The sequence below is a fragment of the Sceloporus occidentalis genome, unplaced genomic scaffold (genome assembly GCF_023333645.1).
Source record: "Sceloporus occidentalis isolate IW3139 unplaced genomic scaffold, rSceOcc1.0.p SCAF_7, whole genome shotgun sequence".
Taxonomy (NCBI): domain Eukaryota; kingdom Metazoa; phylum Chordata; class Lepidosauria; order Squamata; family Phrynosomatidae; genus Sceloporus; species Sceloporus occidentalis.
This window is the reverse complement of record NW_028316987.1, coordinates 61,538,071-61,682,249: the sequence shown is the minus strand read 5'-3', so window position 1 is coordinate 61,682,249 and position 144,179 is coordinate 61,538,071. Positions and strand designations below refer to the sequence as shown.

Genomic DNA, 144,179 nt, shown 5'->3' with positions numbered 1-144,179 from the left:
AAAACATTTTCCTCAAACATCTGTAAAAGCATATGTTATATTGGATCCTAGGTGCTTTCAGTGTGAATCAGCTATGATTAAAAGGTATTTATACTATTATCCAATTTAATAAGAAAGGAACTGGACTTCTGATAAAAATCTTTCTGGCTGAAAGTCACAAATTAGCTGCCAACACATACTGGTTTCTAGTGTGCTTGCAATCCTGCTCCAGCTGTGTTAGAAATCCCTGTATTAAACATAATTAAAATATTATAAATCACCATGGAAAATGGTTTACAGCAGTGATAATCCTTTGAGTCAACTGCTACTGAAGTTGGCCAGTTTGCTAAAAACCACAGGAGACCTAATATGAAAAAAAGCAAACAAATGTTTTTCAAAAGTGTCAATTTCATGGGGATTAGTTCTAAAGGATCAGCAGCAGGCCCTATTCTACTAAGAGTTTGAAAACATGAGGGGTCTGGACTATAGTCCCCATTCTCCTGCATCATCAGACCTGGGAGGGAGTGGAAAAGACAGGCCCAGTTCCATCAGGTCCAGCTGTAAATTCTGTGACTTACGTCACTGTCTTTTATCTTATCTTATTGTATTTTATTTTATTGTATTCTCTGTATTTTTATTGCTGTAACCCGCCCGGATTCCTTGTGATTGGATGGGATATAAATACATTATTATTATTATTATTATCCATCATGGCCAGAAACAATAAAAAAGACAATGAAAGAAACCAAGAGGATGTTGTAAGCATACAGGCTACAACCAGAGCATAGATATTTTTTGATGACCATTCCCAGAATCCCCTAACCAGCATGGCCATTGGTCTTTTGGAGTATATGGTGTTATAGTGAAGCTCAGTTGACTGAAAAAAACAACAACCCAGAAACACTGAGGGAAAACTGCTTTAAAAGCATTTCTGAAAACAACTGGAGAAAAGCTCTTTCCCCCCTGCTTTTGGGTGTGTGTGTGTGTGTGTGTGTGGTTTTTTTTTCTGTTTTTATTTTTCCTGGACCTTCACATCTCTAGTAAACATGTTTTTATGTATAGGTGAAGTTTGGGTCTTGTATTTTTGTAGACATTTTCCTAGTATGTTCATTAAAGTATATATTTGTCCTGGAAAAAGCTACAAGAGGAGGATGCATAAAGGATGTCAGCAATGAAAGAATCAGCAGCAATATGAAAGATATGAATAGACTAATGACTGTCCTCTGTTGTAACACAGAGCTTGGAAAAAACAAAATACAAGGAATTAATTGTATGTAATTTGTTCCCTTTTTAAAAAGGAGTGTAAGTTACATTTTGCACATAATGTAAGAAAGAGGAAACAATGCTACTTTGGTGTAATGAGTAACATTTTCTTGTCACCTGAAAGGCATTTTGGTCTGACGAGACACCAGAATCTATTTCTCAGCTGAATTTGCTGAGTCCTTTCTTATTGAAAAACAGGTTTCCTTTCAGTTAGCTAACACTCTCAAGTATAATTTAGCTGTTAGACTTTTTTGCACCATTTTCTCCCAGGGTTTGAATGTCTCAAAGTGTTACCAAGGAATTATGCTGTACAGAAACAACATTGTTTTTTGTACAACTCTTTTTCTAGCCCACCCAGTATTTTCTGTGCAAAAATTAAAAAGCTGTTTCCTGTGCAGGAAATACATTTTCTGCACAGAAAACCTGTTTTTTGTGTCATCTCCCCACCACCACCACCACCACCACCATGTAGTTTAATCCATGCAATAATACTTCCACAACATTTGGGACTTATAAGTACAGGGAGAATACCTGAGGTGAATATTCATTTTTCCCCCACAGTAGGGAAACAGCTATATCAATTTATTCCTCTTTGTATCTGAAGATGAAATACTCAAGGATCCATATCCCTACTCTCAACTGTTTTCCTTCTCCTGATGTATCTCACAACTTATCCACTCTGCCTCTCATACTGGCCTCACCCTGTGGCATACAGCTTCCCAAAAGCCAATTTCTCCATTTAAAGTATTTTTTTCATTCATTTAAAGAATAATGGAAGATACATGATTTCCATGCCACATCTCTGATGTACATGTTTGCTGGACATATGTACATATGTGATTTAGCCTCTACATAGGAATTACACTGTGGCTAACAACTGTTTGTGCATGATTTTCCCCCTCTACACCAGAGGAAAAAAATTATGGCTGTAGACATCACACTCACATATTCAAAGCTTATGTAACATTTCATAAATAGACTTATCTGTTCCCTGTAATAGAATATTCTCTTCAAAGTGGTTTTCAAGAAAGTATTTGATGTGATATCTCAGGACCCCACAAACTGGAATCAAATAGAAACAATCAGTTGGATGACATGGGCAGCCTATGAATTGGAGGCAGTTTGACAGAGCTTTCCCCTTAAGCCATGATTTTGTCAGCTTTCATGTGATGTTCAACATATTTAACCATAAACACATGACACATCTCGAAAAAATCATTGTTGATGCGACAGATTATTTCCACTCATGTAATTGACAAGAAGCATAAATAAAGCTGAGTATGAAATTACACTTTGTAAGTCTTTATTCTTGCAGCCTCCAAGGAAGAAATCTAGCAATTGCTGTAATATGGGGTGGTAATACCTCCAAAGAGTGCATTTCTGTGCCAGTGTTATCAGTGTCAACTTGCTAGCCTACTGATCTGGTGGTTGGAAGTATCTTGAAACAATTCCCCCCCACAATACATTTTCCAAGCTCTGGTATAATTCCTGAAAATAATGGAAGACTTTCTTTTTGGCTGGTCCAATAAAGGTCTCACGGATGAAAGCTTGCAACATATGTAATGTGTATTTTGGTTGGCCCAATAAAGGCATCATTATCTTGTGGATTTTGGGTGATACTGTATCTTTAGTGTGGATGATACTTTGTTATATGGCCAACACTGCTACCCAGGATATGTTCCCCAGATTTTGTATTAGTTAGCCTAAATACCCTAAAGGCACCAGATCCCATCTGATCTTGGTAGCCCTGGTTAGTACTTGGATGGAAGACCACCAACAAATACCAGGTGTTGTAGACTACATTTCAGAGGAAAGACCTTGCAAAACCATCTCTTAGTATTCCTTGGCTAAGAAAACCCTATGAAGTTCATGGGGTCAGCATAAATCAACAGATAACGTGAGGGCAAGTAGACGCACAGTATTTATGTGTCTCATTGGTCAGCATTCTAATGTTTGCCGTTCAGTATGTCAGATTCAGTAGTGCTTTTCCCAAGCTTTACTGTCACTTAATGTTCCTGAAGCTAATGTAATGTAATCTAATGAGAATTTCCATGGATGCACAATTAAAATAGAAGTGTGTATTTCTCCACAGAAGTTCCACAAAGCTTATAAAAGGAAAGCTTTAAAAGATTACCCTTGGGGATTATGGTTCCAAGAATTTCCCAGCCAGCATTGGAGTTATAGGAGTTTATCACATGCACTTTCCAGCCCAATCAGGGCACAGGACAGGATTGGGATGGAGAGGATCGGGCTGGAACACAAAATTGCTGTTGCGCTGCTGCCTGACCATCACCCATCCCTCAGCTGTGCTCTGCCATCCGATTTGGGTGGTACAGAAAGCTCCCATGGTAGCAAAATCACCAGAGAAAAGCGTGGCTGGAGGATGGGTGATGGACAGACAGCAGCACAGCAGCAATTTTGTGTGTGATAAAACCTGTTTCCCCCTGTTCCAGCCCAATCCTGTCTCAGACTGGGCTGAAAAGTGCATGCGATAAACTCCATAGCCTCTTCTGGAAGTTATAGTCCCCCAAAAAAACTTTTTCTGATATTATTGTCTATGCTTTTCATACTGAATCTCACAGGCCAGATTCAGGTAGCAGGACCCAATGCCTTTTTCTGACAATTTTATTTGGTTGTACATGTTTCAATCCTGCTCTTAGTGATAGCTTGCATGACTTTGATCATATTGCTTACTTGAAAACATTGCCTTACTTATAGTTTCTTATCTTTGCTAGCAGCATCACCATCAGTTTGAAAATTTCACAGGCTTCCTGTTTTGACCACATCAAGCTCCTTGCCTTTCTACCCTTGGTTTAACTCTCTTTCTTGTCTTTTTCTTCTTTTATAATATTTCCATCATCAGCCAGCATAAACAAAAATAAGTCTGAAATCCAATGTCCTTGGAACCATGCCATAGGCCTAATCCAGACAATAGGCCAACTCCATTCCTGTAAATTACTTTTTAAAAGCCGCTGTGACACTGATTGTATAAAAGCATGTTGTATCCAGATTGCCCTTGGGTTTATTCAAAACATAAAATAAAATAATCACTTAAATGCACTTAATGAACTCAGCAACAGGGAGAGCAGAATCTTGCCCTTTCCAGTAGGCTCAGGCAAAATCAAATTGCTGCAGCCTCTCCTAGTTTGTGTGTTCTTCTTCATAAATAATGTTTGCCATGTTGACCACAGTGTGATGTTGCTTGGCCAACTCTGATGAGGCTTGGCAATGGTGGGAGAGTTTTGGATGAAACACAAAGCCAAGTGAATAGCTATTTGCGCCCTGTCCAAAAAACCCTACAATTAAACATATGTAAGTCACTAACAGGATGTTACCTTTGGAATAAAAATGCTATTAAGTAAAAATGCTATCCATTTGACAGGCATGGGTGTTTTAGGAATTAAGAGGCACAATCCAAGAAGCATCTCTTTCTCTTCTTGAAAAACAAAATGCAGAAACATGCCAGCTTTGATCATAGTCCCATTTATTATTACAAATCTTACCAGCTTTACCACATATACAGTGAAATGGCCCCAAGCTGCAACTAGAAAGGATCACTTTATAATATCTTTTGCATTTTATCCAGAATTTCCAAGGTGCAATATCTGAATTAGCCATTTGGGGGAAACAGAAAGCATTTCTCTGTATATTCTGATAAGAAAATAAAAACATTAATAACTTGTCAGGAACAAGTAACATCAAAAGTTAACATACTGAAACAAGCTCCCGGAGGAGATAAGGCTGAGCTCCTCCTTAGATGCTTTTAAGAAAGCCTTAAAGACCCATCTTTTCTTGTCTGCATATCCTTCTGACCCCTTGTAGAAATTATTTCCTGTTGAAGATGCTTTTATGACTGGCAGATGTTATTAATGTTCCTTATATGTGATTTTAAGAAAGTGTGTTTAATTACATATGTATTCGTAGTTTTATTTATTTTGTATTTTATATAATGTGTAATTTCATTTGATGTTATGTGTATTTGATACTACTGTGAACCGCTTTGATCGCTGCAGAAAAGCGGTATATAAATAAAGTTTTTATTTATTTATATTATTATTAACTTTTTCATCTGCTAATCAGAAATATGTAAAGTAAAAAGATCCCTTAACAAACAACTTTCCAAGCTTTGATCAAAACTAGATCAAAAGATATTAGCCAGGCAAACCTTATTTAGCTCTATCTCCAGGCTGCATTGAGGCTGAAGTCTACTTCCTGTCTTGCTTTTGATTCCCTGCCTATTACAATAGAGCCTCCACACTGCAATTCTCTGCTGAACATGTACAGGGGTGATCTCTAGTTAAAGGACCACTAATGCACATGTATTTTACAATATATTCCTTCCTCATTTGTGCTGGGTCATTTATAACAGAATTGGGTCTTCCTAAAATGGGAATCCAGAGGGTAAGGGAAAAGAGAACATCATTCAGGAAGCTTAAATGAGAGCAAATAATACAGCAGTGGCCTAAATACCCTAAAGACACCAGATTCTGTCTCATCTTAGATGCCAAGCAGGGTCAGCCCTGGTTAGTACTTGAATGGGAGACTGCCAATGAATACTGGATGGAGTAGGGTATATTTCAGAGGAGGGAACTGGCTAGGTCACCTAAGTCACAATGGAGTTTCCATAAATTGACAAGAGACTTGAAGTCACATACACATACACAAAGCATTCACAATGGTGAGGGGATGGTAAATGAGAAGCATATGAGATCAAATTAAATTATTTTAGTAACAGGGGAGGAGAGCAGCTGCAAAGATGGAATGGTTCCAGCTTATGCTAGAGTGACCTAATGGCCTTGTGTTTCAGACTTGATATTGAGAATATTGAATTAGCTGGATTTTAAACGCTTGGCTGAGTTGTCCTCTCATTCCTATTGTGGCACTATAGTGAAAGTGATTTTTTGCCTTCTGAGGAAACATCCTTCAGAGACATGAGAAATTAAATGATGCTTGTTTACTGTCCTTTGTTGTCATCTCCAAAGTGTAGTCCTTTTTTAAAGAGAGCTAGAATCAAGAACATTTTAAGAGCCAATATTTTAGAGATACTTAACTCAGTACAAACATTCCATGCACAGATGATTAAATGAGAGGCAGCACTAAATAACACTCTATCTATAGTGCATATTTCATTCATTGTGCCGACCTGGCCTGAGGCTTGTTTAAAAAAGCACCAGATGTTTCTTTGAGAAATGTATTTGTCTTTGTGTGATGACAGATGCTTTTTGAAATCACAAAGTATGTAATAGCAGAGTTTGTCGTTTGCAATCAGGAAATTCAATTTATTTCCTCAAAGACACAACTGAAGGGCAAAACACTGTTTTCTTATTTTATTTTTTAAAAGCATTATGAACAAATGCTTTTTAATATTATGTACAACCCCTCCCATTACAAACTTATTTTTTGATCTTTGTTTCCAGGAAAACAAATGGGAAAATCATTTCCAACCACTGCTGGTGAAGTATTCCCTGTACTGGTGTATGGTGGGGAAGGATGAGTTCAGGTTCTTGAAGGTACTTTTTCTGTGTTTCACTCCCCACAATATTCTGAAGATAAATTTATATATAAACTAATGCCTAAGTACCCTAAAGGCACTCCAGAAAGATAAAATGTTGGTATACCATGAAAGCATCAGATCCCATCTGATCTTGGAAGGTGGTTAGTATTTGGGTGGGATACCGCCAACAAATACCAGGCGCTGTAGGCTATATTTTAGAAGAAGGAAAAACCACCTCTGAGTATTCCTTGCCTAAGAAAATCCTGTGAAATGTATGGGGTCACCATAGGTTGACAGGGGACCTGAAGGCACATGCATACACAATGAGATCACTCCTATTCTGATAAAGGCTGGCATCCTGTTAGTGACATACACAAGAGTAAGTGTGTTCAACCCCCCCCCCCCCACACACACACACTGATTCACTATTACTCTGTGATAGCCCATCCCCATTTCTGTTCCACTGCTGGCAAAGAGCAGATTAGTCAGTGTTCCCATTGCCAGAAACAAATCTATGACATTATCTGCTAAAACCATGTATGACCCTGCTTAGCTTCCAAGAACAGATACAATCTGGTGCCTTTATAATACCTAAGCATTAGTTTATTTAAAAATGTCCATGTCTCAGCAGATGATGACATTGACTTGCATCTGGCTATGGTAACATTGTCTCCTCTGCTCTCCACCAGCAGTGGAATGGCCACGGCAATGGGCTATCTAGAGGACATCAGTGCATCTTGACAGAAAATGTCTTTGGTCTATGTCTGGCTGTGGGGGCCACATTCTTCTCTGATCACCTCTGCTCTCTACCAGAAATGGAATAGCTTTGGGAGGAAGGCTATCAAACCACACTTGTGATGACAGGGAAGTCACACAGAATCATAGAACTCTTATATATGCTCAGCCATGTAGGATCTAGGCCAAAAAGTCAGGTCCCTTTCAGATTAGTATAAAGAAACATGAATTACAATCTAAATCCTTGAGTTTTTCTGGTTGTTTTTTCCTCCACAGCCATTTGTGTCAGTGAGTCCTTTCAAGTTCCTGTGGGATGGAATACTGTTTTTGCTGTCTGTAGTAATTTCCTGGCTCTGTACATGAAGGTGTCAGGGCGTTTTACACTAGGGGCATCATTTCCTGATGTTGGTCCTATGCATTAGGTCCCCCTAACCCTAACCCCTAACCTCTAACCCCAGCCCTAACCCTAGCAATAACCCCCTGACCCTAACTCTAACCTCTAACCTCTAACCATAACCCTATCCCCTAACCCCAACCTTAACCCTAACCCCTAACCCTAATCCTAATCCTAACCCTATCTCTAACCCCTAAATCTAACCCTATTCCCTAATCCCTAACCCTAATTTCCCTTCTTGTCCTATCCCCCCGCCCCCCATACACATACACACTGATTTAACCAAATGCAAATGATTTTTGTACTTTAAACTCAGGTGGTGTCTGCATGGGCCAAAATGTTCTAGGAGCAGCCTGGAATATTTTGGCCCCAAAGCTTCCCTGACAAACCCCCATTACCTTAGGCACTCTGTTGCAACCCCAGGTGGTTGTTTGCACATACATCCCACTGTAGCAACATGCACCACTTCAGTTGGTACAAGTTGCTCACATTGAGGACATGGCTAGTGGCTGGTGCTTCATTTTGACCTCAGAGTAAGCAACCCACACCAGTGGTAGTGCTGCAGGGCAGATAGTAGGATGCACTTTAAACAACTCCTTGGTATCGCAGTGCAGGACTCTGGATCTTCCGGAATATCCAGAGCAAAAGGTGATTAATTTAAACCCATTTTAGGGGTGTTATACCTTGGGTTTGTTGTTGAACTATATGGATGTTGTCTGGACATCTGGATAGTTTGTACTAGAACTTGGCTTTGGGCCTTGAATTGTCTGGACTGGTCACCATGAGAATGGAGGGAGGACATTTTATTTGGCCTGTGCAGACAAGATCTCATATTGCAGTAATAGAATTAAGCTGAGGTCAAAGTGCGGGGAGTGGGAGAAGGAGAGAAAAAGTAGGACATTTTTAAAGTCTCTGAAAAAGTGGGATGACAGAGCATTAATTGGGATTGTCCCTGCCAAATTATGACAGTTGGAGGGTATGTTATAGTGCATATGACTCTGTGTCATAATGTTGTAAATGAGTATGTATGTATGCATGGATGAGTGTCAGCGTGAGAAGGAAGTGACAGGTACACGCCAACCCCATCCATGATCTCAGAATCTTCCCAGACTATCTCAGGTCCCACCTTCAAGTATGTAGATTCCAGCCAACGAATGTTCATACATACATACATACATACATACATACAACTACCATCCCAGGAGGGTCCTTAGATTTAGAGGATAAAAAAAATTAAAACAAAAAACACAAGAATAAAAGGACATTTGAAAACAAACAAAAATTCCCCTTTAAAAATAATTCTGAAATCACAGACAATTAAATAGAGTCAAAAACTACCGGAACAGCCACCCCTAATTTTAAAGATTGAAGGCATATTAAAATGACACAGTTGGGCCACCCACCAGAAATTCAGAAGCACTGGAGTCAGACTGACCTCTCTTTGGGAGGGAATTCCACACCCGGGGTGCTGCTACGGAAAAAAGCCCTGTTAAGAATACCCTCCATCTTAGCTTCACCGGGTGGTGGAACATGCAACTGGGTCTCTTTTGATGATCTTATTTTTGGGGCAAGATCATATGGGAATGAGCATTCTATCAGATACCCTGCACAAAGTTATTAGGGCCATTATTTCCATGTCTGAAAACTCCTGAATAAAGGTAAGGACAACAAGAAATCCTCTTCCTTGATAGGGATAGTGGGAGGGAGAAGAGAAAATTCCCCATCAGACCAAATTAACAAACATGTCCTGTATGTTCACAAGAAATAAAATAGTTGTCTGGTGGCCCTTGTGAAGAAAATGTTTGATGCTTTCCCTCAGAGGCCTGGATGTCTTGTGTCTTTCACCCTATACAATATATCATCACTTTGATATGACTGACTGTCCTAGCCTCATCCTATGGAATCCTGGGATTTGTGGTGTCATTAGCTCTAAAGAGGTCTAGTGCCTCAAGTTGTTGCTGGGTGTCTCCAAGGTAATCCAATTTATGGTAACTATACTCTAGCATTTTCTTGGCAAGATTTATTCAGAGAGTTGCCATTGCCTTTTGCTAAAGCTCAGAGACTATGACTTACTCAAGGTCACCCAGTTGATGTCCATGACTGAGTAGGGATCCAAAGCCATAGTCCAATACTCAAACCACAATGCTATGCTGTGTCTATTGCTTCACTAAATTACTAATCCCAGTATTCCAGAGGATGGAGCCATTTCAACTAAAGTGGTGTTGAGGTGCTAAAATTGTCCAGCATGAAGTGGTGTTGAAGCACTATAAGTGTCCAATTTGGTTGATTTCTTGGCAAGAACATACCAAAATGTGCAAAATGTGCTTCATCACAAGTCAGAAGGACCTTGAGATTTAAAAAAAAATGAAAACTGTAAGAGAAAGGGGAAAACTGATAGATTTGTGCATTCAGGCTCAAGTATGGGTCTGAATCCCTATTTGTAGCAGTTATTTTTATTTTATTTTATTTTAAAAACATATTTTTTTAAAAAAATAGACAAGAACCACAAAAAGTACACACACACACACAACACCCCACAAGCACAAAAAACAACTAGGATATTCTCAACAAGCAATGGACATCAGCTCATTTATGCTTTATGATGCTTTATGAGGTCTTTTCAAATCTTATGGCTTGAGATGTCAAAATTCCTTGGTGAATGTAGAAGCTTTTGATGTGTAAAATGTCCTTACAAAGTCCAATATGGTGTGATGGTGGTTGCAACTGTTTTTGTCCTTTGTTTGTATATTTAATGAAACGTAGACATTTATCTATTAAGGTGTCATGACTGGTTTGTCCTTTAGAGGCTCTGATTTTATCTGGCAGTTTCTCTAGAAGCAACATACCGCAGATTCTTCCACAGACCACGGAAGTGATTCTGAATCAGCACTACTGTTATCCTGAAATCTAACCTTCAGCACCATGTTAGAAACAGCTATGCCTAGTGAATTTTTCAGTGGCCAATGGCCAAATCATGGGAATTTTATGCATTTCATTTCCGTCAAAAGTGGGACAGAAATAATGACTGTGTAAGAAAGCAAAACTGTGGGATTGGCCCATCCTTAGAAACTTGCTTGCTTTTCTTTGAATTTGAGGCCAGAGGGTGAAAACTCTAACTTCCTCAAACTGCTTGTTTGAACAAGATCTGCATGTATACAGCTGACAGGGAAATTTGCTGTCCTTTATATTGATTTCATTTCATCAGATCAAGGTCAGAAAAGTAGTTTCCCCCAAATCCTCCAGCTAGCCTGACCTGGGGATTCTGGGAGTTGTAATTCAAAGGTAACCTTTCCAACCTATGTCAGTCAGTTATGATGAGAAAAGTCCACTAGTTTACCCAAGCCAGTGAAGGCACGGTTGTGTATCAGAATTAAACAGATACATATGGAATTGTATGCAGATGTCTTTGGGTATAATTTTTTTTTACAGGAGATAAAAAGCATGAGTACTATGGTTTCTCAGCATGACTGTTTTAATTACTTTTTAAAACAAACTTCAAATGCAGTGCAAATGGGTTCAGCTAAGATTGGAGTTGTGTTCAATGCCAGGTATGCAACAGAGAGATTCTGAGGCTGTGTGTGGTCTGAAGTAATTGCCTTTTGTTCTTCTAAATGTTCAAGAAAAAGCAAATAAAGACCTTGGCTTACTGACTGAGTCACTAAAATGTAAATATGTTACTCAATTATCTTAAAAACAAAATACAGGACAGAGGAAGAGAAATGACCTACTATACTCTCTCTCTCTCTCTCTCTCTCTCACACACACACACACACACACGAAAGCTCAGGAGCTCCTGATAAGGGTGAGAGATGGTGAGCTCACATTAGAATACTAAAACTGATGCCAAAAAGTATTTGCCAAGTGGAGATCCAGTATGGTGTACTGGTTTGAGCATTGGACTTTGACTCTCACAATCAGAAATCAATTCCCTGCTGGGCCATGGAAACTCACTGGGTGATCCTGGGCAAGTCACATGCTCTCAGCCTCAGAAAACCCCATGATAGGTTTACCTTAGAGTTGTCATTAGTCAAAAATGACTTGAGGGGACACTACTACTACTACTACTACTACTACTACTTTGCCCGGTGCTTAGAAGATAATAATGTGGACATCTGAAAAAACTTGCTGGAGAGGTGCACACATGGAGTGTTACCTTAGGAACATACTGAAGAAAGCCTCCAAGCTAGATCACCATACAAAAGCAGGCTGGAATGGGGATCCTGGGGCTATGTATATAGACCAGCCCAAAGGGGCAGTCTGCAGAAGCCCCTTTACTGGCTGGATCGGGGCCATGGCAACCTCATGCCACAGTCCCGATCCAGCCTCTAGACAGTGCAAAAAGGAGTCGCAAAAAAGCAGCTCCTTTTTGCACCCTCCAAGGGGTGCCATAGCTGTGGCGGTGTGGCTTTATTATGCCCCTTCAGCACTGCATCATGTGGATGCAGCACCGGAGATGCATCATGATGGCGCATGCTGTGTGGACTGGCACATGTCAAAATGGCACCCTGGGAGTGGGGTTAGGGTGTCCAGCATGAGGATGCTGAGCCCTGACTCCACCCACAGGCCAGAGCTTTGTGCTGGTCTGTATAGGGCCTATGTTCTTGTTAATGTCTGGCCTCAGTCCTTGCACAACTTTAAAAGTCAATACAAACATTTGGAATTGCACTTGGAAACAAACTAGGAGCAGTGCAGTTCTTTCAGTGCCAGGGTAATATATACTTTTCATCCAGTGTCTAGAATCTTAGAAGCCATAGCTTTTACTAGCCATAACTTCTAAACAGTCTTCATCATGAGCTTCATGTATAAGACACTGTAGTAATCTACAATGACCAATGAAGTAATCTGACCTGTGGGGTCATTGGGAGAAGGATAATCAAAGATCAGACTTTCCCTTTATTTAGGTGTGTGAATGTGAAAATAACCAGTACTAAATATACATCTCTTTATTAGTTTGAAATATAAGAATGGACATATGATTTTCCTTCAGTACAGCAGTGGTTTCTTTTTTCTTTTATATAACATTAAAATACGCACATATAAAAGCATAAAACACATCACTGGCTAATTTGAAACATTTAAGAAATAGAACAGCCTTTGTGCAGTAAACGGAGGCTGCTGACTTCTTCATGTCAAGTCTTCTGGTAAGACTCATGGCTGCCTTAAAAGATCTTTTTTATCTTTCACACACTTGCACTTCTGTTTTGCTTTATGGCATTGATTCAGTCATTTCTAAAGTTCAGCTCAGTCCCAGACTCTTTAGGGGCATGACCTCTCAGTTTCTTCATTGTGCTGAGGTTGTCATATTGACAAGCAAGTGTTAGATGTCAGCATTTCACACTAAGATTTGGCAAACTGTCTTGAAAAAGCAAGACCCGCATTAAATAGATATTTTTTGGGAGACATAGCTTTCTTCTTGTGGGGGGGGGGGGGGCATTAACAGGATAACCTCAAATAACTTAACATTGGCAAATGTACCAGTTCCAGTCAGAAGATCCTGAAATGAGTCACCAAAGGTCAGTGAGGTTTAGATAGAACAGCGATGAGAATGTGTACGTTTGTATGACATTCCCTTAGAAAATGCTTTTATGTTTTCTCTCTACATGCCTGCTCAATTTTGTTATTGTTTTTGGCACTTCCCCTTGGCATGAGATGATGGCTTGTGTCACAGAGATCAATGGGGCCTTTCTTTTTCTTTTTCTTTTCTTTTTTACAAGAGTCAATGACTCTGAATCACTCATCCTTTTCATTATTTGTTTGTTTCCCATTTCCCCCTATGGCTGGTTCACCCTAAAATGGTCTCTGTTCTGTGTTTTCTGTAATTAGACATCTTCCATACAAACATATGTGTCTTCTTTCACTGTGTGTGGAGTGGGGGGGGGATGTGAGAGACATATCTGCAGTCATGTCTCTTGAAATCTGGGTATCTGACATCTTGAAATTCTATATAAATCGACAAAGATCTGCTTTGGAATGCAAGCAAAAGGATGAACATGAAATAATAATGGATTGGATCCAAACTAAGGTTAGGTACATTTAGTTTTCATTAGCCAGTTTTTGTTAAAATCAATGTGACTTAAGTAATGTTGAACTGTTCACACTGATGTCAATGGAACCTAAAAGTGCAAGTAACTGAAAATGGAAGGGAGAGTCTGTGGCAGAGCAAACTACACACACACAGACACACACACACACACCTTTTGCAGTTAATAATTGTCAATTAATAGAATTTCTCATCTTCTCCACCCTTTTAAGGCTGCTGCCGTAGATCCTAAGGCATGATTCTGCTGCCACTATGAGCAATACCTGAAAGGAAGGGGGTGCCTCTACCTTTTCCTGAATGAGATGCAAACTGGGAATAGTTTGTTGGCACTGCATAGTTGCATGACAATGGATTGCCCATTTACTTCTCCATTGAGCATTGGGTACAGCATGCTGGTGTCAATAGGCTGCACCAGGCTCAGATGGGTCATCACTAAATGTGTTGGCAGCTTTAAAGCAGACAACAGATATCAGGTTGCCAATGTGGCTGCCCTAGTGTTGCTACATGCTGAATTGTAATTGTTCATGACATAGGGCAGAAAAGGGGAAACTTGTTCTAGGAACGTCATCCAAGGATATAGTCTTGGCAAGTTTCTTCAGAGGAGGCTTGCCATTGCCATCTTCTGAGACTGAGAGTGTGTGAGTGGATTTCCATGGCCAAGATGGGATTTGAACCTTGTTCTCCAGAAGTCATATTCCAGCATTCAAACCACTACATCATGCTGGCTCACTATCGTTTGGCTAGCTACATGTTTTGAGAGAGGCAGGATGGAACTAAGGAGAAAGGAAGTAAGTTTACATCTGAGAGTTTCAATTTACATCAAGAGGAGACAAGTCAGAAAAGAAAAAGAATGGACAACCCAGATGACTTTGTCTGTCTGTCCTCACCAATACTGCCCCCTGTGGATAGATAATCTTTTGTACAATCATTGTTATACCTTTCTCCACACAAAACACCTAGCAACTCAAGTTCCCCACTCTTATTGGCAGTATATTGCTTACATAGAATCCTATTTATGTTTACTCAGAAGTGCATCCTGAGTAATCCCATGCTTATTTTATTCATTTATGTAAATTATTATATCCCTATACGCAAGGATCTCAGGGTGGCATAATATATCTAAACAACTTAAAACAATTAAAAATGTGAAGCAGTGAAAAGTAATTTACAGTGTAAAAACACATTAAGCAATCCAACAAAGCAAGTTAAAAGATGTAAAACCATGTACATGTACAAAGCAGATAAAACTGTTAAATCCCAAAGGCTACTGTGCTTTAAGCTGGCACCAAACTGAAGTCAGCATTGGTGCCAGTCGGGATTGCAATAGGAGGGTATTTCCTAACTGGGGGTCACAAGAGAAGACCCTTTCCCATGTTCACACGCAATGTATTGCCCCCACTGGTGGAACACAAAAAGTTGGGTGTCACAACAAGCTTACTTGGGAAAATGTTCCATAAAATTCAATGGGACTTCTGAGTGGATACAAAACAAGGATTGCATGGTTAATTCCAAATACACATGCATAGGAACACAGCTTTGCTGGCTTCAGAACATCCTCCCATTTGTGAACAGCTTCTGTTTAATTACATGATGTATTCTAGCTTGAAGGTTAAGGAAGACATGGTTTTTTGCAAAGCAAGCTGCCGAAGTCAGTCACCAGCCGCCAAAGGCATTTCTTCTTTCTTGTGGAAAGGAAAACCTGGTTTGTCAACATTGTTTCTAATGAACTGTTTCTTTCTTGTGAAAAAATATATATGTAATTGAATTCCTCAAGAATATATCAGTATAACACAGATAATGATAAGCAAAAAAATAAATGAACTCAGTTTATTTAAATCTACTGAATTTAACCAAAATTTGAACAAACCATCTTATGTGTGTTAAACGTAAACATATGCAGTATTCCTACTAGCCCTATTACTATGATTTTTCTTTTACATCTGTAAAACTACTACAGTCCAGTATACAGAATAGGATCTTAGGAGCCTGGAATCAAATCTCCATGGTCAAATACTGAGCAAATAATTCTCAGCCTCATTTATGTGCTCCAAGTTGCCTGTCAATGTGTAGTGACTTCCTGATTTTCATAGAGCCTTTGTAGAGAAGGAATATTGAGGTGGTTTTGCCAGTTTCTTCCTTTGAAATATAACCTGCACTTATATCATCAAGGGAAAAAAGAACAATAGCATCCTTGTTTATTTGAGATATACAGGAAAAAATTGTATAGTACTTTTTATATTAACTGTGCAGGCCTCTGTATACATATGTGAGAGTAAGCTCTTTCAAAAGCAAAGTGTGTAAGTAAACATGTATAAGATTGTGCTGGAAGGCTAAAATCTTATACCCACTTACCTGGTCATAAGTCTCACATAAAGCATTGGCACATACCCAAAATTTCACAGAATAAAACAGATGAAAATCAGGCTGTGTGTGGCCAAATTATACCAAAGTGTATTCAAGATGGCAAAATTATTAAATGAGGAAGATCACACAAACCAGGAGAGGCTGCAACAGTTTGCTTTTGCCTGAACCTATCGGGAAAGATAAGGCTCCATCCCTTCCTCCCAGGGATGTCACTAGGAGGGTACAGGGGGTGTGGATCACACCAGGTGACAACTGCTCCCCAAACATCTGCTTTTTGGCATGAATGGACTTTGGTGATTGCCTGTGCTCCTTTAAAACATTGAAGAAATGGTGAGTGGGCCAAGGCTCAGTGGGAAGAGAAAGGAGGGGCCCCAGGTGTTTCCTGGCAACGGTTCTCCAGTTAGATATTTGAGAATAGGACTGGTCTCTAAATTAGTGATAGTTCCGAAGTTAGGTAAGTTGTTCCAAAATTAGGTAATAGTTACCGCACCTTATTTTTTCCCCCCCACACTATGGCTTTTATCTGTGTTTCAGTGTCTTTCAGAGTCTTTTATCTGCATCCGCGACTCGTCTGTGAAGAGTCCGTCACTCGCAGGTCTGTTCAGTCTTAGACGCTAGAAAATAAACAGGCAGTAAATAAACTCAAACAAGCTCCTTTAAGTCTTAACTTCTCATAATATATCCTTCTTGCAGTTATTCACTGTTCCATAAAACCCTAACATCTGTACATGTAAATACATTTAGACTGTGCGTATGATACTGTAATTTAATGATATACTTTTAATTTTGCTAGTTGTTTATGACACAGCAATTGTCATTACATTCAGTGATATATCGGAATTACGATTTATAAGTAACCTTAGTACAAAAAACATTACTAAGGATTCTGTATGGTGTAGTGTGGAAGAAGATCACTTGCGGGTGAAACCATGAGCTACCACACTGGGTGATGCCAACACTAGTGACACCACTGCCTCCTCCTTTGCTGAGTTAATTGAGTGCAAACTACTTTTGGACTTTGAACTTAATTTGCAGCCACTGAAGTAAGATGAAAACAAAGGGGAAAGTGGGAGGAGGAGAGGGAAACTGGGAGCTTTTAAAAGCAGTTTAAAAAGTGGGATGACCAAGGGACGATCCAGACAAATTGGGAAAGTTGGAGATTATGTTAGCATTTATTGTGAGTGTATCAACACTGCAGAAATAATACAGTTTGGCATCATTTTAACTGCCATGGCTCCATCTTACAGAATCCTGCAATTTGTAGTTTTGTAAGGCACCAGCATGCTTTGACAGAGAAAGCTAAAGAGTTTGTGAAACTATAAATCCCAGGATTTCATAGGCTGGAGCTACAGCACTTAAACTGATGTCAAACTACATTGTTTCTACATTGTAGATGAACTCTCTACGACAAAACACTGAATAGATCATTAACAATACCACCAATGAGTGGCTTATTCTGCTCCTTCCCATTGTAACTTTAAACACTAATCCAAGTGATTTTGTTAAATTATGGTCCATAAACTAAAAGGCATTTGAACTTTGAAAATGAGGCCAACATTCCTTCTTCTGTTGAATGAGATGAAGTTGCTTGTAATTTTTTACTCCAAACCACAGCATACTCTGCAGTCTTTCTTGTTTCATAGAATTTGATATGTTTACTCTCTGAGCTTACTTGTGAAGGGAAGAAATACCACCACCATGCTTTCTTCATCCATGTTTTTTTCTCCCTTTCATAAACTCTCCTTTGCAATATGGCATGAAACCAAGTACAGATTTCAGTCAGCATCTCCCTTCCTCTACCTTTGGCTATATCAGAAGTGATAACCAAAGAAGTGCTGTCTTACCACGAGAATTTCAGCCAGGATGAAAATTATTTGGGGGGAGAAGGGAAATCAGGAGCTTTCTGTTTGTTTGCTTCTTTATTTTATCAAATAAGCTCTCAATACCTCGTAGACTTATCAAACAAGTTATTTCAATTTTAATGTGCTGTCAGCTGAACTAGTGAAACTGACCCAGTAACCATTTCATGAAATTGTTTCCATCATTCCCAACTTTGTTTTCTGGATACTTATGCAAATTTATTAGGAAGAAGCACTAAAACTCAAAGAATCACCCAAATAAAATGGCCAGGCATCATAGAGGATTAAGTGGCAAGACGAACTGTGGGCTTTCAGGAGTTATAGCCCCCAAAAGTAACATTTCCAAGCTATTCTTGTGAAAGAAATTCCCACTGAGGAGCCCTGGTAGCACAGTGAATAAATGCCAGTACTGTTGCCACAAGGTTATGAGTTTGATCCCAGGGCTCCAAGGTTGACTCAGCCAGAATGTTCCAGTGCCTCACCAAACTACAAACCCAAGGACCCATGACAGTTAAAGTGGAATCATAACACTATAATTCTGTAGTGTCACTGGGCAATAGGTTCCTTGGCAACTTCACACCTGCCTCAAACTTATAGATAAATTCTATCACTTTGAGGGGGGGGGGGGAATCTACATGTAAAAGGGTGTGTGTGAAATATTGGATTTAAATAATCTCTTGTGGTCTTGAATAAGTACCTCGACCATCAAAATTACAACACTTTCTTTACCAACATCTGGCATCAATTTATACTTATGTAATAGAAGTCAATGGAATACATGTGTGTAAATGATAGTGGAACCTGGCCCCAAGTGTTTTCCTACAGTGTTGATCTCTTTCCAGAGATTTTCATTTGCTTCCATGAATTATATAAATGTGTAGAACTAAGTTCCTGTCTTTCAGTGGACATCTGCATTTCAAAATGTGTTGCAGATCAATCAATTCTATTTAAGAATTTAAACAGATCTCTGCAAAATCTGTTTTTTTCCTTTCCTCATAGATGAAATACTATTCATCTCCTTTTAATAGCCTTGAGGTTTTCATTTTTAAATGTCAGATTTCCCCCCTTCTGCATCTTCCAGATGCAAGCTTCATGCATAGTTTCTTATTAAAGAAATGTTGAGTTTGCTGGATACTCTCTCTCTCTCTCTCTCTCTCTCTCTCTCTCTCTCTCACACACACACACACACACACACACACACCAGTATTTTTATTAATCTGACATTCAAAGGATGGGTTTTCTGCCCCTAACCTTAGCAAACATTTAAAAGCCAACATTCTAAGCTCTTAATTGACTAGGCTTGAGTTTAATGGTAAAGGGCATTTAGTGCTTTGACCTCTTGTTAGAGTCTGGTTGAGCAAAAATAAAAAAGGTTTCAGTGTAGACTTTCATATGCAACCAGCTGCCATTCTTTCTTTTAATTCATTGTGACTCATCCAGTCAATGTAACTATTTTCTCCAATTTTTTTTTTCACGGTTATGCTTACTTGGCTGGTTTCTAATTGGAACCATTTAGCTGAGTTCTTCTCTTAACAACACTAGAGATGTTGAGTAAAAATGTAATTTATATTTTTAAAGGGTAAATTACTCATCAGAATTGGGGGGAAGTACCTTCCTGATCATTGATGACGATACCTATGAAATATGTCATGTAGCAAGCAGATACATATTAATGATTTTTCAAACAATTACAACTTTACCAGAAATTGTGACTATCATAAACATGATGATACCTGCATTATAAGATTTAAATTGAAATGAAGAAATAATGGGGCTACTTTGAAAATTTACATACAACTAAGGTGCAGCCTGTGTGGTAAAGTGGTCTGAGCACTGGACTATAACTCCAGTGACCAGGAGTCTGAGCTTTGCCATGTAAACCCACTGGTCAGCCTCAGAGGATGGCAATGGCAAACCCCTACTGAAGAAACTTGCCAAGAAAACCCTGTCATAGGGTCACCATAAGTTGGAAATGACTTAAAGGCACACAACTACTACAACAAGAGGGTAGCCATACAATTAAAAGTAATCTTGATCAATGACTCCTATAAGCTTTGTCAGAATGGATCTTGCTTTTCCACTCCTTTCCCAACTAGTTAGTACTCAGTTATTTGTTTTTCTTCTCCTTCATTCCAGTGAGAGGGGAAATAATGATATCAGTTCCAGGACTAATGTCATCTCTCCCCTTCCCGCAATTGTCTGAGGAATGTGGAAGCTGTGTGTCCTTCAGATCTTAACCCAATTTGTTCATGTTATTAATGATTTAGCTATCAATGCTACCAGTGGAAAAAGCACACAAAGCAACATGCCTTGTCATAGCCATAGCCACAACTGGCTGTAGTATGAGGTGCTTGGCTCAGGTGGCAGATGCTGAGTGGATGTGACAAAGTGACAGGGGGGAGAGAACTATGCACCATCTGTGTAGCCTAAATGTAATGATGGGCATAAGGTTATCACCAATCTGCTGCCAGCCAGTCAACTATTCTAACTAGGGAGGGCATAGAGGTGCTATTTTGTTCTTCACTTCAGGCAACAGAATGTCTTGGGCTGTAGTAGCATTTTATGTCACCATAAGGGACCTAGATAGTCTGTTAAAGGAGCTGCACCATGTCAGTTTGAAATTCCAGCTTGAATGGGGGACCAAAGATTTGACACATTGGATAATTCAGTCTTGCTGAATTCCAGGAGCTATCATGCCATACCTCCAAAATAGACAATTTGTGGATGTAAACCCATGGAAGCAGTGCCCTGTCTGGCAAAGTAGACCATTGCTGAGATAAAAAACAAGTCCTCCTCTTGAGTGCTTGCGGTAAACAGTTAGCTGCCGTTTTCAGTGTAATCTCTCAGCAAAATGTGCAGGCTGCCTACTATGCTGCTTAGCTTCTGTTGCAGGGATGAAAAACTTGTAGCCCTTTAGGTGTTATAGGACTGAAGACCCTAGCAGCCCTAGACAGTATGACTAAGGCTTAGGAATGCTGGGAGCTGTAGTGGACACTTTTCTACCCTCTTCCCAATACTTCTTCTACATCTTATAGCAAGTGAATACCTCGAACTGGGCTGTCTATTTAGCTTCCCGTCTCAGCATTTAAAAAGTAACTACACAACAGAACATAACCTCAAAATGAGCTCAGTAGACAAGTGTCTGCACAGTTTGCTGTGAGCAGCATCTGGTGTGACAGAACATACTTTGTGAGCAAAACAAAAGAGAAAAGAAAAAGCTAACACTTTTCTCTCCAGTCTGACCTTGCCCTAGGGCTAAAATAAAAACCTCCCCAGGCTCTACTCAACATCACCAAGATTTGGGGAAACAACACGTCTAACCTTCTGGGGGAAAGAGAAATTAATAGTGAAAATAATGGTTTTTAACTTCCTTTTTCAATTTCTTATGGTTCCCCATCCCCAATTGTCATTCCCATTGCCAGTATCTTTTTTGCTCTATTTTCAGAAGAGGAGAAGACTCTCCCACTGAAAACGAATGTAGTAGATCCATTTCCCTGCTTGTATGGAAGCCACTAGCCACCACTATTTGCCACTGCTACTATAAAGGCCCTCTTGCGGTGGTGTATCCACCAGTTCAACCTTAAATAGTTTTCTGTTGTAGACAATAGCATACACTATCTAGATTTCTGGCCATTTGAAGTTTTTAAGATATAAGACCTAAAGCCTCTGCTAATGACTAGAATAGACACACTAACAAATGAAAATTGCATTCATCCATATGGGGGAAAATAAGTTGTGGCACTTGAGCTACAAATTATTTTACTATTTAGGGATGGGTGAGAAGTTTGTTTCATTTGGGCTTTGTTTAGAACTTTTCAGAACTGGAAAGTTTCTTAATAAATTTGTTGGTAAGAACCTGAGATGTTTTATTAAAGTGCACCTGCATCATATGCAAGTGTGCCACATGCGGCTTTCAGCATATGTGGACCACTAGCTACACATTCCCCACTCCAGGACAGACCTAAGGTCTGCAGTGGGGCCCTTCTCCATGTCCCACAGGGTTGGCCATGGCAAGTTATAGGACCTTCTCAGTAGCTGTACACCAGCAGTAGAACATCTTCCCTATCAACATAGCTTGGGAAGTCAACTTTTAGAAATAATTAATTGCTCTTAGATTTTCTTCTATCCCAAAACTATCTGTTATCATTATACAGTAGTTAGACCTTTACCATTTATTTTCTTTCTCATTTCTTAAAAGCAACAACAGTAATCAGTTCCTTGTTTTTGTTTTTGTTTTAAATCATATAAATACTACAAGCTATTGCCATGTGGTATATAACACACTCTCCTCCTGTTCCCCTTGGCATGGCCTCACAACTCCCAACAGAGCACTAGCCTGATGTTATTCCTTCTCGACCGCTTAGTGAGGCCCTACACCTTGGTGACATTACCCTCTTGTTATGATGTAATTTAACTTCGGTCTATTCTGCACTGCAGAATTAATGCAGTTTGACATAACTTTAACTGTCATGGCTCCATCCTATGGGATCCTGGGCTTTGTAGTTTCTTGTGGCAGCAGAGCTCTTTGGCAAAGAAGGCTAACTATCTCAGAAAATGACAAATTCCAGAATTCCATAGCACTGAGCCATGGGATTAAAGTGGGGTTGAACTGCATGAATTCTGCTGGTTTGGCTATGCCTAATTTCTTGAAAAAGAAACTACTTCATCTGTAACAGTAGGATCATGCCAACCCCACATTGACAGCTTTTGGTTGGCAAATAAAGACTTCCTTTCCGTAATTTTATAGTAATTCTTCATTTTTCTACTTTATGTTTTTATCTGAATTCCATTTTTTTGTTGTTGTTTTTGTTTTTGGCGACTCATTCTATCAGCCTCTTGGTTTGGAACAAAGTTTGGCATTCTGGCCTCTTCTAGATTCAGGTGAACCCTCACTTTCACACAAACACACTTACACCCAAGACACCACAGTGGGCCCCTTTCAGTATAGCCCCCTGCTGCTTTGTGTAGCATTCTTAGGAGGCTTGAAGGATTGCTATGGAAGGGAGGAAGAGGACAAGTTCACTTCTGGACAAATCCACTTGCATGTATGTAAATCCGTATTTAAACCATTTCAACAATGTCATTTTATTATGATACTGTGTCTTCGTCTAAAGCAATCCTGAAGGACATCTATGCATTGTAAGGCAGAACAGAATAAACAGTGTAGAATATTTACACAAGTAAATAAAATAAACCAAAAATAGAAGGAGAAAGTGAACACATTTGCAGAGAGAAAGCTCCTCTGTGTAGCAAGAGCTATTATTTACATTGTGATGTATATATGCTATAACATTTCCAGCCCTTTATGAGTCATATTGCTGATCAGGTCCATTCCAGAGTGGTCTGGCATATTCTATTAACTCTTTAGAAAAGATAATGTTTCTTAAGAGATCCTCTTGAAAGTTGAGTCTTGTGAAAGCTTATTCTGTTTGACACTGGTAAAAGGCAAAAGCCCTAGTTAAAATAAAATGACAGCTGTTTATATAAGCAGACCCCGGTTACTTTAATTATTGCTTTTGGCAGGATAGTAAAAGTTTAATCTTCCCTAAATCCTACATTAATGTCTGCTGGCTAGAGGGTTTCATTGCTCTGGGAAAATCAAAGAAGACTTTCTCAAGTACCTATCAGGGAATCAGCTCTATTCTGGAGTCAAGACAAAAATGAACTGATGTGAAATGACTGAATACAATACAAAATGAATATGGATGCTTGTTTTGCTTCTGTTTACTCTTCTTATTCTGTGTCTGTCTAAGAATGAGATATGTAGAGAGATCGTGTAGCAGCACCTTTGAGACTGACTGAAAGAAAGAAAGAAGTTGGCAGCATGAGCTTTCATAGACTTAAGTCTCTGAAAGTTCATGCTGCCAACTTCTTTCTTTCATTTAGTCTCAAAGGTGCTACAAGATCTCTCTACATATTGATTCTACATACAAACACGGCTATATTGCTGAATTCTAAGAATGAGATAGAACAGCTAGTAGGCAAAGCAATATACAGTATCTGGGGGTTCTTCTCTTCCTCAGAAGGCAGATATCAATATAATTGAAGTCCCAGTCCTAATATAGATGGCCATGATCTGTAAAGTAGGACTAGTGCCAAGAAAGCTTCTTTTTGGACTACCCTGAATTCTGTCAAGGTAACATTTCAAGCCTCCAGTGTAAGATACATGGCTGCCATATCTTGAAAATCATCCTGAATAAAGGCTACTTAGTCTTTAGTCTCCAAATAATAATAATAATAATAATAATAATAATAATTTTATTTATATACCGCCCTTCCAACGATCAGGGCGGTGAACAACATAATAACATAATAATACAAATACATAATAAAACACATATACATATACACATCTTAAAACCAAATTTAAAACCTAAACAGCCAACCCTCTTGCCGATAAAAGAGGGAGGAAGGCCAACCAAGGCTTCATTCGGGGAATGCAGCTCGAAATAAGAAGGTCTTTAAATCCCTTCTAAACTGAGCCAGGGAGGTGGCCAAGCGGAGCTCTATGGGCAGCGTGTTCCAAAGGGCCGGGGCGACGATGGAATACGACCTCCTCCCTGTGGAGGCTAGTCTGGCCCCCGGAACCTTAAGTAATTGCTGCCCAGAAGTTCTGAGGGTGCGGGGCGGAATGTATGGGGAGAGGCGGTCCTCCAGGTATCCTGGGCCCAAGCCATATAGGGCTTTATAGGTAATCACCAACACCTTATACTGTGCCCGGAAGCGAATAGGCAGCCAATGCAGATCTTTCAGCACAGGTGTAATATGGCTGGCCCTGGAAGTACCAGTGACCAGTCTGGCTGCCATATTTTGTACCATCTGTAGCTTCCGGGCCTGATATAAGGGTTGCCCCATGTAGAGTGCATTGCAGAAATCCAATCTAGAGGTTACCAGAGCATGTACCACCGTTTCAAGGTCCCTCTGGGCCAGGTATGGGCGCAGTTGGCGGATAAGCCGAAGCTGATAACAGGTGCTCTTGACCGTCGCATTCACCTGAGCTGTAAGGTGAAGCGACGAGTCAAGAAGATTTCTTGACTCGTTTCACATTTCACATTTCACACTGCAACCACTGTTCATACTAACTGTAGAGAAAAATGTGCAAATCTTGGAACCATAGTGAATGCTTGGAAGGTCATGCTGTGAGAATGCATTTCTGATTAATGGGATTTACTCCACAATTCTTATTTTTATTTTTTTGTAATGGCTAAAAGTGCTACGATAATGCAAAACATATGTAAGATGTTAATGAAATATGTCACTTTTTTTGAAAAGTAGCTCCTGCTTCCTTACCCAGAGAAAAGTACATCCAAGTTATTCAGCGTGGCCGTTAGCATTAATGCATATCTCAAAGAGTGACAGTAACAGAATCTCTCACAGCTGAGTGGTATTACGGATTGATATTCACTCTTGCATGATGAATGTGCACGGAGGCTTATGTGTTGATGTGAAAGATTGGCAAATCATGGGGGAAATGGAGACACTGAATGTCAAGATATGAGGCATCATAGCAGCCAGCAACAGCTGTTGAGAAGAAAATATTTCTTGGCCAGTATGTAGATGTTGATGATGCAGAAGATGAAGAAAGATATATATTTACTTATGGGTTAGCCTTTAACAATAAGCAGCCCCACTAAGCTCAGATACATTTAGCAATGGTTTTAGGTAGTACTCTAATAACAAAGCGCAAGGCAGTTATACTGTAAAATCTTCAGTGCAATTAATAGTCTTTGCACAGGAGATCTTCTTGGTAACTTTTGTCCAAACAAAATACAAGTTGTATATTATACAATATGGATTACATATTTAACACTCTTGACAGTTATTCAGTAATGGAATAGTGTTTTCTTTTCCTACCTGTAGCATGTTCAGCCATTAAAACACTCTCCTTTCCTTTCTTTTCCTTTCCTTTTTTTCTCCTCTTCCTCCTCCTTCTACCAGATACAATAATCTGCCCTAGGGTTTTTTTCTCATTTCTTTGAAAGACCACAAAAACTTTACTTGAAAAGCCTGAACATCACTTTAGGATTTGTATTCCACTTCAGTACATTCCAGTCATTCTCTCAGCTATGACTGAGATAAGCAAACCTTTTTATTTTTTGTCAGGCTTTTGAATGATCTTCTAGCGAGCAGTTCCAAAACATGAAATCTAATACAACTGATCTTGCTCTATACTGGTCATAGAAGCTGTAGCTTCTTCCAACTACCAAGATGATAGCAGGCTATCTTTGATGGTTCCAGGCATCTTGGATGGCACTCACAGCCTTCAGCTCCAATAGAGGGGAATAACCAGTGGAACTTAGAAGGAACAGTTCAGGAGGGATTGCTCCTATTGTTATCCATTGCCACACACACCAATATCTTCTACTCATGGCAGCTGTCACACTCCCCCTAACAGTAAATTCACCAAGGAGATGGTATAGCAGAGGGGTATGTATCCTGTGCCTCCCCCCCCCCCACCCCAGGTTGGTGAACTGCAGCTCCTAGCAGTTGTAGCCAACATAGACCATGGTGAGGGTGCACAGATCTGAGCTTTGTTGCAGCAGATATAAGAATGTACTCAGTACAAACCCTTAGCCTTAATGGCCAATCAAATGCCAGTGGAAAGCACATAGGGAGGGCATCCGCAGAACAGTGTCCTCATTTCCCCAACAAATACAACAAATTATGCCGGCAGATACTGCTTCTTAGAGTCAATATATAGCCATTATGTCTACAAACCACTGATAGCCTTATCCCCCATGGATTTGTCTAATCCCTTTGTAAAGTGATCTAAGCTAATGGCCATGACCACTACATGATAGTAAATTCCATAGCTTAACTACTCTGTGGAAAGCATACTTTCTTCTGTTCTGTCCTGAATCAGCTTCACAGAATCACCCTGGGCTCCAGCACCATGAGATGGAGGAAAAACTTCTCTGTCTGCATTTTTTCCACATTGTCTATAAATTTGCACATCTTGGCTGTGTCCTGCCCTTACTTGCCTTTAATTTTTAAAAAAAAAAACACTAAACAACAACTGTTTCTCACAAGAGATCTGTTTCCTTCCTTTGGCATTCCATAAACTGTTGTCATTCAGGACCAGGAGATGTCTTTCAATTGCTTGGAGTCGGCTGTTCACACAGTTTACAACCAAGGAGGCTTTACAGCCTATGGAGATATTCAGCTTGTTTACATGTAAGCTCAATGTGAGGAGAAGGTATAAGTATACATGCCTTACCTTCAACTTCCCAATCAGTATCCACTCAAGGCTAGTCTGCACATAAAAGTATTGTGCAAATTGTTGTGGATTTTCACACATTTGCATTGGCACTTAATTATCTTCACTTTCCTGCACATTTTCACATTTATTTGCCCTCCCTCTTCTGAAAATGCAATGCCATGTGAATCCATGCATTGTCCATTTTGTTTCTCTTGAATTCATATTGATTACATTTTAAAATCTATCCATCCTGAAAATGAAGATATTTGTATTTTTGAAAATGAAATAGAACAAATTGAACTCCTTTATTTGAACCAGCCAAATTCATTAGTTACAGCTCTTCTCAGCATGAAAATGACAATGTTATATATACTGTACCCACCTGATATACAGTTTTAAAAGATGTGGAGCCTCTTTTTTAAAAAGAGGTGGCAGCCAATAATTCAATACTAACATAGTCAAATACATAGTGATTCATACTTAGACATTTGAAAGTTAAGGACCCAAAGCCCTTGGCATGGATGTATATGATAGGTTCACCCCTTCATGCACACATTTGAATGCAAATAATCTTACATTCTTTCCACTCTGAATGCGAAGAAACCTGTGACTTGGGTTTCTTACAAAAAAAGAATTGGGCTGAAATTTTTACCATCTCCTTGGTTAGTGTGCTCCTTCTCCCTCAATGTCAAGTCAACATGTAAGGTAGATACTTGAAATAGGTAATTCGAAGAAATATTATCAAATGCTTTTGATGTTCCAAAAATTCTATAATGTAATTCAATAATGTTAAGAACAGTTGTTACATTATCCTTAATTGTTTTTTTTTTGGCAAAAAACCATTCCAATTTTCATGGATATTCTGAGAAATATGTTTGCTCAATCTGCTTGCCATAATGGTAGTAAATATCTTTTAATCATTATTTAGTAATTATTTGTTAATTTTTCATCTGTATTTTCTTTATGAATCATTGTAGCAGACGTATTTCTCCAAGAATCCAGCATTCTCTCTTTTGCTAATAGCTCATCACACACCATTTTTAATAGCTGATGTAGTTCATCTTCAAATTTCTATAATATGCTGCAGAAAGTCCCTCTGGCCCTGAACTTTTCTGGATTTAATCTTTTTAATTGCTTCAATAAATTCCAAAGCTGTCACAGGCCCATTCAAACTTTGTTTTTGATACAAGCTTAATTTGTCCAGTTGTACTTTTATCCAAATAATCTTCCATATATTATTGTGTCCTGTATACAAATCTCTGCAGGATTCTTCAAAGGCTTTTAATATTTTCAAATTATCACTTTCAAATGGATTTACCTTCCTGATCTTTGTGACTTTTTTATATTCTTTCCTGTTTCAACTTATTAGAGAGCCACTTCCCAAGTTTGTTTGTGTTTTCACTGTTCTTTTGCTTAAGATACAGTTAATTGCTTGGACTGTAAATAATGAGAACTATTGCTGGAATAATTTAATCTTTTGTTGAGTCTTTTATCAAAATTTTTCTAAGGTTTACCGCCAAATCCTGTATTTCATCCATCACCTCACTCTTTTTAGCTTCCCTTTAAATGATAAACAAGATAATGGCAGGTTAAATGTGATGTAGCATCTCAAATTTCACAAAATTTAAATAGAATTTACATTATCCATACCATCAGTCTCCATTTCCTGTGTCATTTTAGAGGAGCCTGTTAAAGACAGCAACAACCACAAGAATAGACATTATCAAAAAATCTCTGCTGCAAGTAATTTTCTATGGATTTCCCAAGGGGTTTAGGATCAAATAACTGAAGTCAGAGTTTAGAGTTGATGGCACAATATATCCTATAATAAACCAGTTTGAAATTGGGCCAAGGCAATGTGTTTCTTCTAAATTAATGCCAAGCAATCACCATAAATTCAATTGGATTAAGAAATCTTGTACTAGCCAAAACATGTCAGAAATTTCTCCTGAATCTTCAAGCCTTGAAAAACAGATCACCATGACATATACATAGATGTACACTGATTTTGTCATCCTTCTTATTTGCACACAGATATACTGCATTATGTTTTAATTTAACTATTGTTCTAGAAAATGCCAGCATTTATCAGTTACTAAGTCAATAGCAGGGTGGTCATATTGTGGTTTACCATTGTAGCTAATAGCAAAGATGTGGCAGGAAACAGACCCCTTCATTATTTCAGCAACAAGCTGAGAGGAAATGTCACTCTGCTTGAGTCATCCATGAATCACATTAAAAGATTTCTACTTAAAGTTATCCAGTTTTGTTTTGTTTGTTTTTTACATAGATTTATACATCTTAGACTTTAAACCATTAATGAAGACAGTGATGCAATTTTCCTTCTGATTTTCCTAGCCTAAAGGTAAAGGTAAAAGTAGTCCCTTTACATGAGTGTCTAGTCGTGACAACTTGTGTCGATAGAGACAGATTACCCTGCTGGTGGGGATGGAGATGGAGCAGGGAAAGTTGTGTCGGGGGAAAGAGAGAGAGAGAGAGAGAGAGAGAGAGAGAGAGAGAGAAGAGCTGCCCAGTTTTCTAGCCATCTTCCCTGTTGGTGTGCAGCCCTCAATAGGTTAGCTTTGGGTAAATGCTAGATGCTAGTGTGGGGGCGTTGCTTTTGATATAGTATTGCAGTCTTAATTTTGGTTACTGACTATTATTACGGTAGAAGTTCCATTAATGATCTCAAATGGAATAGTCTGTGTGATCGGGTAAAGTCCACTTTTCTGTTGCCATTCATGATGTCTACAGCTCATGTGATAGCAAAAAATTCAGGATTATTGGTCCCAAGTAAACAAATTTCTCCCAACAAATTTTGGAACTACCAGACTCTTTGATAGCATTACTCCACTCTCAGACTCTATCCTTGATGAGTGGAAGGCTCTAAATGAGTAGATCTCTAGTCTGGAGCTTCACCCTCAGTCGAAGAGTTTGCACTGTGTGCACTCCCTGAGTTCACATAATGACTCTGTGAATTTCAATATAAGATGAGCTGGATATGCTGCCCATTTTAGGATCCGGGGTCAGGAAACACAATCAGGACAATGTCTCTGATAACCTGGGTTTAGGGGTCTCTGCTATTTTGGTCTCAATGATTTCTAGTCAGCTTGGAGAACTACAGTGCCTTAGAACCTCATCAGCATCAAAGTAAGGTGAAAAATGTGACCTTGGGAGCAGTGGCATTACTTATTATGGTGTCACTTTGTGGACTTTTTGTGGGGGAATGGGAACGTTCATCCCTCCTGCTCCTCCGTCCTTGGGCTTTCTCCCTGGACTGTCTCACCATAGGAGGAAGTCCAAGGACAGAGCAGTTGTCAAGGGCATGTGTTCACTCCTCAAGGCGCAACCAGGTGTCACTCCTCTTTTGGATGTCATCCAGTCTGGGCTACACACCCCACACCCATTCCCCCATGACACCACCTCTTGAGAGTTTCCTTAGTTGGCATCAATCAGCCACAATTAACCTCTGTGCTGATGAAAAGGTATTGCTGGACTTCAGAGTAATGATAAATATATATCTACCAGAAAAGGTCTAAAATAGCACAGTAATCAATATCAAGTATGCAATCATTAAAAAAAATCAGAGTCATCCTTCATTCAACTAACTCAGGACAGCATACATGGGATTATTCATTTTTATATCCATAAAACTACTCTGAAGTAGTGCAGCATGAAATACAGTGACACATCTAAGACTAGGCAGTGACCATTCTGACAAAGTGGTCAGAATGATCCTAATTTGTCTTCAAGGAAACTCATTCCTTACCCTCAGACTTCACTAACTCTGCATAATTGAAGCATCTATTTATTTTTAGTTTCATAAATGCCAAGTTCCTCTTTTGCTAGGACTGTTCCCATCAATTTATGAAATACCATCTCATACAAGTTCCGTTATGGTATTTCACAATATCTTTCAGTGCTTCCGCTGAAAGAAGTAGAAGAAGAAGAAACAATATGGGGGATTTGGAATGGGACAAAGAAAAAAACTGCCTCAGAAACAAGGACTTCTTCTTTCTCACAGATGCCTGCAACAGATGGAAGACATCATGTTTATTTTAAGGAGTCCAAACCACTGGGAACCAATTGAAGCAGTTGTTTGTTTAATTATTGTTATTATTTTTAAAGTGATAGATCAGCTGAAAGATTTCTTTTTATGCATCTTCACATGCTTACTTGAAAATAAGGTTCTTTCAGAAGCAGTTCTAAACATGCTTACTTGCATGTAAAGCATGCTGAAAAGAATGAGGCTGAGGGTAAAATGGGAATCTAAATTTGATTGTTAGACCTAGTTCAGGGACAGGTCACTGGCTGTAAAACCCCAGTCTATTCCCAGAATATTCTGGCCCCGACATTGCCCTGAATCCCCCCCCCCCCCACATTGCCTGGCACCAGCTGACTGTTTACATATGCATCCTGCTGTGCTGCCTGCTGCTGCCAACACTGGCAGACGTTGCTCCTTCTAAAGTTGAAAACAAGGTGCCCAGCACTGATTACATAACTGGGTACTATGGGGCTCAACAGACCACTCCTTTCCTAGCTGGATCGGGGCTGCAGCAACCTCACACTGCAGCCCCAGTCCGGCCTTTCAAGGGCACAAAAAGTGGCTCCTTTTTACGTAATCAAAAGGGTGCCATAGCTGTAATGGTGTGGTTATATGGCACTCCTTCAGCGCTGTGCCATCTGGACACAGCACCGGAGGCATGTCATGATGCCTTGCACCGTGTGGAGTGGCATGCAGCATCAGGGCGCCCTGGGGGGCACAAAGTCAGACATGCATCATGAGGATACTATGCCCCAACTCTGTCCCCATGCCAGCCTTTCAGGCCAGTCTATAAAGGGCCTTTGTGACCTTGGAGGGAATGATCCACATGTGGAGTAGCAACAACGGGTGGCACATTGCTCTGGAATGCTCCGGATTTTCTTGGAAGATCTGGGACAAATGGTGAGCTTTTAAAATTTGGCTTAGAGAAGGGATGGCCCAGATTCACTACAGAACTGCCCTTCCCACATAAAGATAGTCAACAGTTGAATCAGGCCTTTGGCCCTATGTTATGTGGACAGGACAATGTTAAGGACAGAGAAAATGAATGTAAATGGCCCATGTAGACATGCCCTATATTAGGGCCTTATCGCATGAGAAAATAAAGCCAAAACAGAACAAGAGAGTAGTGACTTTCTCTGTGCCTCTCCACATGGCATTGTAGAACTTTCCTTCTCTTCCTGGGGAGAAAGTCATAAAAGCATACCTTTTGTCAAAGTGATTTTTCCAGTGTGACAAAAGAGATGTTTTTATAACTGTCTCCCTCATAAAGAGAATGGAAGTACTACAACAGCATGTGGACAGACAAGGAGAAAGTGACTACTCTCCCACTCTGTTTTGGTTTTCTTTTTTCAAACAATAAGGTTGTTAGTTGCATGGTATCAAGAAAGTTTGGTAAATCAACACTTGTGTAAATTTCCTCGGTTTAATGGGTCTAGTTGAGTTGGGGACATAGGGGCTGTACAGACAGCCTGACAGGGCCAGATCTATGCCACCCCTGGAAGCGCTGGGTTGGGGATGTGGCAACTTCATGCCACGCCCCCAACCTGGTGTACAAAGGAGTGACAATGCACAGCTCCTATTTGTGCCATACAAGGAGTGCCATAAGCACCCTGGCATGGCATTATCACACCCCTCCTGAGCAACGCTGTCTGGGCACCGTGGATGAGGGACATTATCATGGCACACACCATCTGGATGGGCACATGCCATGATGGCGGCTGGGTGGCAATAGTAGGGCTTTGAGTACCTGAGCCTTAGTTCAGCTGCAAGCTGGCACAAAGTGCTGGTCTGTACCAGCTCTAAAAATTGGATTTATGACTAGATGTAATCACAAGCAAGAGTTTGTTATAAAATCTGACACTCTTCCATCCAGCTCCCTACCTCCTTCTAAGGTGCTCATTTCAGTACAGGTTTGGGGTTTTCTGTAGAGACAGCAAATTCTTGGTTCATGTGTTATTTTATTGTCGAGGATGAGAAGAAGTACTTGTGGGATCTTATGCATTATATTGCCAAAGCAGCTTGGATGGATTTGAGTACTACTCTACTTCAAGTAGCAAAATAAGGCTTTTTCCAAACTTAAATACATGTCCTCTCCCTTGTTCTTCTTTTAAAAGTCTGCATGAAAATCCATACATGTTTTCGTGTTTCTCTTAACATGGACATTTGGTATGCAATTTGCCTGATTTCTTCATGCAGTTTTCCTTACAATTATGCTTTTTAAAAAGGTTACTCTCACTAATATATGCACTTTAATGCATACTTTCCCCTGATATAGATAGTTGCTACACCACACTCTTATAGTACTGCTATTCCACTTTTACTGCTTTGCTGCCTTCTATTGCATTCTGGGGTCTGTAGTTCAGTGAACTACAGACCCCAGAATTCCAGAGGAGGGAGTCATAATAGTTAAAGTGGAATAGTATTGCTATACCATTGTAGCATGATATTTACTTTATTTCTCTAGAATTATGTGTTTTATGGAAGTAACCAAATGCTGGAAAACACTGGGTGGCCTATCCATAGAAAAATGGCTTAGTAGGTTGTAGTCTATTGCTCTTTCAGGGAAAAAAACAAGTCTAATAAAGTAACCAAAAGAAATTAAAGGGATAAGAGGTTTTTATTTTATATTGCAATAGCCCACAATTTTCTTTAGGCTCTTCAGACTTTTAGGCCAATATTTGGAGTTTGTGTGTGTAGTTCGTGTGTGCTGGATAATTTGAACTGACTGAAAAACAGAATATTGAAATAAAAAGAACCATTTAATGTAGACTTTTTGTTCTTAATCTATTGCACTGTGCTGACTAATTGACCCATAGTGGAATAGATTTTCCCTTTCTTGTTTTGCTTTTGCTGTTTGCCCTTTGTTTTTCTTTTTTTTTCTTTTATGATTGTTAGGGTCAATTGCTATATAGAACATTATGTGAAAATAAAATTTAAGAAACATTTTAAAAACTTATTTCTAGTCATGGGTAATGGAATGATTCAGCACAAATGAATTTGTTTTGCAAAGTATGAAATAAAGATAAGCCATCTTTTCCTTCCCTTACTGGAAATGACATGCAATTCTGTTATAATGAGAACATTACTGAAAATGCACATTGTTGAATGCATAATATACTAACCCAGTTAATAAGATGCACTCAGTTATTTTTTTTAGGAAAGACAAAATTACTGTGTTGGTTCAGGAAAGATTACATGCTGGAACTTCATTAACTTCCCAATATATAAAGTGTCTTAAATACAGAATACAAAATAATGGCCCACAAATTGGAAACACTTAATATACATTCCAGTCCCCTATAAAGAAGACACCAGGGATTGCAGTAACTACACAGGATGATCACATTAATCTTCCATGCAGGAAAAGTGATGTTCAAAATTCTACAAAAAAAGAATTTTACCATACAGTATATGGAGCAAGAAATGCCGGATGTCCAATCTTGGTTCAGGAAAGGAAGAGGCACTAGCGATCATATTACATACATATGTTGGATAATGAAGCACACCAAAGATTTTCAGAAGAAAATCAGACGGTGCTTTATAGATTACAGCAAAATATTTTATTATGTAGTGCATGAAAACTACTAATCACTGTTAAAGAAATAGGTGTACAACAACATTTGATTGTCCTGACATGTAACCATGAGGACAGAATACCAAGACATTGAATGGTTTCCAAATGGCAAGGGGCTCAGGCAAGGATGCATTTTATCACCCTATCTGTTTAGCTTGTATGTTGAACATAAACCAAGATTAGACTAGGAGGAAGGAGGCATGAAAATTAAAGGAAGGACCATCAACAATTTAAGATATGCAGATGACACCATGCTACCAGCAGAAAATAGCAAAGACATGGAACGATTATATTATTATTATTATTATTATTATTATTAAGTGCTGTAAATTTACACAGCGCTGTACATACAATCATTTTAATTGGACGGTTCCCTGCCCTCAGGCTTACAATCTAAAAAGACATGACACAAAGGGAGTGGTGGTGGGGAAGGGGCCTCTCGAGTAGGATAATACATATAAAATACATAGCATAACATGTATCCACCATGGAGCTAGGTTGCAAGTGGCTACTTGCGATCTACCTCCATGCTGGATAGAGGTTATTAAAATCTATGCAAGTTTAATTGGTTTAAAAATAATTCGGAATCTACTACAAATGCTATGCAAAAAATTCAATCATCTTACATAAAGTAATGTAAAATTATTTACAAGAGCCAGTGTAGTGTAACTGTTTTAAAGTTGGACTATGACTCTGGAGCTCAGGGTTCAAATCCCCACTTGGACAAGAAAACCCACTGGGTGACCGTGGGCAAGTCACGCTCTCTCAACCTCAGAAGAAAGAAAAGGAAAACTCACTCTGAACAAATATCACCAAGAAAATATCAGAAATGACATGATGGCATGTTAGCAACAAGAAGATGATTTACATAGCTTTAAAACCAATGATGAAGACATTGGCACAGAGCCTGGGAGACAGCCCTCATGAAAAACATTAACATCCTGAACATATACAAGAGAGAATAAAGTCACTTTTAAATATTTGGGTTTCCATTTAGTTCAGAATGATTGTTACATGGTGTTCCAGCAATGGATATACAGTGGACCATTGCCTTACGTGGGGATCCGTTCTGAAACCACCCCTGCATAAAGCAAAAATAGCCTATGCTCGAGCCCCATTGAATATAATGGGGCTCAGGCATGGTGTTGCGGTGGCACACACACAGCATGGGTGCATGTGCCATTCATTCAATTGCCATATGACTTCAGCATAAGCTGAAAGCTGTGTATAGTGCACCCGCATATGGCGCGAGTGCACTGTATATGTGGAAGGATATGATATATTGAAGACTTATCAATAACCTGCAAGATATAATAAGTGGACTGGATACATTGTGACTTACCTGATATACCTAGATCTCTATGCACCAACTGGAATGCTTGGATATATATATATATATATATATATATATATATATATATATATATATATGATTGCTTCCTTTTCTTATATGTGAGACTGTCATCTTGATATGTATATTTTCAATGAATTGTAAAATTCTTTATAAGCAATTTTGTAAAAGAAAATTCATCAATATTCTTAGGAGAACCTGGTGAAATCAATAGCCAGTACCCCATGCTGATACAGAAAGACAGTATGTTTCTGAAGACTTAGCTATCCCTCCCCTCTTTCCTAAACTATTTCATGTATAGGATTCCATGAACTATCAAATCTATTAGCAAGTTCCAACCTACCGTGTAGATATCATTGGTCTACTAATATAATTTTTCTTATTAAGCATGGACTTGACTTTCTGCATTGGAATATACTTTGCACTTACTCTAATAATACTCTAGATCCTTGAAGGGAGAGGCGGGATATAAATAAATATTTTTTAAAATTTTATTATAAAGGGATTGATCATGCTATCACCTTCCTTCCTTCATTCATTCCTTCCTTGTTTCTTTCTTTTTTTGCACAAGTGCCATGTGGCTATGGAGATGGCGTGATATCTCATGCTGAAGCGATGCATTCTGAATCAAACCTCTTGACTGACAGCAGTCTTTGGTGCTGCAAGGTCTAAAAATAGCATACATAGGAGGAGTCTAATGCACTATTTATAACATACACACTAGTGTAGCCAAGTGTAGCCAAGTGCTATTGCTGACAAAGGCCACAGATCACCAAATGGTTCACCAGAGGAGTTTTATGAGTTGTCTTCCTTTTCTTACTGAGAATTGTCTGATTCAACACATATGTCATCTTCATGGGAATGGCTACAGAAAAGTGTTGATGGTGTGTTCCTCCCTCTTTGTTTAGTGCATCTAAATCAGTCCCCAGCTGTCTTGTGTTCTTTTTTTAACTTTCTCTTCTGCAGCTGCATTGAGAATGTGTTGGGCTGATATGTTCCTTCAAGGCACAGAAGGTCAGGAATCTGGCAAGGCACTCTACTCATAGTAGACAAATACATTTCCTAGATGCACCTGTTAAGTGGTTCAGTACCAAAAGAGTTAACAGATTGGCATCTGTGTTGCTAAAATTAGAACTTGAAATTTCCTGAATGTTGTGTTAGGGCATGAATTTTGTACTTCTAGTAATCTTTTTTTTTCTTTCCATTTCTAAAACAATTTACTATTAATAACAAAAGCAATAACATAAATCCACAAAACAAATATGTATTGCAATATATTACATTTACATTGATCCAGGTAGATTTTACACACACACACACACACACACACACACACACAGAGTATATTGGCCAACCAAAATGCACAAAAGAGATGATGCAAGCTTTCAAAGAATCACACAGGAATTTATTTTATAAAATGAAAATGTTGGTCACAGACTTGCATTTTCCCCAGGTATTGTTGGTGTGTTGTTCTTTGGAGGGACTCTATGCAAGCAAGTCCTTTCTCCATCTGGCCATGTGGCACTGGGAACCAAGCATTTCAAAGTTGAGAAATCCCTGTCTTGTGGATTTGGGATATTATTGTACTTTGCTATATGGCTGAGACAGCCACCCTTGAATATGTTTAATGAGTATATTTGGCAATTTCATGACCTGACAGGAATTTCAATGTGTTGAGGGTTATTTTACATGTGTATTTCTTGAACTCACTGAGAATCCACTTTCTGACCAAATTGGGCCAACCTGCTTTGTTACTGTGGTGCCTTTAAGTCATGTCCAATTTATGGTGACCCTAAGGAAATCCTATTACAGGGTTTCCTTGGCAAGATTAGTTCAGAGGGTTTTTTTCCATTCCCTTCCTCTGAGGTAAAGTGTGACTTGCCCAAGGTCACCCAGTGTGTTTGCATGGCAGAGAGGGAATTCAAACTTTGGTCTCAGAGTCCTAGTCCAATGCTTAAACCACTATACCACATTAGCAACAGAATTTGTCACTTCTGCTTATTATCATCATTGCTTGTATAACAATAGTATGTGACTTTTTGATGCTGTTTCAATATGTTACATTGGATTTTAACCAAAAATTTATCCCATGTGGAGGGAGGAACCATGGGATGCAATCCAACATCCCTCAGCATAGCATAAATATCCATATGTAGAGATATGTTGCTCCAGCACTGTGCAACTCCCATGCAGAGTAGCAATACTGGACAGTACATGTCAATGATGTGCCATTGTGTAGTATACAATGCTCACTGTGAAACTGTAATGAACAACATTGCTGTATGCACTACTCCACTTCTGCCACTGTTAGCAAAATTTGACTGTTGAGTTACGGTGACTAATTTACCAGTCATGTGTAGCATAACTTATGCTTGTGTGTGTGTCACTAATACCAGCCATACATAGTTGAGAAAATATTTATCCCAGTGCTCTTTCTCTATTTTTTTTAAACAAACAAACAAACAAACTGTATATGGGAGGTGTCGATAGAGACACATCACCCTGCTGGTGGGCCCTCAATAGGTTAGCTTTGAGTAAACGCTAGATGCTAGTGTAGGGGCATTACTTTTGATATAGTATTGCAGTCTTAATTTTGGTTACTGACTATTATTAGGGTAGAAGTTCCATTAATGATCTCAAATGGAATAATCTGTGTGATTGGGTAAAATCCACTCTTCTGTTGCCATTCATGATGTCCACAGCCCATGTGATAGCAAAAAATTCAGGATTATTGGTCCCAAGTAAACAAATTTCTCCCAACAAATTTTGGAACTACCAGGCTCTTTGACAGCATTACTCCACTCTCAGACTCTGTCTCGATGAGTGGAAGGCCCTAAATGAGAAGATCTCTAGTCTGGAGCTTCACCCTCAGTCGAAGAGTTTGCACTGTGTGCACTCCCTGAGTTCACATAATGATTCTGTGAATTTCAACATAAGTTGAGCTGGATATGCTGCCCATTTTAGGATCCGGGGTCAGGAAACACAATCAGGACAATGTCTCTGATAACCTGGGTTTAGGGGTCTCTGCTATCTTGGTCTCAATGATTTCTAGTCAGCTTGGAGAACTACAGTGCCTTAGAATTTACTGGCAAGATTTGCAATATTTTCTGTGTAGGTGAGAGAGGATACTAGAAAGCATAATAAAAAGAAATCTTCCATGATAACATGATCAGCTATTTATAATAGAAAGCTTCCAAGACCTTTAGAAGGCCCGGTTAGTTTTCTGTTCTCTTTAGGTCAACTGTGAAAATGGGTTAAAGCAAAACAAAGACTATATGTTGTAGAACTTGCAAATAATTGTCTCTGGCCCCCTGGCCTTATGGTATATAAAATCTTTTTTCACCAGTCCCATTGCAATGTGGGCCATTACCAGGCACAGAAACAGTGACAGACTCAACTTACTCCCCACTAACCATTAGTTTCCTATGCCACATCTCAGCTCTTTCTGGGTTAGGCACAGGAGCAACACGAGTTATGTACAACTTTGCTAGGTAATCTATCTTGGTTCATGAATGCTCAGGTCCAGTGAAGAGCTCATATACTAATAAAAAAATGATTTCTCCTTCTGGTGGATCAAGAATGCTGAGGACAATCAGTTTTGTCCAATATTACACAAGCACATTTCCACTTGGGCAAAAGGAGTGGCACTTCTCCTTCTCACCCCCACAGCTCTCTGTGCACAACATGTCTAATCTGCTCCACACAGTGTCCCAGACCTCTGCAGGGTGCTGCAATGAAAGGGGAATTGTAGACTGCCAGTGGAGTCCATTCTCTGGGTAAAAAGAACCCATGTGCTTTGACAGGTCTATTTGAGAAGAAAGAGGGATGGAATTCAGCATCCTTCGCTGTCTGTTACTATGAAGATGAGAGAGAGAGAGAGAGAGATTACTGTCACCCCTGAATAAAACAGATGAATGTGTATCAATTTCCTGAAGATAACTCCCCACAAAACCTGATGCATTCTAGGAATTGGGCATGATATTGTGAGTCATGATAATCTTGGCATCTTTTGGTTTCATCTGTTGATAGGGTTATGCATGAGACAATACAATTTCCTGCAGTGTGCACTATTGGAGACAACATATATCAACTATTTTTTGCTTGATAAATTAGAGAGAATATCATTGTCTTGCATCTTCTTTGTCCATGTCTGTGCATCTCACTGAAGCCCATGTGAGGCATGTGCACCCCAAGACCATTTTTATCATGCTCTATATCCCCAGGCACTCCAAAAGTTGACATTTTTGTCCCCAAACACCTCCATTTTACTTCCTGTTGGGGAAATGCCTCTCCTGGGCCTGAAATGGCAAATGGTCTCCTGTGCCCTCTCGAGGTCATTGGGGATCATTTGGGGGATATATATATATATATATATATATATATATATATATATGAGAGGCTGTGTTGCAGTTGCAAACTGGGAATTTCCTGGGGGTGACCATGTCCCCCACCCAACAAAGCTGCCCACTCCTGGTCTTTATTCTGTCCCAATATATTTTTCTTCATAAGCACCTCTATCCATCCCAATATTACATATTAATAATACTACACTGATAACTAATGAGTTCCTGCCTTTTTATGACCTGCTGCCCTGCTGCCTAAAGTAGCTACTTCACCATGTCTAATGGTTGAGCAGACCCTGGTTGCAAGACTTCTGCATACCCACAATGTATGATAATTTCATGATGAAACCAGGCTCATGATGGAATTTCATGATGGAAACCAGGCACTTCAGAAGTATATGAGGAAAAGATCAGTGCCCTCATGTGCTGTTTTTGGGGGGGTTCTCTGGGACATTTTTTTACATATTGTGCAAAACTGCATGCCAAACTAGATATGTTTGTGGTCTGTGACTAGTGTGTCTTACATTTGTCAGTAGTCAGGCAGAGACTATAAGAGGGACATTCAACTAGTACATTGGTCCAGGAACCAGACAGACAAGGAAGGACCTGTGAAATTCTGAGCCCTCTCCCTCAAGCTAAACCAAACCAACCAAAACCTCCCAACGCCCCTCCATTGCATTATTTTACAAAGGTTAGCAAAAATATAGCCCTTTGGGTATTTTCTTACCTTTTTACCTGACCTATTTGTTTTTCCTATGAAACAAATGGAACATTTCACCCTGTGAAATTAGGTGTATTCACTCAGATGTCTTAATTCTTGTTATTAATCATTGGTCACATTGACAGTGTAATCAAGAAAGCCACCATTTCATTATGTACAGCACTATGCCTTTCAGATCCAAATTTGACAAGTTCTTTAAAAACATCCATTTAGAATGTATCCTCAGAAATCAGGGTGGCAGAAATGATAGTTTACCAGTGGTCATATTCAAATAGCCTGAGATTAGCCACCACGTTCAATTATGCTTTCATAATCATATACCAAAAGCTTTCTGTTTTGTTCATATTTTTTTTTATCATAACCATGTTTTTTACACAGAAGAAAAAATTATAACATTAAAAATGTCATGTTATAATATTACCTTTACTCAAAATACTTAATTGGACTTGAGGACCAAATGGACCTTAAACCCTCATTTTTGAGAGGCGCCCTCCCCCCGAATGTAGTGTTGTTCCTCCTTTGCAAAATTTCTCCCAAAGACCCTGGTCAGAGGTAAAGGCCACATGGTGACAACTAACAGCAAGAGATGTTGTATAATGGAAAAGTGTGATTGATTACTACAGCTCTGGCTTATTTACTAAAACCCTTAAATGGGCAGCAATAGGATAATAGGGGGAAAAACTAGTAATTAAGGATGAGTAGCTGGTCATTAGGAATGAGTAATCCCTCTACGCTTTGTGAAGGGTACATCAAAACAGAGGTTTTTCTGTCTGGGTAGTGAGAGCAAGTGAGGGCAGTTCATACTCTCAGTCATGTTGTGCCCTCTGGCTAGCCTACTGGCAGAACACTGCTCTCCTTTTATAAGGGGAATCTCCCTCCATTCCTCACTGAAGATAAGACTCCCTCTTGTTTTCAGTCTTATCCTAAAGGAAGTTTTCAAAATATGGAAATAAAGCAGAAGAAAACTGATGTGAAATCATAACAGTATTTGACCTGTCTCCATGCCTTAATAATCCTGATTTTAGCTACTGGCAAAAATCTGCTGTAATCTTTCTTATTTGTTAGCTTTTGTTTCTGCCTCAAAGTATGTAAGAGCAATGAAGGGGATAAATATTAGATAAGGAAAAAATAATGTAAACATTATTGCAAAAAGTGATATCTGTGCATTCTTCTTCTTGCCTACATGCAGGATGAAGACTGTGGTGGAAGTCATTTGAACATATATATTCTGCCTGAAAACAAACATTTTACAATGTAGTAAATATGTGTTCCTACCACTTTCACCACACGTGTACCACTTCCTTCTGTGTTTGGACTAACTAATAAGAGAGATAAAAGAAATATAATTATTATTGTCATTATTAGTAGTAATAGTAGTATTAATTTGCAGTTTGAGAGTCACAATACCTTTTGATTGCTGTGTGAATGGCTAAGGCATTTAGTAACATTTCTAAGTTTAAATTCTTTGGCTATGAAGTGTTATTACTGGGTTGTTGTTGTTTTTTGCATCTGATACCAAACCATGTACATGGTATGTAATACAAGGGGAAAAAATCTTTGCTTTTTTAAAATTTAAAAATAAAAAAAAAACACGTTACTAATTATTTCATGAATAGCTAGCAAGAATTTTACTGATCTAGTCAGATTTTCTCCCTTCTGTCTTTTTGCCAGAAGAGACCTAAAACGATGAGTGTTAAGTGTGTGACAGAGGTTTTGTTCCCTTATTTATGTTTTTGTAGGCTTCTGTGTTAGTACAAGAATGTGCAGGAACTATAGCAAAGAGAAGGAAAAATGGGAACAGTTGGGAAGGAAGGTGAGTGAAAAGGAGGATTGGCCATATTCAAGACTGAAGCAAGCATTTTGTCTAAGCAGATAACTGAACATGCAAGCAGACATGCAACCACACCCTTGACACTGCCCATGCCTTATAACCCACCTGATGTTTTCAGAATGAAAGCCTTCAGGCCTTGGCTTCCATTTCAGTGGTACAGTGAGTCTGTTCCATGTTTTACCCTGAATTGATTGGATTGATGGATCTATACAAGGATAGGATAGGTTGTAAGTTTAGTTCAAACTGTAATCTCCTGTTTAGACTTCTGTGATGTTCGGAAGCTTCAATTGGTTCAAAATGCAGCAGCCAGGTTGGTCACCGGTACATTGAGGTCTGACCATATAACACCTGTGCTAAAATCTTTTCACTGGCTGCTGATTAGCTTCTGAGTGCAGTATAAGGTGTTGGTTATTCCTTTTAAAGCCCTACATGGCTTGGGCCCGAGTTACTTGAGGGAACGCCTCTCCCTACATAATCTGCCCTGCACTCTCAGAACATCTAGGAAGAACCTATCAGAATATCAAATGACTAGACTAATAACAACCATCCATTATGAAGCCAAGCCCTCCCTCCAGTCCATCTGCCTTGGTCCAGGCCTCGGAGGTAGAGGGGAACTGCTGGACCTCTTACCCTTTCCCTCCACCACTCCCTTCTCCTTTTGTGTCATGTCTTTTTAGATTGTAAGCCCGAGGGCAGGGAACCATCTAATTAAAAAGATTGTATGTACAGCACTGTGTAAATTTACAGCGCTTCATAAATAAAGGTTGATAATAATAATAATAATAATAATAATAATAATAATAACTTCCCATAGAGCCTTTACAGCTGCTGCTCCTAAATTGTGGAATGGCCTACCCGAAGAGATCTGTCTTTATTACACCTTAGATGCTTTTAAGAAGGCACTTAAGACGGATCTCTTCCGACGGGCATACTCACCTGACCCTGTATAGGAGCTTTATTAAAATGAAATGCTCCACTTCTTTGATTATGATTGCCATGATTGTTCTGATCACTATGCAGTTTTATTAATATTGTTAGTATTTTATTGACTGTATTCTGTATTTGTACTTGTATTTATTTTATTGGATGTAATCCCGCCTTGATCCACGGGGAGAGGCAGGAAATTGTTGATGCTATTGTTATTGTCTGATGTTGGATATTTTATTGTTTATAGCTGCTTTTAATTGAATTTTATGTAAACACTTTGTGCTTTTATTTAGTCTGTAACCCTGCTTCGATCCACCGGGAGAGGCGGGGAAACATAAATAAATTTTATTATTTTTATTTTTATTATTATTAAATATAAATAAAATTTTATTATTTATTATTATTATAGTTCCTTACATCATACATCCAAATTGTTTTGGTTCCTTACATCATACAAACTTAAAGTTGGAAGGGACCACAACACTCCTGAAAGATACCCACCCAATCGCTATTTTAAAGATCTCCAAAGATAGAGAGTCTACCACCCTCTGAGGCAGACTATTCTACTATTAAACAGCTTTTACAGTTTTTTTAAAAAGGTCTTCCTAATGTTTAAAAGCAATCTTTTTTCTTGTACTGTGAATCCACTGGCTCTTCTTTTAGGCCCTGGAACTGCAGAAGACAAACTTGTTCCATCTCCTACAAGATGTCTATTACCTTCATCTAACAACACCCGGGGGAGCTAAATTTAGAAACCACTAGAGTCATACTTGGGAGATCCAAGTTCAAGCTTTCCCCAATGAGCCATGAAATAATTCCTTTAAAGCTGGGACCAAAAACCAGAAAAGATTCACCACCCCACTGACATAGGATTAACCATCTGCAATTGTTTACAACTGTACACACAAATGCAGATATCATCTATGAATGAAGTTCTAGGAGTGAGGCTCTGTTGCACATATGACATCAAGGATGGTGCCTTATCCCTGCTTGCTTCCTTGTTGGCTGAATATCTGGGGGTGGGGGGTGGGTGGGTGGGTGGGTGGTGAGTATGTTTTAGTGTTGCCTCTTGACAAATGTGCATCAAATCCAATTACCTCATTAGTGTCATATGAGAGAAAAGAGAAATGTAAATTAAATGAATGAATAAATGCAAATAAATTTTATACTCATCCCACTCTTTCTTTAAGGACAACAGCTCAAAGCAGATGCTTCTCTGCTCCCATAACCACATTGTCCTCACAATAGGAATTGGACAAAGTTCACCTAATAAGCTCTTTACTAAGTGAGACAATCCTACCAGTCAATCTATGTATTAGACCATGCTGGCTGCTTGTGGGGACAGCTCCAGTGGCACATGTAATTCAGTAGTGCCACGAGTACACAATGAAGCAAAACACCTGAACACTATATGGCCACCTGACAATTTATCCCTTAAAAGAGACATATTGAGATGACATGGGAAGTCTATACTTCCACATCACTGTATGTACAGTATCTGCTTTCCATGAATCACAGTGTAGAATAAGTCCTGGCCTGGAGATGCTGAGTACTTTAGTTTATTCTTATGGACAAAGTAGATATGATGCCATTCTGAGAGCTGTTATTGCTATTTTATGCCTTTAACTAATTTCCAGCTAATGGCAACCTTAAGGCAAACCTGTCACAGGGTTTTCTTGGCAAGATTTGTTCAGAGGGGGGGTTCCTTTGCCTTCCTCTGAGATAGAGTGTGAATTGCCCAAAGTCACCCAATGGCTTTCCATGGCTGACTGGGGATTCAAACTGTGGTCTTCAAGTCCAGTGCTCATCCCACTATGTCATGCTGGCTCTCATTCATGCAGTTATAGGAAAAGCCAGACAATAGTATCAGCCCACAGCATTCTCTAAGATAGCACATGAACAGGCAACTTGATGTGGCTTTCCAGATGTTGTGTGATTATATTTCTGATCATATTTCACTACTAAATTGACTAGAGCTTATGGGAGGTCCTATCCAACATCTGGAGGGCCACATGTTCCCCTGGGCTAAAAGATGGGCTATATCAGTATCAGTGCACCATGCATAATGCAAAACATTTCCACTGCAACTCTAGATGAATCTGAGCCCTGACTGTATTTTAAGCCCATTCTTTGTCCTCACAGCTGTGTTGATTTTGTGAAGTTGTCTTTGGGAATTATTAATAGTCCTGCTAACTGGCATTCCTCTCCTGGTTTTTCTCCCCTTTCTTCTTCAGCTTTACTGTAGGATGTATGCCGATTCATTGTGCTACATCAGCAGAGTCTGGCTATCCCATTCTACATTTTCCATAGATCCATTTCAACTACTCACTACATGATTGTGCTCTGCTCCAAAAACATTTAATTTAAAAGTTTCTAATGGTGTTTGTTTCATCTCTTTGCCAAAGGTATCATTCTTTCCTGCACACAGGGGCTGTTCATCCAGTGCCAGGTCTATACTGCTGTTCCCAGTTGGCCCTTTATTTTAAAATGACTGACTCCTGTGCCAGATTCATTCCTAATTTTGTGGGCTTCATAGTTACCAATTGTACTATTTCTTCAGGCTGTTGTTTCCTGGAAGGAGTCCCAGAAGTCAAGGAACCAGAGTCACAATATTAAGAAGAATGTCTGGCTTAGTCTCCTGTTCTTTTGCAAGTTATTTCTGTTGTTGCTGCCACTTCCTATGATATCAGTGTAAAGCCAGGTTTAACAGGTCATGATGATATCAAAACACCTTTCTTTTTGGCCAGCCCTATATATGCATTAGGAGATTCCACATGAACACATAAAAGAACTGTGCTGTCATTTCATCTGCATGACTGTGTGAAATACAGGGCTTCCTATACATTAGCCAATGGCCATGTGGAAGATTCCTGGATTCTGTTCTCCATAGGACATTAGTGAAATGCACTGACATTTTGATCCAACCATTTATAGGTTGCTGCAACCCTAGGGGCTTTTTGTGCTGCCATGACATTTTATTTCTACAATTAGCCAGAAGTGTGAATTGAAAATGGTGGCCGTACAAAAGATAGCATCATACTATGTAGCAGTGACCTTCTCCCTGGCCAAGTCCATCTAAAATGTTTGTTTAAAGCCAAACTAGATGAGAAATTAATTGTGTGATTGCAATCAATATGTCAAGTTTCAAATATCAAAATAACAGTCAAGCCCCATACCCTCAGTCAAGCACAGGATCATGAAACCTGGAGAAGGGAAAGGGTTAATTTTCCCTGATGCTTGCTGCTGTTCACCTTCAGAGGGAAGATTCCACAAGAAAATACCAGTTGGAGATATTTTAGTCAGAACTACATGCATGAGGGATGTGTAAAAGGGGCTATTATCTTTGGAGATTATAACACAGAGACTGGATAGGGATGGGATCACTCCCCTGTTCTTATCCCATCTGTGACAGTGATCGCACAAAAGCCTTTCATAATGTAGTGCTGATCCTGTCATTATCCTGTCATTGAAGTGACATTACATTGACACTAACTCCCATTAATGCAAAATGCCAGGTAATGCCACTTCAGCGACAGGACAATATCAGGATCGGTGGCGACATCATATAAAAGTATTTCACGCAATTGCTGTCACTCACGCTTTCTGGACAGGATAACATCTGGATAAGCACGAAGTCATCTGAAAGTCCTTCCCACAATCACGAGGGAAGGATGGGACAGGGATGGGACAATGTTGTCCCATCCTCCGTGTGATAATCTCTTTTGTCTATGAGTGCTTAATACAACAACACAATATGAAGCACAAGGTGGCCATTGAACTGTGTGATATTCCTCCTTCATCATTTAGTGAGGTTGCACAGCCATAACTAAAAAGTTAAAGCAACAGAAAGTCTTAAGGCATCTTGAAGATTAGCAGATTTTGTGTGGCATAAGCTTCAGTGGATTGCAAACCATTTTGTCAGATGCAATAAGTGTAAAATGTTAGTTTAACTGAAAAGGGAATGAAGTTGTCCCTAGTTAAGATACAATTACAACGTAATCTATTTTTAGCCTTTGTTACTGGAAAAATGATTTTATTGCAAATAACTCATTCTCTCTAACAAATTGCTACCAAACTCTGAAAGGTACAGGGTTAAACCTCCCTTCCCCAGCACTATGGCCCTGATCCAAATTAGTCCACATCTGCACACACAACTGCTTTGAAGCAAAGAAAATATCATGGTCACAGTTCTCCCACATCATGTCTCATTTAGCCCCCAGGTAGCCATAGTTAACGCTGCAGTGAATACACAATCAGAGGCCAGCATTACATTTTCCCAGGTGCAAACAAAAACCGTTCGCTCAGTAGGGGAGGAAACTGATATCTCTGAAACAGTAGCACTACCCTGCAGTAAGATGTGCATTAGAAATAAACAAAACCAATGTGCTTTTAATGTGCTAAAAAAGAAAAGAGTGAGAAAAACAAAACCCTGACTATGCACTGAAACCTGAATGAAAGAAATTCTTATAAGATTAAAAGCTCTCAAATCGTTGTGTCTGCTGTGGACAAAACAATTTTGCTGGGATTTTCAGCTCATTCATTTTGTGTGTGTGCGCGCGCGCTCGTGTGTGTGTGTGTGTGTGTGTGTGTGAAAGAAAAAGAGAGCGAGAGAACAGGAAGAGAATTCACATGTAAAAGTGATGCTTTTGAAATTTTAATCTAAACTTCTCTAGAGGATTTCAGTCTGTTTGATGAGGTGTCATGGGAATGCTGCTAATACAGTGTGCCCACATGAAGGGTCTGCTTCTGATTTGCAGCAAAGGCCTTCTGAGGCGCATATGCTTTAGGCAAATTGAGTGCTGATTATAAGGCTGGAAAGATAGACGCCTTGTCCCTATGTGAACTTGGAGAAGAGGCAGGGAGCAATTGAAAGAAGGAAGGAAGGGAGGGAAAGATCCCTTCTTTCCAGCAACCAAGAAACGAGAAGGGAGGGGGAGAGAAGATATCATTATGCTCCTGGCAGTACTACACATAGAGGGCCACACTACCAGATGTTTATTTACATGTGCACATCTCCATCTTGTTAAAACTGCAAGGATTGCGCTCTCATTGTCAGTAATGAAAGAAGCAGCACAGACGGCTATTAAACATAACCATCATCCTGTCTGTTTTCAATTTCTATATCCATTCTCCAACAGTGCTGCTAAGAATTTTCCAAAATAAGTTGTTCCAAAAGAGCCTCTTTAACATTCCAGCATGGCTTACATTTGCTTTTGTAAAAATGGCTGACTGTCATCTGATGTTACAGTTGGTTTCATGGCTTCACCACAAACATATTTCATTGACATGGTACATTTACACTGCAGTCTTAAGTATATCACTTGGATGTAAATGCCATAGCTTTGAATGAGATTTTTCTTCCCATGAACCATCATCATTCAGCCTAGGATTTCCCTCTACTGGCTATGAAACAGCTTTGGCTCATGGTTCTTTGCTTTCCATAGCTGACAATGAAATCTTACTGTGCACCTTTGAACTGTGTATTTAAGGCTGGTGTACCAGAAATTTTTTGTTTCCAGATGTGTTAGGACTGACATGAACAAACATGATTTGTACAGCCATCTAAATTCTTGAATATACCATGAAAACCCATACAGGCCAGCACTCAAATAAGTTAGTGAGGCAGCTGCTTCAGGTGGCTAGCCAGGGGCCCTCAAGAGCAGAGTTGAAGTAAAATTCAATCCCCAGTGTGGTCAGTACATAAAATGGGAAGGTGCCATTATGTCGCTCACCTAAGATAGAAATGGTCTGTCCTTCTGTTTTATTTATACATTTTTTTAAAGTTGTGCCCATTTGTTGCAATGCACATGTAACACATTCCATATTTTAATCAGCAACCAGTTTGACTCAAGACATTGCTATGTGGGGTTTATGAGCAAATGGCACTTGCCACACAATGTTGAAGCTCATGGGGTCTCAGGCCACCCAAATCAACTGGGCACCTGGGGCAGAAAATTTATACATGCCTCATTGCCTTCCTGGCAGTAAACACAATCATAATAGGTTCCTGCCTTTTCCCATTATAACCAGAATATGCTTCCTGAGGCAGCTGCCTCAATCTGCCTAATGGCATGGCTGACTCTGATCAATATATCATTATCTCTTAAAATCTTTTGTGGAACATATTTTATTTAAAAGGTATTTCCCTAGTTTTATCTTTCCCCAGCCATGTAATCTTTTCTTTCTTTCTTTCTTTCTTTCTTTCTTTCTTTCTTTCTTTCTTTCTTTCTTTACCAGAGATATATTAAGGCCTGTAACTTCTTAAATCTAGGCCATTCATACAGGTCATATGGACTGTTCTTTCTTTATTACTGTTCCATGGTGGTAAGAAGGTGGATTATTATAGTAATTCTCTTTATCCTTGTGCAATAGTCATTGAAAAGTTGTATTCATGGTTCTGATTTTATTTCAGTCTCCCTTTACTTTTGCTTCTTTCCTTTCCCTTACTGCTTGAAGCATTCTGTCTATTACTCACTGTTTCTTTTCTTTCTTTTTGACCACTGATAGTGTCTCACTGCACACTGCAGATGTTGACTGGCTTTTCTTCAGCTTTACTCTAATTTTTTTATATAAGTAGTTCATGATCTGTGCCACAGTCAGCACCTGGTCTAGTTTTGGCTGCAAGAATGGAGCTTCTCCAACTTTGGCTTCCAATTATATAGTCTATATAATTTATGTATTGACCATCTGATGATGTCCATGTGTATAGTTTCCTCTCTGGTACAGCCTCCCCTCCCCCCCCCGACATGATGCCACTGAGTACCAGAACTGAAGTGAATTCACACTCCCATAAAAATCTCCTCATGGTTACCCAATGTAAGTAAACTACGATTTAGGATTTTGAGGGACCTCTAAAATGTACACACACACACTTTGGGGGTAACTATGGATATTATCGCACAGGAAATCCATGTCAGGATAGACAAAGGTTCAAATAATCTGGTACGGATCTTATTGCATGGCAAAGGGCTTGGCAGCTTTTATTGAATGGGATCTTAATTTTTACCATCATTTAGAAGCTCAGGATTGCTTCATCTGGTGCTGAGACTGCCACAAACTATCTTCATTTCAGTAGTACAATTTAGGAGTGAGGATAAAGGTGCAATTATGCTGCTCTCACTGTTAGATAACTGAGAACTGGAACTCCTTGCTGATCTACTGAAAATGATCATGAGATCTACCAGTAGATCTAGGTCTACTTTCTGCCCAATCTTATTATAGAGGCACTTTCAGCACTAGTTGGAGCATAAAAGATAGAGTTTACTCTAACTTATTCTGGGGCAGAGCAGAACAGGGGGAAACATCCTGGTGAGAGTGGAAACAAAAGGATGCAGTTGTACCCTGGAGATCCTCAGGGTGAGAGGAATGTTGTCTGATTCATTAAAATCAAATTGAGAATGACAAATACAAATGATGCAACCCTCATCCCCACCATGGTCCTAAAGGCCACTGGTTCCCCTTGCTTTCTTGCATGCCAATACTTTGACTGAACACCCCCCTGTCAGCAACTTTTTCCTCACTGCACCTCTTTTTCTCACTGCCCCTGCCTTTTCCTCACTGCCCCCCCCCCAGGATCTTTCCACCCCACCCCCCCAGCGACGTGGTACTACCTACTTAGGGAATCACTGATTTAATTGAATAAGAAGAGTTGATTTTGCATTTAGTAGACCCTACTAAATGCTAATTTTACATTAGCCTGAGCACTGTTAATTAGCCATGGGAAACTGAAATGCTAGCCATGGGATAGTCTGGGTAGAAATTTGTTGCTTAGGGATTCACTTTTACCACTTATTGTTGGGGACGCTGGAACCCACCAGTTAAAGAACTATGTTGTGTCCTCTGCTATAGGCTTTCTGCTGCAACATTTACCACCACTGATGTATATCTTATTTTCAATATCGAATCTCAGACAGAATCTTATTGCACTAGAAAAGAAAATGGAAATGGAGCAAGAGAACACAGGCTTTCTCCGTGCCTTACTGCATATCGCAGTGCTTTAGTTCTCTTTGCACCGGAGATGGTCTTACAAGTGTGTCTTTTGTCAAATTGATTTTTCTAGGTAGACAAAAGATGCGCTTTTACAACAGTCTCCCATGGGAAGAGAACTGAAGTGCTATGACATCATGTGGGAAGGCACAAAAAAAGCTACTAGTGTCCAGCTCCATTTCCACTTTCTTTTCTCGTATGACAAAGCTCTAAGTTTTCAATACTAATTGGGGAGGCCTGGAATTGCAGTAGCTTCCAACTTACAACTGCCACAGAACTAGACCTACTAGCTGCTTCACCTGTAGTCTCAGGTTTTTAGATGAAAATATCCCAATACTAGTGTTAAGAGCCATTCCAAGCATCTTCTGTATATGGAATGAAGAATGGGTGCCATCTTGTCTCCCAACAAAATATCTCGGGTAGGTCTTTTAAATAATTAGATATACATCATCAAAGAATCAGATATACATTTCTGAAATGTATATTAAAGAATTAGATATACATTTCTGAAATTTAAAACTAAGTAGTGATTAAAAGTCTTACAAGATACCTCTTGTTATAGTTTGCAAAGTAACATGTGTGTATATGTGTATTTAAAGACTTAATGGATGTCAGCTAGGTCCATCCTGTACCTTTGTGCATTTCACCTTGGAGAGAAAATAATTCATGTTTCTATCCATTGCACTCTGGATTGAATCCAAACACAGTCACACTTAGTAAAGATATATTAAACTCTATGGAATCTTTCTAAGAACAACTAAATTTGGATCTAACAGTAAATACAGTACTTACGTTCATTTTTACTATATTAAAGTCATTATGCCAAAACTGTACCTTGTGCCAAAAATGCAATTTGATTAAATGGAACCAGAGCTTAATGAAATCAAGTCTTAAATGAGTATCATAGCTGTAATATAACCTAATTAGAGAAAAATGTTGATCTAAGAAATATGTCATTTTCCCTCTTTCTTCTACATCAGGGTGGGCAAATACAGCCTTGCAGCATAAGTGGCCCCCAAACCTGGACTCTTGTGCACTTACCCTTTACTGGACCCCCAAAATGTGAACTCTTTGAACTCTGGAATCCTCTAGAGCAATGATCCTTTTAAATAGGCTGTAGACATCCTCACCCTAACATAGCTTAATAAAACATATCTTTTCTTTTCTTTTCAAAACAGATGTGGACTCTGAGCCACTTCCAGTTTTGTTCTGTCTTTTGTTTGGCATTTTTGGCCGGAAAATGGTCCCTATTCCTTTTGAAGTGGAGCACTCCTGTTCTGAACCGTGTTCCATTTTAGAAGTACTTCAATTAGAACAGTACTCTACTACAGTCATTTTAGTATGAGTGGCAAACCTACGGTCACTTAAGGCAGAGAGATCAGTGGTGTGGAGACCAAGCAGAGAGCTACATGCCAGTTGTTCCTTTGCTAGTATTTCTCTAACAGAAATTGTCTTCTTGTGACTTGGCCATTTTGACAGGACAAAAAGGAGAACTGTAATCAGCTGGAGATCATGCGTGACATTTGTAGTCATTATTCAAGCCCAACAAAATGGGACCAGTGGTGATGATTAGAGGCAGCAGGCAGAATAAGGAAAGTCCAAACCCTTTCACCATAAGGTGTTGTTGAATTCCGACTCCCATCAATATAGTTGCATGGCCAGTGAACAGATTATGGTAGCTATAGTTCAACAACATCCAGAGGGCCAGAGGTTTCTCACTTCTGGACTATTCAAAAACACCTAATTATATTGTTGTAATGTGTTTTCAAATCAACTCCAGCTTGTGACAACCCATTCATAAGGTTTTCTTGGCAAGGTTTATTCAGAGACTTGCCACTGCCTTCTTAGGCTGAGTGTGACTTGCCAAGAATCTCTCAATAGGTTTCTGTGGCTAAGTAGGGATTCAAATACTGGTTCCCGGGAGTCCTAGTCCAGCATTCATACTACTATACCATGCTGGCTCCCTTTGTCAGTAAACAGAAAATTAATCCAATCATTGGATACTCATAAGTTATCTTATTTTTTAAAAATAATTCCATTTGGTTTAATTAATTTAGTTAATTTTTGTCTTGAGCTCTTATTTGTTTTCTATTTTAAATGTGTATTCCATTCAATAGTCTCTCCCTATCTCATTATGGGAACATTCACACTTACTTTATTGTCCATAGGAAATCTGGATCTCCGCAGTGATGCAATACCGGATTGGTGTTCTGACTATGTTTTCCATTCCTGAATCTCTCCAGGAAGTTTTTAATCATGAATTTTAAACATTAACTTTATATTTAATTATTGTCCTCTGTATTATAATATAATACTATAAATGAACTTTTTTATTAATTAAAGCAAATTACATTTTTTTTCCTTATTGAAACCTACTATACTCTTAAAATGATTGTGTTTTAACTATGTTGTAACCCACCTCGAGCCGTGATGAGAGGCAGGTAAGAAATGATGATAATAATAATAATAATAATAATAATAATAATTTTAACCTTGTTGCCATTCACACCTGCCATCAGAACAATTGAAAACAGAGGCAACTCCATTTCCGGAAATGATGGAGTGTAATCTCAATTGATTTGGTAGTATACTCACACTACTGAAGATGCGCATCGTTGCAGCTCTAAAAAAAGTGGGAAAAACCCTGGTTAAGTAGGAACAAATGGGTTTTCTGGCAGCCCACCGTGGCAAACTGCACCAAGTGCAGCCCAGGCAAGTGTGAATGCCACGAAAATAACCGTTTCACACTGGGTTAGTTTCGTAGTGTGAATGGAACCTATTTCTTTCTTCACAAAGGAAACTATAAATTTGAAACATTTAGGTATCATAACTGCATCAGTTTCTAAAATTGCTTCAGGTAACATATTTTATGAGGAGATAGAATACGATATTCCTGAAGCGTTGTTATCGTTAACTGACTATTCTCCAGGTTAACATTACTGCATAATAAGATTTTGATTTATCTCCTGTTCAAATGCATCGTTCTGTAATGGAAAGCTGCTTTATACCAAGGGACCAACAGTCCATCTAGCTCAGCCATGTATAAAATGATTCATTCTTTTACAGTTTCAGAGGGGATTTTTAACCAGTTCTACAAAAAGGCATGACCCCTGTCACTGAGCAACAGGCTTTAATAAGGCGTTGATGTAGTGATATAGTGACTGCTTGTTTAACATATATAGTGTGAGAATACTTGTTGTTATGTGCCCTCAAGTCAACTCTGACCAATGGCAACCCACTCATAGGGTTTTCATGGAAAGATTTATTCAGAGAAGTTTCCCATTTCCTCCCCCTCACAATGAAAGAGGATTATTTGGCCAAAGACTCCCAATATATTTATATGGCTGAGCAGGGTCTCAAACGCTTGTCTCCCAAAGTCCTAATCCTACCTTTAAACCACTACACCAAACAGCACCACAAGAAAATCTTCAGAGGAGGAAAACTACACTGAGCAAAGTTCTAGAACAGAATATTAAGTGGTCAGTCTGTGAGCATCTAGAAAGCATTACTCTGATTATTATGAGCCAGCATGAGGCAATATGGAATAGATTATGACAAACCAATTTGGTAGACAAGATATTTTTCCATAAATTAAAACTAACTTTTATATTAATTAGAACAAATTACATTTTTTTCATAATGAAACCTACTATTCTCTTAAAATGTCTTTACAGAGCATTGCTTGTAATATTTATTATATGTACTATAAAACAGAAGGCTAACGAAAATGAAATTTCAGACATGAGTGAATCAAAACAAATTTGGTTGTTGTGAATTCTGAAATTGACCCAAATCCTACAGACCAGGAGTAGCAAGTGTGGCTCTTTGGATATAATGTGGCCTACAATTCCTATCAGCCCTAGTTACCATAGCCAATGGTCTGAGATGATGGGGGTTACATCCCAAGAGAATTAATACGACTGCACTTCACCTGTCCTTCTCTTTGCAAAGATCATCCCACAGATTACCTCAGGTAGTTTCTGTTCCAAAGCTAGGTTTGAAGCCTGACTAAAATAGATCTAGATAATCAGTTTCATTGAAGAATGTCTGGAGTTACTTGGCAGCAGCACCTTGGCCAGGAATAGAATGTTGGCTACCAGTTTATACTCATCAATCCTTTCTGCCTCCAGTGTTGCTGCCATACTGCAGAAATAAGGCAGTTTGATATCACTTTAACATCGCTGGCTCAATACAGTGGAATTCTGAGATTTGTAGTTTAGTGGGGCACCAGAGCTCTGACAAGAAAGTCAAAATACATTATCTCACACAACTATAAATCCCAGAATTCATAGCATTGAGCAATGGCAGGTAAAATAGTGTCAAACTGCTTTATCTCTGCATGTGGATGCAAACCGAGATTAGGCTTCTTGAGGCCTAAACAAAGAGTTTATGCAGCATTTAATATTTGGCTGTATCTATATAGACATTCTTTACAGAGACTTGTATCCAGAATTTAGCTAGGCTAATTAGGTTACACAAGAGCTAAGTGGAAAAAAACACAAACTCTCGTTTTTCATGTTTGTGTGATGTAAAAGGCTAAATTGTTGCACCATACTCTACTTCAAAATGATCCCAGTGAGCTGGAGTATCGATTCCAGCCACAGTTTTCAAATTACTATAAAAGGCAAGTTGCACACATATTTCTATGCTGTCCAGCCGCTTCAATACGATGACCATTTTGAGATCTTTATCATTATTGTCAAAACAGTAGATGAACAAGATATGAGCTATCTGAAAGACTGTCTAGTTTCATCTTTTTCCACAGAAGCTGTGCTGGATGCTGTAATTGATGAAATCCAGATTCCAACTTGTCAAGACCAGAGCTAGAGTAGTACTAAAGTAGAATTTTTGACTTTGAAATGAAGGGATCTTTCTACCTTTAGAAAGAGTGGCTACACTTTTGGCATGCTTCTCCAAGGAATCTGCACTGACAAATAATTGTTGAAATTCTCTCCATGTATTTTCATATGTAATATTCGGTTCAATGACTTTGTAATTAAAATATAAAACGTAAAATATAAAATACTGACCATTAGCATTATAAATTAGACTTGGCTAACAGTGAAGAACTATAACATAAAAATGAAGGAGATTGGGAGAGGGAAAAATAATTTATACTTCATATTTAAAAAAAACATTATAGTGCATAGTCTCTAAAATATTTGTTTTAGAGTAGTTGTACTGAAATTCAGGAATTTGAACAGTTAATAAGGAAGGTCAAAGATGAAAGTGCAAAGGCAGGTCTGATGCTGAACATAAAGAAAACAAAAATAATGACCACAGAAGAAATACACAAATTTAGACAACAAGGAAATTGAAATAGTTAAAGAATTCCCATATCTAGTATCAAACACTGACCAGAATGGAGATTGCAGTCAAGAAATAAGAAGACGACTAGGAATGGGAAGGACAGCAATGAAAGAACTGGAAAAGCTACTGAAGAGCAAAGACATATAACTGAGCACTAAAGTCAGAATCGTTCAGGCCATTGTATTCCCAATTACCGTGTATGGATAGTGAAGGAAGCAGACAGAAAGAAAACCAACTCATCTGAAATGTGGTGCTGGAGAAGAGTATTTAGGATACCATGGAGATCCAAGAAGACAAACAAATGGGTTCTTGAACAGGTCAGATTAGGGCTCTCCATGGAAGCAAAGATGATCATGTTGAGACTATAATACTTTGGCCACATAATGAGAAGTCATGGATCAATAGAAAAAACAATAAGGCTATTAAAGGTAGAGGGTAGAAGAAAGAGAATAAGACCACAAACCAGATGGATAGACTCAATCGGGGATTGTGGGCAAGAGCTTGCAGGATCTGGGCAAGGCAGTGGAGGACAGGGATTCTTGGAGATGTCTCATCCACAGGGTTGCCATGAGTCAGAAACAACTTAAGGGTGGCTAATAACGACAACAACTGAAATTAAGACTATCTCCCACCCACATACACCCAGCTTAACAATCAAAGCTTTCTAAATTAAGAAAGAGCTATTTCATCTTATTTCACTAAGCAATACAATACTACCTTTATTTTTCCACCTTAAACTCTCCAAATATAACATGACCTGGTATTTCAAAATATATTCATTTAATGTGGGGCTGGTAGTTTCAATCAAGCTTTTTTTTTTTTTTAAATCATCTGCTACTAGTTTCAGCTGAATTGACTGTACCACTAGATTTCATCTTATGCTTCAGAGCAGTGTTAAGCATTCACTGAGAAGTATGTTGTGAGCGGTTTCCCTCCTGCTAGGTTCAGTGTGGCTTACTATATTTGAGACTTCAGGCTTGGTCCGATTGAACAATGAAGGTTATTAGCCCCTTTCCCTGTGTGTGTGTGATTACCAGGGAGCAGAGATGTGCTGCTGGTCTCTGTTCAAGTACTGTCAAAGTTAGCACAGATGGCCATGCTCACATGTGGACATCTAGGGGCCAGGTCAATTGGCATGCCTGATGCTCAGCATGGAATATCATCATAACCTGGCTTCCTAGCATCTGCATGACACACCCTTCATGCAGCAAAGAAAATGTATAATTGTAACATTATTATTGGGATACATCTGTAATGTGAGCCCAGTGCAGTGTAGTGGTTTGAACATTAGACCCCAGAAGAACAGGATTCCAATCTTTGTTTGGCCACAGAAACCCACTGGATTTCTACTCAAACCATTTCCTACCTGGAATTCCCCAATCTTCCCAATTTCAGATCTGACATGGAGTCTAATTTCAAGTTTTCTTCTGTCTCTCTTGCATTCCAAAGATTATTGTCGATGTTGAAGATTATGGTTGTTTTTATGCTACTTTTACACTGTTTTAACTGGATGATTTTAATTTTTTTTAAATTCTTACTGTAAAGTTTTTAAAATGTGTTAATCTTGAGTCTCCTTGGGTCCCTTTCTGGGAGAAAGGCAGCATAAAAATGAAATAAATAAAATAAATAATATTATTAGTCCACAGACCTCGATCTTGTCATCTTGGCTCCCTAGTTAACAGGTAGCCTACAACCCATATGCAGACCCAAACTGTGTACAGTCTATAGGCTCTTCTTAAAATCCTATAGTTTGTTCCTTTCTGATAGGTGTGTCTCTGTATGTGACTTGTACGGTCGTCTTCTTAAATCTCAGGAACTCTGAAGTATGTGAATACTTGTACTCTGTGATAACAATGATTATGATGGCAATTATTTTATTATGATACTCATTTTATTACAGCGTTCTGTAAACACAAGGCTTATTTCAAATACAGGTACTGGATCTGTTGCCAAATTTGAACAATTAAACCACTTCATGTAGATCATTAGCTCAGCTTTTCTCTCCTTGAAACTGAAGCAAACAATCTAAAACATAAATGCAGTTTGAGAGGATGGAGGTACAAACAAAATGGTTTTCTCAACTGGTGACAAAGAAAATGTGTGGCAAAGCCTTTTAATTCATTTATGTGGGTATTTCTTGAAATGCATGACACTGTCACAAGAAGACTGCATGTGCTAGATAGCATTTGTATACACCTTTCTGTCCTAGAAAACAATCATGTTTATTCAGTTTGCTCCAGTTCATTTCTATTCATCTTTATTCTGTGGTATGTATGTTTGACTACAGGCAAAGGTCATACCACAATAAATGTGCTGGGGTTTTTAAGGCGCCACAAGGTTTGTCATTTTTACTGGGGTTGTGTTGTCATGTTTGAAGGGTTGTGAAGCTATGGCTATCCTTCAAAATTAATGACACTCCTTCTAAAAGTGTTTATCTAGCAAACAGTCTCTGTATACATTCATGCTAGATGAAGTAAGGAAATGACTGAGGTGGCAGTTTTGGAGTTAGGCGATCACTCCAGCCCTCCATCAGACAGACAGCATGGCATAGTGTTTTGAGCCTTGGACTATGACTCTGGAGACCTGGGGTCGATTCCTGCTCTGCCATGAAATCTACTAGGTGACCTTGAGCATGTCCCATGCTCGCAGCCTCAGGGGAAGGCAATGGCAAATCTGAACAAATCTTGCCAAGAAAACCCCACCAAAGGTTCACTTTAGGGTTGCCATAAGTAAGAAACAAGTTGAAGGCACACAACACACACATATACATACACACAATGTATGAGAGACAGAGAAGGCGATATCTAATATTGAACTGCTGCCCCTTGACTGTTTTTTATGTCACTTCTGTCTGCATCATAGTTTTATAACATGCCTTGTATTTCCCCACCCCCCATTACACTTTTAATAAAAAGAATTTCTAGAAACAAATAGATTTTATAATATCTGAAACCTTCTTTCAAAGGTTTGTATAAAATCCTCCCTGAACACATCAACATCCCAACACAATAAATAGCTGCCTCTTGTTTCAAAACACCATCACACAAGGCACTTCAAATTCCAGGGGGGGGGGGGAAGCTGACATGGCCAAATAGTTCTAAAATGGTAAAAATGTCCTATTGGAGTTGGGACAGGCGGACCCTTCCATTCAGTAACTCTTATGGATCCCTACAACTCAAAAGAAAGTGTTGTACACAGTTGTGCATAGGCTACAAAAATCCTATGGAGGCTTACCTGAAAACAAAACCCCTTATAACTTATTGTGAATTATAGTACTGCTGAGCAGGCATTCATAGGATCACATTGTTGAATGCATTATTCATGTACGTGTATATTTGGTGTGAAGGACAGCGCATAAACACTGCAACTTTTCAACTGCATCTGTTGTTGATTAAATTGTGAATTTAGGCGATGAATTTTAAATGTGGGTTGTTTTAAAATGTGTATGTCTTGACCTTTTAAGCTGTTGCATGTTTTAATTAATATGTTTTTAATAGATGTTGTGCACTGTTGCACTGTTCTCTGCCTTGATCCCTTGGGAGAGATGGGTAAGAAATTAATAATAATAATAATAATAATAATAATAATTCCTTCCCCCCACACAGGGCAAATTGCCTCTCTTGTTTTAGGAGCTTTTACAGGTGTCCTTGGGTGTACATTTGTTGTAAAACTCCTTCAAGTCAATCTCAACTCATGGTGACACTGTGGATGAGGCGTCTCCAAGACTCCTTGTCTTCCATTGCTCTGCTTAGGAGGAGTCTTGGAGACACCTCATCTACAGGGTCACCATGAGTAAATTCATATTCATGACCTCCTTAATAAGAGTCCATCCATAGCACATGGCCTTCCTCTCTTTCTAATTCCCTCCACCTTTCCAATCGTTATTGTTCTTTCCAGTGAGTTGTGCCTTCTCATGATTGGGATAAAGTAGGGCAGCCTCAGTTTTGTGATCTTGGCTTCAAGGGAGATTTCAGGCTTGATCTGTCCAAGGACCCATTTGTTTGTCTTTTTGGCTGTCCATGCTATCCTCAGCACTCTTCTCTAATGGCACCACTCAAATGCACTGGTTTTCTTCTTATCCACTTTCTTAATTGTCCAGCTCCTGCATCCACATATGGTAACAGGGAATACAAAGGCTTGTACAAGTCTACCTTATGTGTTTACATGTATATCTTCACTCCTTAGGATCTTTTCTAGTTTTTTCATAGCTGCCCTCCCCATTTGTATCTTCTTCTGATTTCCCAACTGCAGTCTCAATAATGACCACTGTTTGATCCAAGGTAAAGGAACCCTTTAACTCTTTCAATTTCCTCATTGTCCAGGCTGAATTTAAATATTCTCTGTGGTCATTATTTTTGTTTTCTTTCTGTCTAGCAGTAAGCCTTCTTTCCACTTTTTCCTTGATCTACCGTAACAACAAAACTATTATTATTATTAGTAGTAGTAGTAGTATCATTATTATTCGATTCTGATGATGATGATGACCAATCTAGGTACACCCGGTGAGATCCATCATAGCATAGCGCTTTGAGCACTGAACTACAACTCTAGACACCAAAGTTCAATTCTCAGTCATGGAAATTCACTGGGTAACCTTGGGCAAGTCACACTCTCTCAGCCTCAGAGGATGGCAATAGCAAGCCCCCTCTGAACAAATCTTGCCCATGACAGGATTTTGGCCTTTTGTTGTTGTTAACCACCCTCAAGTCAATCTTGATCCATGGCAAACCTATAGACATCTCCAAGACCTCCTGTCCTCCACTGCTCTGCTTAGTTCCTGTAAACCTATATCCATGACCTCCTTAAGAGTCCATCCATCTAGCATACAGTCTTCTTCTCTTTCTACTTCTCTCCACCTTTCCTAGCACTGTTTTTCTCAGTGAATCCTGTCTTCTCATGATGTGCTCAAAGTACGACAGCCTCAGTTTCGTCATCTTGGCTTCCAGGAAGATTTCTGGTTTGATCTGCTCTAGGACCCATTTGTTTGTCTTTTTGGCTGTCCACGGGCTCTTCAGCGCTCTTCTCCAATGAATGGATTTTCTTCCTATCTTCTTTCTTAACTGTTCAGCTCTCGCATCTGTACATGGTAATGAGGAAAACAATGGATTGGATGATTCTAACTTGAAAACCCACTGGGTGACCCTGGGCAAGTCACACTCTCTCAGCCTCAAAGGATGGCAATAGCAGACCCCTTCTGATCAAACCTGGCCAAGAAAACCCCATGACAGGGTTTGGGCCTTAGAGTTGCCTTAAGTCGGAAATGACTTGAAGGCACACAACAACAACAACAACATGTACACCCAAGGATGTCTTTTACAGCTCCTAAAATTATTGTAATTATATTATTATTATATTTATTTATATCCCACCCTTCTCCCAAGACATTAAAAATACAGTTAAAATCATACAAAAACAGTACATTAAAATTGAATTAAATTACTTCAATAATTAAAATAAATTACATATTAATTCACCTTCGGGTCGCCATAAGTGGGAAATGACTTGAAGGCACACAACAATGACAACATGGGAGGCCGTTTGCTGTGTGTATCTATATGTGTGTGTGTGTGTGACTAAAATATACACTTGTCCCTCCACATTTGCGGCGTTGACTTTTGCAGATTTGATTATTCACTGATTTTATTAATATGTTTTCTCTAAGGATATCTAGGTCCTGCGGTGGAACTCTATGGTCGACTTTAACCAAACATCACACTGAAGGAGCCTAGAGATTCCTAGAGAGAACACTCCACTAGGCCTCTGTGGCTCCTCCAGCGCAATTCTATGCTCAATGTCTGGCAGATATTGACCATTGAGTAGCACTGGAGGACCTACAGCTTCCTAGAGAGGACACTCAAGTGGGCCTTTGCAGCTCCTCTAATGCAATTCTATGCTCAATGTCTGTCAAATGTTGACCATAGAGTTTCCCTGGAGGACCTAGAGATTCCTAGAGAGGACACTCAAGCGGGCCTTTGCAGCTCCTCCAGCGCAATTCTGTGCTCAATGTCCGTCAGATGTCGGCCAGAGAGTGGTCCCCTGCTGCCAAGTCTCCCCTTCTCCCTCAGCATTCTCGCCCTCCTCCTCCTCCTCCTCCTTCCCTGGCCCGACCTCCCCAATATGGCGGTGCGCCGCCCCCTTGACGACGACGACGCCCCACAGCTTGGGCCTCCTCCTCCTCCCTCCTCCTCCTCTTCCAGGGGAGAGCCGACTCCGAGGCTGGCTGGCCTGGCTCCGAAACCCCGAAAGGACGCCAGTGGAGGGCAACAGCAGTGAGGGGGCGAGCGAGGCGCCAAAGCTAGGCCCCAGGAGGAGCAGGAGCAGCAGGAGGAGGAGGCCTTGCTCTGACGACGACGACGACGACGAGGAGGAGGAGGAGGAGAGCGGGGCGGCGTTTGCGGAGGAAGGGAGGCTTGGCTGCCTGGCTCCTGAGGAGAAGGGAGCCGGGAGGAGCAGGGCTGGCTTCGGGGGCAGCTGCCGCCTCCGCACCTGTCTCCGGAGGGAGAAGAAGGAGAAGAAGAAGACGAGGAGGAGGAGGAGGAGGAGTCGTGGGTGTTGCCGGCGCCAGGCACCTGGCTCCCGCCCTCCTCCTCTTCTCCCGGGAAGAGGAAGGGAGCCCAGGGCCAAGAAGGAATAGAGAGCCTAGTTCTCACTCAGCCCTCCCTAAAAGACGCGCTTCTCCTTCAGTCTCATAGATAGATCGATCGATTCTACAGAGGGACTAGATCTATAGCCTCTTCGGCCCGAGGCTGGAGGGGGGCCGCCAGGAGGATGAACCCCAACGTCACCTACGCCAGCCGAAAGAGGAGGAAACCCGTCCAGAAAATGTAAGCCCTTGGCAGGGGGGACATTGCTGCCTGTGTTTGTGTGTCTTTGTGTTGTGGTGTTGCGTTTTGTACTGTTGAAACACACACAAAAAACCCTGTTGCCTTTGGAGGGAGCTGTGTGTGTGTGTGTGGGGGGTGCCATTTCGCAAATGTTTCAGGTATTATTTTTCCTCTCTTAATAAACAAACAAAGAATATATATATATACACACACACACATTTGTGTGTGTCTGTGTGAAGTTGTGTGCCTTTTGCTTCTTGTTTTGCCCCCCCCCCCCCTTCCCTCCTGAAGGAGAGGCTGGAAGGCCCTCCCTGAAATGGGGCTTGTTTCACTTGAAGGAAAAAAACAAAACCCGAACAATTAATAATTTGGGAAGGAGGAGGTGTCATGGAACAACAGAGTTGTGTGTTGTGTTGTGTGTGTTTTATTTTGGTAGCCCTTTGCACACTCTCAGTCGCCCCTCCCTTGCACTGACCCCAGAGAGACTCTTTTAGGGACTGTTTGCAAATGATTCCTGGCAGGGAGTGCCATGGAGCCTCTGTTTTCACTTTGAATATCACCATCATCACCACCATCATCATCATCATCATCTCTTATGACTTACTTCAGGGCACTGGATCATATTTCATCATATTTAAAGAAGAAAAGGATTGCTTGGATTGGAGGGCACTGCTTTAAAGCCCCCCCCCCTTGCTTTACGTACTTCCAAGTGTGAGGTGGATCCCTAATAATAATAATAATAATAATACTGTAATTTTATTTCTATCCCACTTTTTGCCAGGCAAAGTGGCGTACACCAAGTTAAAATACATCCATATATACATAGCCCCCCCTTTAAAACAAGATTAAACAGTATAAGACAAAAAACTACACACTAAAATCCAAATAACCCAAATAATAGTCATCATAGGAAGCCGTATTTGTGGCTGGAATGTATTCTGCACATGCACAGAGGCCTTTCCCTTCCCTCGACCCCCAATATTCCAGGAGCCCATCTTCATCAGAACAGATTTCTGGGTTCAGTGTAGTTGTTAAAGCCTTGATTCAGGGCGATTTTCCAAATCTGAGGTGAGGAAGTACATTTCTGCACATGCACAGAAGGCTTTTTATTCCCCCCACCTTCCCAAACTACCAATGTTTTAGGACTTCATCTTTTTCAGGATAAGAGATTTCTGGGCTGAGAGACATAGTACTAATTAAGGCTTTGTTCAGGGCGGTTTTCCAAATGTGAGGTGAGGAAATGGTGAGGAAGTGTATTTCTGCACATGCACAGGGGGCCTTTTTCCTCCTCCCAAACTACCAGTATTTCAGGACTCCATCTTTATCAGGAGAACAGATTTCTGGGCACAGTGTAGTAGATTGGGTACAACCTGTAGTACAAACGAAGCCTTGACTCAGGGAGATTTTCCAAATGTGGGCTGGAGGGCAATGATTCCTGAATGGTGAGGAAATATATTCTGCACATGGACAGAGGCCTTCCTTCTCCCAACTATCAGTATTTGAGGACTCCTTCATTATTAGGAGAACAGTTTTCTGGGCTGACAGTACAAATTGAGCCTTGATTCAGGGCCCCTTTTCCAAATGTGAGGTGGAGGGCTGTGATTCCTTTGTGGGGAGGAAATGTATTTCTGAATATACACAAAGAGATGTTTTCTCCCTTTCCCAAACTACCAATATTTCAGGACTCCCATCTTTACCAGGAGAACAGATTTCTGGTCTGAGACACATTATTAAGCCTTGATTCAGGGGCCCTTTTCCAAATGTGAGGCGGAGGGCTGTGAGTAAATGTATTCTGCGCATGCACAGAGGGCTTTTCCCTCACCCCTCTCTAACTACCAATATTTCAGGACTCCATCCTTATCAGGAGGAGAGATTTCTGGGCTGAGACCTAGTACAAATTAAGCCTCGATTCAGGGCCCTATTTTTATCAGGCTCCGATGACCCAGTTAAAGTCAAGCGGCTGATTAAAGTCAGAACAAGGGCTGGGAGGTGGGAGGGGATGAAGGAATGTATGTCCTCAGTCTTTTGTATCCCTGAGAGGTTGGCACCCTGACAAAGGACACAGGTAGTTAAGGTGATAGTTCCCTGGCCCTCTGTATAATCATTGAAAGTCTGCAGCGGTCGGTATAGTTTCTGGCTCGCCTCGGATGTGGGCCTGCCTTGTGTTGTCTTAACATGGAGCGCTGGTAGCGCATGCCGGTTGTGTCTATGTGCAGAAAGCCACGTTGTGCTGCCTGGGCTTCTGCCACTGCAGTGGGTTTGTCCCTGGTTTGTGGACTCGCAATTCAGTCTACCTCAGAAATGTAAAATGCTTGCTTCTTATGCCTCACCCTGTTGTGGTTTTTCTTCTCTCCCACCTTACAAAAGATGGTAGGCCGGAACATACACTGAGTGGGAAATGCCATTGAGAAGCAGTTTATATGTTCTTCATGACAGTTGAAATCAGGACTGTGATGTAAATGAAATAACTTGAAGGAAGCTGGGGAGCTAAATCTGTAAGGTTACTGCTTGGTCTTTAAAAAATACATTTCTGAACACTTGGCAGTTTTTCAAGCCAGGATTTTAAAATGTTCTTGATTTTATGAAAGTATTATCTATGTTCTAAAATTCCTGGATTGGAAAAGCTATGTTAAAATGCATTGCTCTTTGGAGTTTTCTTTTTAGAGGAGGAACAGAAGTAAGTCTTTATCTGCAAATTCAAATTTTGTAGGAATTTGTGAGTTTGTGAAAATCTATGTATTGCAATGCTGATTTTATCTGTTGTGCTCCCGCCTCGATCCATGGGGAGAGGCAGCAAATATAAATAAAGATTTTATTATTACTATTATTAAATGCATTTTCATGAATTTGTTATCTTCTGATCTGGTATATATACTTAAATGTAATGTTATTCCATATGACTGGGTTATTTTGAGGTATGAAGATTACTCCTAGGTGTTTCACATCAACTAAAGATTAATTTTTAACAACTTCTCTTAGGTTTGTGTGAGTACTACTTTTTACTAATCTGTGTTTACTGTTCAAGTACCGCTGCTGATGAAATATTTATCCTTTTACACAAAGTAACTGTATCGAGCTTGGTGGCATTTCCCGAAGGACTTTAAGAAAGATGAAGTGGAATGGTTTGGGATCTGTGCTGAGTTAGCAGTTTTATACTTTTTTGCACTTATGCTTATAGTTGTCTGTGGACTGTAATTTGGGCTGGCAGAGTCTTTTAATTGGAATCCCTGTTCAGACTAAAAAGCCTGGTAAACAAGAGAGAAGATCCATAGGAACAGTTGGTAGGAGTTGAATTGTATAACTGCATCTTTTGATAACTACTATCCTCAAAGTGGAAATGAAAACAGTTCTTTCATCATCATGCCTTATTTTTCATCTATAACCTGAAAATGTGGAATTTTTTATCCTTTTAACTGCTATATGCTATAAATAATGGATCAAGATTATTGGATCAGGATACCTAGATGTTTGACTTCATGTTACATGAAAGCTGTTGTGGTTATTAAACAGCCTTAGAAGGTATACAGTATACTGGATTTGGGGCTTTGTGGAAGAGCAGTGCACACACACACACACAGAACAGCCATGTTTCCAGTTTATTTAGAGGTGACAGTTGTTGGCTATGCCGTGCTTATGATTAAGTAACACTAGTTTGACTTGTAAACAGAAGTGTTCAACTAAGTTTGTAAACTGTTACCTTGCAGCAGTAATTCCTAGTGTAGTCTTAAGACAGTCCCTGGATGCCCTTTTCTTTTGGAAAACTCACAGAGCTCTATTAAAAGGGCCTGAAATAAATGTTGGTATTATGAAATACAGGCAGCATGTTTCAGCATTTCATGTGAGAAGTGTGAGATGGTTGAAAATGTGCATTTTAAGTTCCTTTGTCTGCTCTGAAACTTCACATGGAAGAGAGTTCATATGATCCCTAAACTGCTAAAATGAGGAAGTAAGTCCAGAGTTAAGTCAAGCTAGTAGGCATTTTAATTAACAGAGAACTCATTTTGTCACATGAAGCTGATTGATGAAGGAGGTACAACAGAAATGTATCTGTGGATAGGATTAAACTTGACAGGATATTTCAGCCTGTGTCTTTATTTTGGTATATGACCAATACTGTATGTACCCGTGATCAATGCACTGAAAGACAAGTACTGTTAGCTAGATGAAGAGTAGAAGAGTATTCTTCGTGGCAATTTTGTGGAAGGAAAAATCTCCAAGATAGTATTGTAGCTATGCAGATGAGCTACTTCCTTGCGATGGGGGATTTACATACATTTATAAATCATCCTATGAATGATGTGTCCTTTCAAAGATGTATGGAGCAGTTATGGAAAATGAATTAACTTCTTTTGTCACAGAAAGGTTGTAAGGGGGGAAATAATGAAGCTGTCTTTAAAGGGAGAGTGTAAGATTATGATATAAAGAAATTATAATAAAATTGGTACCTTTATTAAATAATAGCTAGATTTACTGCCTTAAATTTGGATTCAGCAAACATTTTGGATGTGGCTAACCAAGCTGTTTGTATATCATTCTAGCTGCCAGACCTTGTAGGGGGCAACCCTATGAATACTTGGCCCAGTTGAACTAAGTTTGACTTATTCTGAGTAAAACTGTTTAGGACTGATTTGGTGTAGACTTCTGTTCAAGAGAGTCAGCGTGGTGTAGTGGTTTGAGTGTTAGACTATGACACTGGGAGTCTGGGTTTGAATCACTGCTCAGCCATGGAAACCACTGGGGGACTTTGGGCAAGTCAGACTCTCAGCCATGGAGGAAGGCAAGGGAAAATCCCTGAACAAACCCTGGTAAGAAAACCCCTTAGGGTCACCATAATTCAGGAATGACTTGAAGGCACATGGCAACAACAACAAGATTGCAGTTCTCTGAACGATTATTTGGGAATAATGTATATTATAAATAGATCTTATAATAAGTAGGTGTTTTGGATTATGGTGCTAGTTAATTCAGTATAACTGAAAAGTAAGCTGTGTTTTTCTTCTCTTAACCCTGTTAAACACCAACAATGGACACTTTGCAGGTAACTGATACTGATCCTGAGTTTAAGGTTATAGTATAGGGTTAGAAGTGGCGACAGTGTATCTTACTAAGAAGAATCAGTGCATTCTTTTATGATTTTTCTCTCTTGTCTGGGATTCTTTTTCTAAAGAGGTACATTGTACTGTATATGTTCTAGGAAATACAACTGTTGCTTTCATCAATATGTAGAGGTCAGTCTGGAAAATCACATTTTTATGTGGTTTCGGGCTTCCCTTACCAATGAGAAATAGAATTTAGGTTCACAGTTACTTTCCTTTTAAAACTCTTGTTTGGATTTTACATCTGTGACAGCATTGGGAATCACCAGCAATTTATTTTTCATCTTGAATGGTAATAAATGCAGTACCTTCAGCGTACATGTATAAGCAGTGGTTGTATCTGTGAAGTTGCTAAAGTTGTATACCTGGAAAATGAGACATAAGCATTTGGTTCTTCTGCCTGGCACATAAATACTTGTAGTCTTTTCTTTCCTAAGATTGGCATGAGACTGTGTAAATTTACAGCACTATATAAATAAAGGTTAATGATAATAATAATAATGAGACATGTGATAATTGCCACAGTTCTCATGGGCAACATGTCATTTATATCAGTCCTTCTCAGACTATCTGATGAAAAAAGGAGCGATCAACAATTATTTTGGTGATAGGTACCGTATTGGTATCTATTGACTGTAACTCTTTCTTTCTTTCCTGGAAGCTCTCCAGAGACTGGTAGCCAATGACTTGGGGACCAGAACCATTCCAGGGATCACTACTTTGAGTAACATTGGTTTAGGTGACAAAATGAACCAGTTTTTGTCTCCCACCATTACTTTACATTCTGCTACAGTTCACTAGCTTGAAGCCTCTTCCTGGAGGTACATTGGTTGTATATGTTGGAAGATTTTTGAATTCTTCTCCCTCCTCCTTAGCTAGATAGGGATTTCCTACATGCAATCTCTCTCTCTCTCTGAAGTCCAGACAGATAGTTGTAATTGTCCTTCTCCTGTTTTGATGGTTTATAGAACAGTTATGGAAATCCCTGTCCTAATACATTTTGCACTTCTGAAATGGACATTTTCAGTATTCATCCATTCCTAGCCATGGAAAGTATTACATTCTTCCTTCTTCATTTAGGTATTGAGGTAAATAAATGTATTCCGGCTTAGATTTATCAATTCTTTTTAGACTTCATTCAACAGTATAGATTGAGTATCTCTTATCTGGAATTCTGAAATCTGAAATACTCCAAAATTGTCCACATGGGTGGCTGAAATAGTAACCCTTTCGCCTTCTGATGGGTCAGTGTAGACAAAACTTTATTTCATGCACAACATTTATTCAAAACATTATGTATAAAATTGCCTTCAGGGGCTATGTATAGGTGTATTTGAAACATAAATGTATTTGGTGATTAGTGTCGGGTCCCATCTCCAAAATAACTCATTATGTATATGCAAATATTTCAAAGTTCAAAAAAATCCAAAATCCTAAGCACTTCTGGTCCCAAGCATTTCAGAGAAAGGATACGCAACCTGTAATAAAAAAAAGCACTTAAAAGCTATTCTTTTCAAACTGGTACATTAATGGGCAGTTTGTTAACCATTGTTATTTTAATGAACTTGTACATCTCTGATATAAGGTGTACATTTATACACTTTTAAAACTGTATAAATGCTTTCTCTTTGCTTCCAGTCTACTGATGCCATTTGGAAACTGACATAGATAGGGTCTTCCATAGCAGCAGCAGTAGCAGTAGGGTTTGTTTTTTAGTAAAAGAAATAATGGTTTTATGTATTTGAAAGCCACTAATGGAATTGTATGAATGGTAGCAGTATGAATAGAATATGTGTACATGAATATGAACTTCTTTAAATTTTAAAATACTTTCCTTGACCTGGGCATAAAAGATTCTGTCACTTATAAAAACTGAAAGGCACATTTAAGATTATATAGCCAGGGATCCATGGAGATCCTGGTTTATTGGTTATGAAGAGCATATTGGCCCAATCTCCTGCTTGTAGCAAGAATGACTGAACAAATTACACAGCTTTGCTCCATGGTTTGTTTATCTTTTTTATTCTCTTCTCTGGTTTCTCTGTTAACAGACAAGAGAAAGAATCCATGGTTTGTTTTAGCTTTGGATGATATCCAGAAGGTCTGTGTTTCCCTGGGTCCTTGTGTCAGCTGAGCTGAACTGGGTCCAAAACACACTACAAGAATAATCCAGTTTGAGACCGCTTTGACTGCTCTGGCTCAGTGCTAGGAAATCCTGGGAGTTTTAGATTATTGTGACACCAGAGCACTCTAACAGAGAAGGCTAAATGTCTCACAAAACTACAGTTCCCATAATTCCCTAGCATTGCGCCAGAGTAGTTAAAGTGGTCTGAAACGGGATTATTTCTGTTGTGTGTTTTGTTAACCTTGCTCAGTACTGAAATGCAATTTTATATATTGGAATAAACTGCCAAAATTGATGTTTTTCTAAATGGGAAGTACCGTATATACTCAACTATAAGTCGACCTCATGTATAAGTCAAGGTCAGGTTTTGGAGGCAAAATTATGGATTTTGATATGACCCTTGGATAAGTCGGGGGTAAAACATAGGGGTTAAAGATCTAAATGATGAAGCAAAAGAAAACAATGCCAAAGAACCTGCAAAATGATGGGAGGTATAACTGTTTTAACTCGCACTAAAGGCTGGATGGAAGAGAGAGTAGATGGAAGTCAGTGCTTCTAGGACAGCTTGCACTCTTGCCTTTCACCATGGGATCATTCCCTTTTTAATAAGAGTTAAAGTATAATATTTACATTTGACCCGTGGATAAGTTGACCTAGGATTTTTGGGTCAATTTTTTGACTAAAATTTCTAGACTTATACATGAGTATATACAGTAGATAGTATTACAATTGGCCTACCTTTTTTGTTGCTCCCCAAACTGACTGGTGCCTTCTTGTATTCCAAAATTCTTCATAGAACACAGTTTAGATCTATATGCATTCAGCTGGGAATATTCTTAGAAATTATAATGTTGTGTACTGTTTTTGCATTTGCTAGATGAAATGCCCCTGTTGCAATGGGATTTTAAATATAATTTTAACAGGAAAAATATAAATTATTTAAAACTTTGAGATGCAGTGTGATAGACCGTGGAATAGTTAGAAGATGTTTGTTCCTTTGATTAATCCTAATAAACTTGTGATTTACAGTGATGCCCTTCATTCTGTTCCCCCCCCCTTTTTTTTTATCTAGAAATTTGATGCAAGCTTTTCAAAAGTTAGTGATATGCCCACAGTTTGTCATCTGACTATAGCCATATATGGTGCTGCAACAAACTACCATTCCCAGAATTCCATAGCATTGATCATGGCAGTTAAAGTGGGGTCAAACTGGAATATTTCTGCAGAGTGGATGCAACCATAGTTCCATTTATTGTTTGCCATTTATCTTCACATATCTGTTGTCAGGGGAATAGATAGCTTTAGATCTTGAAATTTTAAAGCAGAGTTATGGCATCATTCTGAGTATTGTTTTGTACCATGGTATCCAGATTACAAAATTATTATTAGAGCTGAATGGCTTGAAGATATTTAACTGAACTCTTTCCCATAAAACATTTATTTTAGTAATCTAGAAAAGTTAAAATTTAAATTTCAAGCCTTAAAAAAATTGATAATTTTTATATACAAAGTTTTATCTGTTTAAAATGTATTTTATTCTTTTAATAACTATCTGTTTTAATACTGCAATAATTTAATTCCTTTTTAAATTGTACTTTTTTCTATGTTTTAATTGTTTCTTAATGTTGTGAAGCCACTCTGAGACACAGTACTGGGAAAAGTGCACGATACAAATAAATATAATAAATAAATAATGATATTTCATTTTGTCAAACTGGAACATCTGGCTTGAATGGAATGAATGCTATACTATTCCAATTCATTGTTAAGAACAGGGCTTCTACAGTTGGAGTCAGGTTTTCTCTGTTTTGACCAGTTACTGTTATATTTTCTACATGATTAGAGATTTTCTTCCTATCATTTCTATTGATTGCTTACCGCATTTACTAGCTTCAGGGATCACGTTTTAGCTCTCTGTAATCCATCTTGCAGGCACTGTACTTATTCTGAAGTTGATGACTATCATTAGCTTGTTTCACTTTGCAAAAAACTGTATATAATGCAAAAAAGGAATAGATTGCCAGATACTGCCAAAAGTAGTATTCTTTGTTTAAAAAGGGAGTAGACAGGAGGAAACACTATTAAGACAGAGAATTAAGGAATAAACTTGAAGGTATTGTGGAATTTTTTAACTACGACTCATCTAAAACATTTCTGGAAAGCAAAGATGTCACAAATTTACATATAATCACATAATAAAAATAATAATCAAATCCAAGATGAAAATCTGTGTATCTTTATTCTTTAATAGTGTATTTATATATATTATTTAAAGGTTCATAATTATAAACTCAGTGCATTTCTAGAGAGGTCTGATTAACATGCTTGTGAATGCTTGGAATCAAGTTTGTTAATTCTCACTGCTTTTGATCAAAGTATGCGTATGTCTTAAAAATATTCAGCAAAGATTTCATTACAGGTTGACTATCACTTACACAAAAATCCAAAATCTGAAATGCTCCAAAATCCAAAACTTTTTTCTTGTATGGCTGAGATATTGCCACCTTTGTTTTCTGATGGTTTGGAGTACACAAAGTATTAAAATATAAAATTACCTTCAGACTATGTGTATAAGGTGTATATGAAACATAAATGAATTTAATGTTTAGACTTTTGTCCCATCTCCATAATATCTCATTATGTATGTGCATCCATTCCAAAAGCTGGAAAAAATCCAAAAACTAAAAGACTTCTGGTCCCAAACATTTTGCATAAGGGATAATCAACCTATAAATGCACTGGGGTGGATAATTTAGGTATCAAAATATGTACATAATACCTAGCATTTGGGGATTTTAATGGTAATAAATAAGTGAAGACCAGGAAAAATAAGAATCCTTGCATTTTTTAATTGATAATAAACAGAATTTATCTGTATTTGCATTATAGTTAGATTTCTTTTGTCTAAAATGTAATGAAAAATAAAGGGAGTGATAATGGAAGTTAGATAGAATATTCAAATATGTTGTCTGCAACAGAGGATTGATTGATTGATTGAAATTTTATTTCTATACCGCCGTTCCTACGATCACGGCGGTTTACAAGCAATACAAATATAATACAATACAGATTAAAAACAGACATCCCAATAAAACACCCCGATTAAAACCAGCATAACTATTAAAATCCATATAAAATCAATCAACATTACTAGAGAGTTAAAAAATCCAATGCAATACAATGCAACAATACAACAATACTACACACAATACATGGGGGAAACAGTCAGGACATGTGGGAGAAAGCTTGACGGAATAAATGAGTCTTTAGGTTCTTCTTGAACGACTCCAGGGAGGGGGCTGAGCGGAGCTCTTCAGGGAGGGCGTTCCAAGATTGCGGGGCTGCCACAGAAAATGCCCTTTGCGCCATTAGTACATATTTTGTCTTGGGAACACTCAAAAGATTTTTCCCCCCTGACCTGAGTGTGCGGGGCGGATTGTTTGGGGAGACGCGGTCTTCCAAGTACTCTGGGCCCAAGCCATTTAGGGCTTTATAGGTAACGACCAACACCTTGTATTGGGCCCGGAAGCGGATTGGCAGCCAATGGAGCTACCAGTGACCAGCCTAGCAGCCATATTTTGAACCAACTGCAGCTTCCGAGCTTGGTACAAGGGTTGCCCCATGTAGAGCGCGTTGCAGAAATCAAGTCGAGAGGTTACCAGTGCATGCACCACTGTTTCAAGGTCCCCCCGGTCGAGGTAGGGACGCAGCTGGCGTATCAGCCGAAGCTGATAACAGGTGCTCCTAACTGTCGCATCCACCTGAGAAGTCAGGTGAAGCGACGAGTCAAGGAGCACCCCCAAACTGTGAACTGAGTCCTTTACGGGGAGCATGACCCCATTCAGGACTGGTGGACAAACCTCCTTCCCAGGACCAGGAGAACCTATCACGAGTACTTCCGTTTTCTCTGGATTCAGGCTGAGTCTGTTTTCCCTCATCCAGTCCATTACCGACTCCAGACAGGCATTGAGCGGAGAGATGCCATCCCTAGTCACTGCATCAGTCGGAGATACAGAGAAGACTATTTGGGTGTCATCAGCGTACTGATAACACCGCGCCCCGTATCTCCGGATGATCTCTCCCAGCGGCTTCATGTAAATGTTAAATAGCATAGGGGACAAGATCGCTCCCTGAGGGACCCCAGATGTAAGGGCCCTCTTATCGGAGCGACAGTCCCCCAGCTCCACCATCTAGAATCTACCCGAGAGGTAGGAACGGAACCACTGCAGAGCAGTGCCCCCGATACCCAACTCTCTCAGGCGATCCAGAAGGATACCATGGTCGATGGTATCGAAGGCCGCGGAGATGTCCAAGAGCACTAACAGGGACACGCTACCCCTGTCCATGCCCAGACGGAGATCATCGACTAAGGCGACCATGGCAGTCTCAACCCCATAGCCCGCCCGGAAGCCGGTTTGAAATGGATCTAGATAATCCGTATCCTCCAAGACCCTCTGCAGCTGGGAGGCAACCGCCCTCTCGATCACCTTCCTTAAGAATGGCAGCAGTGACACAGGCCGATAATTGTTTCGAATTAGGGGGTCAAGGGAGGGCTTCTTTAATAAAGGTTTTACGATGGCCGTTTTTAAGTTCGATGGAAAAAGGCCCTCCCTGAATGATGTATTAATAATGCGACACAGCATTTCTGTTGTCGCCATTCCCCCTTGAACTGCCAGCCATGAAGGACAGGGATCAAGAGAGCAGGTCGTCTTCCTAACACTGCTGAGGATCCTGTCCACATCCTCGGTACTAACAGACTCAAACTGATCCAGTATAACTGAGTCCACGGAAGCACTGGACACCTCTACTCCTGATTCTGAACAAATAACAGCGTCAAGATCGGCGCTTAGCCGAGAGATTTTATCCGCGAAGAAGTTGTTAAACTCGTCACAGCAGGCTTTAGATGGCTCCAATAATGGGTTCGGGGGGGGAGCCAGTTGAGTGAGCTCTCTCACCACCCTGAACAGCTCTGCTGGACGCGACTCCGCGGACGCAATACGTGCAGCATAGAACGAATTCTTAGCTGCACCTATTGCCACTCCGTAGGCCTTCAAAAGAGACTCTAGGAGTGTCTTGTCAGCTAAGTCCCGATGTCTCCGCCATATTAAAGGAATATTGCACCGTTATTTCACACTTGCCATTATTACCAAGTTTCATAACTTTCAGTTTAATTACTTCATTTGGCACAAATTCAGTGACTTTCTGTATATACAGTAACTACATTCCAAAATTGGGTAGGCCTTCACCATGGTACCATTAATTCAGTGGAAATTTGCTTGATTCTACCAAGTTAGATGGGATACAGGTGGGGAGAAAGGGGTGGCCAGACACCGCTCCTTTCTGCCCCGGATGGAGGCTGCAGCAGACAAAGGCTGCAGCCCCCGCAAGGCTTAAAAAAACCCCTGCTCACAGCGGGTTCTTTTTCCACTGTGTGTGGGGTGCCATTAGCATGCTCACACACAACAATGACATTCACACAGCGCCAAACTTTTTGGGCGTGGTGCTCCATGGATGTCATCATTGCACACCCTGTGTAAATGGCAGTGCGGCGTGCGGTAGGTCTTGGGAGCCCTACAAAGTGCTGGTCTGTACTGTGCCTAACTTCATGTCAAGTTAGGCACATAAACAAAGGCTGTTTCCAAATGCCTTCTTGGTGCACTAGTAAAGTTTTCTCTGAAGCTCAAGTATCCAGAAAAAAATAAATGGTAGATTAACTATGACCTTCTGTAGTGCATCCATGGCATGTGTGCTTCCTAGTAACCAAGGAACAGTTCAGTCCACTGATTTTGTAAACTAGTTCACATAGGATCATTACTGTGATGGTGGCTGTGGCTGTTTAAAACACAGCTATTTACAGTTCTCTATTTCACAAGCTTTTCTTGTAGTTCTGAAGGTTTGGCCATGCAATTACGAATGAAAAAAAGAATAGCAGTCAGTCTTGTGATGGAAAATGCCAGAACTTCACAGGAAGCCAGTTGTGCAAAGACAATTTGTTAGCTGTGGTGGCCTCTATGATGGAGTTTCTAGCAGTTTCCTCATGCCCCTTCCATCTCAGCTTTGGGTGGTATCTGAGAAAAAGGTCTTCTTGGTCATGGCTCCCCATTTGTCAGTTCCCAAGGATAATTACTTGGTAGCTATGTTCCAATCCCATGTAACTATGTTTTTATTTTCCTTGACTTTTAACAGCTGATCATTTTATAGCTGCTGTTTATGGTGTTGGTTGATTGACTGATTATTGGAAGTATGCAATTTTTGTGAATTGGCTTGAAGCCCCAGTTTACTGTATATGTTTTCATCTCTTGAATGTGAAAATTACTCATATTAAATATTCAAAACCTTTAAAAACTTGAAATTGTCCCCATCTCTTTCTCCCCCCTTGCCTCTCCCCACTTTTTTAAAAAAACCTTTCATTTGAAGTGATTCTAAGGACATGTATACATTATCATTTTGTGTTAGTCCTGGTAGATCATTTACTGAGCAGAATTATGCAGTTGCTTCAGCAGTTCAATAGATGGTTTAACTGTTTTAAAAAGTGACCTAACATTATGTTCTGTTATGGCAGAGTGAAACCTTCGCCTCCTGAAGGAGCCAAATCTAATCCATCGAAGAGGCATAGAGACCGATTGAATGCTGAGTTGGATCGCCTGGCTTGTCTTCTGCCATTCCCTCAGGATGTTATAGCCAAGCTGGATAAACTATCTGTGCTTAGGCTCAGTGTTAGTTACCTGAGAGCCAAAAGTTTCTTTGATGGTAAGAAATTTGAGTTTGTTTCCTTGACTGACTATGAGTATTCTGTTAACATCAGCCTTGTGTTTCTTTCTTTAAAAGTGAATGTTTTGAAACAAGTAAAAGCCAATGTCCTGAGTCACATTCCTAATGAGTCTTCAGAATTATATTGTGTGTGGCCTTTTAGAGTCTTAACATCTTTTTTTTTAACATGGCTTCTTCTGTGGTGGAGTTGGGGTGGGCAGTAAGACTTACCCATTGTAAGGCACATTCATACATAAGACTGCAATTATAATTGTAGGTTCTAATTTTACAATTTCAAGGCCCAGTTTATTTTCATCATGTAACAAGAACATGTAAAATGTGTTTATACAAATCGTTGTTGTTGTTGAGGTGGCAAATTGTAAGAAAAAGAAATGGACCTATTACATGGCGTATCAGTGTTCACAAAATTGTGTTTGTGTGTATTCCTGTAATGAAGCAAAACCAGCATTTCAAAAAGTGGAAGTTGTAGATTACAGTGTTTTACTTGAGAACTGGGTGCTATGGCCCTGGCCCTGTATTGCCATGAGGATTTCTAGATACGCAGCTTAATATCTAAATTGTATCATGAGATAATTCAAATAGCCCTCGTACTTTTTTAAAACCCTGTTTTAGTTTAACTTATGGAGTAAATGTAGTTTTTACCCAAAGTGGATATTTTTATTTCACTTTGCAATGGACTTGTCAAAAACATAATGCTTATGTTAGTCATGTGATAGCATATTAGGATCTTATGTTCACCATACTATACTGTTTTGTGTACATTTGCTTTGTTTTTACTTGTCAAAACACTGTTTGGGCCTTCTTGACTTAAAGATATAGTGCAGCATCTCTGTTTCTTAAGTAGTTAACAGTGTAATCTTGCATACATCTAGGGATGTCATATCCCGGTGGCCGCCGGGGAAATCACGCTTTTGGGGGCCCCTCCCGGTCATGGTCCGGTTTGGCCCCCAGCCATGCCTTGGTGCCGGTTTAGGGCCCGCTCCTGCGGCCATTACCGCTGCCGCTAATGCAGCTGGCCACCGTGCCAACCCACCTCCTCCTCCTCTTCTGGAGTGGTGGGCAGCGCCAACCCACCTCCTTCTCCAGCTCCACATTCCTCCTCAGCGGCAGCAGCGCCACTGCCACTGCACTTCCCGCCCGCAGGCCTCTGAAACAAGAGCTCATCCCCTGGTTTGTTGCCAGCCAGCCATTGGCTAGCTGGCCAAAGGGGACAGGCTCCTCTGCACGCGCCACCCAGGCGTCAGCAGGGGCCAGGGGCAGCGATCGTGGCGGGCCCCTGCGCGCCTTCCTGGCCTTTAAGGAGGCCTGGGACTCCTTAAAGGCCAGGGAAGAAGGAGGAGGCTGGCCGGGATCGCAGCGATCGTGGCCAGCCCCCGCGCCCCTTCCTGGCTTCTAAGGAGGCCTCGGTCTCCTCAGAGGCCAGGAAGGAGGGACACTTTTTTTTGTAGGACACTTTTTTATTAAATGGGGGACGCCCTGTGCCCCTTTCCTGGCCTTTAAGGAGGCCTCGGTCTCCTTAGAGGCCGGGAAGGGGCGTGGGGTGCCCTCCATTTTAAAAAAGTGTCCTACATTTGAAAATGTTGTCCTACATTTGTCCCGGTTTGGCGGTCCTGACATATGGCAACCCTACATACATATAGTCATTGCTGTCCCCCTATATCCAGTTACCTAATATCCCCTATATCCACTTACCTACTCCTAGGTAAGTGGACATAGGGTTGCTGCATTTCTATATTATTATTATTATTATTATTATTATTATTATTTGTATCCCATTCTTTTCCCAGAACTGGGACTCAATAACTACTAATATATCACAGCTGTATTATGGAAGTGGTAAAGAAAGTTTGAGCATTAAATAGTTTAAATGTTTTAGACTAATTTTAACATTTTACACAAGCTACTAAGGAAGCCAAGCAGTTTAAGGGAAGAGACCATGGCCTCCTTTACCAGTTTCACTCTCCCTGCCCTGCTTGCCAGATAGAAAGCAGTGGCTGTGCTCTGAAGTTATGTGCAATATGTAGTTCTCCCCATAGCAGCCAACCTGAGGGGCTTAACACTGAAATACCTCAAAACAACTAGTGACAAATTGCAACACTTTTCATTTTGCACCCAAGCTGTGTTTTGCAGAAGAGGAAAACATCTTTAAAGGTGAAGAGATGTATTAAAATATTGCTGCTTTTAATTTGTAATGTGTCATGCCTGGAAGTCTCAACATGCACTTCGCATACCTGCTTCATAAAGTCTGCAGTGCTTACAATGGGCAAATCAACTGCTTTAGGAATGCCTATGAACTGACTTCCCACGCTTCGGGCATCAGAACAAAGCCAGGACTGTTTGGTGTGTCACTGGCTGCTCCCAGCCCATGCAGATGTGACTCTAACCATTTCCAGCATGCTTTGCTTCTGTAGCCTGCAGTGCAGTGACAGCTTTTTTCCCCCAGAGGCAACCAGTAAGGTTAAGAAGGTGTGCTCTGGGCTGGCAGCCATGTACCTGCCTCTTTTACTTGTTTTCCTCCCCTGTTCTGGATAATCGTGATGTTGCATAAGAGAGTAAACACAAGAGGATGAGTGAGAGGAAGGGGGAAAGATAATTTTGTCAAGCAGGCAGGTCCTTCTCATACACAGGGCCTTGTGAAAGCATATGTATTGTATAGAGTCTTAAAATACTAGGTAAATACAGACTTTAATATTGTGATTCACATTGTGGGTGTAGTTAGGACGCTCTTGTTAACAGTTTGCTGAAGTGAAGGGAAATGCAAAATGAATAACAGGATATAAATGAGGGGCGTGCAGATTCCTGAGGAAAGTAGAATATAAACATGCAGTCATATGATCACATTTGAAAGGAAACTCAAGGTTTTGCTGTAACAATAGATTTTCCCTCGCAAAGAAAGCACTTGCATATTTCCAAGTTTAAATAATCCAGTTAGGAAGTAGGTAAGTCAGACACAAGAGACTTAGTCAGAAAATCCCATTATAAAATGTGTAAAATTTGAAAAACTGTTTTACGAACTGGTCAGATGTGGCTTGTAATGTGTTTTCTGTTTCTGTTGAGGTAGTAAGTAATTTTGAATTCTTATAGAACAGTTGAATTAAGCAACTTTGCATAAAAAAGATTTCCTAATATTCTGTGGTATGAACTTTTTCCTGTATTCCTCTACAATTGATTACTTTTCCTTGCAAAGAAGTAAAATTTTACTGTTATAAAATGCCACCAGTGTACTGTTTTAGTAAATAGTAAAGATTTAAGAAACTCAATCATAACAAAAAAGGTGAGTAATATTACCACGTTTGATACATTTCTAATCCTGCTTTATTCAGTTCCTCTATGTTCAGGGAATAAATTCTTTTGGAACATGAATGACTGGGAACATTTAGCTCATATACCTGATTTGGGAAACAGTTTCCCACTGCATATCTGGCTTTATGCCACTGTAGATGAGAGACTGTACATTTGATAGACCTCAGACTATCATGTCTATAACCAAGGTATATGAAGCCAAGCATGTGTAAAAGATTTTTAGTTTTGCAAAGAGGATACTTTCATAATATATGCATAGGGAAGCCTGAAAAAAGAATGAATCCAAGTGGAAATCGAGTCTGAACTCTCACTAGGAGCTAAAATACTAAACTAAAGCTATTTTACTTTGGGCATATCTTGAATTGACATGACTCACTGGAAAAGAGGATAACACTTAGTAAAGTGGAAGGCAGTAAGAAAAACTGAAGACCACATTGCAATTGGATTGAAGCTCAACTTTTCAAGACCTGAGCAGGTCTGTTGATTATCCAAGGCTCTTGGAGGTTTCTTATTCATAGGTTTACCATAAATTGAAGACAGCTTAATGGCACATAACAATAACATTAGGGAAGCAGTGGAAATAAGTCAGAGATTTTCTAGGAAATGAAGAAGATTTTTCGAAAATAAAGTAGCAATTATGTTTTTAACTGTGAAGCTTCCCAGGAAGAGAAGACTAAAAGGTGTGAGAGAATCATGCATTGAATGGCATAACTGCAAGATAAGTTGTTTTTTTAAGGGGTGGGGGAGTTGTCTTTAGAGGCAGAATGGTTTCGAAAAGTGAATTTCTGTAACAAGAGAAAATAATAAAAGTTAAGACAGTGATTACCAGTCTTTCATGTTCTTCTGTCTGTAATGATTCGGGGCTACATTTATTTTCGGATGTATGATGGTATCCATGCACAGTGGAAGCTCTTGAGGATTTCCCTCATCCAAGGAAGAAAAACTCAAAGAGGAAAAAAAGGATAAGCTAAATTTAGCTAAAATGTGACTTAAAATAACAGTTACAATTAAATCTCATTATATAAGTACCAGCTAAACCTATACTTTGAGTCTCATGAAAATTAATTTATGGATGTCATATGCATTTCAAGCATGAAAAAAAGCAAGAAAATTAATGTTTCTTGAATAAATATTAGATCAAGAGTGTGAGAGATGAGAGCTAGTTAGTGATGTTTGAAGGACCCCCTATATCTATTTATTATGGAGAGAAAAAGTTTAAAGTTGAATGTTTTAAAAAAAAATTAAAAAAGGAATGGTGTGATAGCCAAGTGCTTTTTGGATACTCAGTTTAAGACCATCCATCTCTGCATCTATATAGCTTTCTGGTACTCTCTGTCTTTGTTGTCATTCCTGTTCTACTGGAATATTATCCCACCTATAATAGCTATGTAGAGTACGTAAATGCCCACAGATGGATAAGAGGGCACTATATAAGTATTTCTGTAGAATTTTAAGAGTCCCATCAGATGGCACTGCTGCAGTAGCAGGTATAAAACATTTTATACAACTTTAACTTCTCTCGATTTACTTAGTTCTTTTTCTTGCATTTGTAATCGTGTAAGGTTTTTTGTCACATTGTCCAATTCTACAGTTTTTAATTCCAATTTTCCTACTTTTTTACTTCGTTAACCTTAGTTGTAATTCCTCTAATTGCATCTTTCAAATCCCCTATCTCTTTTGTGAAGTCTTGCCTTAGCTCATTACAGAGTCCTTAATTTCTTGCCTTATGTTTGTCTCTATTTTTTGAATTGCTTCCAGTATTTTAAAATTTGGATCCGTAGTTTTTATCTCAAATGATGGTCTTCTTACTAGAGTCTGTTTAAACTCCATAGACTGCTGTATTTTCCTTTCTTTTTCTCTTGTCATCATCATTATTTTTTCCATTTCTGTACCACCTGTAGATATTTTCATCCTGTGGAAATTTATTTCTATTTCATTGTGGGTTTTGGCCTTTATATTATCAACAATAAACAGTTCTCTTGTATCAGTATATTTAACAAATCCTGCAGACCCTTTAATTCAACCCCAGTTCTATATTTCCTTTAGCCCTTTAAAATAGTCTGCCTTGAATTATACTGTCTAGCTAGAAATATATCTGTGATTTGCAATGTAGTTTGCCCTCCAGCCTATAAATGTCGCTAACACAGTCAGGTTAAATTACAGCTGTGAGGCTTTGCTTCACTTTCTTAGTTTGTCTACCGCTTCTGTTTCCTTCTCTCCCTGGTTCTCTCTCCTAATTCTTCTCCCTCGTGACATCCAGTCTCGCTGTTTCTTTCTCTTCTCACACAACAACAACCACCCACCCCCCGAGTGACTCACAGCCCCTTTCTGCTTATTCCTCTGCTTCTCTTCCTGGTCCGTCGCTTTCCTTCTCTTTTCACCAGTGTTTGCTTCTCCTCCTGGCTCTATTTCCCCTCTTCTTTCTCGCCACCGTCTACTTCTCTTCCTCATCCGTCATCAGCTTTACTTCAGCTTTGCTTCCACCCTCTCATATTCTTCTACTCCTGGTCCATCGCCTATTTTTCTTTGTATCCTTCAATTCTTCACCTCTAAAACATCAACTTCTCTTCCGTAGTCTATCGCTTGCTGTCCACCCTGTCCTCTTTCTTTCTTTCTTTCTTTCTTTCTTTCTTCCTTTCTTCTTCCCCCTTCTCAAACTTCTCTCTCCCACACTTCCCTCCTTTCTTTTTTCAACCTCTCTCAGTTACCATCCCCTCCATAGTGGTGCTCCTTTTCTCCGCTTCTATTCTCTTCTCTTAATTCTCGCCAATCACTCTCCTCTCACCGATCTGCACATTGTACTGCCAGACAGACTGCTCTCCTGTTGAGTTCGGTGCTCCTGCCTTTTTCCAATGGAACTTCATAGACCACGCTCACAGTCCTTAATCTTTAGTCTTTGTCTCTAGTAATAGTTTCTTCTCTCGTCTGATAAAGGCTTCAAGAAAGAGGAACTTATATATCAGGTAGCTATCTTCTTTCCGTTTATTTCCTCTCTTCTTCTTCTTCTTAAAAAACGGTTTTTGCCAGAGCTTTGCCCAGTAGCTCCAAATTGCAGCTGTGGTATACCCGCGTCCCTTGAGGGGCTTTCCTTAGTCCCGAAGTTTATATCTCAGGGGCTGGCAAGGCTCCCGAAATGGGGACCCCATGGATCCATCCGTCTCCCCTTTATCGGGGGGACTTTTAGCCGTTTGTTTGATAGTCTTAGGTGACTATAAACCACCGCGATTGCCGTCGCTTACTACCGCTTCTGTAGTTTGTGACTATCGTCCCACCATCTTTACCGGAAGTCTGGTTTAGCATTTGCGGTTTTGATTATTCACGAATGTTAAGCCTGCTGGCGTGCACTTCTCCTCTCCCCTCGGGCTTTTCTCTTTGGAGAAAAATAAGCCCAAGATGGAGGGAGCAGCCAGGAAGAGGGCGTGCCACCTCCTCCTCGTCACCCCCCCCCCCGGTCTATTTAGCCAGCTCTGGGAAGGAACCGAAGGACAGAGGGATGAGGAGAAGCAGGTATGGAATGACCTGATTTCCCTCATCTCCTCACACTCTGGTCCTTTAACTGACTCCCAGAACTGGTTAAATGCAGGAGAGGTCAGGGGAAAAGCTGGGCAAGTTCCCTCTGGCTTCTCACATGCCTCAGACAGCCGTCCCCAGGCATCATAGGGGAGGCGCTTACTTTATTCACAAATTTTTCATATTCGCAAGGGTCCTGTCCTCCTAACCCCCACAAATGCGGAGGGACGATTGTAGTTCCTTTATATTGTTTTTTTTTCACAGTAAAGAGGCTGAATTTTTGTCTAGGTGGGAGGAGCTTGTATTGTAGAATGGATAATATATATTGTATCCCTAAAGTACAGAAACTGTGTCTGGTATTGCGGTAATGGAAACTTAACATAATTTGAAATGACAATAGTTTCTTGCCAGTCTTTTAAAACTTTGCCTCAGTGTTTGCTTCCGTGGTTTTGAGGTTACCTTAGAATGACTTTTTATAGTTCTCACCAGAAATAATTATTTATTTCCCCTGATTTTTCTTACGAATGTACAAAGTCAAAACAGATTACAACACATTGAGTCATGTTACCTGTCTATACAGAAAGTCAGCCTAAAGCCTGTCTACTTGGGAGTACAGTGGGCCCTTGTTATCTGCTGGAGTTTGGTTCCAGGACAACCCCCCCCCCCTTCCTGGTGGATAACAGAATCTGTGGATGCTCAAGTCCCATTAAATATAATGGCACAACAAAATGGTGTCCCTTATATAAAATGGAAAATCAAGGTTTGGTATTTGGAATTTATTCTTTTTTGGAATATTTTCAAGCCATGAATGCTCTAATCTATGGATAAAAAATCTGTGGGTAAGGAGAGTCGACTGTAAATCTCATTACATTTAGTGTAGCTTAATACTAGATAAATAGGAATCAGATTGCAGCCTAACTACACCAGTAAATAACTCAGTAAATCTCATATAGCAGTGGTGGTGAAGCTATGACTCAGAGCCCTCTCTGTGGGCATGCATGCCATTGCGTTCGCCAGAGTTCGTTACTAGAAAGCCAGAGGAAAGTGGCACTTTGCCATAAATAAGTGGGTTTTGGGTTGCAGTTTGGGCACTCGGTTGCTAAAAGATTTGACATCACTGTCATATAGAACCTTATATAAAAGTCAGTTGGAAAAAAAATTATTTTTCTGAATGCCTCTGTTCTCAACATGTAGCGAACTGTCTCTTCTGTCTCCAGGCTACATGCACTTTGTAGATGTGCTTTTAATGTAAATGTTAGGCAACCTACTGTACTTTGAAAGGAACTGCTTCAGGTGTGTGTATACTGTAGTTTGATACAGTATGGAATTCTAGTTTTGCATTGTTTTTCCCCTTAGGAGGCCTTGATTTCAAACAGTGCATCTTTAGGTAGCCTTGAGCAATTCAGTTTCTTAGCCTCTATTCCCACTATAAAAGGCACCTACATTAGAAGGTTTTCCTAAATATTGTTAAAAAAATACTTCTGAGCACTTTCATTTCTTGTATCTCTGCTTTTCTTTAACAACAGCCAAAGAAACAATTTCCTGTAATTAAAATGCATTTGGATGATTTGTGCAGGAGAGATAACAGTTATTCCGTTTTTCTTCCTTCTCAGTTTGGTGTCCAGGTATTTTGAGTATGGCACTTTAAGTAGTGAAGACATAATAAAATATTATTTTCTGATTTATTTGCCATATATACTTGTGTGTAAGTCAAGAAATTTTAGTAAAAAAATCAGCCCAAAAAAACTGGGTTGACTTATCCACAGGTCAGTGTAAGTACTACACCTTAACGCCTTATTTTTTTCAAGAAAGGAACAACTTCCTTCTCTGAGTAGAGTGGCAAAATGTGAGAGTTTAGTCTGCCCTGGGAGAACCTAAAAGAAACACAGGCCCCATTTACACTCTGCTGTGACATCCCATTAGGCCTTTTTGAATACCTTAGCAGTAAAATGATGGCCGCAATGGCTTTCTGGCGCCTCCCCTCAAAGAAGCACTGAGAGTGTTGAGGGGGTCGGTACTTCTTTTAGGTTCTTCCAAGATGGACTGTGTTTTCACCTTTTGCCACTATATTCAAAGAATGGGATTCCAGCAGTGTTATTGAAGAAATAAGCAATCAGGCTTTAAAGAATTTGAATAAGACATTTGTGCATGTTTGTTACACGCACAAATGGGTCAAAGTCAGGCAAAATTATCACATTAAAGTTAAAGGCTATAACCACTGCTTATGTAGTCACCATTTTCTTTACTTTGCCTTTACCTCCTTTTTGATGTGTATGCATTTCCTTAGCCCAGCCTGCACCTGGTTGCCTCCCCCACACATCACTCCCACCCCATTTACTATAGTTCCCTCCTCATCCAACCATCCTTTAGGATGAGCACAGTTGTGCCTGCCGGAAATTTTCAGATTCTTTGGCATCATTTTCTTTGCTTTATTCTTTACATACTTTGTTATATGCTCCTAAGTTTTAACTTCAGCTTAGTGATAGGTTGTATTAAGATCCATAATTTTGACCCCCAAACCGGCCTTCAGTGTTTACACAGATATATATATAGTAACTGCTAAATATGTAGCCTGCTTCTCCCCTGCTCCCAAATACTACTACTCTCAATAGTATCACAAATTTGATATAATGTAATAAATGTAATTAAGTACAAATTAAAATAGAGAACAAAAATTATTTAAGCAAAACATCAGGAACGATCAGCTAAGACTATTTACAGGTCAGTTTATGGGCCAGAGTTTGAAAAAATAAAACCCAACCTAGCCAACATTCTCATGTGCTTTTTTTTGTATTAGGGAGACAGGAAGAAGGTCCCCCTCCTGATTGTTTTAAAATCCACTTGCAAGTTGTGCAGCCCTTTGTAGGTCATACTGAGCACATGGGGCTGACGCTGGAAACATACCAGTTGTTAATGGGCATGTAGTCATGTAAGTCCTGTTACCGTCTTCAGTCTTCTGTGTCCAGCATTCTGAATCATTGGAAATTTCTCAACATTCTTCTGAGGCGGCAATGAATGGGTGTATGCTCCCAGTATGTACGTACAAAGCCTTGACATCCAGGTTCAAAGCCAAATCCTGGGGTGAGTAGATCCCAGAAGTCAGAAGTGAGATGAAAAAGAGTATTAAACCCTATCCAAGAGAGGTTGAACCCCTTTTTGATAGTTTGCAAGTTGAATAATAATAATAATAATAATAATAATAATTTGTTTTATTTATATACCGCTATTCCAAAGATCATAGCGGTGAACAGCAAGTAAGCTAATTAGCAAGTAAGCTAATTTGCCTCCAACAGTCTGGGTACTCATTTTAGCGACCTCGGAAGGATGCAAGCCTGAGTTGAGCTTGGGCCCTTTTGCTGGTCTTGAACTCGCAACCTTGTGGTTTTGAGTGAATGGCTGCAGTATTCTTTCCAAATATTCCTTCTTTAACAGAGGATGGCAACTGAGCAGGTCCCACATTACACTTTATCATTTGTACATGGAAGAAAAAAAAATGAGATTTTAGACTTACTTTGAAATACAGGCTTTCCTCCATTTGTGAGGACTTTGAATCTGTCTCTCTCGCTTACTTGCGAGGGGCAAACAGAAGGACTTAAAAGGGGGCATGCACCTGTGCCACTATTCAAGCCAATATGGCTTGCATATTGGTGGATTTCCATGTTTGCGGAGGGGTCCAGAATGGATCCCCGTGAAAACGGAGGGGCGACTGTATAAAAGCTTTCCCAGATATGCATAAGCCTAGGGCTCTCAAGTTTCCAACCCACTATCTTTTACACAGCTACAAAGAGGAGACTGATAGCACTTACTTCTTGTTAAGAACTAACCACCATTCCCTGTTGCTTCTAGATAGAAATGTGACATATTGTAAAGCACTGCAGGTTAAGAAACCATAGTTTCTTAACGGTGGTTTCCAACCTGCAGCTTTAGAATATTTCGAGATTCTGGCTTGATCTGGATTGTCTTTTACCGGACGTCTTACAGCTGCCTAAAGAACAAGGGGAGAATAATGCTTCAGATTCCAAAGATTCCAAAGAACCAGCATTTTCATTGTTTTTGAAACTGAACACAGCCTGCTTTCCTGGTATTATAACAAGTATGGAGCAATAATGCCTCTGCGTGTGTGTTCATGTAACAGTTAATGTCCCTATAGTAAAGATGAACTTAATTTATATTTAATATTAACTGTGTTTGTACAGATCAAAAATACATAGAGTGTATGTTAAAGGCCAGCCTGCAGCCTATTTGCCCTTGAGACAAATTCTAATAAGAATGAAAACATATGGTTTCAATAATTGTGGCAAGAAACGTTCTCTCCCAGAACTCCCAGTGCTGTGCTGTAGTTTAAAATATCACACATCCATCCAGTGGACATCCTGCAATATCCATGAAAATTTATAATTTGAGTTTAATTTTAAATTACATTTTAAAGAACACCCTTTGTGGAGTATAAATTAGAATTAAAGCAAAGCATATTTCCAAGATCAGTATCTCCTTCATGACTCAGCAGCTTTGCTTAACTGCACTTTGTTTCTTGTTGAAATGCCTGCTTTCCTGTTTGATTTTATCAGAATTCTGATAAGGAAGTAAGACTTTCTTGTAGAGCTGAAATTTGTATATGTTTATAGTTATAGCCATTCATAACATAATCAGTTTTCCCTATATAAACAAGAGTTCCCCTTCTGTAAAAATAAATGCTACTTTGTAAATGCTTTCATTATAATAATAGGCTGAAGAATATTCAATTGGTTAAAAACAATAATTGGCAATTGTTCCTTCTCACAGACACTCAGCCACCTAAGTTCTTTATCTACAGTATTTGCAAGTTTGAAGGGGCTTACTCAAAAATAAGGCAACGGACTCTGTATTTCAGTACTAAATATGTTATCTAAACATCATATTTAGATGTTTCAAGTGTATTGAAATGTTTTTTTGTTAATTTCAGAAAAATGGGGGGAAGTGTCCTGACAAGAACTTAACTTCCAGAACATTGATGGGAGTTTAACCTATAAAAATTATGATAAAATAGAGTAGCTACTACATTGTCTGAATAAGTCATCTGTGATAAAAAGACACTAAAGTACACCAGTATACAGAAGCTTTAATGCTTCCCATAGTTGTTTGGGTAAGTTGTTGTACGGTGCATGCTTCTTGAAACACAGTACATTCTGATACTCCTTCTTCCAAAACTGTTTCATACCTTTGCCCTTCCTATAGATATGATAGAAGTTTTAAGTGACAAGCATTTTTTTTTTAAAAAAGGCCTTTCTTGAGTATTCTTTCTATATTTCTTAATATTCATTTTTAATACAAATATTTGATTACCTTTAATCACCAATTTCTAACTTTTGGCAGGTAACAAAAGTATTGCAACATTTTTATTTTACTATATTTGACATCTTCAGGCTGAAAGACAGGTTGCTGTTTTTCATATATGTACAGTATATGGAATTTTGATGGTTGTGCCGCTCTTGCCTTCTACTGGCTAAAGTTGTTATCCATGAGTGATTTCGGGCTCCCAAAAAAATGTTTTTAAGAACAAAATCTGTTAACTCTCCAAGCTCCTGGGTATCTATAGTTAGAACAATATTGCAGAGCTATGACATTAATGTGGACTCACTTCCAAATTATTCCACTCGTAGAGTCAAGCAACTGATTAAGGAGAAAATTTATCTTTCTTCCAAATGGGCTGATCTTCTTGCACTCTTGAACTCATCTTTTTCTTTTTGGTACCCATTGTATAAGACATTGTTTGGGTTAGAGCATTACTTTATTAATCTTATTCTGGCCCCTGCTAGAAAAGCATTTACTGCTCTAAGATACCAATGTATGCCTTCTGCCTATTTGACAGGCAGATATAACACTCCTGTCCATCTAAGATTATGTATCTGCAAAACCGGGGAAGTGGAGAATATCGAACATTATCTTTTACATTGTCCTCTGTATATATCCCCTAGACAAAGGTTTCTTGAATGTATTTTAAAATTCCTTTCTGATAGATCTTGCCTTCAGCAGATTTGTGTCCTTTAGGCCGGCGACAATGTATTTGTTACTTCTATGGTAGCAAAATTCGGTTTAGCCACTAGCAAGATTAGAATCAGTTTTCTTGATTGGAATGATGGCTAGAACCATTCTAGTTTTATGTTTTTAATATTTTATCATTTTTGATGTATTATTGTTTTTTGTTGATGAGTTTCTCTTACTAATTTTACCATGTTGTTTTATTCGTGGTTTTTGTGTCTTGGTTGTGTGTGTGTGTGTGTGTGTGTGTTTGTTTGTTTGTTTTTTGTGGTTTGTTTTGTTTTGTTTTGTTTTACTGTTTTTGTATTTACCATTTGGATCTATTTTATATTGTGACGGCTTTTAGCTTTTAACAATAAACTTTCCTGATGAGAAAGGCTGATGGTAGTGATAATTAAACAGAATCATAGAGTTGGAAGAGATCACAGGGACCATTGAGTTCAATCCCCTGCCAAGCAGGAATACTAATCACAGCACCCCCAACAGATGGCCATTCAGCCTCTCTTTAAAAACTTCCAAAGAAGGAGACCTACTACTCTCCAGGAGAGTGTCTCCCGCTGTCAACAGCTTTGTCTGTCAGGAAGTTCCTCCTGAGATTTAGGTGGAATCTCTTTTCCTGTAGTTTGAAACTATTGCTCCTTGTCCTAGTCTCTGAGGTTGTGGAAAACAAGCCTATTCCCTCTTTGATACGACATCCCTTCAAATATTTAAACATGACTATTGTGTCCCCTCATCCTTCTTTTCATCAGGCTAAACGTTCCCAGCTCCCTAAGCTGCTCCTCATAGGGCATGGCTTCCAGACCTTTCACTATTTTGGTTGCCCTCCTCTGGAGGCACTAAAGAATACCAAATATTATTTGATTTACAATGTACAAAAAACTGAAACAAGACCTAACCAGCAAAACCAGCAGAAAAATGAACACCCTGATCAAAAACTCCTCAATTCAGCCAACCACAAGACAAAGTTTGTGCAAATCTGAGGCTCTCTCACCAAGACTACTGTATGTAGACTTCCCAAGATCCACAAAGATTCCATTCCACTCCAACCCATAGTGAGTGCCATTGGATCCCCCACATATGACTTGGCCAAATTTCTGGCCACACAATTACAAACCCATACAGGGCAGATCCCCCACTACATCAAGGACTCAGCTTACTTCATAGGAAAAATCAATAACCTAGAACTAAAACCTGGAGACATATTAATCAGCTTTGATGTGGTCTCCCTGTTCACCAAAGGCCCCATAATGGACACCATGATACTCAACCGACAGATTTTTCCAGAAGACATCACAGCCCTGTTCGAACATTTCCTCACCACAAGCTATTTCCAGTGGGACAATGGATTCTACAAGTAGAGAGATGGGGTAGCAATGGGAAGCCCTCCAAGCCCTGTGACAGCAAACTTTTACATGGAACACTTTGAAAAGCAAGCCCTGGAAACAGCACCGAAAAAGCCTACAACTTGGTTCCGATACATGGATGACACTTTCACCATTTGGAGCCATGGAGAAGAAGATCTGGCTGTGTTCCTGAACAGTCTGAACAACATCCACCCCAACATCCAATTCACTATGGAAAAAGAAAAGGAAGGAACACTGCCATTCTTGGATGCCCTAGTCATTGGCAAACCGAACCAACGTTTGGGTCACACAGTATACAGAAAACCTACACATACAGACAGATACCTGCACAAGAACTCCAGCCATCACCCAGGACAAAAAAGAAGCACAATCAAAACACTGATAGACTGGTCAAAACGCATCTACGAACCCCATTTCTTGGAAGATGAATTGAAGCACCTAGACCGGGCTAATGGTTATTCCAGCTCAGACATCAGAAGGGCTGCCAGGCCCAGAAAAACCCAGAGGAGCGAAGACAAACAACCACCCAAAGGGAAGGTATTTTTACCATACATCAAAGGAGTCACAGACAGAATAGGGGAACTGGTGAGGAAACACAACCTTCAAATGGTTTACAAACCGACAAAGAAAATACAGCAAATGCTTCGCTCAGCCAAGGACCAGAGAGACCCTCTCACATCCGCAGGAGTTTACAGCATACCATGCAGCTGCAGACAAGTCTACATAGGGACCACCAAATGCAGTGTGCAAACAAGAATCAAGGAACATGAGAGACACTGCAGACTGGGCCAGCCAGAAAAATCAGCAGTAGCAGAATGTTACAAACCATCCTGGGCATAAAATACTGTTTGAAAACACTGAAATTTTGGATCATGCCAACAACTACCGTGTCAGGATGCACAGGAAAGCCATTGAAATCCACAAACACCTGGACAATTTCAACCAGAAAGAGGAAACCCTTAAAATAAACAAGGTTTGGCTACCAGTCCTGAAAAATAGCAAGATGAAGACTCAACAAATGCAAATGAGAAATCTCCCAGGGTCAGGGGTTTCTCAGCAGACAATGAGCACTAGTCAAGCAGACACTAATCCTCCTTTACATAGCCTCCCACCCTGAGGCCTGCCATTAGCAACAGAACAATATACATGCAAATCACTCATGTCTGCCCAGGGCACACAATATATTTATACCCAACTCCTTTCCAGGCAAGCATTCTCTGAAGATGCCAGCCACAGTTGCTGCCGAACCGTCAGGAAGAATCTCTTCTAGAACATAGCCACAAAGCCCAAAACACCCACAAAAAACTATGGATGCCGGCCATGAAAGCCTTCGACTTCACATTATTTGATTTATTTGGCATTTGAATAACTGTTTCGAAATACATCTGAGGTATTCTTTACATCCTATTACAGTTACATTTAACTCATTAGCTTGCACCCTATAAGGGCTGCATTTTTAAAAAGATAGTGTGGTGTTACAAATTGTGTACAGACCGGGGCTGCATCTGCACTGCAGAATTAGTGCGGTTTTGACACCATTTTAACTGCCATGGCTTAATGCTGTGGAATCCTGGGATTGTTGTTTATTTTGGTACCAGAGTCCTCTGACAGAGCAGGCCAAAGATCTCACAAAACTACAAATCTCAGAATTCCATAGCATTGGGCCATGACAGCTTAATACCTGTATCATGGTATCCAGATCATGGTACCTGTCTTGAGTGGCCATGTGGGATGTAAGTGGAAGGCACAGTGATTTTATTCCTATCTGCAGGGCCAGTTTCGGACTAGCATTGGGGAATTCTAGTTCAGCCTCCCTGGCTATTATGCTGTGGGGTGCACAGGATTCCATCTTGTCTCTCATGCTGTTATATATGAAGCCATTGGGAGAAGTCATTAGCAGTTTGGGTTAGAGTGCCATCTGTGTGCTGATGACACCCAGCTCTTCAGAGTTGGCTGAGACTGCTCAGGTGCTGCTCAGTGCCTGAATGCTGGAATGGACTAGATGAAGACCAGTAAACTGAAGAGATGACAAGACAGTCTATGTGATTGGTGATCCTTGAGCAACATGTCCTGGATGGGGTTGCGCTCCCCACCTCCAAGGAATAGGTACATAACCTGGAAGTACTCCTAGATTTCTCTTTCTTTCTAGAGGCCCAAGCAGACTTTGTGGCTTGGAGTACTTGGTACCAGATCCAACTGGTGCACTAGCCACAGCCTTTCCTGTACAGAAATAGTTTTGCCGTCATAGTCCATTCACTAATAATAGTAAGCCATGCACTACTAATTTCCTGATTAGAATATATGGCTAGTGGTACAAAGCTCCAGCAAATGCAAAATGCATCAGCAAGATTTTTCACAACATATGGAAAGGGTTAATGGATCTGTGCTAGCTGCCAGTTCACTTGTGATCTGGATTCAGGGTGCTCATTATGACGTTCAAAATCCTGAATAGCTTGGAGCCTAGATGCTTGCAAGAGCACACCCTTTATATACCTGCCTGAGAACTTCTTTGTGCAAGCAGGGTTCACCTCCATTAAGAGGAATGGTATAACATGTGGTGATATGGAAAAGGGCCGTCTCTGCTATGACACCCCATTCATGACATATGCATCCCTTAGACACCCAACTAGCTCCAGTGTTGCTTTCTTTTAGCTTGTTAAAGCCTTTGGAGCCTAATTTCTCTCTTTTCTAAAATGTCCATGTTTATGGTTTAACTATTTGAGCCTTCTCTGCTAAATTAATTTGGTGATCTGTTTAATGTTTAATATGATTTTATCCTATTTAAATTATTTCATTTTTTGAATTGTTTTCATTTGTTTATATATATTATAAATGTATGTCACTCTGAGATCTTATGATAGTCAGATAGAAATGTTTTAATAAATCGATAATAATTTTCAAAAGAGCTGGAGAACAGACATTAATTTTATGTTGATAATAAAGAACTTAATTACTGTAGGAGAGAATGCTTCAGTGTAGTAGTATCAAAATATAATTTGCCTCAGTTTTTTTTAGATGGTATTGAGAGCCCACCCTCAATATTAAAAAAAAATGAAAATCAGAAATTGAAAGCCATGGCTGCCCAATTATAGTACATAGTTGGGGTAGTTGAGGAGTGTTAACTGTAAAATGGACATTTTGCTTTCAGATGTGAACTTTTAAGACATAGATGTGTCCTGTGTATAAAATATTGTTTTAAAATATTTTGTACACCTTGTAATAACTATAATTTAAAAGCTGCAGTATATAGTAGCAGTGTGTAGTCGAAGGCTTTCATGGCCGGCATCCATAGATTTATGTGTTGTTGTTTTTTTGGGCTATATGGCCATGTTCTAGAAGAGATTCTTCCTGACGTTTCGGCAGCAACTGCGGCTGGCATCTTCAGAGAATGCTTGCCTGGAAAGGAGTTGGGTATAAATGTATTGTGTGACCTGGGAAGGCAGGAGTGATTTCCATGTGTTCTATTGCTAATGGCAGGCCTCATGGTGGGATGGTATGAAAAGGAGGATTAGTGTCTGCTTGCTCAATGTCTGCTGGGAAACTCCTGACCCTGGGAGGTTTGTCATTTGCATTTGTTGAGTATTCTTCTTGCTATTTTTCAGGACTGGTAACCAAACCTTGTTTACCCTTAAAGTCTAGATATGGCACCTTGGGGCAACACAGGTAGAGAATGTTTCACTTGCCTAAAGTGAAGCAGAAAGGGGAATCAGAGGCTGCTGGTGAAATCAAAGATCTTTCTTTGGTAACAAAGGCCTGGTACAGACAGGCCCTTTGTGGCACGCCCATGACGTGCTAGGGTTGCTCGAGGGCAGGGCGTGCACACGCTCCGCAACCCTAGCACGTCATGGGAGCTCTGCAGCTGTGCAGTGCCATACAGACGGCGAGCTCAGTGATGACATCGCAGCTGCGCTGTGTCCAAATGGCACGGTGCAGCTGTGACATCACCACGCCATCTCTGGCGCTTTGTAGCATTGCTGCAAAAAGGAGCCGCTTCTGGGCACTCCTTTTTTGCTGCGCAGTAGTGCCACACAATTTGGTTGCTTCAGCGTTCCTGTAGATCAAAGAGAGGCACCAGAGAGGCACCTCTTTTTGATGCTCTGTACCGCACCAAACATCAAGTTGTCTGTTAGATGGAGTTGTGGATAAGCAGAGACCTTCAGCACATTCCCTTAAATCCCCGAGAACGCTAAAAGCAAGATAAAGCCAGAAAGGGAAATGAGGAAGAAGTGTAAAAGGGCAAAGCAAAACAAACTTAAAATAGCAAGACTGAAGAGCACTGAATACTCATCGCCTTGTTTCAGGGTTCCTCCCACCCTCCAGACCAAAAGGAATCTAGGAAGATTATCAGACTGGGGTGGGGGGAGCCAGGAGTAAAAGGCATACTCCCGGCAAAGTTGCAAGATTGCAGTGACCATTTTCAGACACATCACACTTATCCAGAACTTAACTCATGAAGATCCAGGAATGCTGCAGCAACAAACCATTCACAGGAAAGTTCTAGGAATGGTTTGTTGCTGGAGCATTCCTTGATCTTCATGGGTTAAGCATGGGTAAGTGTGCCATCATTTAAAAATCTTCACTGCAATCGCACGACTTTGCCAGGAATATGCCTTTTTCTTCACCAATTTCCACCCTTCCGATAATCTCCTTGGTTAGGCTTGTTTTCTACTATGGTGTATGAAGCTAGAAGAACTAGCTTTTTAACTGTTTTTGCACAAGCTTTCCAATGTGTGTGCTCAAAGTAAAGTCATACTAATCATATTGTTATTGTTGTTGTGGGCCTTCAAGTCCATCCTGACTTGTGGCTACCCTGAGGCAACCCTATCATTTGCATGTGGCAAGATTTGTTCAGAGGAGGTTTGCCATTGCTTTCCATGAGGTTGAGAGCATGTGACTTGCCCAAGGTCACTCGGTGGGTTTAAAAATAAAAATACCACATTCATCAATCATGAGTCTTACTTTTGGTAGATACTGATCATAGTTTCTATCAAAAATAAGTGTTATGACTGAGCAATTCATAACAGGAAAAGAGTGAAGATTACTATGTCAGATCTTGCAACCGCTGGTGATACAGGAGGATTATAGTTTCTTTACTTAGTAGGTTAAAGCTTATTGACATTTTAGTCACATGCATGTGTTGACTAGTCAGGAAATCTACAGAGATACTTTAACTTGAGGATTATCTTCTCATGTGCTATTTTTGTAAAAGAGGTTAATTTAAAATTATAATACTGAAATATCCAGAAGTTCTGGGATCTTCCCTCTATCCCCAAGGAAAGGAACTAAAAACTGTTCTGATTTCTGAAGTGATCCAGAAGGCTATATACACACATAGCAATTCATTAAGCTTGTGCCAAGACCTAGTACACTTCAATGATCTGTTAACTTCAAGAAAAAGGCCTTCCTCATCACTTACACTGCTATGGTTAGAATGGCATGATAGTTGGGTCACTTACATAGTTGGACAGTTGGATCATTTACATAGCTAGGGTTAGAATGGCATGATAGTTGGATCACTAACAAATATTTGTGTTGGTGCATCATTATTGGCTTTGCCACAACCTGTAGTAATTTGTGTTCCAGACCAGCAGGCTAGGATTCTAGCAAATATTCAGGAAAAATAAAAAAAATTATCCATATTTGTTCTAAACTGTAAAGCATTTGATTTAGTCAGCCATTATTTCAATGGCAGACTGACTTCAGGATCTGTTTTATATTCTCTTGTATATTTGTCCATAAATCTATATTTAGAATAAATACAGCAGAGGTGTCAAAAGAATTTGAAATTTGCTAGTGATTATCAAATAATATGCTGGTTTTTTTCCTTGTAAGTTATAGCTAAGTATAATGAACTGAAATACATAAACTCTGCTACTTGTGACTTGTTTACTGAAGATATCATTATTGAAGATTCCATTACCACATCAGTTCAAGTTGACATCATGTGTTATGCAAGTTGCTGAAGCTGGTTGAAGTTTAGAATAGGAAAGAGTTTCAGGAAGATAAGCCATCAGAGGAAGGACAGACTCGGCTTCTCTTTCCTCCCATAACTTGTTATGTTTGTGTTCTGCTTTCAAAATAGGTCCAGTGCTCCATTTAATTCAATTACAACAGACCTTAATTTAAACCATGACATGGAGTTTTATAGGCTGTCTTTGAAAATTCATTAGTCCCAGAGTTTCCAAGTCTACCACAGAGTGTCTGTGGGCTTTTTGTCCCACTGGAAATGTATCTGAAGAATTCCAGTAGCAGAATGTATACACATCTTTCACTAAGACTCAGTGTGCAGACTCATGGCCCAGTGCTTTATATATTTGAAAAAGAGATTGTAGTATAATCCATGATGCTCTGTAGACATTGGATAGTAACACTCACTGAGGCAAGATGCTCAGCTTTTCATAATATCCTTATGGTGACTTGAGGATCAGTCACCTATTTACTATAGCTCTGAGCAGATCATCGGTAGCATTTAAATAACTACCACTGATTCATTGGGTCTACTCTAGTTGAGATTGGCAGTTGGTTTTAGACCAAAATCTCATCATAAACCACATTTAGATTAAGGTACTATATAAATATTTTAGATTTTAAAAACAAATTTTTACTCTTTTGAATGCCTGGTATTGGTTTTGTCTGCTATAATCTCACAATTGTCTTGATGTGATCACAATCCAGCAGTGTTACACACTTTCCACTTCCCTGTACAATATGAAGAAGTGGTATTTTAGTTTTATTTCATTTTTAATAACAGCATTGGGTAATGTGTTTTTAATGTTATAAGATGGATGCTATATTTTGCCAGTTTGAGGACCACAAAGGGAACAGAAACAGTGCTGATATGAAAGCAACTGTACACTGTTCAAGAAATGATGCAGTCTAAGTTTAATAAGATGTGTGCCTGGGTAAAGGAACAGTGAAAGAGTACTAGCTGAAGTACTAGCTACCTGGCTAAAAGGTAAACAAAAGATAAGGAAAACAACTAAGGCAGAATGATCTGCTGAGACCTATAGTAAATAGGTGACGTAACCAGATCCAGAGTAGTGACCTTGATAGAAGCCCAGTAAAAGAACTCAGAAAAAGAGAGAGAAAACCAGCCAGAGCACTTGAAAACAGAATATGTGAATTGGAATCGCTGATATTTCACTTCTTCAGGTGCACTGTGGTGATAGGTTGAGAACATGACCAAAGTCTTACAATCTCTATAAAGAGTAAGAAAAGACACTGTAATGGGGCTGGCCTCTTAACAGACCATGCCAGAAGATACAAGGCTGCTTGGCTGGCAGCAGTCCTCAGAGTGGGCAAATACACTATATTGATTAAGTATAACTGCCTATAACAATAGCTATGCTGAAATAATGAAATATATTGGGAATGTAATGTCATCTAGTGAATGCAAGTTTTGATGTAAGTTCCTCCTTTACCAAAGCAATACACTATGAGTACTGTGTTACAAAATTGAGCAAATAGAAGAAGAGACATGTTCCCAAATAGCTTAACAAAAACATGTGAAAAGCAAAATACAAAAATGTAACTACTTTCTTTCATAACACTTCAAGCAATGGACAGGTTTGAAATGGTAGTACTGTAACTGATTTATTGTTAAATATTTCTTTATGGTAATTGCAATCTCAAGAATAAGAACCAAGCAGTGATGACTTCTACCTGACATGGAAAACCTTTTAAGAATGGCTTTTTTGCTCAAATGATTTTTAATGGCCTGTCTTGTAAAGGAAGATTCACTTTTGTGTAAGTCTTCTTAACATATTGTTGTGTGCCTTCAAGTCCGAAAAACCCACAAACTAGTTTAAACAACTTGAGCATATTAGACTACAGAGGTGGTAAAATTTAAAGATATAGCCATGGTAGTCAGGATCATTATGCAAAGAGATATTATAGCACCTTTGAGACTGATTGAGGCATCTGATCAATTAAACTCAGGGTACTTCTATACTGCAGAAAGAATGCAGTTTGATACCACTTTTAAGTTCTGTAGCTAGAGACTACAGAATCATTGGATATGTAGTTTTACAAGGTATTTAAGCCTTCTCTGCCAGAGTGTGCTGGTGCTTCACAAAACTACAAATCCCAGGAAACCTTTTTATTCAGGCAGGTATTTTGAATTTAATTATGCAACAGTATGTGTATGAAGTCTTATGCTGTATTTTTAATCTTTCATTGGTAGTTATGTTTTAAATGTGTTTTTCACTTTTAACCATATTGTAAAAATAATATTTCATTCTTTTAAAAGTTTTATAAAATAAGAGTTTAGCTTAATCTTGTTTTAAATTATTGTAAGCCTCCTCTCTGCTCTCAAGGCATCAGATCCCAGCTGAATTTGGAAGTTAAGCAGGGTCAGTACTTTGAATGGGAGACCAGCAATGAATACCAAGGTACAAAACGCACTGCAGAAATAATCCCTGGCTCATTGCTAGGAAAATTGTAGTTTATTGTGGCCACAGAGCTCTCTGACAGAGAAGGCTAAATGTCTCATAAAACTACAGTTCCCAGAATTCCCTATCATTGAGCCAGGAGAGTTAAAGCTGTCTCAAACTGGATTGTTTCTGCAGTGTGTTTTGGACCCAAGTGATGTAGGCTATATTTCATAGGAAAGAACTGTTAAAAAAAACCCTCTAAGGCCTGTTACAGACTGCCAAAATAAAGCTGCTTCGGGTCTCTGTGGAGGTATGCTATTTAAATGATGCATGGGTCCTAAGAGTCCGGAGGTTGCGCCAAAGCCACACTCCATTCCTAAACACTGGAGTGCAGCTTTGGTGCAGCTTCCGGATTCTTAGGGTGCATGCATCATTTAAACAGCATGCCTCCAAAGAGACCCGAAGCAGCTTTATTTTGGCAGTCTGTAACAGGCCTAAGTATTCCTTGCCTAAGAAACCTCTGTGAAATCAACAGGGTTGCCATAAGTTGACAGGCAACTCGAAGGCACATACACAAACCACCTTGAATCTCAGACAGAATATAAATTCAATAAATAAAAAATTAAAAGAGGAGATGAAGATAATTATTTAAAAGGGTTAAACTTCATAGGATCAGGGCAGATACAAATTTGGATGTGCAAATCTTACAGGGAGTATATGCATTAGATGCTTGATTTGGACTAGTTTTCAGTGTGGAGAATGATCTTCTGCTTTAAAAACATGAGCTGCCCTTTCCTAGTATTATACTTTATCCATAGTGAGACTGATTTTCTTTATGTGCCACAATTTTTACTTATCCAGATATTAGGATATCAGTACGCTTGTATTGTGATCGAGCTTAATTTTGCTGAAATGTAGCCACCTCGGTATGAGGTTTGAAAATGGTGACCTTCTTAACAGAAAGAAACAAAAGGTATACTTTCACACACCACTATTCATTAATAATTTATTGGTTTTCACTAAGGGAACACCTGCTAACTTGAAATGTGTCATATAATTATAGCTTTTCTGCATCTACACAAAAATGATCAGAAGCACCTGTCCAACAAATGTTCACTGAGATTTCAGGAGACTAGATTTTCCATTCTAAAATGAAACTATTATAGATTTTTAAAAATCTGTACAGAATAATATCCAATACATGGCACACTGAGACCATTAATAAAAGAATGAAACTCAATCTATTTTTGGCTTAGTTATTTTTATCTTAATTACAGAGTTAGATTTCTTTGGCTAGTTGCATTGTTTATCACCTGATTATTTTCTTGTATTTTAAATATTAAATATGTTTTCAGGAGAAGGTTAAAGGAGTGCATTTCATCATTTAGTAGAAATACTTATTGAAAACTATATAATATTTTGTACAATTTATGTTATTAATGCAGAGCCAGTTAAGATCCTTGTGCTTTGTTCCACATCTCAATTTAAACCATTTATAAATCCTGCATTTTCTCAGTAAGAGAGCTGTATTTAGGCAGTCACTGTGGTATTGTGGGCTTCTGCTCTGTCCTGCATGGTGATCATCCCATTTGTTTGGTGTTTGTACATACAGGGCAGGCACGTACAAAAGAGTGGATGGTGTATATACAGGAACAAGCCTCCACATAACGCAAAATCCCATGCTATCTGGATTTTGGCTCATATGAAGGCCTGTGTGAAGGCTTTTCCTTTGCAGCTGGTTGTGCTGTACATGTAGACACCAGAAAGTGCAACAACACCCTGGGCATGATGCCAGGGCCACAACCCAGTTCCCATCACCAAATATGGGAATGTCAAAATAGAACAAATGTCTTCCATGCATCTGATGAAGCAAACTTTCTTCAATAATAGTTTATGCTACAATAAATTTGTTGGTCCAATGATGTGGGGAGATAACTCGAGTAATTTTTTTTCCATCCCACCTTCTTCTGAGTAAGTCTGCTTCTCAGGCATGCACGTGAGATTATCTTCCCTCCGGCAAGCAATGAATTTTTATTTGGGCAGACCTTTGACACTTGACCTCACTTGCTGCGGAAGGGATTTTTTTAACTGAATTGCTACTATATTTGTCTTTTACTGAAATTGTATTGTAAGCTGCCATAAATTCCATCTGTGGGAGAAAGCCAGGATATAAAGTGAGGAATACATTGACATACAGTTGGCCCTCCTTATCCATGGATTTTTTATACATGGATTCAAGCATCCACGGCTTGAAAATATTGTAAAAAAGTATAAATTTCAAGTATCAAACCTTGATTTTTCCATTTTATATAAGGGACACCATTTTGCTATGCCATTATATTTAATGGGACTTGAGCATACATGGATTTTGTTATTCACGGGGGTTCCCATATGTATGTGTGTACATACATACCAGAAGACTTGTTGCTTTTGCTACAATAGACTGATACAGCTCACCTTTGAATATTTTTTGGCAAAAACAACCCCCCTCTGAACAAATCTTGCTAAGAAAATCCCATGATAGGATCGCCTTAAGGTCTCCATAATTTGGAAACAACTTGAAGGCACACAACCACAAAGTATTAAGCGAGGGATGAGGTCTAGGTTTAGGTCTAGCCATTTTCCCAAGCATCTTTTGTGTGCTAAGACTGTCCTTCGGGCTGCCCTTCGGGCTGCCAGTTGCTAAGGTTATGAGCTTTCTTGATGAGTCTCATACAGTGTCAATCAGTGTTCCTGGCTTATTAAATTTTTAAGTGATGAGTCTTAAACTTGCTTCCCAGGGTGCTTTCTGAGCCAGTACTCTGCAGCATAATCTAAGTGACCATCTATTTAGATGTCTTACGACTGAGGAAATAATTAGTGTGTGTGTGTTAATCTTCCTATATATTCCCACCGGTGTTTTTAAAAGAATACTGTTATTGCAGAGTATTATATCTCCTCTGTTACAAATTAAAAAGAGAAGCATGAAGCATGCTAGTAATTATAATCTATGTTTTCTAAACATAAGAATTTCAAGCCACAAATTTGTATCTCTTTAAAATATTTTTTATGAGCTTGTTAAATTCCTCATCATTTTCTAAAGCTCAAATAATGAGATTTAACACCCTCCTCTTGTTGTGTATGGGATTTTTATAAATGCTACTTTGCTTTCTACTCACTTCACAGCAATGTCTTGGTGCTGAATATGCAGAACATTGACCCTTTACTGCTTTCAAAAATTGTTCTTTCAAGAGCACAGATGGAAGAGGTCAAAGGTGTATATTCTTCCCATTGTTTCCTCAGCTGCAGCATTGTTAAGTCTTTAATATTAATCATTGTTTCCTTCACTTCTCATATACAATTGTCTTGTGTCAAATCACTTGAAACAAAAATTAATTGATACTTAATTGTTTAGCTGAGGAACAGAGCTAACCTCTGAGACTGGTCTTCATATTTCAGCAGAAGTGCCACTTTTCAGATTTGGTTTAGCAAGATACATAGTTATATGGTGATGCTGACAGTTTACTGCTGTTCATCATTTTTAAAAAGGAATTAGAGAATAAAAATGTGTACATTGACAAATTTGTACACCTGGTATCCTAAAATTATTGCTGTGTGCTTTAAACTTGTTTCCAACCTATGGTGGCCCTAAGGTGACTCTATCATAGGGTTTTCTTCGTAAGATTTGTTCAGTTGGAGGTGCTTTTGTCTTTGCCTTCCTTTGAGGCTGAAAGAGTGTGACTTGCCCAGGGTCACACAATGGGGTTTCCATGGCCAAGCAGGGGTATTCAAGCCCTGGTCTCCCAGTGTCTTAGTCAAGTGCATACACTACACCACACTGGGTCATCTACTAATATTTATAAATTCATACAAATCGAGCTTGTAGGTCTTCATATGGCAATATCTGGAACAATTACAAAAACATTGTTTTTAATTAGTACCATGTACACTTGAGATTAAACCTCAAAGCATGCATAGGATAGAACTACATTCTCTGACATTTTTCAACTCCTACTGGCTTTTGACGGTAGTCAGAATTGTGATCAAAATTTCTGCTGCTTTTGATGTTGTCTAATCTACATCTGTTTCTCTGTTCCTGCAGTCACTGCTACTTTATATTGTAATCTTGTTACGGTTCCTAAGCTTATCTCCATCAAAAGAAGTCTGCTTCAGAGTGGCAGATAATACAAGCAAGGTTTAATGTTAGCAATCAGTGTGAGAACACTGCACTAGTACTTCTTGGAACTCTTCTCCCCCAAGAACCAAATTCCCCCCCCCCCACTTGCAATACATATATATTCTATCTGCTGTTAGCAAAATGTCTTAAAGAAACACACACTTCTTTCTTTCTTTTTCACCTTTGTCTCTTAAAACTTTACAGGCCTATATGTGTATGCTACATAAATATGGATTAAAAACAACGGTAGGAGTTCCTTTCTTGAAATCACTTAATCTTGGCATTCTCAGCTGGTGTTTTGAAAATATGCAGGTCACTCTGTTTTGGTCTGCCAGAACTGAACTGGAATAGAATTACTTTGCATATAGGGCCAGAAGAGACTGTCAGGAAGGGATATCTTGAATCTGCCCTTGCTGAAGATGCCTCGGGACCGCAGCAAACGCACGCTGCGGTCCTGAGGGTGTCCTCTGCCACAGGCCCAAATAGGAGTGGGAAAGATCCTCTACTACTTGGACTGGGTTTGGGCACAACTTCTGGGCACTCGGGTGGCGTGCAGAGTCAAAACGCTGTGCCCCCAGAGCATCTTGAAGCCGTCCACATCTGGTTGGCTGAGCAGCTTCCAGGCATCTTGGAGGCATGTAGCGTCAAAATGCTGCACCCCCAAACCCTCCGAAAGCCAGCTTTTCTGGCCGGTCTATTCTGGCCCCTAGATTGCCATTACTCCCTTTTGACAAGCTTGATCCAGCAAGGAACCTCTACCCAACTTTCAGAAGCCCATTTACTTGAAAGTGTTCTCCAGTATTCAGGAAAGGTTTTTCAAATGGTTAAGGGAGTATTTGTAGAAGAAGAGAAAATATTATCCAAAAGTTCCATTCTGTCAGAATCATGTTGAATGCAACACAGTATAATAATTCCACTGCAATTTAAATATATACAGTGTGCCCTTGTTTTATACAGGAGATCTGTTCCGGACCCGCGCCCCCCCCCCCCAGTGTAAAACCAAAAGTGCGTATGCTCGAACCCCTTTACTTGTAATGGGGCTCGTGCTCGCGGCAGTGTGAGATGATGGCGGTGCACACGCGCCATGGGCACGCACACCATTGTTTCTTCCAGCGTATGATGCAGGCACACTGTTTGCAAGGTTTATATTAGTGATTGATTGTATTAGTAGCATGTTGGGAAATTGGTGCTATAATGAGCTGGGTGATAGCCAGTAAACTGAAGTAAAATTATGATAAGATTGACATTGTGGATTGGTGGTGCCTAGGTCTGGGTGACAAGCATGGTTCAGATGTAGTTACGTTATCCCTGAAGGAGCAGATGTACAATCTGGTAGTGCTCCCTGAACCATTCCTGGCACTGGAAGTATAGATAGACTTTGTGGCTCAGAGTATCTGGAACCAGCATTGGCTTAGCCACCAGCTAGGATTTTTGCTTGACAGGTACAACCCAACCACAGTAAAACATGGGTAACCTTCTGTTTAGCAAACTGCTATGCACTCTGTATAGGACTGTCCTTCAAGATAACATGGAGGCTGCTGTGAGAGAGACACAGCAGCTGGATTGCTGAGAACATCTTAAACAAAACCCAATGATGAAAGAACCGCACTGCCTGTTAGTATACAGTAGAGTCTCGATTATACGACATAAACAGGCAGGCTGATAGTCGGATAGCCGAAAATGTCGGATAATCCGGAGGGTCCCAGAAAAGCCTTGAAATCACTGTGAATTGCAAAGGTATTGAAGTTTTATTGCAGTAACAGTAATGTTGCAGTAATGTTACAGTAACAACATTTTTTTGTTTGGGGCGTTTCTGGGGGCATGTCCGGGGGTGCGGAAATGCCTACAGCCACACTCCCAAGCAGCCGCGACATCGGATAATGCAATGTCGGATTACAGAAGGTCGGATAATCGAGACTCTACTGTACTTCCAAGTCTAAATTCAAGAGCTAATTATGATATTTGTAGCACTAAACAACTTGGGGACTTGAGACTTGAAGGAACACTGCTCCCTGTATATACCTGCCAGACCAGAGGTAGGCAACCTTTTTGAGCCGGGGGCCAGGTTGCTGTCCCTCAGGCGACTGGGGGACCGAAGCAGAGGGTGGAGCTTCAACCCTCTGGGGGCGGGGCCACGTGCTGGGGGTGGAGCTTCCACCCTCCGGGGTGGGGCCGCGTGCCGGGGGTGGAGCTTCCACCCTCCAGGGCGGGACCGCGTGCCAGGGGGTGGAGCCTCATGGAGGGCCCCAGCGACGGCACCGGGCCTCCCAGAGGCCCCCTGCCGCCCTCGGAGCCCTCCTGGAGGGCCCCAGCGACGGCAAAGGGCCCCCCCAGAGGCCCCCTGCCGCCATCGGAGCCCTCCTGGAGGGCCCCAGCGACGGCAAAGGGCCCCCCAGAGGCCCCCTGCCGCCCTCGGAGCCCTCCTGGAGGGCCCCAGTGACGGCAAAGGGCCTCCTAGAGGCCCGCGGCTGCCCGTCACGGCTTTTCGCCGCTCTGGGCACCGCCATTTTGGGTGGCAAAATGGTGGCAAAGTCTCGCGTGACCTTCCCTGCCATTTTGGGCGAAAAAATGGCGGCTCCCATAGCGGCCTCTGGGGCTATGGGCGCCGCCGTTTTTTCACCCAAAATGGCGGCGAAGTCTCGCGTGACCTCAGGGAAGGTCGTGTGCGACCTCGCCGCTTTTTTGCCGCCCAAAATGGCGGCGCCCAGAGCGGCAAAACGTGACGGGCGGCCGTGGCGGCGGCAACAGCAGCCAGGGGCCGGTGGGCAGGCCTCCGCGGGCCGCATCTGGCCCGCGGGCCAGAGGTTGCCGACCCCTGTGCCAGACCATTGAGGAACCTAGGAGTTCTTCCTCTGTGTTCCACTTGTAAGAGAAATATGTTGTGTAGAAATATAAGGGTCAGCCATCTCTGCTCAAGTGCCCTGGTTTTGGAATGCCCTTGCCACGGAGATCTATCTAGTGCTGACATGGGGCTCAATTTGACACCAAGTTTGACCAAAACTTTTAGGGCTAGGGATGAAAACCTTAATAGGCTGTAGAGCTTTGATATAGTGCAGACTATTTTAATCTGTTTTAAATTGTTTTAGTCTGTTTTAATTTTTTACAGTTTTTGTTTTAGACTCTTGTTTTAAATTGTTTTGCTGTCTATAATCTTCCTTAAGATTGTTTGCTATTGGGTTATATGTAAACATTTAAATATGTAAAATAAAGAAATGGAAACACAGGAAAGTATTTTGTACTGAGTCTGAACACTGGTCATTTAGCTCAGTGCTACCTCTACTGAGTGCCAATAGCTTTCTAGGGTTTCACTCAGGAGACACATTTCAGCTGTACCAGGATATGCTAGAGGCTAATCTCGGGGCCATTTCATACACAGCATGTGCTGAGTGCTTTCGGTGTGGCCTCCCCCTCAGAATGGGACCAGCTCAAGATTATTCATGTAAAAATAGCTTGAATTTAAAATTTCTTGCACTATACTAGTAATAGCTTGCTTTCTTAAAGTTCTGAAATGTTGTGAATATGATTAGAAAATAAGTAAGCTTTTCAATATACAAGAAAATCTATAACTTAATTAACGTCACTGGCATACAGCCTGCTACATATTTATTTTGCGGGTGACAAGCTGAATAGCTTCTTGCAACGGTAATATTACACATTATACAGCACTGTCATAATCATTAACTAATTTTGATTCTTAACTGTGTATTATAGAATGTCTTCCATCCTTAGGCTCAATTTCTCATTAGGACTTGTTAATTTTCCTCCCCGTGCCCCCACTTGCAAGTTTACCAGGAACAAAAAACTAGGTATTCATGTTGTAGAGTTTACCAAGAACAAAAAACAACTTTGTACTTCCCTGTTTTAGTGCCAACTTTTTCTTTGTCTTAGGAGACTTGTATGTCCTCTGAGACAGGATTATGTGGGAGCCAATCCAACGTCTGTTGTATCATGCCATATGACTGTGTTTTTTACAATGTGCTGCCTTTAGTGGGGCTAAACTAAAATATTCTGAAGCAAAATTTCCATTGTAAAAAAAAAAAAGAGGGGGGAGGTTGGGGAAGCTGATTTATCTCCCAAGAACTTACCAAAAGCTTATTTACTTACATTAATACATTACAATAGTATCTTTCAGTCAAAATACCCCCAAGGTGACTTACAGCTCATTAGAGAAATGCCAAACAGATATGAACACCCAAATGTATTTGTTTTTCTGGTAGAGATGGGGGATTTCTGTGTCTTCTTGTTTTTTATCAGTGTTAAATCTCTCTGTTAATTGTTTGTATAATAGCCAATGTTTCTTTACATCAGAATCCTCTATTTCCTCTAATGTTCTCATTACAACTTGATTTTGATGGTCATTTTTCAGAAGGTCTCTGTGCTTTAACCAGGTTACTGTTGAGCTCCATCTGCTATGAAATGCTTCAAGTGGTGACACCCATTTTGGTATACATCTATGGAATTTCAGTTTGATTTTTTCGCCAGACATTCATCAGTGCTCACCATACAAAGTGGTGGTCGAATTCTTTATGAATTTTACTCTTTTATACCACAAAGAGGAACACCATTCATATCTTAGATTAAAGCCCTCTAATTTCAATAATATGTTATTTTCTAATTTTATCCACTCTGATAACCATGTTAAGGCGTTGGCTTGATAATATAAATCCAAATCTGGGAGGTTGCATCCTGGTGTCCATGAGGGTTTTCCATTTTACTTGAGGGTTTTTCCCTTCCCATAGAAATTTCTTCAGCTTGCTCTTTGAAAGGTTTATTTATTAATGTTTATTGGCAAATTTGTAAAAAAGAAAGTTAAATTACCTAAATTGTGTTTCAAGAAGTGACACAGTAAGATACAGCCAAGATTATATTGTCAGTACTGTAGTTACATAGGCCCACTCTGCATGTACAGGGAAGTACATGTCATAATAATCCAACAGGAATTTGCATTGTGAAAAAACCTGGGGTTTGTGGAGAATTGTGATGTCCTTACTTTACTTACCCATGATTTATCAACTCTTGTTTCCATCCCTCTGTGAAACCTTGTCTAGTTGCTGTTTGCCCCATCATGGATGTGCTAATGCAGAGAAATGCATCTCAGTTTATAATGTTATATAATGACATTTACCAATCCATTAGCAATAACTAAAGATAAGAAATGGATCTCTTTTCTGTGGTAGGATGCTTGTAAAATTCTGCCTAGTTTAAAAGTTCATAGAAACTCTGCTGTAGCTTTAAAAGAATTCTTTGTCTGAAGTAGACTGCTATTGTTTCTTGCTAACAGTGTTGGCATTCTGTTAGTGTGAAGCAGAATTTAGTAAGCCTATAAGCTATCTAAAATATTTGTACTTGAACTGGCAGATTGGCTTTAATGCGCTTTGAGTTTTATTTTTTTGAAGGAAATAGTATATGTGCAGAAAATTTTTGCACTTTTGCAACCCACTTGATGTGTTGAAAAATATTAGCTTGTGAATGTATTTTTCAAAACTGGAATGAGAGAGAGAATCATACTATGAAAGCCAGGAGAATCTTTGCATTAGTTGATCAGGAGGGTGCACAATTTCCTCTGATGCCCCTATCAAGCTAAAGCACTTGTGCCAAATAACAGCATATTGAAGCTTTTCCCTGACTTGTTGGAGTGAATTTTGCAAATTGCAGTGGGAAGGAGAAAGAGGGAACTGTGGCTATAATTTCTGTCTTGCTAAAAGTGGTCACAAAAGTGAAAGCATGTATGTCCTGCCCTCTCTTCAGGAGAAAGCCAAGTGAAAGAGGAGCCTTGAGGGGCAAGCATTCACCTGTCCTCCTCCTCCTTCACCGAGGCCTCTCCTTGTGAGAAAGCTGAGTGCCAGAGGAGCCTTGAGGCCATGCCATATCTTCATGGGCCACCCAAAATCCTTTGGCAGGTTGCAAGGAGCCTGTGGGCCATATGTTGCTCAGACCTGCCATAGGGTTTTCTTGGGCAAGGAATACAGTCCACCCTCCCCATATGTGGGGGTTCAGGTCTAGACCCCCCCCCCTATATATGGGGAAAAGAGTGTATGTTCAAGCCCCATTAAAAATAATGGGGCATGTGCTCGCGGCACGGGGCGCGGGTACGCACCCCATTACTTCTGCCAAGGCTTGCCTTCTGCATAAGTTCAAAGGCGGAAGGCAAGCCCGCCTATGGGGAGAGCTGACTGTACTTAGAGGTGGTTTGCCATTGCCATCTTCTTATTATAGCTTACAGTACCTGATATTCTTTGGTGGTCTCCAACCCTGCTTATCATCATTGAGAATGGTAGCATCGCATCCAGGGTCACAGCGATAAGTACATATTAAGAGTTCCAGGCATTCATATAGGCCATATCTTTGTTTTAATGTAAGCTGTGTTTTTCTTCCACATGCACCCCTGGTCAAGTTCTTCTGAGATTGTGATCAATGTGCATAATCAGCATCTTTATTGTTTTCATTCTTATTGCTGAGAGTTCCATATAAGCAAATGAATGTAAATGTTTAATCATATGAAACTGGTTTTGCTGTATCTTCAGAGCTATGAGATCTTAAAATGGATAATCTTCCACTACATTTTTCCTGTTCACTGTGAAAGAAATTATGTAAAAATTATGCTAGCTGTTTAAAATCTTGCAGGACTCCTTGCATGATGTATGCAGTGTTTATACCACTGTATATACAAAGATTGAAATGTAAGTGTTACATAAGAATTTGCAGTAATAAAAACAGAAGCAGTCACATAACTATATTTCGTGTGAAACAGTGTGGTCTTGTCATTGTTACTGCTCTAGATGGTATCTCCCAGATACTGTTATTCAATTAATTAGGATAAACTGTTTTTCTCTAAAGAAGCACGTTTAAAATATGGAGAATATTTTGACCAGCGTCTGTTAATATGAAATGCGTATTTTAACAATTGAGAATTCTTTCATAGAGGCACTGATACATTATTTCATTTGTTTCTGTAGTTGCACTAAAATCATCCAGTTCTGCAAAGCCTGACAGAAATGGCATCCAGGATAGCAGTAGGGTTACAAAGCCCAAGGAGAGCATTCATCTGCTAGAAGGAGAACTTTTACTACAGGTATGTGTCATAGTTATGAAAAAGGAGGGAAAGTGCATAACACAACAGAAGAAGCAAAACTAATTTATCTAAAACTTATTTCAAAATGTATGAGAACTAATCCTTCTCATGCACATTCTTCTTTCTTTTCCTTTTGTTTTATTTAGGGGCTGTATGTACAGGCCCAAAGGCCCACTCCCTCCTTCCCCAGTCTTGCATTGTTCTGTTTAGATGATGCAGGCCAATGGCCCTGGGCCAGGATCTAGCCCAACCCCAATCCTTATCCTGGTGTAAAAAGACAGGCTGCACATTTCTTACCTACTACTGCTGTTAGTCTACATGCAGGCCCCAGTCAGAAGGGGACTCCTGGCCATGTGGGTAAAGCCAGATGCCCCATTTCTGTCCTTATGAACTATAGCAAAGGCCTGCACAGAGAATGGCTCCAATGAACTAGCTGGCTGCAGTTCCACAGAGTGATGGTAGGTGGGTGTTTGAACACCCAGCCATAGCCACACCAGCCCAGGTAAGTGCCAGGGTCAGGAACAAGCAAGATATGTGGCCAGGATACTATGAGGTTAGCCTGTGATATCTCGCCCATGCATTCAGTGCCCTAGTTATATACAGTGAGCTGACAGACAATTCTTGCTCCATAATTGCCAGTTCCTCAGCCTTGTGAATAAGTGTACTAATAGCCAGTGTTTCATTCTGCCTTCAAAAGCAAAGTGTCCTCCTTCACAATTATCATGGAAACACATTGTACAGTTCTCTAAGCAGATGTACAGAAACTTTGCTTCCTACTTTGTATAGGATAGTCTTTCCTGCATCAGTGGCAGTGGGGAGAAATACATTTCTTCTTCGTGGTCTCTGCGAATGACACAAATGGGTTATTTCTGCGCATGCGCAGCAAACTTGGAAACTTCTAGAATCTCTGGGCAGAAAGTCATGTAACTTTCTGCAATCTCTTTGCAACTTTTTGGCAGTAGCCCCGCCCATCCCGTATATAAGGCCCCTGGTGGTCCGCCCTTCTTCAGTTCCTTCATTCCGCCGCGTTAGCAGCTCGAGGAACTTGCTGTTGTTCAGTACTGAATCTCTGACCAAAGCCCTTAAAACGGACATTTGACCACGGAACGGACTTGACCACTCTTTTGCTTGCCGATTTCAACCTTGTCTGACATCTCACGGATTGACTTGGACCGGTAACGTTTCTCAGCGCTATGGCTTCTTTCAAGCAATGCGCTAATTGCGGGGTCAAAATACCCATGTCGGATGGGCATGATAAATGTGTCCTATGCTTAGGAGAGGGCCACATCCCCGGAGCCTGCAGGCATTGTAAGGCCATGACGGCCCAAGCCCTAAAGAATAGAGACCAGAAGCTCAAAGCGTCTCTATATGAGAAGGCCTAGGAGAGGGCCACATCCCCGGAGCCTGCAGGCATTGTAAGGCCATGACGGCCCAAGCCCTAAAGAATAGAGACCAGAAGCTCAAAGCGTCTCTATATGAGAAGGCCTTTCGCCCCGCTCTACCCGAGGCCCAGCCGGAGACTTCGGATGCATCTAAATCGAAGCCGGATAAAGCTTCAAAAAGGCCTCATGGAGAAAAACAAAAGTCCTCCAAGGAGTCTAAAGATGGCCTCGAGCCGAGGAAGGCTAGGTCAGTGTCTCCGCCGCCTAAGACTAGGCGCAGGGCCCCCCCGAGTACTGTGTCGCTGCCCCCACCAGATTTGCGACTGGTGCCAACTCCAATCCCAGAGCTTGCTTCATCTTCAGCTCCGCCACTTGAGCCCAGAATTCTGATCTCATCACATCTCTCTGCCCAGGACAAGGACTTGGAAATAGTCAACCTGGGCGAGTCGTCTGAATCCGAAGGAGAAATTCCGGATTCGGACGTTCAATTATCACCACAGAGACAGAAACGCTCCTGGTCACCATCCCGTTCCAGGCGGGGCAGAACCTCACCATCCCGCTCTAGACGGGACAGAGCCTCACCATCCCGTTCTAGACGGGATAGATTTCCACCTCTGCCGAGAGATAGAGTCACTCTGGGAACGGAAGCTGACGAAGCCCTGGTGAGGGATCGTTGTGGCAGCTCCCCTGTGGAGGACTACCAACCGGATAGGGCATTATTTGACACCTATCCGGACTTGATCTATGACTACCACACCGGCCAATATCTCTTACCGGTAGACGCAGACCACCTCCGCCGCAATGTCCCGGGTCCTACAAGAGTGAGGCCTCACTCTCCTCAACACCGTGACACGGTAGAGACAGTCACACATCGCTCCGCTATGAGAGACCCGTCACCGATAAGCCGCAGGGACAGTAGATCCCCTTCTGCTTCACGCTCTCGTTCAGGTTCCCCATCTGTCCAGCTATACGCAGAGCAGTCCCTAGCCTTTGGGGAACCAGATGCCCCGTCACCAACGGACGATGTCCGCTCTTTTGCTGATAAGGTGATCAGAATGGCAGATGCTCTCAAACTCAAGGTCGCTCACCCTGAAGACAATGCCCTCGATACGGTGGAATGTCGGATTCACGGCTGTGCTCCTGTTCCACCATCCCTGGCCTTTCTTCCATCCCTAGAGAAGATCGCCAAGAGGTCATGGGATACACCGGCATCCATCTCCTCTACTTCGAGGAAAATAGATAACCTCTATAGGGTCACCCCTTCAGGGCCGTCTTGGCTGTTTAATCATCCTAAACCCAATTCGGCCATTGTGGAAGGCTCCCAAACCTCTTTTGCGGCTCGTCCCTCCTCATCCCCCAAGGATAAGGAGAGTAGGAAAATCGACGGCTTGGCGAAGAAGTTTTATGCCTCCGCTGCATTGGACATAAAAATTGCCAACTACGCAGCGTGCATGGGGGCATATGTCCAACTCCTTATGGAAAAGATGGACCCTATCATCAGTGAGCTCCCTGATGATAAGAGGAGGATCATGTCCGCCATCCGGATGAGGTCCATTCTGTGGGAGGTCAGCAGATAATATCAGCTAGACACTCAACTGACTGCTCTTCCAAAATCCTCTCTGGATCGGTAGCTCTTCGCCGCTATGCCTGGCTCCGTTCCTCGGATTTGACCCCCCAGGCCAAGGCGGCCATAGAAGCCATGCCATTTGATAACTCCGGCCTGTTTAATAAGGAGACAGACGAGAAACTAAGCTTTCGTTACAGAATGAAGACAGCTGCCAAGAAACACGGCATGTCAGCTTCCTCCTCCAGACCAACCAAACAACGGTACAGTGGCCAACAAAACTGGTTCCATCACGGCCAGGAGCGCTTCCACCATCCTGAACGACAGTCCCAGCCCCAAGATTCTACACGCCAGGGCGGGCATTCCAGGTCTCCCTCCCAACAAGACCGTCGCCAACAGCCTCAGAACCGCTACCAATCAGGTTACAAAAAGAAAGATTCTAGGGGCAAAAAGAGATTTTGAAGCCCCCCAGCACACTTCGTAATCTCTCAGAGAGATGGCTTACAGCCCTTTTATAACACCTGGGCATCCATCACAACAGACTCCTGGGTCCTAAACATAGTTCGAAGGGGTTATGCCCTGGAGTTCTCTGAGCTCCCTACCACCGGAGCTATCATTACCACCATCCCCTCGGACACCCTTCTCGATGAAGTGCGCTCCCTCTTGGACAAGGGCGCTATCGAGCCTGTACAACCTTCCCAGGCCCGATACTGCTTCTTTTCTAAATACTTTATTGTCCCTAAAAAACCTGAAGGCCTCAGGCCGATTTTGGACTTGCGTGCCCTAAACTCCTTCATAGCTTACAGACGCTTCAGGATGGTAACTCTTGCTTCTATTCTGCCGCTCTTGCAGAAGGACGCCTGGTTTGCCACGCTGGACCTGAAGGATGCCTATTTTCACATTGCGATACGGAACGATCATCGCAGATTCCTCGCCTTCACCGTTGGACCAGATTTCTTTCAATACAAGGTCCTTCCATTCGATCTGTCTTCAGCACCAAGGGTCTTCACGAAGTGTATGGCTCCTGTCATAGCTTACCTTCATCAACAAGGAATCGTAGTCTTCCCCTACCTGGACGACTGGCTATTCACGGCACCGTCCAGAGAGGCCCTCCAGCACCAGATGGACTTTGCCCAAGGCCTACTGGCATCATTGGGACTTCGCGTCAACCTCAAAAAGTCCCATTTAACTCCATCTAGACAGATCGATTTTATAGGCACACTACTGGATTCAGAATCAGCCAAAGCCTACCTTCCATGGTCCAGATTCCAAACCCTGACGCTCGCCATACGAGCCTGCCTACGGTACAGACATCTACCAGCCCGTGTGGTGCAGGTTGCAATGGGACATTTGGCCTCCACAACCTTCATTACTCTCTGGGCAAGACTGCACCTCAGGCCCGTGCAGTCTTGGTTCCTGTCCGCCTTCGATCCGGTGAGGGACCATCCGGACAAGATTCTCACCATTCCAAGAAAGGTCCAAACCTCGCTGAGATGGTGGCTCCAATCAGACAACGTCTGCTCCGGCATGCCATTTACCCCGCCTTCGCCAGAGATAACTCTGACAACGGACGCATCCCTACAGGGATGGGGGGCCTATACATTAGGCCTTACTGTCAAGGACAAATGGGCACGAACGGAGTCGAGCCTCCACATCAACGCATTGGAGATGTTGGCGGTGGAGAAAGCGCTCAGGGCCTTTCAAGGTTTACTCTCCAACAAGGTGGTGCTCCTCTTAACGGACAACACCACTACCATGTACTACCTCAACAAGCAGGGAGGTACAAGATCAAGGACTCTCCTAGCCATCACACTTCAGATCTGGGACTGGTGCATACAACACAGCATTCTGCTTCAGTGCATCCACCTCCCAGGGGACGAAAACGAACTTGCGGATTAACTCAGCAGATCCCAGACAACGTGTCACGAATGGAAGCTACACCCAGAAGTAGTCTCCCACCTTTTTCAACGATGGGGCACGCCTATGGTGGATCTATTCGCCTCCCCCAACAATGCCCAACTAAACAAGTACTGTTCACGGGTTCGTGGAGCCGGCTCCCTGGGAAATGCCTTCCAGTTTCAATGGACGAACGGTCTCCTTTATGCGTTCCCCCCGTTTCCGTTATTCACCAGAGTATTGACAAAGATGTGGATGGACTCCACGGATGCAATCTTGATCACCCCGTGGTGGCCCAGGCAACCGTGGTTTGCTCCTCTGTTACAGCGAGCCCAAGAGCATCTTCGCTTGAAACACCGGCCCAACTTGCTTTCGCTCCATGACGGGCAAGTCCACCACCCCGAGATGCAATCTTCTCCCATTGGTGGCATGGAAGATTCAATCCTAAGATCGCTACCATCCGGTGTACAAAACATGATCAAGGCAGCTCAAAGGCCGTCTACCCAGAGGTCCTACGCCTACAAATGGGGCAGGTTCCTTGCCTTTCTACGAACCAGCGAAGTTCCACCATCCCGTGTTTCCATCCCCGTAGTCCTGGACTTTCTTATGACATTGACGGAGGCAGGTCTCTCCTTGAGTTCTATCAAGTGCTACCTGTCTGCCATCTCTTCACACTATTTGTTTCAAGACAAACCTTCTTTGTTTAAGGACCCTCTCATAAAGAGGTTCCTTAAGGGATTTAACAACTTGCATCCACCTGTTGTGGACCCTCCACCGCAGTGGAGTCTGGACACTGTTCTGGCTTATCTAGTCTCTAAGCCCTTTGAACCATTAGCTACCACGGACTTGAGACTCCTAACTTGGAAGACTGCCTTTCTGGTAGCTATCACGTCAGCCCGCCGGGCTGGTGAACTGTGTGCCCTTAGGATGGATCAACCCTTTCTCTGTTTTCACAAGGACAAAGTGGTCCTCCGTACAGACATTATTTTTTTTACCAAAGGTAGTATCTGCTTTTCACATCAACCAGGACATTGTTTTACCGACTCTGGCTTCTAATCCAACCACAGACTCTGAGCACCAGCTCCACGCTCTAGATGTTAGGAGGGCACTGGCGTTTTATTTGGACAGGACAGCTGGTTTCAGGCGTTCGGCGAGACTATTTGTGTTACTCCGAAGCCAAGAAAGGGCTGCCGGTTTCACCACAGAGGTTCTCCAAGTGGGTGGCCAACACCATCCGCCTCTGCTACGAACTGGCTGGTAAGCCCTTACCAGGTCGGGTTAGAGCCCATGCAACTAAGGTGATAGCTGCATCCTCAGCCTTTTTGACGGGGATCCCCCTCGAGGATGTTTGTAAGGCTGCTGTCTGGTCCCAACCATTGACATTCATCAGGCATTACAGGCTGGACGCCAGGGCCAGACAGGATGCAGCCTTTGGGAGGGCAGTGTTACTTTTTGCCATGCATTAACCTGTGGCAATGTCAATAAATAACACAGGTGTTTGGTTTACATACTTTATTGGTTACTTGATTTATGGTAATTGACACTCCCTCCTCCATAGACTAGAGCTCGCTAGTCTAAACCCATTTGTGTGATTCGCAGAGACCACGAAGAAGGACAGGTTGCTCACCTGTACCTGTGTTTCTTCGAGTGGTCATCTGTGAATTCACACAAACCCACCCATCCATCCCCTCAGTGTCTGCTCATTTGACAACGCTTGTTGCCGCGCTGTTTGCAGCTCATTCGGAACTGAAGAAGGGCGGACCACCAGGGGCCTTATATACGGGATGGGCGGGGCTACCACCAAAAAGTTGCAAAGAGACTGCAGAAAGTTACATGACTTTCTGCCCAGAGATTCTAGAAGTTTCTGAGTTTGCTGCGCATGCGCAGAAATAACCCATTTGTGTGAATTTGCAGATGACCACTCGAAGAAACACAGTTACAGGTGAGCAACCTGTCCTTTCCCCACAACCAGCATGAAGACCAAGTTGGCTGGGGAAAGAGTGATAGAATCATAGTTTTTTATGGGGTTTTTGGGCTATGTGGCCATGTTCTAGAAGAGTTTCTTCCTGACATTTCGCCAGCATCTGTGGCTGGCATCTTCAGAGAATGCTTGCCTGGAAAAAATTGGGTATATACTCCTGGGAACGCAGGAGTGATTTGCATGTGGCTCACACTGTGTGTGTGTGTATAGATACACACACACACACACACACACACACAACTTTTTCCAGGCAAGCATTCTCTGAAGGTGCCAGCCACAGATGCTGGCGAAACGTCAGGAAGAAACTCTTCTAGAACATGGTCACATAGCCCAAAAAACCCACAGAAAACTATGGATGCTGTCCATGAAAGCCTTCGACTTCACAGTGACAGAATCATCTCTCTGCTGCCAACCTACTTACTTGCCTGCATGTAATTTCTTGTTGTCTGTAGCTGCTAGACAGATTGTTGAATCCAAGCTGTGTTAACTTCAAATGTAAGTTTCATTATGTAATTTCCTAGTTCTTTAACATTATTTAGACTGAGAATTAGTAACATCCATCAAAGTCACCAGTACCAGTGCTTGACAGATCAGACACATGAGTTTCCAAAATTCCAAATATTAAGGCAGCCAAAACATGATACCACAGATGTGTCTGAATTAGGATAATAAAAACCTTGATATTTTATAGTAATAGGCTGTGGAAACTCTCCAACAGAAATCAGAGTGGTTCCATCCCTTCTGCATTTCAGCAGGCAGCTAAAATGGTATTGTTTCACATGGCTTCAGTTCTTAAAACCAGGGGAAATGGCTGGTTGTTTTAATTGTATGAAGTGGTAGTCTGTTTTTAAACATTCAAATTTTTCTATTTGTTTATTTATGTTTTATAAATGTTTCTACTTCTTCTCAGTGGTAAAATAAGAAGCAATACATAAATGCAATAATTAATAAAATAATTAAAAGGAGCAGATTCTCTGAAGTAGCATTCTCTGAAGATGCCAGCCACAGATGCTGGCGAAACATCAGGAATAAACTCTTCTAGAACATGGCCACATAGCCCAAAACCCCCACAAAAAACCAACATATGTTTTTTGTGTATTAAGAGTACTGTACAGGTGTTTATGATTCAACCAAAGAAGAGATATGAAGACTTTTGGGGGGGGGGGGGGGGGGTTGGTAAAAGAATCATTTTTCTGCCCCTCTCCAGACATTATTTTCTGGAAAAAATAAAAATTAAGTATTTTAAAAAATCAAAAATGCATTATAGAATATTTTCTTCTAGAATGTTGAATATAAATCTAGATGGCTTTCCAGAATAGAAAATTAATGTGGGTTGAGCTGGAAAGTACACTGTTAAGTGTACTGTTATCGTTGGTTCAGTTCTTATCTCATTTCTGTACTCTTGCTAAAATAAATTGTGTGATATAATGTTGTTCTTAAGTAAGATGACTATATTACTTTTACAAGGGATTACTGAGATTTAGAACATGAGTGGTTAACTTTTAAAGTAAAGTGTCTGAACTCACTTTCTCTGTATCTGTTATTTCAAAATAATTTAAAAACATCCATTAGTGATGTATTCTTGCTTTTCTCTCTACAGGCATTAAATGGGTTTGTGTTGGTGGTCACATCAGATGCACTTATATTTTATGTGTCCTCTACAATCCAGGATTATTTGGGTTTCCAGCAGGTAAGTACTTTTTCCTCTTTCAGAACATATGGAAAGTTTCACGGCTTTGATTTTGCTTCTGAAGAACAGGTTTTACTGTCAAGGCTACTTCTGACAAAGTACTAGAAATGGCCATTCCCTGAGCCACAGAAGTGGCAAATCTGTCCTTGAGAGAAGGCATGATGCCAGATGCTGAGAAACCTTAGAAATATTATTGGACATTTTATTTATTTACTTATTTATTTATTGTCGTTATTTCTTGTATTTAGTCTGACATTATACACCAGAGTGTGTTTGAATTAATACATACAGAAGACAGACCAGAATTTCAGCGGCAGCTTCACTGGGCTCTAAATCCCGTACAGTCTACAGATTCTGGACAGATAATACCAGGTGAGAATCTACTAGTGGCAAGTAGTGGCATATCTGTTGGGAAAAGCACTTTGTAATTTACAGGTATTCTAGACAAAACTCAGACTGGCATTAAATGCTCATAGTGCTGATAATCTCATTTTGCAAAGTTGCCATGACCTAGAAGAGGTGATTAGTCATGCAGTCGACATGTAGTGTGAAGAGCTTTGCTAGGTTGAATCATATGGGTACATCTGTACTACCAATTTTAAGGGGATAGGCTGAAGCCCCATGACTTCTGGGAAGGCATTTTATGAACCACAGGGTGAGTTAGATACAATCCTCCCTCCATTCTCGCAGACTTGGGGTACACACCCTTTGAATCTCCGCCAAAGGCGAACAGAGGGGGTTAATATGGGGCATGCCCCTCCCACAGCGTGCACTATGGGGGTGTGCCTCCATTCAAGCCAATAGGACTTGAATATGCACAATTTTCTATTTTCACAGAACGGGGGTCCGGAACAGATCCCCCCCCCCCCCGCAAAACCGCAGGAAGGGCTGTATATCCTTCTGAGAGATGGGAGAAATACAGATATATCCTAGCATCTCTCAATGAAATTTTGTTATCTCGAACATCAGGAAATCTAAAAGAAGGAGTGAATTGGGAGACTTGCCTAGGTGGATTAGTAAAGTCTGTGGAGAATTGTTTGTATTTCTCTGTTACAAGATGATGAGAATTCAGCCACTAATTATTTGGAATTCTTTAGGAAATCAATTTTCACATCAAAGCATAATAATGGAAAATCTTTCAGATTAAAAACATTAATGTTAATGAACTTGGTTTATTTCTGGAAGTTTTCTATATAAACAGTATTAGTATATACTACCATATATACTTGTGTACAAGTTGACCTCGTGTATAAGTCGAGGGAAGGTTTCAGGGTCAAAATCCTGGGTTTTGATACGACCTGTGAATAAGTTGAGGATAAAACTTAGGGGCTATAAGGAAGGGTGGAAAGGGGGAAATACCACTTCTGACCCGCCTTCTCATTCTCTGGACCTCTCCCAACCAATTCCCAGGTGCTGGAGGAGAGGTTTTAATATCGGATTGAGAAAGTAAGCAATTGGATTCAAATGGAGAGTTGTTTCCATAAGAAGCATGGTCTTGCAAAATGGACTGGAGACAGGAGCAAGTGGTTTTAAATATAGAGGTTTTTTTTTTTTTTTATGGGAAGCCAGGTCTTGCAAAACGAAGCAGAGAAAGAAACAAGTGGATTTTAATGGGGAGATTTTTCCATGGGAAAAGTCAGGTCTTGCAAATGGAGCAGAGAAAGAAGCAAGTGTGATTAAATGAGGAGTTCTTTCCATAGGAAGCCAGGGCTTGCAAAATGGAGCAAGAGAGAAGCAAGTGGATTTAAATGGGGAGTTTTTCCAATAGGAAGCAAAGGCTTGCAAAATGGACTGGAGGGGGAAGGAATTGGTGTTCATTGGAGATTGGAGGATCAGGCTTGCTGGCTTTAGGACCCTTCTAAGCACTACTGATGCATTGACACTTATATAAGCCTACCCAAGACTTTAGGGGCAATTTTGGGGCATAAATTTCTCAACTGATAAGTTGAGTTAATTATATTTCTCATTGTCTTTTTGGTTAAGATTTTACTGACTTTTTGTTTAGGATTTGGGGCCTTGATTATAAAATAGGCATACAGATTGAGTATCTTTTATCCAGAATGCTTGGGACCAGAGGTGTTTTCAATTTAGGGTTTGTTTTGTTTTGTTGTTTTTGAATACCTGTATTTGCATATATGTATAAAATGAGCTATCTTGGAGATCGTAGCCAAGTCTAAACACAAAAATTCATTATCTTTCATATACACCTTATGCACATAGCCTGAAACCTAACTTTAGACAATATTTTTAATAATTTTGTGAATGAAATGAAGTTTGTGTACATTGAACCATCAGAAAGCCAAGCTGTCAGTATCTCGGTCATTTATGAAAAACATTTTTTAAAGTATTTCAGATTTCAGAATTCCAGAGAAGGGAGACTCAACCTATATATAAGTAATTGCTGTTGTTGTAATGATAAATATCACTCCTAAAAAAGTTCTTAAATTGTATTTTCTTGCAGGAGATAATGGCTTTTCACAGACAGCAACATATTATAATCCTGATCAACTACCTCCAGAGAATTCTTCATTTATGGAACGAAATTTCATCTGTAGATTACGTTGTCTACTGGATAATTCATCTGGGTTCTTAGTGAGTACACACATACATAAGATTACAATTCAGACTTAACAGGAAGCTTTGAATTCCCATTATAAATAACAATACCTGGTGTCTTGGGTTTGTACATTACCCTTTTGCTCTGCTTCCTTAACTACTCCTACAGATTTAAAGGGGAAATGTTTTAAAGCTTCCACTTTAGATTTGGATTGAACTACCATTTCCTGCCATGATTGAACACAGCAAAATATATGCGCAAAGGAATCTTGTAGCACCTTTGAAACTAACCGAAAGAAAGAAGCTGGTAGCATGACCTATTGAAGACTTGAGTCTACTTCCTCAGGTGCAACACGGTTTGTTCAAATCATGGCTGATTTATAACATAGTAGGATCTGAAAGGTTGAGTATCTAAAAGGTTGAGTATCAGGATCTGAAAATATGATCTCATCCTGGTTTATTGTAAAGTACAAACATAGAACAGAGAATCACAGGCTTTTTGCAGACTGAAAGTGGAAGGTTTAAGCTGATTTCCTATAAGGAAAAGATGGGAAAAAATTGATGAAATGCATGTGGCCCAAAAGCTTTCTCTTCCCATAATGGGAAATCCTGGATTCTTTATATATTTCTCTCTTTTTCAGTTTGAGTAATTGTCATATCTAATTCATTGTCATACCTAATTTTGCATGATTGTAAAAAATCATATAACTTCCCGACTTTGGCCCTAAAATTCCAGAAGTGTTTGAATTTTCTAATACAGTATATGCATTTGATTGTTTTAAAACCAAGTACTTTTTTGCAGTAACACTGAAGCTCTAATGTAGCTTTTTCCAAAACCAAAAACTGAGACACATTAGCTACAGTGGTCCACTTCAGCAATCCAGATCTTCACCAGACTTTTAAAAATATGAAAAATTATTATAGCTGTCCCATTTTTAAATATGAATAGACTTCACCATACCGACTGTGATCCAGGTCCACCCAACAAGGAGATGGAATACTAAGGGCCACATTTCAAAGCCACACTACCCAATTTCTATCAGTGTATTTCTGTCAGTGTGCTTTTTGGGGGGTGAGGGTAGAGAATTAAGATCTTTGTAATGGTTGTTTAATGCTGCACATGTTAGCAGTAAAGAACTCTGTTAGTAATGCCTCTTCTATTAGTACGACAATCAACAGATTTCATGGGTTTTTATCTTTTTATAAAAGATGCCAGTGTAGAAAACAAAAATAGTAGAAGTTACCTTTTTTATAAATGATGTTTGAAGGGAGGGTTGGGCTGGGGACTTGTTGGACTTGCTGTATTTATTGTGGTATACTGTATTAACTCTGCTGTTACCCGCCTCAATCCTCAAAGCGGAAGAGGCAGGATATAAATAAATATTTATTATTATTATTATTATTACTACTACTACTACTACTATCTGTGGATTGCTCATATAATGCACAGCAATATGTATTTTCTTAATCATTTTTTATGAATAAGTGTTTAAAGTTCAGCATTCCTCAACAGTTTTGGTTCATATATAAATAGCTGATGAAATTATTATTTATAAGTGAAATTAAAAATATATAATCTCTGTTATCTACAGTTACATCTAAGCAAAAATTAATATCATGTATATTCCTCCTCCAAAGGCCATGAATTTTCAAGGGAGATTAAAGTTTCTCCATGGACAGAATAAAAAGGGGAAGGATGGAGCTGCTCTGTCTCCACAGCTGGCTTTGTTTGCAGTGGCTACTCCACTGCAACCTCCATCCATTCTTGAAATACGTACCAAAAACTTCATCTTCAGAACTAAGCACAAGCTGGACTTCACACCTATAGGATGTGACGCAAAGTAAGTGCATCATCCATGTATGATAATTTCCCCTATATACTTCAAATAAAATTGCATAGGGTAGCTTGTACATTTTAAACAAAGAAGGGTAGAATTCAGAGACTTGGGGGTGAAATAGACCAGTGGAAAGGGTGGCTTGAAGCAGCCCCTCCCAAAGACAGATTGGGGCTTCAGTGAACACATGCCATGGCCCCAATCTGCCTTGAAACCATCCGAAAAAGGATTGGCAAAGATGTCAGTCCCCCACATTAGATAGCTTAAGAAGCACTTAGGCATGGAGCAGATGGCCAGGAAAGAGTAGCCACTGGCAACAATGAGGCCAGGACTGTGATGTCCACAGCGCCCGCTCCCAAAATTCATTTATTTTCTTTAATGTTTCTGGTAAGGATGTAAGATATTTTGTATGGAGGTAGGTGGAAAGGAGTACAGTCGGCCCTTCTTATACACGGATTTTTTATACACGGATTCAAGCATACACGGTTCGAAAATGTTCCAAAAAAGTATAAATTTACCTTGATTTTCCATTTTTTATAAGGGACACCATTTTGCTTTGTCATTATGTTTAATGGGACTTGAGCATACACGGATTTTGTTATACACAGGAGATCTTGGAACCAAACCCCAGCGTATAACAAGGGTCCACTGTATTTGATTATAGTTGTTAGTTGGCTGTTGGCTAGTGTTTGTTGTTTTTGCTTATTTGGTTTTTGTAATGAATTCTGTTTTTTGGGGGTATGATGATGCCCTAAAATTTTAGAGCATGATTAGGGGGATTTATTATTATTTCTGTCTTGGGCTGTGCAAATGTGCCATAAAATATTCTAAATAATATCTCTTGCAGAGGACGAATTGTGTTGGGTTACACAGAAGCAGAACTGTGCATGAGAGGAACAGGATACCAGTTTATTCATGCAGCCGACATGCTCTATTGTGCTGAGAAACATGTCCGAAGTAAGAGCTATCTTGTGTTGAGCCCATTGCATAAAAAATATGCACCAAAATAAATTCTGAAATGTATCTTAAGATACTCTTTCCACTTTTTCTAATAAGGGCTTTCTTCTAGACATTTCCTTCTACTAAACAAGCGAGGTTATGTTTGCAGAAGCAGTATTTTAATATTCCCATATGGAATCCTTTAGCTTGAGCCTCCATGTTCCTGTTAAATCTTGCTCTTTGCACTTCCTTTTCTCTGCCTTCCTTGCTGCTAATTCAGCAATTTTCTCAGGCAGATTTACTGCTTTTAAGAGAGTTTTTTTCCCCCAAAGTCTAAATTTAGAATGTGTTCTGACCTTGATCTACTTGGTCTACTTTTTATCAGAATCTTTATGTCACACTTTAGGTGAAAGTGTGTGCTTTTTCCTTGATCTGTAGCATGTTTTAGAATTCACTGATACTATTTTTCTTGCCTTTGCTTAGGAAAAGTAACTGCAGTGCCCTTTGTTCTATGAAACAACTGTAACTGAAAAAATTAAACTACTTGAGAGCTCAGTTATTGACTTTGTGGGTTCCAAGGAATTGTATCTCTCTGCTTTAGCAATGTTACATTTCTACTAATATGATACAGAACTCTGCCTGTTACCCTGAAAATAAGCAGAGCATGCATTTTTAAAGCTTTAGGAGACTCACAAATATTAGCATTATTAGCTTGTGGATCACGCCCTGTGTAATATAACAAAGATAACTCATGGATTATTAAACTTTATATATGAGCATAAACTTTAGACTGTCAGACTTAACTGGGAAAAATTAAGCACATTTTTCTATTTTAATTTTCTAGTGATAAAGACTGGAGAAAGTGGTATGACTGTTTTTAGACTACTTACCAAGGAAAACCGTTGGGCCTGGGTTCAAGCAAATGCACGCCTAGTTTACAAAAATGGGAGACCAGATTATATCATTTCAACTCAGAGACCTCTTACGTAAGTGGCTACCGACCAGATCTTGCAGACTCCATTTTTGTAAATAAGATTAGCTAGTATAATATATCTGCCGAAGATTAATAGTTATAGTTGTCATATCTTACTGGAAGAGAAGTAGGATAAATACCGAAAAAAAAGTTACTTAAGCAACTTTGTTTCTCTCCCCACTCCCATCTCAGCTAAAACATGACTTTTTGCATTAATTTATAGAACTGGCATAGTTTGTTGTTTGTTCTGTGTGCCTGTCTATGGAAGAAGGATTTGATTCTTAACTATCTCACCCTGATATTTTACTAGTGTTTGGGTTTGAAATCATGTATGCTTCGGAAATTATATTGCACGCACGCACACATTGTTCACCTTCTGACACACAGCCTAGCTACAACCAAATCTGTTATTTTGAAAGTCCTAACTGTTTTCCCCATCAGTTGCTTCTCAGGTCTGTTCAGGTATTTGAAATAGTCTATTATAGCATTAAAATAAAACCTAACCATTTTACTCTTGTGCAATTACAACAGTTAACATTCTGCTTTTGGTATTTTGAAATTCAGAGATGAAGAAGGGGCTGAGCACTTACGGAAGCGAAACATGGAGCTGCCCTTCATGTTCGCTACAGGTGAGGCCGTGTTATATGAAGTGACGTTTCCCCAGCTTGGCTTAATGGATTCTTCTCAGGCAAAGGTTAAAAGTGGCATTGGAAAAGGAGCTGCTTCCAAGACTGCACTGCGCAAAGAATCTGTTGATCCCAGTTCACTTCTGGGGGCAATGTTGCAGCAGGATGAATCTGTGTATCTCTGCCCACCTGCTTCAAATAAAATCTCCTTTGAAAGGAATCTTTTTGTGGACACCAGGGATGAATTGGATAATGTAATGGCCAGCGATTGGCAGGAAAATATTTTGCCAGTGAGGAATAACAGCATCCTCAAACAAGAACAGACTGAGTGCCCCCAGGAAAATAATTTAATGCTTCCTGAAGACAGTATGGGTATTTTTCAGGATAACAAAAATAATGAACTGTACAACATCATGAAAACTCTAGGTGTTGACTTTGAAGATATAAAAAGTTTTCAGCAAGATGAAGACTTTTTTAAGAATGAACTGTCTGGTGTGGATGACATTAGAGACATTGATATAACTGATGAAATCTTGACCTATGTTCAAGAGTCCTTAAATAAGACTGACCTATTGTACTCAGGTTGCCAGCAGCAGCAGCCCATGGTTCAGAACTTGGCCTGTTTAATGCAGCAGCAAGCAGAGCAGCAACAACTGGACCATCAGCAGAAACAATCTGTGGTGGAACAACATCAGCGTCAGCAACAACTATGTCAGAAAATGAAATGCATGCAGGTCAATGGGATGTTCACAAACTGGAATTCTGTCAGTAGCATGTCCCTGAATCCTTCACAGCAACAGACACAGCCATATGTGTTTTCCAGCATGCAAGAAATAACTCAGGAGTTCCCTTACAAATCTGAAGTCAATGCAGCAACCTATGCATGTAGGCAGGAGTTTATTCCCTACAAGCAGCCCACCAGCATGGTTTCACAGCTTTCAGATTTTACGCAGATAGACTTCCCGGTAGGAAGTTTTGACCGATCAACTTATTCCAGCTCTTCTGGCTTAGAGGATTTTCTCAATTGCTTGCAACAAGTCCCTGAAAGTCAGGCCTGTGGAATAAACTCTCAACAAGTTATAGTAACCCCTCAGACGTGCTATGCTGGTGCTGTGTCAATGTACCAGTGTGTATCTGAAACTCAGCCAAACTGTACAGAACAAATGCAGTACAATCCTGTGGTATCAGGACAGCAAGCATTGTTAAGCAAGGTATGGAACATACATTTCTAAAGTAGTATTTTGGTGGTTTTGACTTGTGAATATTCTCTGGCTGGTTTTGCATGCAACAAGAAACATGAATTGTAGAAAATTTTGGTTTGTGATTTACAAGTCGTATGTTGGGGCATGCTCCCTGGCTCTTCCTGCCATCAACAGCAGCTTAACTAATTGGAAATTAACCAGAAAGTAAAAGTTTAGTATTACATCAAAACTGAGAGTTCTGGTTTTTGATTCTGGTTTGTCAAGTGAGAGACAAACCAGGAGGATCAGTTTGGCTGCAAAGCTAAGGTTTTCATTTCTGGTGAATGTCTGGTTAAATTAGCTTACCCCACTGGTGGGCAGAGCCAAGAGGGAACAGTGTGGCATGTTGGTGATAATAAGAAGCCTGGATTCTTTGCAATTCTGCCTGACTGTTACCATGAAAAGCTGTTTTTGTCAGTGTTCCAAGAGTCTCTGTTATTAACTGCTTTTAATTTTAACCTGAGTCGTTCTTCTTATACAATTGTTAAATTCTATATTTCGGGGGTCATTTGTGGGATTATTCTGAGAAGTACTTAGCTGGAATTGTTTGTTTGTTTTCCTGTTCGTCTGCTCCAGTATTTATATTCTTCAATAGGCTATTAATTCTTTAATTTAAATGTAGTATCTCTGTACTTCACAACTTAGCTCATGGTCCTCATGGTGGCAGAGATGTGCTTTAATATTTGATTTATTTTCTTCTCAGTCTCCTTAGTATCCTCACCTTCTTTTGGACCATTGGCATTGTGTAATTATACTTGGATGATCTGAAATTATATTTAATTTTTTCTTGAAGAATCTCAAGTCACCATTTTCAATCAGTTCTAAAATTCTTATGAAAGTGTATATGAACTTCTACCTTTATTATCAAAGGCACACAACAATGTTTTTATAAATATTTTGTCCTAACTCTCAACATAAAATAAATTAAGGCATATCAGCAGATAAAAGTATTCAATGAATGTTTAAGGACAAACCTAATTAATATTGGGCATAGTATTAATTTTAAAACAGTATTGAATGCAGTATATTGTCAGAAAGAGGGGTTTAAACCATATTTGTATCTTTGTGACCATGCTTTCAACTTGTTTAATGATGTCAGATTAGTTTCAAAGACTTGCTAAACAATATGTTGTTCATAGAAGGGCAATCCTAGTGCTAGTCTTCAAATTATTTGTTAATGATCGGAAATGTCATGGGAAAGAAAAGGAATTCTTCTTTTAAGTGACTTTTTATATGAATTTGTGGCTAGGAATAGTAAGTGAATGTAGGTCTAGTGACCAAACTTGGTGACAGTATCTCTCTGTTTACTGTATACTGTCATAAGGATTTATCTGAAAGAGCCACTGTATTGAGAATCTTGCCTTAAGATTAGGCTTGGAAGTTATGACCTTTAGATCATATTAGCCTCCATAATTCTAGTACCATTACTATACAGCACACAAAAGTAGTGACATTTATTTGATATGATAAAAGATAAACTTTAGATCAGGAAAGGGCAAAATAAAGTTCTTGATCTACTGTTTAGTTGGGTGATTTACCACAGAATTTCTGACTCTCAATTGTGTGAAAATACCAGCAACACAGTGGCCTCACAACCCTAAATTGTATTATGGGAGATGGGGAAAATATGCACTGACAATTCTGTAGTTCTGAGTGCATAACTTTTTAAAAAGCCTTTGGTTAGTGGGTCTTAAAGAGGGTAGTCTTGAGACCTAGTCAAAAACAGATCTCAGGTTTGCTTACCCTACTGAAGATGTATGGGGAAAATTGTGTTTTAGCTACTTATTCTGCTTACATCTTTATCTTCAAGTTTTAATATATTGTTATGTTAAACACAACTGGAATTTATCCATACTATATTGTATTTCAACAACAAAAAATCATCATGTATAATCCATAACCTCTTAGTTTTAGTCTCAAAGGTGCTACAAGATCTCTCTACATACTGATTCTGCAGACTAACACAGCTGTATCTTTGAACTCTTAGGCGGGTTACAAACCACCATAAAGTACGTATTCACTACGTATTAGGGTTAGGAAGGGGCGGTGCTTCCGCACCCCCTAATCCTAGCATGTAGTGAATATGTACAATATGTGCGTCCGCACGTCACGCGGTACTTATGACGTCGCGAGTGCGCCATTGGCGCCTCACAATGTCATAACTGCGCCGCAGGAAGAAGCTCCATTTTGGAGCTTCTTTTTTGCTCCGCGCGGGAGTTGCGTGGTTTGGCTGCTGCGGCTCCCTCGCGGAGCAAACAGCAGCACCAGCAGACCGCCGCAAAGCGGCGGTCTGTAACGCACCACAATTTTTAGGCAGGATGCTTAGGTTCTCAGACTCTTTAACAGAACATCTCCAGTTTGTTCTTAGGTTGATGGCTGTCACCCATAAGATCATAGAAGAGTCTTATTTTTTTTAAAAAGATTCAATCAAGTTTGCTTAGGTCCAAACACACGGCAGAAATAACCCAGTTTGGGACTGCTTTAACTGCCCTGGCTCAATGTTAAAGAATTCTGGGAACTGTAGTTTTTGTGAGGCAGTTAGCCTTTGCTGTCAAAGTGCTCTGGTGCCACAATAAACTGCCTTTCCCAGGATTCCCTAGTACCGAGCCAGGGCAGATAATAAACAGTGCCAAACTGGATTATTTCTGCAGTGTGTTTTGGACCATAGTTATACAAACGAATAAGAAGTGTCACAGTACTTCTGTTCCTTTGGAGACTTGCCAGAGTCCTAGAATCTTAGAAAGATTATTGGACGTTTTTATTCAGGAGGCTGGCATAAGCTAAGGAGAAAGATGTGAGATGGAAAGAAGATATATATCCTTATTTTTCAGGGAAGGTACTGTATAGTTTTATGAATGGTCACTAGACTTTTATAAATTATGACACTAGACTTGGCCTATACTATTTTCAGCGCGTTGATTGGCTTGTTGATCTCCATGTAGTCTCTTCTTAATTTAAGGTATAATTCCAAATAATTTCAGCCTTTTTTAAGGACTTGTCACATTTATCATGTTGGAATACGTTTTACAGTGGGCATCACCTCTTATGCTACATTGTCTAAATTAATTTCTTAATCCTGGTACCCTTCAATGTACACAGAAAATTCTTCACTTTCCTACCATAATCGCTTCACTGAGCATACTGTCTATGGGTTGCTGTGCCTGCACCCACAGAGAATAGAAATATTCATGTCTGTAAATCAGTTTGGAAATGTATCTTATTTGGAAGCTACAGCGAAGGGACCTGTTAAATAGCATTAATGAACAGTATGGGCATTGCCCAGTTCAAGTGCTGTTTCCATACATGGAGATTCTTGTAGAGTCAAAGAATTTCCTCCCATATGTACTCTGTTTACTTGGAACATAGATGGATTGTATCTAGCCATGATGCTAGCTGGCTCTTGTTTACTGTATTGGTTCTTTAGATAGTAGGTTTGAAAAAGCCTGCTTGATTTGCCTGTGTATCCGTCATGTAAATAGTTGGATGTTTGCCATTGTTCATCTTGCTCTAATATGTTCACTGTTATATATCTTCCCAGCATGATTCTTGCACCTAGGGTAATATTATTTGAATGTTGGACTGCAGAACCTTATACTTAATAGAGCTAAGTTATCTGTATTTGTTTGGGTATTACAATTTTTAACTAGTTTAGAGCTTTACAGTTTATTTTCTGATTCAGTAATCATGTGAAACAGAGATCTCCCCAGGCCTTCAAGAATTTCCCTATTTGGCCTGGAATGAACTTGAAAAAGCTTTTAGAGTAGAACACCAGTGAAACAAGTGAAATGAATGATTCAGGCAAGAGATGCTGAAACTTCAATTATATAAACAGTGGGAAAATCTGGAAAAAACAGCCTTTTTCTTGTTGCAAAGGACAGATGACCATGAAGACATTACAGTTAATCCAAATACATATATTTTTATTCTTTCTCTAATAAGATGCATTGAAGAGGGAGAAATAATTGAAACTGTGCTATTTCTTCCAATGTCCTTTATTTGGTTTTTGTTTTGTTTTGTCCATAGTGACACAGACTGTCAAAATTACAGGGAAAGCGCAGCTTGATTTCACAAATGCTAGATTTGAAGAGGATGTTACATTATGTTACATTATTTAAACCTGGGTTATATTGTAAACTGTGTTCTGGATTGTGATTTGTGAGTGTAGTTGAATGGCTGGAACATTCATGGCAAGTAAGAGGTTTTACTTTCAGTTTATGAGATGTTACATGTTCTAAAACCTGTACCTATAATGTTTAAAACTAACATCATAACATTTGGGTTTTCAATTTAAAATTTGAATTGGGATCAGTGGTACTTTCTCAAAGGATGTTTTCATGAGCAAGACAAGTAAAATAAGAGCAGATGCCAGAGTGCACTAAAGGCACGTGAATGTCTGCTAAGTACTATAAAACAATATTATTTCATATCTCATATACAAGAGAGGCAGCATGGTGTAGTGGTTTGAGCAATGGACTGTGACTCTGGAGACCAGAGTTTGAATCCCAGCTCAGCCGTGAAAACACACTGGATGATCCTGGACAAGTCACACACTCTCAGACTCAGAGGATGGCAATGTCAAACCACCTCTGAAGAAACATGCCAAGAAAACACCATGATATGGTTGCCTTAGAGTCACCGTAAGTTGGTTAATGATTTGAAGGCACACAACAACAATCTCATATAGAATAATTTCAGATTATGCAAATGATATTCTCTAATTAGTTTATCTGAATGACTATTCAAAGTCACAATTCACACAAGATAATTTTAGAAGATATTTTAAAAAGCAAAGTCATCATCATTGTACTTTTTGATAAGAAAACTTAGGTGTCTGAGCCAATCAATTTGGTTGTGAATGGGTCACCTCCAGACAAGGCGCCAGATTGGCAAATGGCTGAAAAAGGAGGATAGTGGAAGAAAGACATCAATATTAAAAGTTGTGAGAGAACCATCTAATTGGAGAAGACATTTCCTGGTTTACTCTAGAAAGCTATTGTGAAATGTCTCCAGGGATGTAAGAAGGAACTGCTTATGGAAATAAATGGAAAAATTCAAGCTATTAATAAAATAGGATTGGACCCTACACTCCCAAGAACTTCAGCTTTGTAAGCATACTTAACATACGCAGAACGTTAATTAAAGGTTAAGGGAGGTAGACTGTCATTGAGATCATTACTTCCATGGAAAGGGGTAAATAAAATCATCCAGCTTGCTGTCTCTCAAATCGCACCCAGAGCCACTGACATAGGGAAAAGAGTCTTAAGTTTAGAAATTCCTCAGTTAGGGAAAATGGACAATGAAGTGGTTGAGCCACTTGATTACTATTATCTCAATATAATGCACATATGCTTGGGAAAATCCCACTGAGTTCAGTAGAGTTTCCTCCCAAGCAAGATATGAAGTACCAATTTAACCATTTCTTTGGCATCCTTTTTGGGAAAGGCAGTTTGTATTTTGCATGTTGGTTTTTTTGTCTCCAGTTGACTGAAAGGGAAAGAAGTTTGCAGGAAAGCAAGGGGTACTGCAAGAATGCTAGAACATTGTTTAAAGTGTATACAAACTGATTCATTGTGCCTACTTATTTGGCTGAAGCATTGTTGAAAGTTTTGAGCCCTGATATCATCAAATAATGAACAAAGAATGGCTTGGAATCGTTCATTCTTTATTCAGTGAGGCTTTATTGCCACTTTTTAATGCTAGATGCTTGCAGATTGTTTTTGTTTACATCATCTTCTTAAGCATTGCCTAAACAGACTCCTTGCATCCCGAGAGCAAAAAAAAATAAAAATCTCAATTTGCTCAATTTTTCTTAATTCCAATTCTCTCTTCTTCCAATATGCTAAGTGCTAGAGGTCATCATATCTTTACTTGTAGGCTTGTGTGAAAACTAAGGGTGCAAACCTATTCCAGCTGACATATGTTTAACCCCCATTGTACCTACATTTTAAGACATTCATAGGATTTCATTGTGTACGTATACTAGCTGACCTCTGCCTCTTCTTCATTAGTACTGTTAAGAACTGAAACAAGAGTGAAGATCTCTATTCTGCTCCATTTCCACACCCTATACTTTAAATCTAAGTTCACAATTACACTTAGTATCCAAACAAAAATAAGCTCTGATATTTTCAAAACATACAGGAACAGCTCACTGCCTGGGGTAACATTTTGGAGGGGAACATTCCTGCTGGCTCTTGATGCCTTGGTATTCCGATAGAAAGAGAAAGGAAAGAGAGATAAAAGACATGCTCCCAACTCTATTTTGCCAATGGTTTATTCAGTTTTAGGATTGAGCAGAAATTAGGAGCAAGAGCATATCTCTCTGCAGAAAGGACAATGAAACATAACAAAAATATAAATCCATTTTGAGTAAGCATAGACAGCATAGTCTACCTTTGATGCAGCTTCATGATGTACTCATGTAGCCAAACAAGAAACCCATCATGTTTTTCTGAAACATTCCATTTTGCCCTCAGAATTTTCAGCTAATAAATAAAAGTATTTAATAGTCATTAGGAATGATGTTCTTGTCCTATTGAACAAAACGATGAGCTGTGGGGTTGGGGAGATAAATATTCACTTTTTTTATTCTTCAGATATCAGTTCCTTGATTCAGGTGTTCCCTTGTGTTTCACTATTTCTGTTTTCTCATACTGGGATATATTATGCATATTCAGGGAGCCTCTAGAGAGGACAAATGTCTTGGGAAGTTGTGGCATTTGTTCTGTAGTTCTCAGGGTTTAAAAAAAATTCTTTTTGTTATCTTGAATGATTTTCTGGAAATTGCTGACACTAGCCACAACATTTTAACCCTCCTATCCCCCGTGGGTTTCTTTAGTAATTCTGAGATGTGTAGGAACATTGTTTTCTTCTTTCTTTTTTGGAATTGTTTTTTGAGTTGTAGTTACAATCCATCAGTGATATACTGTATATTGATCTTGAAAATTTTAAATCCAGAGAGGATAAAATTTGCCTCTCAACCCATAGGGCCACCTCTGCATACCGTGCCTCAGTGTAAAAGATCCCTACTAGAGATCCAAGATATTGCTGTAAACAGTCCACAGAAGGAATGAGACAAGTGGAAGTGGAGGTGACAACAGCTGGCAAAGCTCAAGGGGTTCAGTCATGAGAACTAATGCTTGTTTAGGTCAGTCTGAAATAGAGCTTGGATATGAGTGCTTTCTGTTAGGTATTACAATGAATTCTACTTATTTTATTCCTAATTCCTACCAGTTTTTATTCTTGTAAAAAAGTAGAGGAAGCTATCAGAAAGTTGAGAGACCTGGATGTAGAGTTACTGTCATGTCTAGAACAGGAATGAATAAAAATATTGTAGGCTCATATCTTGATTTTCACCACTGATGGTTCTCCCAGGAGTTGAGCCATACAAAAATAGACAATGTTGTGAGGAAATGAAGAAAACTATTGAAGGAGGACATACATGTGAAAATTGATTATAGCAATAGCACTTGCATTTCTATACCGCTTTATAGTTCTACGCACTCTCTAAGCAGTTCATGTTGTTTGAAGTGTGAGTGCTTACCACAAATTAGAAGTGTGAGTGCTTCCCACAAAATATTCCAGAGTCAAAATAAGCAAATTTTTTTTCATGCTGTATCTCTGTGTCTCATTTATTAGGAGCCTAGTGGCACAGTACTGCAGCCACTCACTCGAAACCATAAGGTTGCGAGTTCAATACCAGCCAGGGCTCAAGGTTGACTCAGGCCTGCATCTTTCCGAGGGGCAATTATCTTATGGTTGTAAACCGCTTAGAGACTGCTTAGTTCAGTACGAAGTGGTATATAAATGAAGTGCTGTTGCTATTGGTTGGTTTTTTAAAAAGCAGTCTATAGTCCATCAAAACATGTGCTGTAATATATTTGTAAGCATTACAAATGCCACACAACTGTTTGTTTATGAAAAGTAATAATTTCTTCAATAAAATTAAATGGATTTCTGAATAAATTTATGTTACAGTATGACAGCATATTTATACCAGTTGGCTAATCCTCCAATTTGCTGATATGCATACTGTCAAGACTAGTTAAACTGTTCCAGAACTCTCACTTGACTTTGTCTACATAATATAGTATCATTTCTGGATGGGCGATTTCTTTAAAGTCAAACAGAGTACAGGCCTAACTTTTGATCCAAGCTTACAATATACGGAATATAACCATTGAGGAACTCAATACATTTGCAGAAAGATGGTGTACATCTTCTAATTAGAACAAATAAAAATGCTTTTGTAAGAGACTAGATTATTTGAAGAGCCCTTGGTGGTGCAGTGGTTAAATGCCTGTAGTGCAGCCACTCACTATAAGGTTGCGAGTTCAATACCAGCCCGGGGCTCAGGCTGGACTCAGACTTGCATCCTTCAGAGGTCACTCAAATGAGTACCCAGCGTGTTGGGGGCAATTACCTTACAGTTGTAATCCATTTAGACTGCTTAGGTGGTATGAAGCGGTTTATAAATGAAGCTGCTATTGCAATTGCAATATGTCTTACATGTTGTATGACATTAATCTACTCTATAGCAGAGTAATAAGGCCCTCTTTTAGATTTTTATAGAGCAGCTGAGTTTTGAAAACCTTTAAAGCCTTGAAGAAATAGAATAGTAAGGCTTTTACTTCATAATTAGCCAATGTATTTTTTGGGATGGTTTCAGTATGACTCCCATTCCATGGCATCTGGGTTCTGTTGGAAATCTATATTTGCAAATACCAGCTGATATGATTGAAGGTTCCTTGAATTTCATTTTTACAACTTGTTCTTTATAGTAAAGGGACTCTAATTGTTTAAAATGGCAGTTTGATGTTGAAAGTGACTGGTACTTCAAGGGTATTTTGTGAAATACTATAGAGACTAAGTTGTTTAAAGGAGAAAATATCAAAAATTCCATCCAAGACCCTTGTATGAGCCTGAACAGCTCTTTGGATCCTAGCCTAAGCCTGCAGTACAGGGGGAAAAGGCTTGTCTTCAGTAGTTAAAAAGAGTTTCTGGCTCTTGAAGCATACATAGCACATAGGCTGCAGCTGTTTTACTGAGTAATCCCCAAACGTTACAGGATCTAGAAGCCAAATGGACATTTATTACCTACCATGTGCGGATGGTTTTTCCCCCCAGCATCCTTTTTGAATTGCAGCCCACAAAGCTCCCTAACAAACAAAAGATTTTTAGAATTAAAGGTTCATAGTTAAAAGTTTTTAAGCAAAGGCTAGAGCTGCATCCACACTGTAGAAATAATCCAGTTTGACACCACCATAACTGCCTTGGCTCAGTGCTATGAAATTCTGGGAACTGTAGTTTTGTGAGACACTTACCATATATACTTGACTGTATGTATAAGTCGACAGCAGGTTTTGGGGAGGAAATTCTGGATTTTGATATGAACCTTGGATAAGTCGAGGGTAAAATTTAGGGACATGCAACAAAGGATCTAAATGATGATGAAGCAAAGGAAAACAATGCCAAAGAACCTATAAAATTATGGCAGGCATAACTGTTTTGGCTCACACTAAAAGCTGGATGGAAGAGAGAGCAGAGGGAGGTCAGTGCTTCCAGGACAGATTGCACTCTTCTTGCCTTTCACCAGAGGATGGTTCCCTTTTTAAAAAGAGTTTAAGTATAGTAGTTATGTTGACTCATGGATAAGTCAACCTAGGTTTTTGGGGTCAATTTTTTTGACTAAAATTTCTAGACTTATACATCAGTATATATAGTAGTCTTCTCTGTCAGAGAGCTCTGGTGCCACAACAAACTACAGTTCCCAGAATTCCCTAGCATTGAGCCATGGCAATTAAGGGGTTGTCAAACTGGATTATTTCTGCAGTGTGGATGCAGCCTAGATGGCCATGTATCAGGAATTTGGAAGCAGAGTAACTCCTGCATTGGCTCAGTGACCTCTAAGTCTCCTTCCAGTTTAATAGTTTTGGGATAGACTCTCTAGAATGGTTTTCCATAATCTGCAAATGACTGCTATTGGGAAAAAAGAAGTGTTACAAACCAACTGAACTGGCATGAACTGATTTGAATTACAGCCTGTCATTCTAAACCCTGTCGCTATTGTTCTTTCATGAATGTTTCACATTGGCTGCATCCTCACTCCATAAATAATCCAGGTTGCCTTTGCTTTAAATGCCATGGCAGAATGCTATGGAATTCTGGAATTTGTAGTTTTGTGAGATAACTAGAGAGTTCTGGTGCCACACCAATATGCAAATCCCAGAATTCCATAGCATTTAGCTGTGGCAGTTAAAATGGTGTCAACCTGAATTATCTGCAGTGGGGAAGCCACTGTCGTATTTTTCAAGATTCTCTGTTAAATGTTTCCTGGGAATTGCAGATATTGGGTTGAACCCAAATTAAGTTGCATTTAGAGTCAGTGAGTCTTAAGTCAGTAATCAGTAGCTTTACATTCAGTTCAGTGGGAGCTACTGACATTCTGGACCCAACTCTTTGCATAAACCATTCTGGACACAACTCTCTTGCTTAAGCAGTGAAGTGATCTTTACTGCATGCAAAATTGCATGTTTCCTTTGTAACCGGATGCAGGTTTTTAAATCACAAAGAGGAAGCTGTTCCTTTATAATAAGAGTTGCCTTCTTTTTCTTTCCAGTTTCAGAATAGTATAAATGGAGGAAACCTCAACGATGCATATCCACCACAGTTAGATGTCAACACCCAACCAGAACCACATCTTCAGCCTCTTCATCATCCAACAGAATCCAGATCTTTCTCAGATTTGGCATCCAGTGGTTTTATGTAGTTATACACCAAAATCCTGTGGAGCATTTAAACCAAGACTGGATTACTGAATGGAGATTGAAAATTGTGATTGCACTTAATATGCATGCATTTAGGATTTGTCATCCAAAACCTGATACTGTAGGTGGAAGTTGGAGCTGTTATGGCCTGAAAGTGTGCACATGTAATTTTCAGACAGTGAAAATATGCACTATTGCAATATTATTAACTGCATCACATTGTAGAACATAAGATAAGGCAAATGGTTTTATGGTTTAGAAAATAAAATGGGCACTTTGACAATCTTATTTGGAATGACATAGGAAAATTTCTTTTAGAAATTTAGGCTTTCTTTAAACTGATGCTCTAAACAGAGGAGTAAATGAAGCACTTAGTTTTGTTGCAGATTTGCATCTTTCTGTCACTTATCTTATTTAGTAGTTTAAAATTTGTCCTCTTATTTTACATTTCAGGTTCCAGCACTTTAGTAGAAGGTTTGATAACAAGGACTTGATATGCAATTCTAGGTTTTGTACAACCAAATCCATTGCATTCCTCCTTTACAGTTAGCCTTAAGTGCCTCACAACGTAGCTACCTTATTTCTGAAAGGAGCTTGTAGGAAAACAAAAACATTCACTGTAAAAAATTTGGTCATCCATATTTCTGACAATTCAGTAGTTGCTTTGATTTTGTTATTAAAGCTAGAGACCTATAAGCAGTATGTTCCTTCTGTATTAAATGTAACATTTCTTTCCCTTTAGAATTTCAGATGGTTCTGTATGTACAGTTTTTCCTTTTGTTAAAGACTGAGACTTGGTTTTGTATTTTGTTGCTTTTTGAATTCTTCAGGTAGAACAGGGTAAAAACAGTTATCTAGGAGAAACCTGTCTCCTTTGGATTAGTTCTGAATCTTAAATACCGAAGAAGGAGAAGAAGAAAAAAACATGTGCCTTATCTTGTGTTACAACACTTGTTGAATGGTCTTTTTGAAAAGTACAAGGCTGCTCTATGCAAATACTTCCATTTGAAAATGTTATTGAAAGAGGTTGACTATAAAAGCTCATGAAAAGCAATGTCTCAAATAGTACAAAAGTTTACTTTTGTGAAAATTTCTACACTGAGGGTCAGTTTGGATTGGCTGCTGTTTTTCAACTGTTCCACTGGGGAGAGGGGTCTGTTGTTATTAAATATCCCTGACAATTGCACTCTAAAGGAAAAAGCTATCTTTCTATGTATGTGAATTCACTTTAAATGTCTTTGTTCAAGAGATAATACTGAAAATTTATTTTAGTTCAAATTTAGAGAAGAACTGTCCTTGTAATAAAAAGGATATTTTAAACTTTGTTTTTAAAAATGGAAAAACATTGTATTGGATTTTTATCTGAAGATTTTTAGAACAGTAGACACCAGTGTTTGGTGTGTCAGAGTAGTGTAAATGTGGGAGGGAGGGGAAATGTACAGGTTGAAATGACTGAATACCTTTATATGCTGTATATTAATGTGTAATAAGCACCATTTAATGTCTTTTGTAAAATATTTTAAACAAGTGTCATACCGTTCTATTAAACTGTGTATTACATACATATGTATACTGTAAATGACAGAGTATAGGTTCTTTTTAAAAAGGAAAAAAAGAAATAAACCAACTCCCTCCAGGAAGGTGTTCAGATTTTTGATCAAAGAGAAGTTTCAGATGATTTTAAAGTGTAACCTACAAGGAATGTTTGTAATGGCACGGTTGTATATGTCATGGGAGGTGACTATTAGTTTATCAGGCACTTGGAAACCTAACTTTTTTTAAAAAAAATACCTTCAGCATGTTATAATCTTGCTTCCCCAAAATGTGTAATGTTGTCCTTATGAAAAAGATGGTCAGGTAGTTTGTAGAATTTCAATTAAAGGACCTAGCTCTGCTTTTGAAATCATTAAAAAGGAAATGCCCTTTGATTACATTGTATGTTTAGTAATAGTTGTAAAAAAATGTAACGTTTGGCCATTATGTCCTTTAAGGTTTTCAGGACTTGGCTTTGGCCATCACTAAATGTTCTTGTATAGTAGTCATCTGATCCTTTCCTAAACTTTTCTGTGGTCTTGTTTCCAGTTTCTGTAGGTTTTTTCTTTTCTTTTTGAAAACAGTATCTGATTATTATTATTATTATTTTTACCAGCGTAATGTTGACAATCAGTAGTTGTACTGTAAAACTTAAAAGGTTCAAAGGGATAATGTAACTTTTTTTAGAAAAAGAAAAAAAAGTTTAAAAAAACACAACAAATAAAGACCTGTTTATCATATCACTTCTGCTAAACCAAATATTATCCCATCACTAAGTGCCAAGGATGCAGTACAGACAGGTGTACTGCGTTATTGTAAGCTAGTTTCATTCTGTTATGCATAATATCAGCTTCTTTTTTACATTAGCTGTGCCTATATACAACAAACCTGTGTATTGGTGGTGCACTGTTGATCTACACCAAACTGTTATCCTCAAAAGTGATGAATTTCTGAGGTTTTTATCCCTCCACTCCCCTGCCCCCAGTTCCAAGCAAATTACTTCCTAGTTTTAATCAGTATTACTTCCCATTTTTGTAGATTATGCCGCGGCCTTTTCTCTTTCCTACTGTCCCCATCCCCCTTTTGTCAGCTGTATTTTATGTCATGCAATTAATTTCTTGTGTGTTAGGGTATGATTTTTATAGTGCTTTTAATGAGCTTCAGTAAAACTTGTAAAGCATAATATATGGTAATAAAATATCACCTGAACAGAAGTGATAACGCAGTTTCTTTCACAGCATGTCATACTTGACTTCTGTCATTATTGAAAAATACAGTCAAAGGGCACTGTGTCACACGACTTTCATTTTAGAAGCGCATTTTCCTTCAGAACTTTAAAAGTAGGCAAAATTTATTTCCTTCACAAGATACAGCACTGCATAATGCTAAATCCTGCCACCTCCTTAGGCTACTGCCACACTGCAGAAATAAAGCAGTTTGACACCACTTTAATTGTCATGAGTCAGTGCTGTTTTGAATTCTGTGATTTGTAGTTTTGTAAGATGTTTAGCCTTCCCTGTCAGAGAGCTCTGAGCCCCGCCAAAGTACAGATTGCAAAATTCCATAGTATTGAGCTGTAGAACGTAAAATGGTATCAAACTGCTTCATTTCTGCTGCGTGGCATTAACCTTAGGCTGCATCTGCCTTGCAAAAATAATGCAGTTTGACATTGTTTTAACTGTCATGGCTCCATCCCATGGATTTGTAGTTTGTCCTGGGATTTGTAGTTTGTTGTGGCACCAGAGCTCTCTGACAGAGAAGGCTAAATATCTCACAAAATTGAGCCATGGAAGTTAGTGTGGTGTCAAACTGCATTAATTCTGCAGTACAGATGCAGCCTCAGATACATGTCTACACTGCTAGAAGTTCAAATAATGGAGCAGAAAAGTCCTTATTTTGATTTTTTTTTAAAAAAAAAATACAACTATCTGGCAAGGAATTGAGTACAGGAAATTTTGTATGCAGATATGTTTTTCTAATCCTGAGTTACATTTTTCTTCATGATGCTTGACAAAAACATTTTTGTTACAGCAAAAGGGATTTAACACACAACTGTAGGCTTTTGTCCACGTATCTCGGTCTGGACTGAAAATAGCACGCTAAGATCCTTGATATTCATGCCTAATTCCTAGGGCAGAAATGTGTATTCTAATTGGTAGATTAGGATCACATACAAAAAAATGGCTGGCCCAATTCAGTTTGATGTGCATAGAAATGTTTTAACTGAGATCATAGTGTTTTGGAATAATAATACTTTGTACATTTTGTATTCTTCATTGGAACTGACATCTGAATCCAACATTTCCTCCTTGCAGAATTGCAATCCTTATGAACACTAACATAGGAAAAATACAATAACATCTAAAATCGACAAAACAGTGATACCTTTATTGGAACAATGAAATGCAAAAATTACATATTGCAAGCTTTTGAAGCTTCATTGGCTTCTTTATCAGATGTTTAAAATCATACAGGAGAAAATAAAAGAAAAAATTAAAAATATGTTAGGTTTTTCTTATTGGAATACACACACACACACACACATTTTAAAGCTATGGATGGTTGAATCCGTGAATATGGAGGTATCATATGCTGTGATATCTTTGGGGTAACCATTTGATGCCAGAAGGTTGTGGATTTTTTTTTATCACTACTAATATATTCAAGTGGTTCAACCTTGTCATTGCTATAAACCAATCTGAGATGTGATGGCATAATTCAGACTAGTGTCAGTCTGAATTATGCCATCACAATTCACTTTTTTGGGTCATTGCGGAATTCAGGCAACTTGTGAAATCCAGCCTCAAACCCACCTTTTCTCAGTTCGTTCATTTCCTGGTCAGTGGAGAGCATGAGAGCATCAAGCAAGCGCCTAATTATTTTCCTATAGCTGAAGTCAAATAAATGTTTTCATCTGCAGGGACCCCCAGAGTCCCTTGTGAATGCTTATTGCTGTGCATCTGCTATAAGAAAAGTGCTGGACACTTGCCTGCTGCTCTTTTCGTTCTCTTATCAACTAGGAAATGAACCAGGCTCAAGGGGCTGCAGCTGTGAAAAGAGGGAGGGTATATGGAGCCTACCATAGCTATGCCTCATGGCTTCATCTCCCAACGCAGGACCACAACCACAGTATACTGAATCAACTTCCATTTTTCTTTTGTATAATAAAAG

At 39.8% G+C, this 144,179-nt stretch overlaps 1 protein-coding gene across 1 annotated transcript; it reads left to right on the top strand.

Moving 5' to 3' along the window:
* Window positions 1-63,624: 63,624 nt before the first annotated feature.
* On the top strand, window positions 63,625-142,243 carry AHR (aryl hydrocarbon receptor). The gene is made up of 11 exons (XM_089533117.1): window positions 63,625-64,239; window positions 78,023-78,210; window positions 111,911-112,026; window positions 120,450-120,539; window positions 120,788-120,911; window positions 123,001-123,131; window positions 124,734-124,936; window positions 125,778-125,887; window positions 126,714-126,855; window positions 127,407-128,679; window positions 139,328-142,243. The coding sequence occupies exons 1-11, from the start codon at window positions 64,184-64,186 to the stop codon at window positions 139,475-139,477; spliced, it is 2,583 nt and encodes an 860-aa protein (XP_089389243.1). The 5' UTR covers window positions 63,625-64,183; the 3' UTR covers window positions 139,478-142,243.
* Window positions 142,244-144,179: the final 1,936 nt, after the last annotated feature.

Bases quoted from the DNA above. Each gene is read 5' to 3' on its own strand.
- AHR (XM_089533117.1), top strand. From the start codon at position 64,184: ATGAACCCCAACGTCACCTACGCCAGCCGAAAGAGGAGGAAACCCGTC. The intron at 120,912-123,000 runs GTGAGAATCTAC...ATTTTCTTGCAG, and splicing joins TTCTGGACAGATAATACCAG to GAGATAATGGCTTTTCACAG. The intron at 125,888-126,713 runs GTAAGAGCTATC...TTAATTTTCTAG, and splicing joins TGCTGAGAAACATGTCCGAA to TGATAAAGACTGGAGAAAGT.